The sequence below is a fragment of the Prunus avium genome, chromosome 1 (assembly GCF_965620075.1).
Source record: "Prunus avium chromosome 1, drPruAviu1.hap1.1, whole genome shotgun sequence".
Taxonomy (NCBI): domain Eukaryota; kingdom Viridiplantae; phylum Streptophyta; class Magnoliopsida; order Rosales; family Rosaceae; genus Prunus; species Prunus avium.
The window spans coordinates 38,711,301-38,813,895 of NC_142284.1; the positions used below are offsets into that span (position 1 = coordinate 38,711,301).

A 102,595-nucleotide genomic window follows, 5' to 3' on the forward strand; every position below is an offset into this window, starting at 1 on the left:
TTCAAAAATGTCCACTCATGGTATAGCAAAATCACAACATGAAAGAATTTTGGTTCTAGCGGATTTAGTAACATACCAAAGATCACCAACACTGTAATAGACACTGTTGCATTCCTAAAAGGACACAAATTAATGTGCAAACAACCAATTAAAAATACCCGCAAGTGCACGAATCTAATGAAGTATAGATTATGTAAGTACGGGGTCGATCCCACGACGAACTTGTCGGCTTCCTATAAGTTCTAATTTGAGTACGTAAAGAACACTTAATTGACACACCACAAAAGCAAAATGGAAACTAAAAATGAGTAAAGAAGTGTAAAAGAAATGAAACAATGCCAGAAAACTAGAGAAAAACACAAACAGCACTTTCTATCACCCTTTTATCACCATTTGGACAGATTCGTTTCTCTATTTTTCCAGTTTCGACCTCTGTCCAGTGTTTGACCTATAACTTTCCAACCGTTTGTCCAAAATTCACGTTCTTTATACGGTTGGATTCAGCACACAAAAACGAAGAACACAACACAAACCAAAAGTCCAAAACAGTTACGAAAATAAACAGAATTCAGTAAACAAGACACACAACGTATCAAACACACAACTCACACACACATTGGGGGAGGGGGGGGGGGGGTTTGGTTTGGTTCAAGTGACCTATTTCTATTGCATGAAAGTAAATGGACCTTGAAATTAAATGAGAAAGGCAGAGATGAATTATCAAAATGTGAAAGTACCAAGTAACAAACACTAGGGTTTCGGAATCCACCCTAAACAATTCTACCAAAGTTCATGAATACTCAAGTGATGAACTCTAAATGTGTTGATGAAGATGTTCGCAATCAAGACCATGGGTCGTGGCTCAAGACGCATTGATTCTCTCTAATGTACGTAAAGTGCATGGTTCGTGCTACAATACTTGTGCCCTCCCCATAACCGAACCTAGGTATGGTTCGTACTTCGATTCAATTACAAGGAAAACTCATTAAGTTCAAAGAGAATATGAACATCACAAGAATCCTAATAGCATGGTGTTTACATTAGGTATTCAAGAAACCAATTCACATGGATGATTTTTACTTCATCCATTTATTGCTCAAGATAACATGGAGATACACATAATCCCAACAATCTCAAGAAGCATGCTTTCAAAGATGGCCAACCAAGGAAAAACACACATCAAGGATAGATTAATTTGGTGAATTGGAATTCATCAACAATATCCAGAAATTCATACACTCAAGCATCAAAATAATAAGGTAATCATGTTTAGGGCTTCAACCTAAGCCCTAGCTATGGAGTTTAGTTGTTCATACTTATTCCAAATACAAACTCAAAATAAAATTAGAAAGAGTTTACAGATTTTGAGAAAATGATGAAAGCTTCAAGGTCATCAATGGTGGAAGCTTTCTTCTCCACTTTGTTTGGCTGCACCTTGGCTTTCTCCTAGCTCCCAGCTCTCCAAAATCTGCACTCAATGTGTAGAATCCTAGAATGGATAGGCTACCCACGTTCAAAACCTCTCCCACTTCAGATTGCACTTCCCTTTGCTCCTTTGCCCATCATTTCCAGCTCACACTTTTAATATAAAACTCATTCTTTCCTCTAAAGCCTTTGCCCATTGTCCCCTTGCCATGATGAAGCTTTGACTTCACAAAGATGCCAAAAGCTTCAGAAAATATCTCATTTACAAAGGTAATTCCTTGTTACCAAGAGTTATGGTAACAAGAAATTAAGATGACACAAAGGAGGTAAAAGCTGGCCAAATCCGGATTTCCAGAGCTGTGGTAACATGCTGGATTGGTTGGATAGGCAATACTTGTCCAATGGAGCTCAAATTGGGATATGTTGTAGTTAACATCCATTGGAACAAGTCTCATGAAGATCATGACCTCATCCGAGCACCAGAGCATGTTGATCCCAAGCCAAGAAGTTGACCTACGAAAATGAACAAAAACAGAATTTATAACTAATAATGCACTTTTAGCTCATTTTCATCCCAACCAAGGTAAAATCTAAGAAAACACAAAAAGGAAGTAAAAAGCTATAAAATGTCAAGAACTAACTCAAAATAGTGGGTGAATAACATGAAAAATCATGTGTAAAAATGAACCGAACAGACACCAATTTCAAGAAATATAAGGTTGTATGTGCAGAATTTCAGAGGGAAGAATATTCAAAATTCACCAATCTTAGAAACTAGTTCAGTGACAAGAATGGCTATTGATTGGATTCATACACATATGGGGTGAGCCCTAAATTCTCCAAAGCATTTAAAATTGTATAATATGAGTTTAGATTCCATTATCTTCGTAACACATAACAATTAGTGTTTCTTTTTGCTCGTAGTGCACTGTAATATAATGTTGCACTGAATGACACAAACATGATTTACCAAACCTGATAAAAGAGAGACAGAATGAAGAAAAGCATGCTGTAACAAAACATGTACACTACTAGCTAAAAGGAAGAACAAAAATAATAAAGTAGAAGGGACAAAAAAGTGTATCTTTACTACCAGACAATATTACATGTCATCAACCAAAAACCAGATGAGAAGCATCCACCAATTTAACACACACAAAACCAAGAGTCAACCAAGAATTTACTTTTTGCAGGTAAAATGAGAGTTATATATATTATTTCCTATGGGAATTTTCTCCTTGAGCAAAATATACTCACGAGAATGGAAAAATTGTGATGTACTCAATCAAAAGATAGCAGACATAATATATTAGCTCATAGTCTAGCTTATAGATACTAGGCTCTTTTTTTTTTTAGGTTGAACTACTCTACTATGTTGAATCCAAAGACTTGTAATTGAAATCTGCTTTTATTTCTTAGATATTTAATACATTAACCACACAAAAAAAAATCACATAAACATTATCTTTTACATCACTCTATGCAAGTTTCTTTTATTTGAACAAAACAATTTCTTCACATGCACTTTCTGTCCTCAACGTCTATCACTAGATGCACTCACAACAATAAATGATATTAACCTTGCTATGATTATTCTAAGGAAATGAGAAATTGTTAGGAACAACAGAACCAAGAATATACCATTTTTATGATTGGCACATGAGATGCCAAAAACAAAACATAGCACGAGTCAGGAGCTCACTTACATGCCATCATGCTTTCCCAATGGTTCAAAAAACACATATTGCAAATGAGATAGCTCCGAATGGAATTACACCCTGAGAGAAATCATTATTAAAGACAGACAAACCTTCATACACAACACGGCCCAACCCACCCCCATATAAATCTAAGAAATTTTGTAGGGCATGGGAAAGAAATCACAGGCATATGATTCTCAGTAGCCTTAAGCCTCCTGCTTGCATCTTGGAAAGAAAAAATTAATTGGGAATAGCTCTAAAGGAATCCCTATTTGACCTCTTTCCCTTCCCCCAATCTCATGGTGTAAAATTAACTGGAAACAAAGGGAATGCAAACCTAAAGCATAACGCTCCATCAATGCTTTACTAATTTTAGCATCTAATCGCAGTGTAATCTATAGGTTATTTTCTTTCCTTGTTGTGAAAAACAATGGGCACAGATGCTTTACATGAGTCCATAATAATTAATAAATGCGAAGACCTCTGTTCAATATTTTCAACCAGGATAAAGTCAGCAACCAGAAGAAAAAAGATTCTTAGAAACAAACCATCAGACTCTGAGTTTCTGAATATGTCACTAAACGACCACGTGGATTCCCAGTAAGTTTAAGTTTCGTCTGCAAGTAGAAAAATTAATTAGAGCAGTGATCATATATACCAAAAAACACTACATAAGAGACTATACTGAGGGCCTCAGTAAAAGGTAAAGAACAGAGTGAGATTAAATGATGGCAGGGGCTTATCTTTCACTACGACATGATCTTATTACTTACAGGTAACTTTGATACAATGAACATAATCTTTTCATTTTTCACAATATAAAAATATCATGAAAGTTGAAGAGACAATAACACATTTAAATCCATGCACTGACAGGTACAAACCTGTTGAGGCATTCAACTTGTGTATTTAAGGAGCCTATTGCTCTGCATTTTAAGTTTTTTTTGCCACTTTTCAGCACAGCGCATGCACTTATCAAACCAGCCTAACCAAACAAATACATTATAGAACCATATCATCAGAAGAGAAAATAAGTATGATACAATGGTGTACCTCCACAAAAACCACAGGAATGAAATACCCATTTATTTACTTTAACACTAACCAAAATCATAGATATGAAACCAATCTCAAAACCATATCAAATGACCCAAAACAAAAACACATCACCCAATCCTTAGCTAAAATCACAATCACAATAAAGAACAATAAATTAGGGTAATCTCAAGCCCAGACCAGATATCTCATCAATTCCAAAATTTTAAATGAATAAATAAATAAACTTTAACGAATAATTCAAAATGAAAAATTAGAGCAAAAACTATGTATAAGACTTCAAATAAATTTTCATAAGAGAATTGAATCAACTTAGAAATAGAACAAATAACCACAATAACCATACAATACAATGGCAATATAACAGCAATATAACAGCAATACGACGGTAAAATAAGAGGAACACGATAGCAGTATACCAATAACACATCAGAATCACACTATACAGATCTACTACATCAAATGGAAAATCCCAAGTTTCAAGATTCACATATCTAGACCAATCTAAGTGCAATTGGTACAAACCCAGATGACTGAGCATGAATATTCAACAAAACCTAACCCAAAGCAATTAAAGCCAAAATGAATTTAACACAAACCCAAACAATCAAAATATAACCCATTTCACATAATCCCACTGATTTTAAGAAAATAACCATCAACACTACCTTTTCGAGGTCGGCAATCCACTAAAGCTTCAAGGTTGCAAGCAGCTATTCAGAAGACATACCTAAAGGGAGGGGTTCGCGATTCCAAACAGAGAGCAAGAGACCGAATAGAGGGAGAAAAAGACATAACGAAGCTAGAGAGAGAAAGAGCTGCGCTATGAGAAAGAGAGCAAAGAGAGAGACAGAGAGTTGCGCTAGAGAGAGAGAGAGCCAAGAGAGACACAGAGAGCTGCGTTAGATAGAAACCAAAGAGAAAGAGAGTTGTGCCAGAGAGAGAGAGAAAGAGAGCTGAGTGACCTAAGAGAGAACAAACTTTCTGAACTTGTGAAAATTCAGCAATAAGTGGACAATAATTTTATATTTATTGGTGATAGTTGTACAAAAATTGGGGAGGGGTGGTATTTTTAGTTAAGATTATAAAATTGGTGGCATATAGGGCTATTTCCCAATTTTCTGTGCAATAGCACTAATAAGTATGCTCAATGCAAAGGATCCACTAGTATAGTGGTTTGGAGTATTTGCTCTCTTTGGTAAGGTTCTGGATTTGAGTTCTGGCATTCGTATTGTGTGAGTGAGCTTAGTCTATTATCGTCCCTCTCGATAGGAAATGTCTGAAATAAAATAAAAATAAAAATAAAGTATGCTCAACTACAACTGATATTTCGTCAACAGTATTACTTCTAGAAAATAATTTTCATAATCACAAACAAGACTTTACAATGAAAAATTGGGTTGAGCATTCTCAATGCAAACTGTTGATACTCAAAAATGATTCGGCACTTTTGGGCCCAACTGAGTGATGTCTGGACTTTTGGTATGCCCTAGGCCTCTGGTAAAGCGATTGATTTGCAAGATGGAAACGCTCGGTAAGGACTTGGGCATCGGTGTGGTACCGGCCGAAGACTCTCCGATGCTTAAGTAAGAATTCAGTACAGAGTATTTAGTAATATGGACAGAGTAATGACTAAGTTTGCCGAAAGTTCCAGTTACCTCCATTTTGGGACTTGTGGCCATTTTTATAAGTCTTGGGAGGTGTGCATGTTGTGTAGAACTTCGATATGGGACTGTAGACATTTACTGTGGGTGCCCCACGTGTCCCAGTAGGTGCTTGGGGTCTGGTCTTACGCTCGGCAGTGAGGTGTGCCGAACGCTGCTCTACTGATTCCCGTTTTAGTCCACGTGTGGCCTCCTTATTGGTCTGTCAAATTAGGTATAAACAGGAGTCCCCCAAGTGCCCATATGAGAAGAGCTTCTTAGTTGGGGACTTGTTGTTACCTTCGGTATCCTTTTTAGCGCGTGTCGTTGGTCCGTTGCATGATGTCGTTACCGTTATTGGTGCTTCGTTCGATGACCCCATCGGGGGTAAGGGATTTAGACATTTTATTGGTTGTGTTGATGTTTTTCTTTGAGTTGTGCTTCTGGTTTCCCAGGGATCACCATAAATGCGTGTGTCGTTTGGGAGGAGCGTTCTTCAGAACGGTATGGCTTACAGTTTTGTCATCGTGGTGCAACAAATGTCCAATGCCGAACAGTAACTTCCTAAGTCTTCTGAATATTTTGGTGGCTTAATTGACGCTTAGGCTTCTATGCACGGCGTGCACGTTGGGAAGCGAAATTGATTGCACCAAATGACACTTAGTCTTTTGCACTCAGCATGCAAGTTGCAATCATTTCTGATTAGTGCCACATGTCGGGGCACGCGTGTTGAACGAAGTAATGATGGCGTCAGTTGCGTTTTTTAGGTGTACCGGTCGATTCTTTCAGTATAAATAGGGGGTGACTCCGAATTAGGAGATCACTTGTGTTTGCGAGAGCCATTTGAGTACTTGTGAAGATCCTAACAGCTGCTTCCATTTCATTTCTCTTCATCTTTTCGTTTTTAGACTATTTTCTCAACAGCCAAACAAATCATGATAACCGAAGTCTACTCAGTAACAGTAACCATGAACCCACTTGAATACAAACAAATCATGTACTAGTCAAAATAAAAAATACATAGTCATCTTTTCGTTTTGTAGACTATTTTCTCAACAGCCAAACAAATTATGATAACCTAAGTCTACTCAATAACAGTAACCATGAACCCACTTGAATACAAACAAATCATGTACTCGTCAAAATAAAAAAATACATAGTCAAAACTACAAGCTACATGTGTGCGAATGATACATCATTTTCCCGGAGTTCATTTTTCCTAGGAAACAAACAGGAGCTAAGCCAGGCTAAGATTGATTACCGGAGGGCTACCCTGCTTGGAAGATGGCTCGGCAGCTGTGGAGAAGTGAGAGCTTCTGAGAGCAAAGATCGCAGGCCTCAAAGCCTTCAAATTTCTCACTGCAACACAACAATATTAATACGTTGCAATCAAATTTCAAATCTTTTTTATCAAAATCATCTTTGTTTTAACTTGTGTACCTCTTTGAATTGAAAGCTGCAACATATGTGATTGGCTTATATCTATTTAATATATCTGTCACTTGTCAATGCATATGTGATTGTATGTGAAATTTGATTCTTTTAGGTAGAAATTCACTAGGAAGTTGAGACACTAGAAAATCACGTCATTATTCTCATAATTAGCTTCAATCCTTGCGTTGAGAAGAGGACAAAAGTTGTTCAAGAATTTTAGGAAGAGGGAAGTTTGTTGTTGCCAAAGTCATCTTGTGCAGTATGTAATTCTTGAACAGCTTTTGTTCTCTTCTCAATGCAAGGATTGACGCTAATGATGAGTTAAGGTTCAGGTTCAGCCCCAAGAACCCTTTCCCACCTCACTCCATATCGATGGATTAAACTAAATGATTTATATCTTAAATTGAAGTCCAATTTCAAGATAGCAAGGGTGACTACTTCAATTATAGCCACTCTTCAATGGCGAAAAATTACATCCAAATATGCAGCAAAATGCAAATACCATCTTAAAACAGAGTAAAACATACCTCTTAAACACAAAATTGAGAAAAACTAAGCAGCAGTCCTTACATCCATCACAGGAGAAACCCATAAACCCTAAACGAATTTCAGACTAACCCCTAAACCAATTTTATAGAAACACATAAACCCTAAACCAACTTCAGACTAAGAAAATGACGATGAACAGTACCTTTAGGTGAATGATGGAGTTGAGCTTCGATGAACACACACCGCTGAGGGAGGAAGAGCACTGCGTCAGAGAGAGAGAGAGAGAGAGAGAGAGTGCTACATAAGAGTGACTGAGAGTAGCGTGCAATAGAGAAAGAGCGAAGAGAGAGAAAGAGACTTGAGTGACAGAGAGAGACAGAGCCAAGAGAGAGCTGAGAGAGAAGTCAATTTCAGAAAAAGTGATATTTGGGCAATAAGTGGATAATAAATATATATTTATAGGTGGTATTTGCAAAAATTTTGGGGAGGGCTGGTATTTCCACTTAAAACTGAAAAACCGGTGGCATTTTGGGCTATTTGGGGAAAATTTGCAATGCTAACTTAGGAAGAGTGAGTTAGTAATGATGTGAAAAGAGTGTCATCAGGGGATTACTTGATGTGACAAAGTTCATAAAACATCCCACTGAAAATTGTACAAAAGCCATTATCGGATTTCTTTTCTGTAATTAGGGCATGTGTTGGAAACCCTGCTAGTTGAGGACAGTATTGATTTTGGAGTTCCAGGTGGCAAACTTGAGATTTTTGTTTGTATGAGAAAGCTCAATTGTATTTAAGACATTCTTTGTAAATAATTCACTAAACTAGTTTGCTCCAAAGATGAAGCCATTATCGTGTGCAAGTCCAAGAATTATTATAAATATTTTCCTTCGATGATGTGAGAAGTCTGGTAGATTTTTCAAAGTGAAACGACGTCGTCTCCAAATGAAGATAGGAAAAGAAGAGTAGTTTATTAATGCATAATTGAGGGGGCCTCTAAACGAGGAGGTCGGGTAGGCAACCAACTCTACATCTGCAATTCATGCAGCTGATTGAAGGTTAGATGGGCCCAAAGTTCTTGATAACCAGCTCTAATCATTCAGTATTCTTTTCATATAAACAAGTCATCTCTGTTTTTTTCTCAAGAACAATTAATTCTGAACATTTGCATTTATCTTATAATTCAACTATGTTTGTATGAGCCCTGTTTCCTTCCCTTTCAAAAGTATCAAACTGATCCTACTACTACTTCTGCACAGCATAATGATATTCCTGCAACAAACTTCGGTCCTCTTGCCCGCTGAACTTGTTTTCAAGGCACGTATGTCAGCCTTTGAGAATGACCTCCAGTGTGGTACAGATTGAGGTGATATATTGCCTTCGCCAACAATTCTCTCAACTCGGGATGTTGAGGCAGCGCACTACGGTCTGCCCCTTCAAGAGCAGTCAACACCCTAGTCGGTTCCAAAGCGTTGGTATTGCCAGAGTGTAATGCAAGGTAGCATAGGAGAGTCAGTCCATGCAACTGTGAGTGTTCATTGCCTCTTAGCAGTTTCATCAGAGGTGGGATAGCATTGAACTCAATAATCGTCTTTGAATGTTCCATACAGAGAAAATTATCTGGACAAGCAAATTTCCCAAGTGAAATTGCTGCTTCTGTTGCCATGTCTAGATTTTTGTGGCTAAGTTGAGTCACTAGGGGACCAATGACCCAGGTCTCCCTAGCTGGGAATGTCCTAGCCAATGAACCAACTGATTTTATAGCAGGAATTTGCAATGTCGGGCTATCCACATCTTTGATCAGCCTCAAGAGCTGATCCACAACTGCCTTCGCAGCTGGCGAATTGGTCTTAAACGCCGCTCGCCTAAGGTCAGCATTGGATTCAGCCGCAGCTGTTATCTCCATTATAGTCATCAAACAATTGAATTGCAACTCACCCTGTTCCCTCTCCACCAACTTAGCCAAGCAAAGCAATCCTTTCGTCTCAGTTATCCTCCTACTATTCGAAACACTACCTCTAGCAAGCATCCACAAAGCCTCTGCACAACTAACTTTCAGCTGAAGCTTAACATGGGGCTTCTCATTCTCCCTCTCCTTCCTATGATTATGTCCCCCACGACTACTCCCCTCCGCATAATAAGTATAAGAAGAACTCGAATATGAATTCAAGTAAGGTGTAAAATTACTCTCACGACTATTGCTACTGAGTATGGATTTTGCTAATGTGCTCTTCTCCATTTCCTTGTTAATCTGAACCAGAGAGTGAATGCTTTGCTTACCCAATTCAATCTTCCGATCATCCACGAAAGTCTCAAACGACAACAGCGTCACCAGCGGCCTGATCACATTCTCTCTAGCGAAATCCTCTTGGGCAACACTGTCATGCTCCGCCATTCTCGCCACCAAGGTCGCCACTCGACTCTGAACCTTCATCGGCGAGTCGCCTAGAACCTGCACAATAGCGGGCACCCCAACCTCATTCACAATGGTCCTCACTTTCTCCTGATCACTGGCCAGATTATAGAGCGCCGTCGCCGCCGCAATTTGGGCATCCCGCGACGAGCCCTCTTTCAAGAGCTTCAGCAGCGGCGAGACCCCACCTTCGTCGACGATAATCTTCTTGTTCCGGTCGTTGTCTTGGGCCAGGGAAGCGAGCTCGTTCGCAGCCTCAACACGATCCGGCAACTGACCCATTTGAATGGTGGCGATGAAGGACCAAACCCACGAGAGAATCGGGTCGTTGCTGGCAATCGGGGCGAGGGAGAGCACAATTCCGTTATTGCCCCCGGAGTCCGGGTCGAATATGCTGAGCAGCCACTTCATGTCTCCGACGGAAGACTCGAGGAAGTTGAAGAGCTTGCGGAAGTCGGTGGCGCTGGTGATCGTAACGACACGTCGTAGGACGCTCTGGCGCTTGCACTTGCGGACCAGGGTTAGGGCTCGCTCGAGATTCTTGGAGACCTCGGCGACGATACGCCGAATTGGGCGCTCGTACAAAAACGGCGCGGTCGTGGCGAAGCGGACGACGGTTCGGAGCATTTGCGAGAGGCGATCCACCTGCTTGCCGACCTCGGAGCACTCGAGCTTGAACGACTCGGCCTCGTCCACGGCGGACCGGACCCGCTCCGACAGCAAAATCGGGTAGGACAGTTCGTCTTCGATGCGCTTCTCTTCCGAAGCCATCGCTCGCTTCAGTCTCCTCTTGCTTGTGCTGTTTTGGGGAGGCAAGTCAAGTGAGTCGAGGACGAGTCAGCGGCCGAGTTGACAAATAAAAGCTGGGGAAGAAGAGGGGGATTGACTCAGCTTTGTCACTGTTATTTATTCTTCTCGGGTTCTTGGCTTCTTGTTGGTAATAGCATGTTTGCGTGTGTGTCTGCTCCGCTCCGTACCCTGAAATTTCTGACCCTAACTTTCTTTATTATTATTTTTTTTTCATTTTCATTTTTTATAAATTTATAAAATTAAATAATTTTATTTATTTAAGATAATCTTTTCGGCGCGCGAATTGAAAATTAGAAGGAAGACGAGTCAATTAGTCTTCGTAACCGGTGTTTTACGTTAGTTTTTTAGTCTTTCTAATTATTTTCTTTCTTTTGGCAAAAATGACTTTCTAGCCCATGGTCATTTCATTCCACTTTTTAAGAAAGGAGTGGGGTCCACTTTTTTTATTTAAAAAAAAAGAAAAGAAAGGGGCAGGGTCCACTGGGGAGTCGGGAATTGGAAACGTGTATTTAGGGATTTTCACATTAATTATCGATTATTTTTTTCTTTTATTTTGGGAGAGCAACAAGAACTATATTAAGAAGGAAAGAAACTTGTTTCCAATATCAATAGCAAAGTTACCGCGTGGGCAGATTTTCACGATTTGAACACTAAATATTATTCTTTTTCAAAACATTGAAATACTATTTGAACCCCAAATGTTCAGTTATCTATCGCATTAATAATCAAACCCAATGTGTTAAAATTGTTTATAACTAGGTCACAACCACAATTAATTTTGTATCATTTGAATATCATGCATTCATATAGGCATACAGTACAAGTTATTTAAATTGTAAGTATAAAGAACAAATATATATTTTTTACAAAGCGATATTCTAATTGGAAGTAAATATTATAAAAATATATATATATTTTTTACATTGTCGTATTTTAACTACTCTAATGTACGGAAAAGAGAAGGGAATCACAGTGGCAAGAAGTCAGACCCGCACCCTTGAACAATTAACCTAACCCATTTATATTATTATTAGAATTAGAACATATATGATACAAACTTTTTTTAGATTAAATTACATCCTTTAAAATAAACAGTTTTAAAATGTCCATTACCATAGAATGGTCCAGTCCAGTTAAGTTCTATAGGAATTATTGAGTTTACTGTGACTACTACTGTCTTTGTCTTGAAAAGTAGACATTTATAATTAACAAAAATAAAAAAAAACCTGTGCGTGTGATAAAATTACTTCCTCCAATAACTGGAAGCGCTCTATATAATAAGAGTAAAGATTGCAACGTTTAAATGACAATCATTCCAGGGATATTATAATCAAACCAAATGTAAGAAGCTTGTTGTATATGGAATGGAAGCCACACACAGAGCGACCATGACTCATGTCATCCTATGACCAGCCTCAGTTTGAGCACCAAAGAAAAGAGTTGGGCAAAGATATTCAGCACCATACATTGTTTTATAATAAGAGAATAAGTTCGTTGATCTATCTTAAAATATAACTAATGTGACCATAAGCATGCCACTTGACTACCTAAATAGGTTTTCGTAGAATCTCTCCATAGCATGCATCCTTGTCCTTTTCGTTTTTAGAGCTTAGCCAGTAGTCCATTCTGAATAGGTTTTGCAGTCATCCCATTGTCCTTGAGGTCCAAATCGCATGTATTCGGGGGGACGTCCACCGCCGTTGAGCAATTAAAGAACCCATGTGGCTGCATTACAAATAGTAAGGCAAATCAGAATCATGAGGCTTTATCAAACCTAATTGTATACTTTGTGATATAGCATGGTTTTGTAAAGACAGAAAGCCTTTGATCCCATGAAGTACTGAGTTACAGTAAAACTGTTCTAGCAAAAAGGTATATAATACAAATGTAAGAGTGTTTAAACACAAGTGAGGAAGAAATTGAACAAAAACAATAAATTATGTACCATGAGCGTAAAACCAATACGTTCTACAGGCATCACTGGCCAGTCTTCCAGTCGAGGAATGTGTGTCACTCCAAATACATACCTGCAACAATTGGACACTGATCAGATCCTGCATTAAGCTGGGATCCATACCAACACATAAACACGGACAGATGGACTGTATCCTCCTTTATTCACTTTCAGTTAGCTTACGAAGACCTTGTCCTAAGTTTCAAACGTGATTATGAGGCCCATTTATACCTTCCTAGTTCTCCCATGAGTATTCTCATTGTACTGTTTTCTCATTTCAACTAAAAATTAGGATTATTGTCCCCTGCCCAGTAATATTCCTCCCCCTTTCAGAGTATAGGATGAACTCAACACGCGCATTAACATCTTAGTATTTTCAGAGAAATAAAAGTCCACTCACCAAAGAACAATGTCAGCTTCTTCCAGCGACCGATTTTTCTTAACCCAAGTGGCCAATCCCTCCCCAATGCGTGGATTTTGATTAGGAAATTCTCCTCCAGGATACACTTCGTCGCGTGCATAAGATGTGACCCAAAGATTATGCTTCAAAAAAGCAGCTCTTCTCAGAAATTTTGCCTCGGAACCAGCTAGTGGTAAACAATTTGAACCAGGTACTAGCTTGTAACCTGTTAGCTGCCCGGTCCGGTTGACATTTCTGGTGTTTCTGACCTAAAATAAGGAAATACCATGTGGCATTCAAGAAATTAATATATGAACTTAAATTGCAAAGAGAAAAACTTAATCATTCCTAAAGCACTAAAGGGTGTTGTCTTACAATCCAATGGCGAGCAGATAAAGGATTACAATCACGCATTGCTTGCAATTCTGATTTCAGCAATTTTTCCTCAGCATAGAATGCATTGTTGTGAACATTATTCTTTCCTGGTTCTTCAACTTTAACATTTACTTCAACCACCTGAGGGAAAAAGGAAAGCAAAAGAGAGAGAAATAAGGCTATGGTTATCAACATATTCAAAGAGAAAGAAAAAGGAAAGTGAAAGGTTGACCTAGAGTGCATAATAAGGTGAGCCTTGTAATAATTAGAATTCTACTATGAAAATTTAAAATTTGAATGATACAAAAGACCGTATGCTTCTATCATTTTGTAAAGCATCGGCATCCATTTCAGCAAATGTAACAACTGCAGGATCATAAGAAAAACCATTGCTTTAAAATCTCACATATAACCCTGACATCAGAAAATTTTATCCCAAGAATTTCATATGGGTTCATATAGGCTCCTAGATTATTGGGGCCCGGGGTAACCCCTGGCTCTACATATGCATCAGGAGATTTTTCCACAATTACTCTATGGAAGGGGTAAAGCTGAGACACGGATTTCTTTTTTTTCCTTTTGGGTTACAATGGCAGGGAATTGAACCCTTGACCTAGCATAATGGTAAACCATTTTTCCAACCACCCTCACCTGTTGGTTAATCCCAAAGGCTTACAAATTTTCTTAAATAAGGCTTCAACACCCAGAGGAAGAACCACAACCCAGCTCTATTGAGTTATTTAAACCATTGACCCATGAAACACTTGAAGAACAAACCATACAGGACATGAATAATGAATGATTATCATAGAAGTCTTAAGAGAACAAACATTGGAATTGGAATCACAGCAAGACAAGGCTGCTTGATCCTTCAAATCACTTGCAATGGCTATCCATATTTCTTGCTAAAGAGTTGACTTGAGAGTGAAAAGAAACTAGGATGTTACTTTTATCAATATAAATATTGGTAGATTCAAAACCTGATCTAACAAACTACAAGACTATAAATAAAGGATCCAAAGAACACATGAATGACCTGATTGAAAGTTTCACCAGGCTTACTATCAACTGCCATGTCCATACGAGCTACAAAAAAGTGTTGATGCACTGGTGCATATAGTCCAGGTGCAATAGTTGTACCATACTTTCGGGTTTCTCCTGGTTGCAGTGCACCTAAGCTTAGAATTCCGGTAAGTTTCACCTCAGCTTCAATATGCCCATCCTACAAAAGAAAATTGATAAGCATGACTGTCACTTTAGTTGCTCAACTCAAACAACAAAATCATACCCAAAAGAAAGAGAGCAGGGTAGATCAAATGGATTAGAAGCACAGAGACACTACTATGGTAACTGAATCCATATGCTACCATCAAGATGGTGGCCCAGCCCCATCCCATCACAGTAATGGGCATCTGTATAACTTATAGGTAATAATTTATGAACACGATGACACAGGTGATTCTTCTAATCAAAGCAATACAAGCAAATCAAAATCCCCAGTGAAATCAAGGCAGAGGATAGCTTGCCTGATAAAAATGCCAGTAAAATCCGTACTCATAGTTAGCGACAGTGCAAATAAAAGATACTGTCAGCCTTCTAGATCGTCGAACTTCTGCTAAACCTGTTCTCCAATCCTGATGCTTCCATAAAATTCCATGATCTTCCTCATGCAAACAAACACAATTCTCAATTGTTTCAACACCCCCAGTGAAATTTGTAAAGTGTGCATCGAAGTACTTAATATAGCCTAAACAATCACAACCCTGCAACACCAAAATTATGTCAAAATGCATATATAATCCAGCAAAGATAGAGATGGAAGGGGAAATGGAAACAGAGAAGGTATCCCAACCTTTTTAAGAGAATGCGCATTTTTTCCCAGCCCATCTTCCCCTGCATCAAATGCGTTCTTCCTGTAATGCGGATCATTTGGATCACCATAAGGGACCACCATCTCAACAAAACTTAACCTGTGGGCCACAGGCCTCCGGCCTCTGCTACCGTCAATATACGCGACAGAATAGATAACCAAACCTTCCTTGGAAGTAAAACCAATACGGAAATTCCACTGCCAAGCAGAAAGAAAAAGAGAATAAGAATCAATATGACATGCTGATATGAGACAATCCAATGGTGTAGTTCCTGAAAATAAGAAAGAACCTTCTGCCATTCAACAAAGTGCCCGTTAACACGAAAACTTGTTCCTTCAGGCTGAATTATCTGTAGAGGTTTCACATCACTTCGATCAACACCTCCCCGTGTTTCACCTGGAGTATAATTTCTCAATGGATCAGCAGGAGGCAAGGGAACAAGTTTGCGGTCTTCAAATTCAAGAACCACCATATTTTGCATATCAACAAGTACATGGATTCCTTCAACTGGACGAGCATAACCATTTTCCATAGGGCAATCACTCTCAGTTCTACAGAAGATAAGCGGTTTCGCAAGCCTGCGGCTAGGAGCATCAGCTTCACTGTGGTATCCAGCACACCTGTTAAGAAGAGTCATACTCCACAACATTACAAAAAGAGCTAAACATAGAGTGAAATCATATTCTGGCAACATATTTATTTGAGAGAATCTCAATTTAGAAACTGACCAGGGATCCACCATCACAAGGTCCATATCCTCAATACCCCTCTTCTTCATTGCTTCCCGAAATGGAGGAAAGTCTTTTACAACAGCTTCACATTCAGCATACTCCATAGCATCCTGTATTTTCAGAAACAATTATGAAAATAATCTTTTTATCTAAAATGGGAAGCACATGCAAAAAATAATAATCGAGAAATAACAATGCACAGGAGGCTGTATATACCATGGGAGGCTGAACATCTGGAACAACTTTGGATGAAATGACTTTACCCCTATGGTGACCACCTCGAGTTGCAGCATGAACTTCTGATAGTTCAACAATCCAGACGCTCGTCTCATTTGACTTTTTGTTATAAACCACAAGTCTTGCTTGCCTGGGAGGAAGTTTACTAGGAATCACAGGTCCACCTTTAGTTCTGGGAAGCAAAGATGGCTGGAAAGGAGGGAAGAAATATGCATCTGCCAATGCAACAACATGTTTATCTGGTTCTACCAAAGCTACTTCAACAAAGCGCATGCTATCCCTCACCTGAAGAGAAATGAAATCAATTCCTATAATCCTCAAATGAGAAAATCAATGGTCAAAATTGAATTCCTGGTAAACAGAATCCAACCCATATTTTAGGCTAAAACATAATCAATAATAGAAATGTGATTAACCTCAGGGGTTGCTCCAGCTGCCCTGACAGTGGCCACTGCCACAGAGATTTCAGCAGCAGATAAGGGCTCCAAAGGATGGCTGGTTTGAGCCCTCAACATGACTGGGATGCCTATATGAATAATTAAACAAGAATCATCAGAAACATATCTGCGATCAATGCCACCCAGAATATGAGATTGTCCTTTTTTCTTTTTCTTTTTTTTGAGAGGCCAAAATATGAGATTGTTAGCATTCAATTTTGAAAAACTGGAATAAAAATCTTTCTTTATTTTTCCTTCAGCAGTTAGAGTAAGCAAAGACCAGTTTAATCCGAAAGTAACTTTTTTTTCTAAACTGGAAGAAAAAAAACAAATGGGAAAAAAAAAAAAAAATCTTGCGTGTAAGATTTTGGACCCCAGAAGACTGGAAAAGTGAATCCATTCGACCAACTAGTACACGTAAACTCAAAACCATCTCATTTTATTTCATGTTCCTTAATATTCTCAGCAACCAAACAACAAAAGATAATCATTTTCTTCAGCAAAAAATAAAAAATATAATCACTTCATTGTCTTAAAATCAAGATCGTTATTTGTAAAAGTAGCAGTAAATAAATATAAAAAAATTGGAAACAAACCAGAAAATAAAAAAGAAGGATATTCTTACTACCTTTGGTAGCAGTGGTGTTTGTAGAAGTAGCAGGAAGGGTCTCGATGGGTCGGATCAAGGTCGGCACAGCAGCTCTGTTGCGGATCGGATCCTCTGACGGATCGGAGCCCGAAACGGTCCAATCGCGCATCGGGTCGGAGGCCTTGCGAAGCAGAGCCGAGGATTTGGCGGGTGCAGCGTCCAGGCAACAAGGCGTCGCTTTTTCCTGAGTTGCGGCCATTGCGAAGGGTTATCGAGCTCACCGTATCCACCGTAGTAACTGTCACTGGAGTAGTTTTCCACTGACATACAGCAATGCCTCTCTCAGCCAACAGATTGAGGAAATGAAAACGCTCTCGAACTTTCTCGCTCTTTCTCTCTCACTTTCCCGGGAAAATTGATGTCAACTAATCTGCTGCTGAATCTGATAGCTAGCTAGCTAGCTAATTAGAAGAAGGATATAAAAGAGAGAGTACAAAAGGCGGTGGGGTTGAGAAGTTTATATATTATCCTTTTTTTGCTTTTTTGTTTGTTTTTTGTTTTGGTAATAAACAAACAAACAAGTAAACAAGGCCAGAGAGCGGAGATGAGGAGGTTAGAATAAAGACAAAGGAGGTATGGAGTGGAGCGATAGGAGCTTCCACTTGTAAGAGACGTCGTTCTGCTGATCTCTATAATCTGTCGGCCCTTTATGTATGGCCATGTCACTCCTCTAGCTAACCAGAGTATTTTTGCTCACTATTTTAATTAAAAGTGTATTCTCGTTATTATTTTCAACACTATTATTTTCAACACTTGATATGTGTCCATATGTATTATTATGATTTCATAAATACAAAGTAAAAAGTTGATTATGATTATGTTTATGAACATGTGTCAAGTATTAAAAAGGGTGATGATGATAATACACTTTGAGTTAAAGTGATAAGTAAAAATATTTCCCTAACTAACTCCGTGATGACCCGACTTAGATTAAATTGAGTTCAAATCAATCCTTATGTGCCACACCATCTTAAGTAAGATTTGTACCACACGTTTTTAAGTAGGATTTGCACCGCATCATATATTAGACTGTTATTCAATTTAATAATTCAACATTTCATATTTCTTCAATTATTTCTCAATAAGTTGATAACGTTTGAAAGAAAAAGCGGATTTACCTTTTGGTTTTCCGATAGCTGGTTGTTGTTTTCAACCTATTGATTGAAAATTGATGTTGAAAAAAGTTTGAAAAACGTGTTTGGCTAACTTGTCTTCCACATGATTTTCTTTTCTTGTTTTGTACTTTGAACAAAGCAACCGAAGAGACGCATCAATTTTTTATTTTTATTTTTCACTTTGTTATATTTAGTCAAATAGGCTTGAAAAAGACTCACTAGTGTAATTGTAATGATTTGAAATAATTGCTCTCCTAGAAAAAGTATTGGGTTCTAGTCCTAGTATTCGTGTAGTGTATATGAGTTTAGTACACTATCGCTTCTCTCAATAAAAATAATAATAGCCATTTTTGACATATACATTCAGCTTTGATTGTTTGAAGGAGCTAGTAAATAATTGTTCAAGTTGGTATATATATTGATCAGCAAGTGATGAATAGTCTATTATTTTACCTAACTTTATAATAAAGACATGAGCACCAGCTCAGCCTGCGTTGAGGCATCGTGACTCAAGAGTCGTGAGGCAGGCCCCCTCCTCAGCCAAACAAAACAACTCATATACTGTCAACCCAAATACAAAATACTCTTAAATATTATTCATTGCCAACGAGAAAAAGAAAGAAGACTAGCACTCAACTTATTACATGGTGACCAAAATTGAATGTGCCTAGAATTATTGGAAAAGAAAGGGAAAGCGTGCTTATAATTTGATGGACTCATCTACGTAAATGGCAATTTCCAGCGTTGGTGGGTGGGTAGGTAGGGGCCGCAGATGACATGAAATGATGGAGGGTGACAATTATTTAAATTTAGATAACACCTCACAATCCCACACACAACAGTCATCCACACGTCAACAAGTCAATTACAATGTTCCAAGCCCGTCTTTTATTTATTATTAAATTGTTTAGTTATATTAGCTTAGCTAGCTAGGTTGCACGAGCTAGGTTGCACGAGATGAGATGAGTTCAGACCGATTCTGAGATTTTGAGGGTACTGTGCAAAACTTAAATAGGAGATCTCAATCTAATAAGAAAATATTTATAAAAGAATTTCCATTACTTTACACCATAAAACAATTTTTTTAATAACTAAAATTCATCATCTATTAGCATGCAGTAGCAATCATAAATAACGTTCATAAAAGTTTTAATGTTTCAATTTGAGAAAATGGAAGAGGAAGAAGACATAAACTTTTTTTGTTTCCCAACTTGCCTGCTAAAATCAAGGGGATGAATTCCAATTCAACCAAATACACACTTGTTTTACTTTCCTGCTCGCTCAAGTATATATATATAATACCTATAATATTAATATCCATAATACACACGTAAAAAAATTTCGAAGCCCTTAAAAATTAGAGGCCTTGTGCGGTGGCACCACTTGCACACCCTCAGGCCGCCCCTGGATGAGATGAGAGCTAATCAATTTATTTATAGTAGGTGAGTGAGAGAGAGAGAGGTTTAATAATCATAGTGGATTCTATTCTATCAATCTTGAGGCTCTTAGCATGCGAAGCACTACTAGCTAGTGATATAGGACCAAATCATGCACAATAGAAAGTATATAGTAAAAAATTAAAACTAAATAAAAAAAAGCCGGCCACAACTTAAGCTCCTACCACCAAATTCATCTATGTAAAGAAATATTATGTGAAATGTGTCATTACAAGCTGGTGTGTTATTTTTATCGTTGATACGTAGACGATAACATTTATTTTTTGCATTTTTAATAAGTTGTTTAAGCAAACATATATATGTTTTTTTTGAGTAAGTTGAGGGATTGTTCTTTCTAAGTAATGAGCCAAACAATGCTTTTTTTATAGGCTTTTTATCACAAAACGTCCCTGACGTTTGCGAAACTATCAGATTGCATTCTTAAAGTTTTTTTGTATCACTTATGGTCCCTAACGTTAATATGGGTGCTTTTAAATAGTCCCTCTGTCAAACAAACTGATAAATCCAAGAATATAATCGTCAAATCAATCCAAAATTATAAAATATATATATTTTATTCCCTTCCCTTCTCTTTCTTTCTTCTTCTCTCTCTCTTTTTTTTTTCTTCTTCTCTCTCTACCAGATTCCTTTTCTCTCTCTGTTTCTCTTTTTTTCCCCTATCCTCTGTCACTCTCCTTTTTCTTCTTTCCTAGCAGCGGTCAACTATTACAAAAGAAGTTTGTGACAACTTATTAATGGCATGGTTGAATAATACTTGTTCCCATCATTTCAAAGTATGCATGGAAGCCTTTAACTCGCAAGTTCAACCACCAATTGTCCCAAGCATCAAAGTATTCTAACTTCTCCTTCTCAATGTCTTTACTTTAAATTAAAAATGTTGTTATTTTCAATGTCTCCAGTGCTAAAATTTCCAGTAGAAATAGGAATCAGGGACTGTTTCATGTGATTAATCAGCACCAGTTGAAAAGCAATACAAACTTGTAAAAACAGTAGATGTAAAACAAGAAACATAATTAGAATGCCAATTTGATTGATTGTATAAGAAAATAAGCCTCAGACATCCAAGGAAGGATAAAAGCAGCACAAGCTCTCAAGCCTGGGGAAGGCGAAAGCTCTTGGGCGGCCACTGCGAATGTTCTTGAGAAACAAGCCTTAGATTTGTCACCACAGGTGATTCAAACCAAACATACAGCACATTGAAATGAGATTTTAAAACTGTAAGAAAATATAAATTTTGCCAAATCAAATATGCTAGATTTTAAAAACAATTCGCAACATTAATGGAAATCTCGAAACCAAGCAGAAAACCAATTTACAGCATCAAATTTAAAAAACCAGAGTCTTTTTATTTTGCAATCTCAGACATCCAAGGAAGGATAAAGCAGCATTAGCTCTCAAGCTTAGCGTGGCGAAAGCTCTCAGGCGGCCACTGCGAATGTTCTTGAGAAACAAGCCTTAGTTTTGTCATCATTGATTACAATATTCAAAGATTTATATTCAATAAAATAATCACAAGCCTTCTTTCTTCTTTTGTAATAGTTGAGTAAGTTGACCGCTGCTAGGAAAGAAGAAAAAGGAGAGTGACAGAGGATAGGGGAAAAAAAAGAGAAACACAAAGAGAAGAGGTAAGGAATGTGGCGGAGAGAGAAGAAGAAGAAAAGAAGAGAAAAAGAAGAAGAAAGAAAGAGAGAAGGGAAGGAAATAAAATATATATATTTCATAATTTTGGATTGATTTGACGATTATATCCCTGGATTTAACATTTTGTTTGACAGAAGGACTATTTAAGAGCACTCATATTAACGTTAGGGACTATGAGTGATAAAAAAAAACTTTAAGAATGCAATCTGATAGTTTCGTAAACTTCAGGGACGTTTTGTGATAAAAAGCCTTTTTTATATACTAGAATATGGTTCAACTTTATCGTATCATTGGAAGATTAATCCAGGTATTGTCTATGGCCCTATTTTTTTTTAAAAATTTAAATTAATTGAATATCCTAAGTTGCAATTTGCATTGCAGGTATATGTCTCTATGTGTGGAGAAGATTTGGTTGGTTGTCTCCAAATGATGTATCATTCTTTATAACCAGCTTAAGTAAGAAAGGTCAATAGACATAATCATACTCTTGAATTCAAATCACACTTTTGAATTCAAATCTGCAGATATGGTTTTCCTAACATTGATACATAGATTTACAATATGTGATTATGTCAACTCTTAAGAGTTGCAAATACAACAAGGAGGATTTACAATATGTGCTTCATACAAAGAAAAGAATGATCTTAGAGAATTATATCTCCTAAAAGGTTGACAAAGCAATAAAGTGTCAATAATTGCTGAGAATATCCATATGTCTTCTCTTCTCCTGAAAGTTCTAAGATGTATGTACTCATGATTATATTCAATCAAACCTCATTTGCTAAAAAGAGGATTAGTATCTAATCAATCAAACCTCATTTGTTGTTCTAATTTTGAAGAAGGATGTTAGGTGAATTTTGGTTTTTTTTTTTTAAATTTAAATTTATTAAATATCCTAAGTTGCAACTTGCATTGCAAGTACAAGTCTGTCTGTGGATGAGATTTGGTTGGTTGTCTCCATATGATGTTTCATTTTCTATAATTAGCTTAAGTAAACCTCATTTGCTAAAAAGAGGACTAGTATCTAATCAATCAAACCTCATTTGTTGTTCTAATTTTGAAGAAGGATGTTGAGTGAATTTTGGTTTTTTTTTTAAATTTAAATTTATTGAATATCCTAAGTTGCAACTTGCATTGCAAGTACAAGTCTGTCTGTGGAGGAGATTTGGCTGGTTGTCTCTAGATGATATTTCATTTTCTATAGCTTAAGTAAGAAGGGTCAACAGACACAATCATACTCTTGAATTCAAATCACACTTTTGAATTCAAATCGTATTTTTGAATTCAAATATGCAGATATGGTTTGTTACAATATGTGATTATGTCAAATCTTAAGAGTTGCAAATACAACAATGAGGATTTACAATATGTGTTTTATATGAAGAAAAAGAATGATCTTGGAGAATTATGCCTTGTAAAAGGCTGACACGACAACAAAGTGTTAATAACTGCTAAGAATAGTCGTATGTTTTCACTTCTCCTAAAAGTTCTAAGATGTATGTACTCATGATTATATTCAATCAAACCTCATTTGCTAAAAAGAGGACTAGTATCTAATTAATCAAACCTCATTTGTTGTTCTAATTTTGGAGCAAAGTGACATCCGCTTCCTTCTGCTTCTCCAAAGGACTCGAGAACGCGCCAAGATCACTAGCTTGATATATATGATCAACCAACTTAACACAAGCAGACGGGCTAAATAGAAAGTTCGTCTTGAGCAGGTCAGACACACACACATCCCCTGAAGAGCTAGGTTTATCAACTTTTGGACTAGTAGTTCGTGCATCTGAAGGACCCCTCGTTGAGCAGACGACTCCCTAACCTTCTTAGCCGCAGCCATCCTCACCTCCAAGGGAGTTAACGACACTGAATCAGCTCCATGCTTGACTGCTCGTGGCTTGCTCGTGGCTTGAGAAATGAAGTGCGCTTACAAGGTGGAGGAGCAACCTTCCCAATTCGATCATCATCCCTCAACTAATACAGACAACTCGAACTCCTATGTGGAATGTCAGCAGCCCTTTGCTTTCAGCAGACAAACCAAGCCTAGGGCAGACATCCTTGCTGGGCAGATCATAGGTTTTGGGCTTCTTAGTTGAAAACTTAAGTAGAATGTCCCAAATGTTCTACATGCTACCAATCTTCTTGCTGTTTGGGCCCACGAGGTGATTAACCCTGGCAGACAAGAAATGAGCAGCTCTCACTTGGGTCTTCTCAGCAGCCGAGACCTCATTCGAAGAAGACTTGACCACAGTAGAAAAGAGTCTCAGCTTCTTTCTTAACGAAGACACATCTCTTGCTCGTGAGGTTACAACTTCATCTTTGGAAGGCTTGGGAGTAGCTTTCCTCTTTCCATGGAGTTTAGTCCGTTCGTCAGGCAGATCATTCATATCAAGACCGTGCAGCTTCCACCTTTCAATATCTTCGACTGGGAGGAGACTAGCTGCTCTCCCTCGATATTCACTCAACAACCAACGCTATTCACAAAACATGGCATGGATTTTCATGGCTTAATGAACCTTAGCCATGTCCAGATCAAGATCAAGCCTTTTACAGATGTCATCCTCTGCAAGTAGAAGACAGGAGTCAGTTAGCTACCTATTAAAAAAATTAAAATGAAATTGAAGTAGATCATCATATGGTGACATACCGTGGCAGCAGGTGATGGGAACTTGCGGAACATCGTTTGTCTTGCCTTCCCATTTTCCGCTAACCTCCAGCACATCAGTGCTCCACACATGATCACCGGAGCTGAGGCTGTCAATTAGCTTATCTTTGTGCACACAAAGTTGGGTATAGTTCTCACAGCGTCTTACCTAGAAGAATTAGAAAAACTCCCGCAAGGTTAAGCCCAGCTTGAAGAAGCGATTCGGGTTGTCAAATCAGATGACTGCCCAGTAGATGTTCAAAGTACACTAGCTAGGAGCACACCCCATGATATGGAACACCCTATTGAAGAACCGCAATATCGGGAATTGGAAGCCCAAAGAGAAGTAGAATGGGTGGAGCATGATGATCCTCGCATCCAAATCGTTCGGGTCTGTATGAGCCATGCCATCGGTCGAAAGCTCTGCCAATCTGACATGCATGTTATTCGATATGGCAGAGGCAAAGGTGGCACGCCACTTCTGGAACGAGCCACCCTACAAATAAATGGGCACTTGTGAACTAGAAGATTGGCTTCCCTCGTCAGATCACATGATGGCTGAGCAATTGCAAAAGGGGAAGAAAACCACAAGGGCAACAACCGACAACCATCACAGTAACAACCACCATTCGGCTACGACTACCAGAACTCGTGGGTGGATTAACAGCACTGCTCAGCTGCCAAACCGCAACAAAAGCCATTGTCCAGCAGCCAGGCCTGCGACGCGCACAGCAGAATAAAAGGGTAGCGGTTGTAGCCATCATCCCATCGCTCACATTGCTACAGCCACCGAGCCACGACGATGACCAGCCAACCAAGGTCAGCTGGTCCTCGCCGCGAAGAAAAATCAAGAAGAAAAAAAACAAGCATAACCTACCTTGGTGTGCACGACAACTCTTACCTTGGTGTGCACTGCAACTCTTCTCCTCAACAAGAAGTACACTCCTCCAAGATCTCTCTCACAAGCTAGAAAGTATAGGAGGACAAATTTGCAATTTGAAGAGGAGCGAAGACAAGCCTTGTATTTATAAAGGTTGGGCATCCTAGGTCAAGAAGGAATCACAGGCCTATTCCAATAGAGAACCTAACTCCAAGAAAGAATCACAAGCCTATTCCAATTGGGAGCCCAACTCCAAGAAGAAGTTGAAAGCCTACTCCAATTAGGAGCCCAACTTGCAAAAGTAGTTCAACTCACAAAAGGTAGCCCAGATGCAGTTGGAAAGCCCGATAAATATTTTTCATCTCCTCCATACCTCATAAGCGCCATGCAGAAGCTGTGGGGGCATTTGTGGGAACATATATTTCGGTAGCTGTTGTGTAGATACAGCTGCACCAAAATGGATTCAGTTGCATCCTCAACTTGTGATACTCGCAAGTGCACGAGCCGTTTGGTAGTATAGCATATGTAAGTGCGAGGTCGATCCCACGAGGATTGGTGATTGAATGATCCAATTCATTTTCCCTATACAAAACAGAAACAAAAACAAAGAACATGAAAGAAGGAAAAAAGAAAATAAGAAAGTAACTCAAGCAAATAAGTTCCCAAGTTCAATTAGATTAATGGATTGATTCTAGCTAAAGTATGGTTAAGCCATGGTGTGTGGTCATAACCTTGTGTTCCTAATTCCCTAATTTGATCATTTGTTGTCTAACCTAAAATTAAGCATTAGGAACCCATTAAGCATAGAAGAACAATTTAAACAACCAAGCATGTATCTAATCCCTGTTGTCGAATGTCCATACATACTCTTCCTATTCATAGTTCAATTCGAATTAAAGCATGGTGTCTACTCTTAATTCAAACCAAGATAGCTAACATGCAAGCCTAAATGGTGATCAATCATTCAAACTAGCATATTAACTTATAAGCATAATGAATAAGAACAAAAACCATAATTGAAACTTGGAAACTAATCAAACTTGAAACTAAAGAAAAGAATTTACATAATGAAAAGTAAAGTGGAACTAAGAAAAACTTAAGGAGAATTTCAGCACAAAGATCTCATTATAACAATTGAAAACTAGAAAGGAAAACTAAGAGAATTTGAGGGAGAGAAGGGAAGGGAGCTCTAGAGAAGTGTTTGAGAGCTCCCCCCCTTGGGGTGTGTTTACAAGCTTGGAAAACCTCACTATATATAGGCCTAAGGAAGCTGAAAATCTGAATTAAGTATGGCTAATGCATACAACACTTGTTTTATAAAATCTGAAATGGTTGATGCACTTCACTAATGCATACAACACTTCCATTATAAAATCTGAAATGGTTGATGCACTTCACTAATAAATCCCACCAGCAGCCCTAGCTCATCTTCATGTCACCATGACCAAGCTTCCAACCAGAAATAATAGCTCATCCTGAGGTCAGCATGACCAGCAACTTCAAGGGCTTACGAATTGGGCTTCCCTTAAGCAAATTAAGACTTTAAGCACTCAAACTTGAAGTTCAGAATGTCTTCTTTCCAGCCATATATCATTTGGGCCAATCCAAGGTCGGAGGAGGAAGTTAAGGCCAAAACAAATTGCTAACTCATTTTGCGCGCTGATAAAATCCATCCTGAGCATGGATCTGTGTTTGCTAGGTAACAGACTCCATATTTATCCAATGGGGCTGAATTTTGGATATGTTATATTACACACCCATTGGAACAACTTTCATGAAGAATGTGGCCTCATCCGAGCTATGTAGGTTGCTGAAACAAAGCTTGCAATATGACCTACGAAACTGGGCTGGCAGGGGACTGTAGCCAAAATTGAGTTTGTCTTTAAGCTCTTCATCCATTCATCCAAATTAGGCCCTAACATGCATGGATTGCATCATTTACTATCCAAAGCCCTCATTATTACCTAAAGCTCAATGAACTGAAAGATAAACACAAAAAGGATTAAAAGCACAAGTTTAACTCAAAAACATAACCAAATCATAAGCTAGAAGGGTACAAAATGATATGTAAATATGCACCGATCAAATACCCCCAAACCTAGATTTTGCTAGTCCTCGAGCAAAACAAAAGGAAAACAAAGATAAAAACAAACAAGAAGTTAACTAGACCACTTTCGTAGGTAACTCGATTGCATTGAGCATATGCAACAAGCCTTTAAACCTCTAGGCATCCCTAGTAGGAGGAGTTGTGTCTCCTGAGGGTTTAACAGATACGATACCCACAAACGTTTTACTGACTCTGTAAAACAAGGTAATTAGAAAACTTAAAAGATTGTTAGTCTTTAAGCAAAATAAAAAACAAAAACAAAAAAAAAAAAAATTACATTAACAAAAACAAAACAAAAAAAACAAAACAAAACAAAACAAAACAAAAAACTTGTTGCGTAGATACAGCTGCACCAAAGTGGATTCAGTTGCATCCTCAACTTGTGATACTCGCAAGTGCACGAGCCGTTGGTAGTATAGCATATGTAAGTGCGAGGTCGATTCCACAGGGATTGGTGATTGAATGATCCAATTTAGTTTCCCTACACAAAATAGAAACAAAAACAAAGAACATAAAACAAGGAAGAAAGAAATAAGTAACTCAAGCAAATAAGTTCCCAAGTTCAATTTAGATTAATGGATTGATTCTAGCTAAAGTATGATTAAGCCATGGTGTGTGGTCATAACCTTGTGTTCCTAATTCCCTAATTTGATCATTTGTTGTCTAACCTAAAATTAAGCATTAGGAACCCATTAAGCATAGAAGAACATTTTAAACAACCAAGTATGTATCTAATCCCTGTTGTCGAATGTCCATACATACTCTTCCTATTCATAGTTCAATTCGAATTAAAGCATGGTGTATACTCTTAATTCAAACCAAGATAGCTAACATGCAAGCCTAAATGGTGATCAATCATTCAAACTAGCATATTAACTTATAAGCATAATGAATAAGAACAAAAACCATAATTGAAACTTGGAAACTAATTCAACTTGAAAACTTAAGAAAAGAATTTACATAACAAAGAAAAATAAATTACAACTAAGAAAACATTAAGGAAACTAAGAGAACTTTGAGGAAGAAAGGAAGTGTTTGAGAACTTTGAGGAGGGAGAAGAAAGTGTTTGGGAACTTTAGAGAATTTTGGAAGAACATGTGTTTGAGAGCTTTGAGGATTTTGGAAGGGAATGTGTTTAAGACATGGGGAATTTGGAAGAGAGTGTTTGAGAACTTGGAGGATTTGGAGAAGAAAGTAGAGAGGTGTTTTGAGAGCTTTGTGGATTTTGGAAGAGAGTGTTTAGGAACTTTGAGAATTTGGAAGAGAGTGGTTGAGAACTTGGAGGATGTTTGTGAACTTGGAGAATTTGAGAACTTAGGGAAGGAAGAGAAATGTGTTTGTGAAGTGTTTGAGACATGGAGACTTTTGGAAGAGAAGGGAAGTAGAGAGATGTTTGAGAACTTTGAGGATTTTGGAAGAACATGTGTTTGAAAGCTTTAGAGAATTAGAAGAAGAGAAAGGAAAAGTGTTTGATATTTAGTACAAAGAAAATTTAATAGAATGATCTTATTACAACAATTGAGAACTACAAAGGGAAACTAAGAGAATTTGAGGGAGAGAAGGGAAGGGAGCTCTAGAGAAGTGTTTGAGAGCTCCCCCCCCCTTGGGGTGTTTTTACAAGCTTGGAAAACCTCACTATATATAGGCCTAAGGAAGCTGAAAATCTGAATTAAGTATGGCTAATGCATACAACACTTGTTTTATAAAATCTGAAATGGTTGATGCACTTCACTAATGCATACAACACTTCCATTATAAAATCTGAAATGGTTGATGCACTTCACTAATAAATCCCACCAGCAGCCCTAGCTCATCTTCATGTCACCATGACCAAGCTTCCAACCAGAAATAATAGCTCATCCTGAGGTCAGCATGACCAGCAACTTCAAGGGCTTACGAATTGGGCTTCCCTTAAGCAAATTAAGACTTTAAGCACTCAAACTTGAAGTTCAGAATGTCTTCTTTCCAGCCATATATCATTTGGGCCAATCCAAGGTCGGAGGAGGAAGTTAAGGCCAAAACAAATTGCTAACTCATTTTGCGCGCTGATAAAATCCATCCTGAGCATGGATCTGTGTTTGCTAGGTAACAGACTCCATATTTATCCAATGGGGCTGAATTTTGGATATGTTATATTACACACCCATTGGAACAACTTTCATGAAGAATGTGGCCTCATCCGAGCTATGTAGGTTGCTGAAACAAAGCTTGCAATATGACCTACGAAACTGGGCTGGCAGGGGACTGTAGCCAAAATTGAGTTTGTCTTTAAGCTCTTCATCCATTCATCCAAATTAGGCCCTAACATGCATGGATTGCATCATTTACTATCCAAAGCCCTCATTATTACCTAAAGCTCAATGAACTGAAAGATAAACACAAAAAGGATTAAAAGCACAAGTTTAACTCAAAAACATAACCAAATCATAAGCTAGAAGGGTACAAAATGATATGTAAATATGCACCGATCAAATACCCCCAAACCTAGATTTTGCTAGTCCTCGAGCAAAACAAAAGGAAAACAAAAATAAAAAGAACTCAAAACAATCTTTCCGAACATTTTCTGAAGAGAAATGACTCATGCACATGACTCAAAAGTTTTAACAATAAAAGCTCAATTTTAAACATTATTCACAAAGCGGCAAAGTTCAAAACATAATATGCTCAAAGTGTGGTAGTGTGATAGCCAAATGCAACAAATTCCCCAATCTTAGTTTTCACACAATTTCAAAAATCATACAAAGCACAAGTTCAACTTCAAATCTCACCAAAGTTGTCCTCTCACAAAGGAATCACTCGGAAGAGGGCTATAATGCAACACTCAGTTATAAACATGAGATTAGAGTTAAACCATAAAGACTTAACTCGAAATAGAAAGATGAAGAACTTGCATTAATATGATCTCAAGAAGGATGCCAAACACTTAAAAGTAGAAAAATGAATGCAATTCAACCACATGACATTTAAGATCAATTTAGGTCTTTAACATAGGTTGTAATGGGGCCAAGGGTGTAAGGTGAGTAAGAAATGAAAGGTATAGATAAAACAAAGTCCAAGGAACTCAAAATATAAGAGCATAAAACAATTGTTTACAAGACTTCGAATCATCACAATGAGAATTTATTTTTCTTTTACATGATCAAAACTCCTTATACCTTCATTTACATTGATTCACTCCTTTCCTTAAACACCAATTTATTTTGAAGGCCCAAAAATGAAACCCAAAAATGAAATTTCATTCAACCACCACTTAATCACAACTTTTCTCTTTTCTTTCACCAATTGTGTGATTTTTTTTTTTTTTTCCTTCAAAATGTAACACCAATTCCTAAACTTAGTATGAAAAACACATCCCAATTAAAGCTCATGAGTTCCTTAGAAAGGTAAATATTTGTTTTTCAGGCTAAGGCGAGGAAATATAATTGGTAAATTAAAGAAAAGGTTTACATGTAGGCTCAAAATGGTTAACAATGGAAAATCATGCTTAAGCATGCATAAGGTTAGCTTGAAAGGTACAAACGATCCAAAGAGGGCCTAATATCATTTCTTAAATGTCATGAAATCGAATTGCAAAAGAATGAATGACTTTTAAGTATTCAACCAAATCAATGAATAATGAGATCAAACAACAACTTTGATGACAAGAAAATAAGAGTATGTGTATAACACTCATGAAATGAAGCACAAGGCTCAAAAGCTCACATTTATGGTTATATAAGTCTAATTTATGCTTGATACAATTCTTTGGGTCATGCAAATCCTTTAATTGGAGAATTATGAAACAAATGGCAAGTGCAAAGAAGGTTTCGAACATATCATGCTAGAACGATGCCAAATTAATCAATTAATAAATTTTTTTTTTTTTTTTACAATAAAAATTTACAAGGAAAAAAAATAAATAATAAATAAAATTCAATTTTCATTTAAGTCATGCAAACATTTATCACAATCTCATCAAATGTGTTCGGAAAGTGAATAAAATCAAAATCAAAATAAAAGCAAGACTTAACAAAATAAAATAAAAATAAAAACAAGCAAATAAAAAAAAAATTAAATAAAATTAAGGAAAAACCAATTTTACATGCTAAACTCCAATACCCCCAAACCTAGAAATGAACATTGTCCTCAATGTTTAAAATTTAGCCACAACCAATGTCATAACAACAAATGAAGGGTATTAAAGCAAATAAAAATCACAAAACATACAAAAATAAAATAAAACAATTACAAAATAAAAATTACAAAACAAACAATCAAATAAAATAAAATAAAATAAATAATAAAAAAAAAACACGAAACAGTAAAACACTCAAAACAGTAAGCCCTAACAGATAGTCTTACACAAACTGAAACCCAAACAATTGAAAGCCCAACCCAAAATGAAATTAACCCAACAACGGTAAAACCCGACCCAACATGAAATCTGAAGCCCACACGTTTAAATTTAATTTTTTTCTTAAAAAGATAAAACGTGAATTATGAGCGCAAAGCGGGATTTCTAAAAAGAGGGAATGTGGTCCCTGATGTCGTTTCATGGATAGTCACGGGCAGAAAGCAGGAGCCACGTGTCGACGCATAGAGGCGCCGCAGATCCACAAGCGAAAATTACGGGCTCATGGAAAGGCGCGACGACTTTGCTGAACGCGTCCGTTCAGACAAAGCAAGTCGTGACAAATGAGTTGGAAACGGTTGGAAAGTGAGAAGGTTGTGGGACTCGAGGAACGCTGGATATTCAGAAAACGCTTAGACGCTGCAACGGCTAGGGTTTGTTTGTCAAAGACTACATCTATAAGAAGGAAAAAGAAGGGAAAAAAACAAAAAACAAAAAACACACAAACTCAGAAACACAAAAGAGAAAAGAAGCAAGAAAAAGAAAAAAAAAAAAAGTGAGAAATCAAATGGCTTCTTCCTACCCCTTTTCGTTAGATCTCAACCTAGCTCCACCGACTCAGACACGAGGCCAAGCAGTAGCACCAGTATGGATGCCCTACTTTGCCTCCGCACGGGGGCCTGTGACTGTCAATGACTCAATACTCCTGGACAACGATGTTGCCATTGGAGTTTGCAGAAATTTAGTGACTCCCAAAGATATACGTGTGTTCGGGACAAGGGATGACAACCGAGTCACGAGTGATGCCCTGGCACTGAGCGTGCAGAGTACAGCATGTGTCGCAAGTTTGGGTCATCGCCTACTTGCGAAGTCCCATGAGGTAGAGGTGCTTAAAGCTCAGTTGGCGGCGGAGCGAAGTTTGGTTGAAGACTGTCAAAGTGCTATAAAAAGCTTGAAAAGGGAGAGGTCAAGGATTGTGGAGGTGAATCGACACCAGCTAGAAGTATTGCGAGACGAGAATAAAAATCTATCAAAGATGGTAGAGTTGTACTCTCGCGACATGAGAAAGCAACTGGAGGACCTAGACCGACCGGGTAAACGCAAGCAAGCGGATCGCGAGAGTAGTTACGCTCAAGCTAAGATTGCGATCTTTGGGAGCTCAAGTGATGAGCCCCAAGAGGCTGTGCGTGAAGCCCCGGAAGAGGACAGCCAGAGGGCCAAACTCAAAGCTCCTATGGTCGAGACACCGAGCGCCAAGAAGAAATGATTTCAGTTTTTATTTATTATTTAATTTTAAAGTGTATGTGTGTTTTTTTTTTCTTTAATTGGGAAATAAAAACGTTAGCTATCTCAAAGAAACGATTGACCCTAAATGTAAAGAACGACAATCAAACAAAAACACGAAGACCCAAACAAGATTTTTTTTTTTTTTTTTTTTTTTTTTTTTAGTTAAGTAAATACACAAATAACTGCTTCTTCTTTTAAGAGAAAAACTTAAGGATGACCAGTTAAGGGCCTCAGAAAACACAGCCAGGGGTTCCGGGAAGGTTGGAGGGGTCACAATGGTCCCGCTTAAAACCCTAACTTCTTAGACACCGAAGGTGTCGCCTTAAAGAACTCCTAGACACTGTATAGACTGCGGTTGCTCACTGGAGTTACCAAAAATTTAGCTCCTTCAAAGAATATCCTATGAGTTTTAAATTATACTACCTAATTAAATAAAAAACAAAATAAATAAATAAATAAATAAACTGAAATAAACACGCAATTCAAACAATAATTTAAAAGAAGAGTTGGGATTCTTGCACCAGGTGTCCAAGACGCATCTTTAATTTTGTCTCTTCTTCCAACTACATTATTAAGAAACCAGTCAAACAAGAAGAAAATAATTGAAAATAAAATAAAATAAAATAAAAACTGAAAAAGCAAAAACACAAACATCAGAAAACAGGGAGGCAAAAGTAAGTGAAAGTGTAGACATGCTCCCTTTTAAAAAAAAAACGTGCTCGCAATTTGCGCCAGAAATGAAGGGATCCGAGAGAAAAGAGCACAGGATAGCACCCTCGAGATCCGAAGTGCTTTCGGCTCCCTCATTTGCATAAGTCTATTTAAACTCATCTCGGTGAAGTAGAAGAGCACCCCGCATTTCTTCCTGCAAATTTAGAGAAAACATCAAAAAAATCCAAAAACAAAACAATGGCATCCTCATGCACTCACCTTGATGATCTTAGCCTTGAACTGTCCCTTGCACCACCGAATGCGCAGATAAGGGCTCCTCAAAACCATGTCTTCCCAAACTCCACATATCATCACGGTACGGCCTCAAACTTTGCTGAGGTAATACCGAACTTTTCTGAAGCAATGCCGAACAGAGCAGCGCTGCTTGGAGGCATGATTGGCAGCAAGCTCACACCGACAGATCATCTGCATGTGGCACAGAGGTCTGACAAAGCAGCGGTGGAGGAGTCCAATAATTTAACTGTTCTCCATGCGGTCTCGGCTACCAATTTGGGTATGCGATTGCTGGCGAGAACACGGGAGTGTGCTGCGATGAGCGAGGAAATAACTTCCTTGAAGGCTATGGTGGCGGACTTGCAGAAGCGGCTCTACTGTGCCAATCAGCACGTGGAAGCACTGCAGAGAAAAAATGAGGACCATGTGGAGCTGCTGCAGATTCTGCAAGTAAGAGACAATAGAGGCATGCCATGAAGATGAAGATGAAGATGAAGAAGTTGTTTTTATTTTTAATTTACTTGAATGTTTTTTTTGTTTTTTGTTTTTTTTTGTTTTTTTTTTTGTTTTACTTTTTTTTTTTCTTTGTTTGTAATGTTTGAAATGAAATAAAAATGTGTTTTTAACACTCAGAAATAAACTAACTAACCACACCACGTAAATAAATAAACTAACCTAACAAAACAAAAAAAAGAACATAAAAGAAAACAAAGAACTTCCAAATTGATTTTTTTTTTTTAATTTATTATTATTTACAACTAACTGACCACACAAAGAAAAAAAAAACAACAAAGAAGTTCCAAATTGCAATTTACAAGGAAAATTAAATAAAAACTCAAATTTCAATTTTTTTTTTAAACTTTTTTATTTTTTTATTTTTTTATTTTTGTTTTGTTTTGTTTTGTTTTTTTGAAAAAAAACACACAAATATACAAGCAACTCATGGATGACCAGTTAAGGGCCTCAGAAAACACAGCCAGGGGATCCGGGAAGGTTGGAGGGGTCACAAAGGTCCCACTTAAAACCCAAACTTCTTAGACACCGAAGGTGTCGCCTAAAGAACTCATAGACACTGTATTGACGGAGACGCTCACTGGAGTTACCACGAGTCAGCTAATATAAAAAATCTTTTTTAATTTTTTTTTAATAAAAGAAATAGAAAATTAAAATTACTGAAGTAATAACAAAACAACTAAAGAGAAAGGATTGGAATACTCCCCCTTGAAGCGATTAGGTCGAGCATGATGCATTTGGAGGTCGCGACTTCTCCCACTGCTCCACACTCCCCATTCTTATGATTGAGGTTGCCATCTCTCTCCATTTTTATTAAGCTATCATAAATTGCTAAAACGAACACAAAAAACTTGAAACAGAATTAAAGGATTACGAAATATAAAAAAAAAACTAAAAATGAAAAGGAAAAATCAACACATGTCCAATTCCATGCTTCAAAGCAACAAGCACCAATGGGTTGTGTAAGCTGGGACTTAAACCCAGTTCTCTTGCTTGTTGGGCAATTGTCCTTTTCTGTTGGACTACAAACACAACTTATCAATTAACATCATTAACTTTAAAACATGAAACTGTCCAGTTAAGAAAAAGATAAAAATAAATAAAAAGTAGGAAAACCAAATAGAATCAAACAATGTTACCGATCCCCGGCAACGGCGCCAAAAACTTGTTGTGTAGATACAGCTGCACCAAAATGGATTCAGTTGCATCCTCAACTTGTGATACTCGCAAGTGCACGAGCCGTTTGGTAGTATAGCATATGTAAGTGCGAGGTCGATCCCACGAGGATTGGTGATTGAATGATCCAATTCATTTTCCCTATACAAAACAGAAACAAAAACAAAGAACATGAAAGAAGGAAAAAAGAAAATAAGAAAGTAACTCAAGCAAATAAGTTCCCAAGTTCAATTAGATTAATGGATTGATTCTAGCTAAAGTATGGTTAAGCCATGGTGTGTGGTCATAACCTTGTGTTCCTAATTCCCTAATTTGATCATTTGTTGTCTAACCTAAAATTAAGCATTAGGAACCCATTAAGCATAGAAGAACAATTTAAACAACCAAGCATGTATCTAATCCCTGTTGTCGAATGTCCATACATACTCTTCCTATTCATAGTTCAATTCGAATTAAAGCATGGTGTCTACTCTTAATTCAAACCAAGATAGCTAACATGCAAGCCTAAATGGTGATCAATCATTCAAACTAGCATATTAACTTATAAGCATAATGAATAAGAACAAAAACCATAATTGAAACTTGGAAACTAATCAAACTTGAAACTAAAGAAAAGAATTTACATAATGAAAAGTAAAGTGGAACTAAGAAAAACTTAAGGAGAATTTCAGCACAAAGATCTCATTATAACAATTGAAAACTAGAAAGGAAAACTAAGAGAATTTGAGGGAGAGAAGGGAAGGGAGCTCTAGAGAAGTGTTTGAGAGCTCCCCCCCTTGGGGTGTGTTTACAAGCTTGGAAAACCTCACTATATATAGGCCTAAGGAAGCTGAAAATCTGAATTAAGTATGGCTAATGCATACAACACTTGTTTTATAAAATCTGAAATGGTTGATGCACTTCACTAATGCATACAACACTTCCATTATAAAATCTGAAATGGTTGATGCACTTCACTAATAAATCCCACCAGCAGCCCTAGCTCATCTTCATGTCACCATGACCAAGCTTCCAACCAGAAATAATAGCTCATCCTGAGGTCAGCATGACCAGCAACTTCAAGGGCTTACGAATTGGGCTTCCCTTAAGCAAATTAAGACTTTAAGCACTCAAACTTGAAGTTCAGAATGTCTTCTTTCCAGCCATATATCATTTGGGCCAATCCAAGGTCGGAGGAGGAAGTTAAGGCCAAAACAAATTGCTAACTCATTTTGCGCGCTGATAAAATCCATCCTGAGCATGGATCTGTGTTTGCTAGGTAACAGACTCCATATTTATCCAATGGGGCTGAATTTTGGATATGTTATATTACACACCCATTGGAACAACTTTCATGAAGAATGTGGCCTCATCCGAGCTATGTAGGTTGCTGAAACAAAGCTTGCAATATGACCTACGAAACTGGGCTGGCAGGGGACTGTAGCCAAAATTGAGTTTGTCTTTAAGCTCTTCATCCATTCATCCAAATTAGGCCCTAACATGCATGGATTGCATCATTTACTATCCAAAGCCCTCATTATTACCTAAAGCTCAATGAACTGAAAGATAAACACAAAAAGGATTAAAAGCACAAGTTTAACTCAAAAACATAACCAAATCATAAGCTAGAAGGGTACAAAATGATATGTAAATATGCACCGATCAGTAGCCAATAAGAAGATGACACATGGAAAAGGAATATTCCTTAGGTCAACTAATTAGGAAATTATCCTTGATTTAAGATAGGAATATCTCCCTAAATCAAGAAACCAATTTCCATCAAATCTCTTTGATTAATTCCTATCATCTTTTTTGGTAAGAATAATCCTAATTAAATAAGGATTATTCTTCAAACCCTAGCCAAGCAAGGAGACTATAAATACATGGCTACACAACACACATGAGGTAATTCTGAAACCCTACACAAACTCCTCTCTCTCTCTCCCTCTCTCTCTCTCTCTCTCTCTCTCTCTCTCTCTCTCTCTCTCTCTCTCTCTCTCTCTCTCTCTCTTTCTCATACGGCTCCAGCCACCACACACGACTCCGGCGACCACACTCTCCTTGTGAGAGAAAACTCAGACCTTTCTGTTACCTCAACATCTTTCTCAAGATCATTGAACTGACTTAGGCATCAGAGGGTCTTTGACCAACACCCCCCGGGTGTGGTCCATTGACCTAGATTTGTTTTACAGGAACCAAGAAAGAGAAGGAAGCTCGAATGGTGGAAGAATCTCTTGCGATATTCTCCCGCGAGAATTTTGCTCAAACACCACCCGTTACCTAATCTTGGGAAGTTTCGTTACCCCTTAATCCCTATTTTCTATTGTCTTATATGCTTTCACATTGAGGAAAATGTTCCAATTAAGTTTGGGGGTATGGGTTTTCTATTTTCTATTTTGAAAAAATGTAGCCTTTTTGTTTCATAAATTATGTACCAATTGGCTGTTGTTTTTAAGAATTGGTTCACCTAATGTTCTTTGTTCTTTCGTTCTAAATCGAATCGTATAAAGAACGCCAAATTTGGACCAGTAGTTTGTGAGATACATGCAAAACACTGAACATACGTCAAATCTGGAAATTTTGGCAGCATATTAGTTTCTGAGTTAGACTATTTGCATGAGTTTATATTATGAAGTTTTTCTTTCTATAGCTATTAGTTGTAGATGCTTTGAATTTTGATTACTAATGTGTTTGTTATACATGAATTAAAAGCTGAGAACATATGCATTGAACGTAACGTTATTCAGTCATGATTGCTTGCGTCTTTTTAGTTTGTAATGCATGAGCTTAATCTTTACTAATTCTCATGCACATTGACAGTTTTGTTGAGTTTTGTGGTGGATTTGAGTTGTGTAGGCCTTGTTTCGCTTAGTATAATGTTGTTTAATGTCTTGCAAGCTTGCATTTTTTTTTTAAAAAAAAAGAAGAAGAAGAAAAAAGTATAGTTCTTAAGCCTTTTCAACTCGAGTTATTAAGCCCAATGAGTGTTTTACACTTAGTGCCCTAAGGCTATCTAGCTTGGGAGTCATTGGCCTAACGCTTGCTACATGGGTTGATTAGAAAGTGTTGGGGTCTTTTTTCATCGGAAGGCTTGTTCAAGCTTGTTCATTCTTGGACCGCCATAAAGTGGTGAATCAGGCATTCGTTGCCCATTTTTTTTGAGTTAGCAAAAACTAGGCCCAAAGCATCCTGAAGAAGAAGCAAGTCCTAGGGGAGTACTCTGTTGTTCTTCCAGCGGCTACGTGTTTTGTGTTGATGTTTCCGGCATCTATGAAAATGGGTGAAGATGATTTGCGGATGTTGAACTGAGACTATATGAGCTTGGCATGGGAGCTTGGAGTGTGGGAGCTAAAGACCCACAAGTTTAGCAAATGAGAACTCTTGTGCTTGGCTTAGTGTTTGATATGCTTGAGTTCGGGTGTTGAGAATTTGTTGTTTGAAGCTATGGCTATGGTGATTTAAGAGTTTCAAGAGAAGGAGAATGGAAGGAAAAGCTAGATGCTTGAAGACTATGGTGTTTATAGCTTGGAAGAGTATGAGGAGGAAGGAAAAGCTTGGAGTTATGCTTGGTGAGGCTTTATAGGAAAGATGAAGGATTTCAAGGCTAAGAAAGTATGAGAAATGGTTGTGATGGTTATTGGCATGTTTGCAGCAACCAAGAAAATGGGTCGATGGTCGCTGGGATGCTTGCAAAGTTGCAACAGCCAACAGATGGAGGTTGATGACCGAGGAATAATTGTGATAGCTGCTGGAATGTTTGCAGCAACTGAAGGAAGATGCTCTGATGGTTGTTGGGTGCTTGCAGCAACTCAGAGAAGTGGGTTCTCATGGTTGCTGAGAGGCTTGTAGTAACCTAGAGAAGTTGGTTTTTGCCTGGGCAATGCCTACCAATTTATAGAAGGTGAAGCCTCTCTTTGGTTTCCAATAGGTACAAGGAAGTGTTGGAACCATCATATTTCCAACGTGTAAAAAAGATCATTGGGACATTATCATTTCCAGCAGGTAAAGCTAGGCATTGGAAAATGACTATTTCCTATGGGTAAAAGGAAGTGTCGAAATTGGCTTGTTTCCAGTGGGTAATAGGGAGTGCTTGAAGAATATCTCATTTGCTCACTTAAATTGGAGAACTCCAAGTAATGGGCTTGGGCTTTGGTGCTCCCAAGTAGCTAGCCCAAACTCTCCATTGTCCAAAAGCTTTTGTGGGCCTTGTGGACCTCCGTAACCTTCCACGCTACAACCCCTCGTGCAAGCCCCATAAACCACATGACTTGGATTCATGTGAGCTTGGTAGGTGATTGTCATAAGAAAAATGTATTAGCCTTGCATGGAGTTATTTGGCATGTGCTTGGAATGCTTGGGCATGTGTTGCAGTGGCTTGGGCCTCTTGTGATCAAGCTTAGAGATATCATATGTAAATGAATAGGTTTGGCATGGATGTCATTACTTGGCATGGCTTGGAAACTCTTACAATTTGTATAAACATATGCATATATATATGACTTGACTTTCATTTGGCTTATGTATTTAATGACTTGAAGACTTTAGGTCAAGGAGACTTTGTCTAATGGAGGTGATGACTTAGATAATCAATTTGGAGGAAGAAGAAGGCTTTGAAGAATCGGAGCAAGTGATAATAAAAACTTAGAATGGAGTAAATGCACACTATTAAAATATAAATATATAAACCTATCATAAATTAAGTAGAAAATGAACATAAGAGAATAAACTGTATAAATGAAAAACTATGAGATAACTGGATTGAATCAAATTGAAAATACAAATTATTGAGAATAATTGTATACTCATAAATTAGAATTTGAAGGATTATTAAGATAACTCAGAAAATAATATAAAAATAACTCAGAAAATAATATTAATTGGAAATATTATTAACTGAGGAAGCTTTGCCAAACAAAGTAAAAACTTACAGAAATCTTAGTTCAATGAAAGCAAGCAATGCCACGCAGGACACTCACACTCCACTCTCACTCACAACTATTGTAGTTGCCTCGGGTCTATAACTCTGAGAGAACTTTGAAAACTGAAAGAAAATACAATGTTTACTAAACAAAGCTTGAAGATACAAATGACTCGGGGCTTCTATTTAAAGACTTGGCATACAAAAGAGGACAAAATAACTTTTGAATTAACTTCTACTTTAACTTAGGTGAAACATGTTTTGTCTTTGGGTGAAGAGACTTTAACTTTCAGATGTCGGGGCATCTTTTGACTCTTGAGGCAACTTTTGCTTTAACTCAGGGGCATCTTGCTTTAAATCTTGCTTTCGGCTACTTTAACTCTGATGGAATTGCTTTAAATTTTGCTTTTTGACTCTGCAACTTTGCTTTCGGCTGCTTTGACTGAAAGGCTTAGTCTTCGTTCAGATCATAAGGGTCTTGACTGTCGGGCACATAGTATGACCATCTAGGCTTCAGCTTTGCATAATTCCATTAATTCTTGGCTCATTTGAATTGGACGGGCTTTGGTTGGAATATTCTTTTCACTAAATGACTTGACATAAGGTAAAGTAACTACATGTTGCTTTCGGTGCCAAAAGGCACTGGGTAAATCAGAACAAACTTCATTTTTTAACTTTTCTTCAAATTTACTAATTTGTAACTGTAGTGACTTGTCGGCTAACTGTTGTTCTACTCTTTTAAACTTAATTTCTTTTTTAAGAAAATTAACTTGTTTTGTTTTACTCTGGATTAACTTGACTGACTTAGAAACTGCTGACTTTTGTAGTAACTTAAGACTATGCAACTCTGGCTTAGTTAAAAACTCAAATTTAACCTTTTCTCCTAATTGGCTTGAGGTAACTCCGTCGTATTCTACCTGAAAGGGGTAAAGTAATGAGATAAATGGTAAACCTAAAATTACTTCATCAATAATATCCTGGATTAACACAAAAGACGTTTTAAAGCATATTTTATTTTGGCATACATGGGCGTTAGGTAACTCGTATTTTAACTTTAGGGCTTTACCGAACGCTGTACCTAAGACTTCTTTTGACTTTTTGTAAAACTGGGTTGGAACTAGACCTTCTTGAATACAATTTAAATCTGCTCCTGAATCAAATAAGGCAACTGTGTTTAATTCAAATTCACCAATAAAAATACTAACTTTAGAGTACCATTCTCTAAAATTAATTTGCTTAATTAGTTTGATTACTTTATCTTCTTTATCAGATGACTTGGGTTCTGACTCAGAGTTGGACTTACCGAAGGAATTACTAGACTCTGCTCTAGACTCTAGAAGTTTAATTAGATCTTGCCTAATTCCATAATTCTCAGTTTGTAACTTTTGGCTTATTTGTTTTAATTCTAAAATTTCCTTTTTAACTAATTTAACTTCTAACTGGAGATCCTGAAGGGTAACTTCTTTCTTTTTATTAAACCTTTCTAAAGTGGCATTAAGACTTATCTTAGGAGGCGTGGGAGAACTAGATTCTTCCTGGCTTATGACTTTTCTAAGTTTTCTTAAATACTCAGCTTTTAACTCGGGGTCCTGGACTCTACTTATTAAATCTATTAGTAACTCTTCTTGTTCTTCTTGCTTAGTAAGGACGCAGATTGCTTTACTCAAAACTTTGCAACATTTATCTTTACAACCAAACTGGATTTTTGGTGAACTGGACTGGGAACTGTCTGAACTATAGTTGACTGAACTATCTGAGGGCATAGGTTCTGACTCAGTATTGGCTAACTCAAGAACTTTAATTAATTTGGCTTCATCCTCGGATGCTAACTTTAACTGTTTAACTATGTCTTTAACTTTGCACTCATTAGCATAATGACCTTGCTTTTTGCATTTGTAACACCTGACTTTGCTCTTATCTGTGTTTTTCTTAAAGTAACTCTTTTTACCTTGTCGGGGGCTTTTCTTAAAACCTTTTGAATAACCTTTTGACCATTTCTTTTTCCTAGGGGTAAACTTTCTTTTACTATAAAATTCATTATCATCTTTGAAGGAATCTCTCCTACGGGAATAATGGCGTCTTTTACTAAAGCGTCTATCATGGCTTCTTTTGACTTGTCTAGACGGCGGGACCGGGCTTAGACCATACTGTTCGCAGAAATTGCCTAACTCATATTTGGCATTTTTACTATCGGCTTGAATTGATTTTCCTATTTTTAAATCTACACACATTTTCATACCAACTTGATTAATTGTACTGATTATATTACCATAGGTTAACTCATCATAATTAATTTGACTTGACTCATTGGTTAAGACTGTTCTAATCTTATGGGCAAATAAATTAGGGAGACCATTTATGAACTTTTCTTTCCAAAAGGCTTGATTACTATCATCTCTTAACATGACTCTGGAAATGAAAACATCTTTATACCATCTAAAATCACTTAGCTTAGGGCATCGTAAATTACTTAACTGGTCATGAATTCTAGCTGTTGTACTACTGGGCGTACCTATAAAATGCTCAATTATAGTATATAAAAGGACATTGACTCCATCTTCTATACTTGTTCCTACTCTTTCATCTAAAATAGGGTGACCTTCCTCATTTGTCTTAAAGGCATGGATTATTCTTAACTTTGCATCTTCTGTGAGATGTTTATCCCACCAGAAGCGAAGTGTTCCTGTGAAGCCTGTTTCTAAAAGGGAAACTATTTCTGATTGTCTTGACTGGTGATTAGTGGCATAACTATTGGCGACCACGGACATGTGCTGTAACTTGTTAAGTATCTCCTGTTCGGACAAGCCATTGATATTCCATTCGTATAGCTTATCAGAAGATACAGAGAACTGACTCTGTGTTCTTTCCTCAAACTGGTCATCTGGGGGCGTAGGCTTAGGATACCAATTTTTGGTAACGCTTGTGGGGTTAACTTTACCTGTTAAACAACTAACTTTAAGACTCTGGGCATCTTGGTTAACTTGGAGATTATTAAAGGCTTGCTCAATCTTAGAAATATTACTAGTTTCTGACTCTGGACTAGAAACTGAATCTAAAGACATGATTGACTCACTATCAGAATTAACTTCAAATTGTAAAACTTTGACTGAGATTTCTTCTTCTTTTCCTTTGTCTTTATCTTTATTTGGCTTGGGTTTAACTGGAGTTAATTCCCTAAACATTTCTTCTATCTTTTTCATTGTTGGACTGACCTTGAGGGAAGACTCTGGTTTTAACTCTTGAAATTTAACTAAAGGTTTTTCTTTCTTAGGCTTAATGGTAACTTCACCAGGGGTTAACTTATCAACCTTTGTTTCTACTTTATCTAACTGTTTACCTATAACTATTAGGCTTGTGTTGGCATAATTATTCTGTTCTATGACTTTCTTAACATGTTCATCTTTTGACTCAGCAACTTTGTAAGGACTGGCTACAACTTTGGCATTTTTGTGACTAATTACTATTGTTTCAACCGGGGGGTGACTGCTGATGACTTTGGTGCTGTCGGCTTTTTCCCACTTTTCCTGGGTTAAAGTAACTAACTTTTGACTCATGTACTTACTTTCTACGTAATCAAGATAAGGTGACTCAGACCTAGTTGCCTTTAGATATTCTTTCCACTCATTGAAAATTTCTTTTCTTTGAGTTCTGGGGAAGGAATCATGATACTTGACTTTTCTTTCGGCATTTTCAGGGGCTTGGAAATGGGCATCTAACTTAGACCAATGAATTTTAAATGGTTTACTAATTACTCTTAACTGGGCATCACAAACATCAAAGGTGGAACCTTCAAAATCTGTGTGAGTAGGTGACTCTGGTTGAATTGGCTCAGGAGGGGCAGTAGGGGCTTTTCCGTATCTTGGTTGAACTACTTGCTTTTGTTTTCTTAATTCATTAATTTTAAGATCAATTAGGGCTTTATCGGCTTCTAAATCGCGTTCTGTAATTGAGGATGACTTAGCAGACGAGTGTCTAGCGGGGAGCTTAAAAGATTGACTAGGCGTTGGTAACTGTTCTAGCTGAACTGTGGATTTAACTGGCCTATCAAAACTTATCTTAACTGTACCATCTAAATAAGGTTGAATGTAATCTAAATCGCTTAGACTACGTTGAACCGGCTTAGGGGGGGATTCAGTTGTAAGAAACCAATCTGGAGGTAACTTTATGTCAGACCATCTAATCATTTTGGGAACTGTGATATTAGCATTAGACGTATGACTCTGAATTAAAAGCGTTTGATTCTTTGGGCTTTTACTAAGGGCTTGAAAATTCATATTTGTACCTGTGACTTTATAATAAATTCTATAAATTAAAGCTAGAGGTTGACTACCTGGTAAGACATTATAACCATGTGTTTTAATATTTAAAGTTAAAACTTTCAATATATGAGGATCACTTAGGCTTACTGTGAAATCTGGAAAACAATCAAAATGAACTGGACCATGACTTAAGCTTGATTCAATAATTCCTAAAACGCCATCTTCGAAATCATTAAATCTGGCATCTCTTAAACTTAAAAGAATTGCTGCATTAAGACCTAACTTAGTTAAGGGTTTGACTGTGACTTGAACTAATCCTATATGCAAGAAATTATTACCTTCTTTCCTATGTTTCTTGATTGACTCAAGATTAAGTAACTGACATGTTTCATGTTCTTTTCCTAAGGCATAGACTTGTTCTATTGTCTTAATATGCGTAGTTTGCTTAAGGGCATTAATTGACAATTTTTGCTTATAAATTTCCTTACTAGGGACTCTAGGTATATTCCAATCATTACAATGTAACTCACTACTGGATGACTCAAATTCTAATTGTTCTTCATTAACTATGTCGGGTACTGGGCATAAACTGGTTCTAGAACTGGTAGAATTAACTGAATTGGTTCTAAATAAGTGACTCATTTTGCCTACATGAAAGACTTAAATCAACTAAATTAGAAAGGCTCTTACATGACTTCTAAGTATAGAAAGACTCTTGGGTAAATTCTAAGACTGACTCTAAGGTACCTAAGAACCTATGGGTTTTCTCTCTCTCTCTCTCTCTCACCTTCTCGTGCCTAACCGCTCACGCCTCTATCTGGGACTTACTGTTTGGTAAAAAGGTCTCACCTTACGGACTCTTGAGAGAGATGAACCTAAGGAACTAGATAACTCGGAGAAGACTCAGAAAGCAACTTGGGAGACTTATTAACTCTGAAGAATTTTGGGAGACTTGCTAACTCAGAAGACTTAAATCAGCCACTTGGGCGATATGAGTAGCAGACTTAGACTCAACTCTTTCAACTCTTACGGCTCTGATACCAGAAGGGGACTAGGACCTATAATCTAGAAGAACTAGATTAAAAAGGATTTTTAACTAGTTATAGGCGGAAGACTTGACTTTCATTTGGCTTATGTATTTAATGACTTGAAGACTTTAGGGCAAGGAGACTTTGTCTAATGGAGGTGATGACTTAGATAATCAATTTGGAGGAAGAAGAAGGCTTTGAAGAATCGGAGCAAGTGATAATAAAAACTTAGAATGGAGTAAATGCACACTATTAAAATATAAATATATAAACCTATCATAAATTAAGTAGAAAATGAACATAAGAGAATAAACTGTGTAAATGAAAAACTATGAGATAACTGGATTGAATCAAATTAAAAATACAAATTATTGAGAATAATTGTATACTCATAAATTAGAATTTGAAGGATTATTAAGATAACTCAGAAAATAATATAAAAATAACTCAGTTAATAATATTTCCAATTAATATTATTTTGGATTCGTCGGGGTTTGGAGGGTGGTGGTTATTGTGAATTTTAGACAACCTGAAAAATGGAGATTATAAAGATTAGTTTAAACACAAATTATACTCGCAAGTGCACAAGGTCAATCGTAATATAGTATGGCAAATACAAGATCATTCCCACGAGGATTGAGTTCAACTTCCAATTAGTCTAACCTAATTTCCTTCACAAAATACTTTAACTACTCTAATTATATAAACAAGAAATTAAACACGTAGCATACTCACGTAAACACAAAAGGGATTTTTGCAAAAATGATTTAATTAACAACGAAATTAAAAGACAAAATAAGTAGAAAGTCACGAAACACAAGGATGAGAAATTCAAATTGATAAAAGCACTAAGACAATGAATTCACCACTAGTAATCCGATCTAGCCTCTTATTCACCTACCTATTTACTAACCATTTGATGTCTCCGGTTTTCCTTTTTCATGAATTACCTATGGTATTTAGGCTAACTCGTATATTCCTACATGCAATTCGCCTATGGTATTTAGGTCAAATATCAACACATAGAAACTCATTAAGATCGTGAAAATCTCGAACAAGCATGTAAACCCTAGGAGTATGGTATTTACCCTAGACGAATTACAAACCTAATCACAAGAAGTAAGCCTCAAATTAAGTATGGTATTTACTCTAATTTGCATATGATTAACTCAATTAAAAGTCTAGACGGTGATCAAGCATCAATATAATCAACCAAGTTATATATTAAGCACAGTGATTAAGAATCCAACATCAAACGGCAATCAATAGATAGGTAAAATAAGAAAACTAGATTATCATACTAGGGCTACATCATGTCCTAGCAAAAGAAAATTAGTTACACATAATCTTAGAATTCGACATAAACAAAAGCATAAGGAAGAAACAATAAAACTTAGCCAATGGTGGTACTCTTCCGACGTCTCCAATTTCTCCTAGTCTTTGCGTCCCCCTCAAAGGAGTTGTTTCTCATCCTTAAATAAAACACCCCACGTCTATTCCTGCCCTCACTGGGCTTTTACAGCAGCCCAACAATAAAGAAAAACCTAATTGAAATATAAATCCACAATGGGTAAGTAATTGACTCCTCTTCCTATTCGGACTGGGATAACACGTTAGTTATTTTGCAGGGACGTTTGGGGTTGTTCCTCCTCCAAGAAAATTCGGGAAAAATATGTAAATTGTAGATTTTTGTCTTATCTTTCAATCCATATATCGCATGCCTTGAGGAAAAATCAGGAAAGTCTTCAAATAGTCATTTTTCCACAGCAGCACAGTTTTGACGAGATTGCACCTTATGCTGACTTAACTTCAAAGACTGCTCTCATTGGCTCCTCCGAAAATTCTAGAAAAATTCCACAATCATCTTCAAGATCTTAGCTTTCATCTCCAACTGGTCTCGTACTAAAACTCCACCAAAAAGTCATATTTCCATTGAAAACCAATTACTTGTTCTGGAAAACTGAAAATTGAGAAAATAAAGTAATAAGTCCTTTTTAAATCAAATTCTCCTACAAAAACTAAGTATAAAGAGTACATAAATATGTAATTTTATGGACTTATCAGTGGTCATGGGGGAAAAGAAAATCGAAAGGGGGGCACTGGCTGGTCGCAGGATAGAGGGAGAGGGTAGAGAGAGAGAGAGAGAGAGAGTTTTTTTTTGTTTTAAATATTTTATTCATATTTCAATTTTTTTTAATGTGGGACCCATAGTGCCATGTAGTCAACTAACGGAGAGATCTAATGGAAACCCTAACAGTGGAATCGCATTGTAACATATTTAAAAGACATGTGTATGTTATTGTAAAAATTAAGAGGTAGAGACTAAGGGCTAGTTTGGCATTGCTGTACTGTGAAAATAATCGCTGTCAGACTTGCTGTGAGAGAAATCAGCTGTGTAGTTTGGCGTTTGGTAAACTTTTTGTTAAGAGTGTTGTTGGTACTAATTCTCGCATAATCATTAAACCTAACGTCTCTTCGAAACTGATTCCTACATAATCAGAAAATGAAAGCACCTCATTAGCTGTTTTCCCTTATAGCTTTCTCTCACAACAATTTTTAACAATAAGTGATTTTCTCATAGTTTACCAAACGGACTGGGCTTCTCAAAATTTTAAAAAAATCACTTATTACCCCAAATAAGCAATGCCAAAGTAGCACTAACATATCTTAAGGGTGTAACCACATGGTACTAAATTGTAATTAACCCTAAATAAAACCTCATCAGGCCCAAGCAGCCACCCCCTTCCCCGACCTCCAATTCCTAGCCCCACCCCACAGCCTCAACCACACCACCCAGCACCACCCAACCATGAAGACAGAAGATGCCATGGTAGGACCTCAAGGACGAGATCATGCAAGGTTATGAACCTCGACAACCCTAAACCCTAAAAGACCAAAAAAAACCAATAGGAAAAAAATAAAGTCTTCTTCCCTAACCAAGTCTCAACCTCGCCGCCTTACTCTCTGACCCAAAACCCAGCCTCCTCCCTTGGCCAAAACAACAGCCTCCATCCCTACCCAATCATCACCATCTCTCTCCAATCCAAACAAATCCCCCCCCCCCCCCACTGTATCTCTCCCTCTCTCTCCAATTCCATACCCAAAAACTCATCCCCCCCTGCCCTCACCAAGAAAAGAGTAAACATATTTTATTTTTTTTAACTGACGATTAATTTTGTGGAAGATGTTAATTCTCCCTTAATTTTTTTTTAAAAAAAGTGGAAACAAAAGTTAGTTTGTCCAATGCATTTAATAAGGGTAAATTTGGGAAACAAAAGATACATTCTAATGTATTATTGATATTGTTTTAAGTGTAGAGAAAGTGACACATTTCCATGAGGAGAAGAGAGAAGGTTGCTAGCATTCCCCTTTAGACCAATACAAGCAGCAAAATCTGTATTAATACTAAAGAATAAATTGTACGAACTCTATTTATTGCCTTTATACCTTGTAAAACAAAGTCAGTAGTTAAGAAACTAAATAGTGAGATATCAAGATTATACAAAGACGTTGTTTAAATTAAGAATTTGTTGTATCTGAAGGCAGTCACACGCAGTTGATACTAGCTATAGGGTTGATAAGGGCCAAATGTAGGAGGGCTGGGGGTGAAGTGATACGGCTGATGTATTCCAGAATGTAGCATTGCACCATTTGCGTAATTGTTGGCATACATACCAAACTGCCCAGGGTGTCCCCATTTAGCACCAATTCCATATTGGTTGGCCGCAGCCATACCAAACTGCCAAATTGGCATACCAATCTGCCCAGGGTGACTATAATTCTCATGCTGCGAAGTTGGCAAACTTGTATGCTGATGATAGTAGTCAGGAGTGGAAGTTGGCATTCGAGAGGGTGTAGCAGCTGATCCTGATGTTCGTTGGAATTTATTTGGATTTTGTTGCTGTTTCTGTTGTTGTTGTTGTTGTTGTTGTTGATGCTGTTGATGCTGTTGCTGTTGATGCACTTGATCCCATGTGCGCTTTTGTTGTTCAACCTGATTTTTCTGCTCTTGTTGTTCAACCTTGGAGGCAGGAGGATTTTTCTGCTCTTGTTGCTCAACATTGGAGGGAAGAGATTTCTTCTGCTCTTGTTGTTCAATCTTGGAGGCAGGAGAATTTTTATGCTCTTGTTGCTCAACATTGGAGGGAAGAGATTTCTTCTGCTCCTGTTGCTCAACATTGGAGGGAAGAGATTTCTTCTGCTCTTGTTGCCCAACTTTGCAAGCAAGAGATGTTGCTGAACGTCTTCTTCGATCCTCCTTTATTTTCTCAAGCACTGCTATTTGTATTTCAATGTTCCCGGATGGGTATTCAGACTCGAGCTTGCAATCTTTGATGCACTGAATCACAGCTCTTAAATCAGTAATATCATTATCTAAAACCTTATCCTTTTTATCTAGTGAGTTCTTTCTCTTGCAAATTCTACACCTCCAGTTCTTTCTATTCTCCACATACTTCTCTAAGAGTGGTATTGGGGGGAAAATGTCAATGAACTTGAAGGTGCAAATCAACCTTACAGCCTCAAGCAGTTGCCTCCTTTCAATAAGATTCATAATAAAATGTGCAGGGATCTTATTTGCAAACCTGAGTTTCTGACATAATTCTCTAGTCTGTTTATCCTGAGAAATTCTCCCAAGAAGCGGTGCAATATCATCTCTAGTAAAGGTAGAAAACAACCCATATGTAGCAATAAACTGCAAAAAACCCAAACGTTCCAATGAATTTTGAGTATCAGCTCCCATTTTTGCTTTCCACTGGATTGCTAGCTTTTCCGCATCGTCCTTCACATGAAGCCCAACATGCAGTGAGACACCCATTAGCTGCTCCAACAGGTTAATGTAACTCAACATGACAGTTTCTTTAGAAGGAACATCTCCGTCTCCCCAGTATTGAGCAAAAGAATTCTGCATCACATCCAGCACAAATTTTGCTGGGTCCAATGACGTCTGAAGAGCAGCCAAAGTTTCATTCTGTATTAAATGATTCCCTCTCGCAAGCTCATGTAGAAACCCCTGCAAATTCCTTGCATCTGTGGTAGCAGTTAGTTGAAGATTCGGAGAAGAAACAGCTACTGCATTTTTGGCCAGTGAAGATTCTGGTTTCTCGGGGGAACAAATGGTGATGGCAGATGCATTTTCTGTGCTACCAAGAGCCTGGGATAATTCAGTTGCCTGTTCATACTCAGCAACTATAGCAATAAGACTTTGAAGCTCCTTCTCATCATAAGAAGACGTGATTTCATACGTAGTAACAAGCCTCAAAAAACCCAAAATCTCCAACCAATTCTCTGTTGCCACCGTCATTTTAGCCTTCCAGTCATCCGCCAACTTAATTGCTTCTTCTCTCACATGAGGATTAATTTGCGGTGAGACTTTCTTTAAAGCCTCTAACAAAAGAATACAACTCCTCCTAATAACTCCCAAATCAAAATCACATTCCCTGTTGCCTAGAGTCGAATTTGAGGGGTAAAACCCTTGCATTGCATCCAAAACCAATTTTGCTTGGTCCAATGAGGCCTCAAGAACAGCTGAGATTTCACTACCCACTAAAGCAATTCTCTTCAACTGCCCATTCACTAACAACTGCAAGCCTCTACCGTCCCCATTTATGCTGGATTGATTACTTGCAGAAGAAGGAACAAAGGCATTGTTGGAAGGAATATGTTCCAGTTGCTCAATCTTCACTTGAGAATGAAGGGTATTAGTTTTCTCTTTCGATTTCAGGTTTCGGGAGTATTCTTCAGTGGATTTGTTTATCGAATCAAATTCTTTCTGCTTCAGTTCAAGCTCTTTGGCCTGGTCTTCAAGTTGCCTCTCTTTCGATTTCAGGTTTTGGGTCTGTTCTTCACTGCATTTGTTTATTGAATCAAATTCTTTCTGCTTCAGTTCAAGCTCTTTGGCCTGGTCTTCAAGTTGCCTCTCTTTCGATTTCAGGTTTTGGGTCTGTTCTTCACTGCATTTGTTTATTGAATCAAATTCTTTCTGCTTCAGTTCAAGCTCTTTGGCCTGGTCTTCAAGTTGCCTCTCTTTCAATATCAGGTTTTGGGTGTGCTCTTCAGTGGATTTTTTGATCGAATGAACTTCTATCTGCTTCAATGCAAGCTCTTTGGCCTGGTCTTGAAGTTTACACTCTTTCATTTGAAGTCCCTTAGACATTTTATCCAAGTGCTTCTCGCCATCTCGTATCGATTTTTGGAGTTGATCCAAATTCTTCTCTTTCAACTTAACCTCATTGAGGCGTTCACTGACCCTCTTGTCAATCAATTCAAGTTCCCTCGCTTTGAATTGAAGCTCACAAGACCGCTCCTCCATTGATTTCTTAAGCAAACCAAAATCTCTCTCTTTCAAATCTATTTCCCCAATCATTTTCTCTTTCGATTCAAGTGTATTAGAGCACTCCACTAACGATTTCTGAACCAACCTAAGTTTCTCCCCTTTCAATATCAACTCCTTGTCACATTCCTCAATCGATCTTTTCGTTGCTTCAATTAGCTCTTGTTTCAAATCAAACTCTTTCTTGTGCTTCTCAATCGACCCAAGAATCTCATTCAATTGCCTCTTTTTCAACTCAATGTACGCAACGTACTTGTTCAATGCTTCTTGAAACCCTTTCACTTCCCCCTCCTTAGACTCGGCCAATTTCGACTTCTCTTCCACGATTTTCTCAACCCAATTCAATTTCTTCATCCTCTCTTTAACACGCTTGTCAATCGAATAAAACTGCATCCCCTTCTCTCTCACATACTTCTCAACCTCCATCAACAGCTTTTCCTGAACAAGAACCTCATCGCTGTGTTCTTCAATCAATGACATAAGCGAATGCAAGTTGTTCTTACTAATCTCCGAGCAAAAGTTCCAATCTTTGGGTTCCGATTTGGTCTCTCGGACTCCGATATCCTCCTCCCGGGCCTCGAGTTCTCGGAAGCGGGCCTCTAGCGAGTTCCGAGTCGACTCAAAGTGGTCCTCAAGGTCCTTCCACTGCACGGTAAAGATGACGAAGGAATTAGCTTGCGCTTGCGCATGTACGCTCTCGTACGCCTTGGCCAGGCTCCTCTGCTTCAACTCGAACTCTTTCAAATCCGACTCTATCTTCTCCATTGTCTCTGCCGCTCCGCTATTTGCACAGACGCCGTGGTGGCGGAGATTCTGGAAGTGGCGAAGAAAATAAGAAAAGCCGCGGCGGGAAAACCGTAAAACAGTGTATGAGAATAGAAGAGAAGAAAGAAGAGTGTGGGTAGTGCTTTGTGTAACTTGTGGCTTCTTTGGATTTTATAGCGCACGCAAAGAACCGGAAACCTGTTGTTGTTTTGTTTCCTAAAGGAAAGAGGAGTGTTTTATTAAAGCCTAAATGAAAGAGGAGAGTTTTGTTTCCCAAACGTGGATGTCATAAGGCAACGAACTTTTAGCCGGTCCATGGACTTCCATTCCATAAAAGTTTTTGATGATAAACCAATAGGAATGGGCTTTGCAATCAATTTTTAATGAGCCGGCCCACAAACATATGTTGGGCTCAAAGTGAGGTTCCGACTCGGGGCGTTGGTAATCCATTGTGGATGCTCTAAGAAATTGCTGGTTTAGCATTGGTATCGAATTTGGCCTGTGATTTGAGATATATGAGCGACGTTGATGGTCAACTCAACTCAACTACCATTCTTGAGAAAGAAAAAAAAAAGTAGAAACAACAGCAGCGATATCATGGGTTGACTGGTAGCCATATCCAAGCACTATAAATTAAACTTCATTTCCAAAAGCATCCAAATTTAAAAAAAGAAAGAAAGAAAGAAAGAAAGCTTTTGAATCTTTCTCCTTGCCTTATTGTCTATCTACCAATAAATATATTAATACATATTATATATATTTGATGTTGCTGCAGGCACATTATATTTTAATGAATTTCTTAAGCATCTGGTCTCGTCTTCTGCACTCGTCTAGTATACGGAGATGAGATGCTCCAAAATTCCAAATTTAATATTGAATTTAATTACAGTGCATGCACAACATCAACATAGCTATTTGCTAGAGTGGAGAATATCTCGAGCCTATTCTGGAGAATATTTTCCTTATGAAATAAATAATACAGTAATGTGCTTACGTTCTGGGAAAAATGGAATCCAACACAATCAATCATCATATTCGACTGTAAAGTAAAGTATCTTGATTATATATACACAACAACAACAACAACAAACAAACACTTCCATGAGGCAACGGAATAGCAAAATAGCGCTATTACACGTATTGGTGGACCCAATAATGATAACTGTGGGCACTTTGCCCATACTTACAAAAACGTTTCAGTCATATAATCCCACCCAAACTCACATATTTTTAATTATTTTTAGAAGAGCTTACTTACAAAAAGGCCCTTGTCAACCTAGAAATCATGATTTCCCTCAAAAGAAATTTGGAAAAGAGTCAAGACGATTCAACCCGGCATGATTTGATGAATTCCCTTATTGGTTGGAATATAGCATCAAAGAAGGTGTTGCATTTTTCTTATGTTGTTATCTTTTTAAAACAAATTTGGGAGAGAAAGCTTGAGGTGACTCATTTGTTGGTACAAGTTTTTCAAATTGAAAAAGAAAAAGGAAAGATTTCAGGTTCATGTTGGAGGTCCCAACAATTCCCATAACCAAGCTCTGAAAAAATGTAAAGCCTTAATGAATGAAAAACAACATATTGAAAATGTTTTCCATAAGCACTTGCATGGATGAATGATTGCTTGGTAGTATATCTTGAAAAGGTCATATTTAATAGTATTGATAATGAGCTTTTATGCAACTTTTTCATAATATGAAAAGTCGTCGAGGACAATTGTACATTTACTTATTAGACAATGCTATTAATATTCTAAGTTTGAAATATTTTTTGTTTGGCTATATATCGGTTGGATTTGTTTTTTAAACCCCCAAATGAACGGAAGTCTGGATCCGCCACTAATGACACGCATGATAATATTTTCACGTAACATATCATTATTGGTTTGATTTTATCCAAAAACATGCAGCTATATTCAGTTGGAAGGCTATATAATATATATCCAAAAATATATAAGATGGGGTTGGGGGGTGGCATATACATATAACGTGGAGAGAAGAGCAAGCACCACGATCTCATGAAATTACAATTTTCATGCATATATATTTATGTCACTCATCATCTTCTTGTTCTTGGACATATATATATATATCATCATCTGAGCCCCTATAAAAATATATATATATATATATTGTTAGTAAAGCCAAGATTGGCGTAGGTTTCAATACTTGTATGTTGCTGCTGCTGCATGTGGTCGGGTAATGAATAATATGATGAGCTAAATTCATCCATTCCAATTTTACTAAAGATCCACGCCACACAGACACAGTTGACAGTTGAAACAGCAACCCATTGGTTTTTCTCTTGAGGCAAACAGCAAACTAGTCGTCTCAGTCTGCCCAAAGTTTATCTCCTCAATAGATTTTGGTCTGCTATATATATATATTTTTATACATATATACAGAAAACTTTGACTATAGAAAAAATAAATTTGTCTTTTTCTCACTGAACATAAACAAAGGAAGACTGTAAGGTATACCAAACAAAGTCTCCATATATAATCAGAACCTCCTCTCACACCTAAGTATGCGAGGGGATAACTTAGTTTAGGGCCATCCTCATAATCACAACCTCCTCACACCGTCTAAGTAAGTTAATTAGTAAAATAATTAATCAATAAAACTCCCAAATGGACCGCTGAGCATATATGAGCCACTTGATACAAATTCCATGCAGTTGGGTTTCATCGACATTACACAAGTCCCGTTTTTATTTTCTCGCCACCTAAGAATTTAACCAAACACACAACGCACAACACACACCACAATAACTCTCTCTCTCTCTCTCTCCCTCCCGAGTCTTCCTCATCTATGGAGGATAAGAAGCAACCACTTCTGTCGCCCACAGACGAGTTTGGTGATGCTGATCGAGATCAGCTACATGACCACCTAGAGTCCTTCCCTGCAACCGCACACCCTTCTTTCACTTCCAACGCCTCCTTCACTCCCGATGCCGACGACATCTCTCCCATCCTCAGCTTCCGCGACTTCTTCCGTGAGTTCTACAAAGAAACCAAGAAGCTGTGGTACCTCGCCGGCCCCGCAATCTTCACCTCCATCTGCCAGTACTCCCTCGGTGCCGTCACCCAAGTCTTCGCCGGCCAGGTCGGTACCTTAGAGCTCGCCGCCGTCTCCATTGAAAACTCCGTCATCGCCGGCTTCTCCTTCGGCGTAATGGTACGTAACCCTCCCTTTCTACTAACTCACTGTCAGTCTGTCACTGACGAAATGAGAAATTCTATTAAAGCCGCAGTTTCTGACATAAAATTAAATTTTGAATAATTTAAGCTTGGAATGGGGAGTGCGCTGGAGACGCTGTGCGGGCAAGCGGTCGGGGCGGGACAGCTGGACATGTTAGGGATATACATGCAGAGGTCATGGGTGATCCTGAACTCGACGGCCGTGCTCTTGTGCTTTCTATATATCTTTGCCCAACAGCTACTCCGGCTGATAGGGCAGACCGCCGACATATCGAAGGCGGCGGGAGTGTTCGCCATCTGGATGATACCACAGCTGTTCGCGTACGCCATGAATTTCCCGATAGCGAAGTTCCTGCAGTCGCAGAGCAAGATCATGGTGATGGCGGCCATAGCCGCGGCGGCTCTGGTTCTGCACACTGTGTTAAGCTGGCTGTTGATGCTGAAGCTCGGGTGGGGCCTGGTGGGTGGTGCCGTGGTGCTGAACGTGTCTTGGTGGCTCATCGTGTTGGCACAGTTGGTTTACATCTTTTCAGGGACTTGTGGTCGAGCGTGGGTTGGGTTCTCGTGGAAGGCGTTTCAGAATCTTTGGAGTTTTGTGAAGCTGTCTCTGGCTTCTGCAATCATGCTCTGGTAACTTAACGCCCCTTCTCACCGTTTTTTATTTATTTATTGTTTTTACAGCAACATAATTAAATAACTTTTGTTTTTTATTTCCCCTTTTTATTTTCTTTATCAGCATGAAACACATGAAACATCTAGTAAAGTAACCGAAAAATTCCCCCATTTCGAAACAAAAAAGAAAAGTAACCGAAAATGGAAAAATGCATGTAATCTTATGCGGGGCAAAAGTTAAAGGATTTGTATCAACAATAATTTCTATGTGTATTGCATCCAATATTTCTTCTCATAATTGACCTTCTGCTAAATTTTCTATTTTATTTACCCAACAACAATAACAAAAAAAGTGTTGTGTCTGGGTTTTTATGTTAATTTTCTACATGGGTCCCATCCCATGTCCACGTCAGATCTTTAATTTTGACTTTTTAAATTTATAAGGCAACTAAATTGTGTCCTAACTTTGTTTTTCTGGGTAACAAAGAAGGCTAAAGCCCAACACATACACTAAACACAAGGGCGGAGCCAATGAAGGCTCACAGTGGTCAAGTGACCCTTCTCATGTTTCATATTTCATCTCTTTACAAAGGATTTTATTTTTTTATTTTGTTTCATTTGATGTTGACCCCTCTCAATAGATTTTTTGGCTCCGCCAGCAACAGATCTAAGAGTAGGTGAGAGTGGAGGTAGTAGGTCAGAGAATTATGTAGCTCGAGCCTTCCTTAGTTGCCTTTATTAGTAAAAAAATTCAATATGTATCTTTAACAAATGACTCGGAATACTAACTAACTCTTAGTCTAGTCGTAATTCTTTATTTCATTTTTTAGTTGAAGGAAGGAGTCGTAACTATTTGGCAATACAAGTTCATTTGATTTGATCTTTGTTTAAATTTGGTGCAGTTTGGAAGTGTGGTATTTTATGGCACTAATTCTATTTGCGGGGTACCTAAAGAATGCAGAAGTTTCCGTGGATGGCCTCTCCATATGGTGAGTGCTTCTTTCTTCGTCTGGCCCCACTTATTAATTCAGAAATTTTATCCATGGAAATATGATGGAACCACCAACATTATATATTATTATTATTATCGTTAAGTGAACTTTTTGTTTCTTAAGCGAGTCACCAAACTCATTTTTTCTTTTTACACTTGTGGTGTCACGAAGATGAAAGGCATGCCTTTGATGAATGACTCACGCATATATAATTCAGCAACATGTCAAATTATTATTTCTATTATCATTATTTTATTTTTTAAAGTTCATTTTTCTTGTGGTATATTTGCTTTGCAGCATGAACATATTGGGATGGACGGTGATGATTGCCATGGGCATGAACGCAGCAATCAGGTCAGTGGCAAAGCCTTACAAATACGTACCCAAGTCCCTAAACTTCACAACCCATAAAAATGTCAATCTGATTGAAATCAAATACTTTTGTGTGTAGTGTGAGAGTTTCAAATGAACTAGGAGCAGCTCACCCAAGAACAGCAAAGTTCTCATTAGTGGTGGCCGTAGTGACTTCTTTTTTCATTGGCGTCTTCCTCTCGCTCATCCTCATCATCTTCAGAGACGAGTACCCTGCCTTGTTTTCGAGTGACTCGGAGGTTGAGGCTCTTGTGAAGCAGCTCACACCATTGCTAGCAACCTGCATTGTCATAAACAACATCCAGCCAGTTCTCTCTGGGGTTGCCATTGGAGCTGGATGGCAAGCTGCAGTGGCTTATGTGAACGTAGCTTGTTACTATGTAATTGGGGTTCCCTTGGGCCTAATTATGGGTTACAAGCTTGACTGGGGTGTTGAGGTGAGTTCACAACAAGCCCTCTTCCAGCTTTCGATCTAGTATTTCATATTTATTAGCCAATTGGCAAAATATAATTATACACTACATTTCCATTTTCAGGGGATTTGGATTGGGATGCTGATGGGGACAGTCCTTCAGACTTGTGTCCTATTCGGGATGATTTATAAAACCAACTGGAACAAGGAGGTAAGGGCCTTTCAATTTACACATCTTCAACTTAGTGAAGAAGACTTCGTGTCGTATTTTCTAAACTGAGACGTAATCTGTCATGAAACGCAGGCTTCGATAGCTGAAGATAGGATAAGGAAATGGGGAGGGCATATAGGTACAGATGACAAACAGAACAACGGTGGAAACAAAGTGGAAATTTGAACCTCTAGATTAAACAGAGTGCAGAGTTTGGCAAAATTTAATTACGAAGAAGACAGTCATATCCAGAAATACGGCTCCACCGGAATGCCATTTTCATTTCAGTGTAGGGATCAATCTTCTGCAACAATTGGCAGCTTATTCCTTCACTGGAGATTTTGAGTTATAATAAATTTGAGTACCTGATCGGCCTGACCTATGTGGATGGGCCGGGAGATCAGTGGCAGGGGAAGACATTGATAGTTGAATTCATTCATATATGATCGTTTTCAGAGATTATTCCCATTTTCGTTGCTAAAGAAAACACAGATAAAGAAGGAAATGAAACTATCGACGACCCATATCAAAAGCAGCATATAGAAACTGCTTCTGAAACACCATATCCATATGAAATATGTTTTTAAAAAACAACATACAAACAGCAGAAGCAGCCGTCCCCAAAATTTAACATGGTTCATCAGCACACACCCGAAAAACCTTGCCTAAATCCATCTAATAATGAAGGCAGCACACTACTCCTCTAGAACCCTTTCAACCAATTTGTAACCAACACAATGTCATATACAAGTAATGCCAAAGAAAATTCACAAATGCAGATTGAGACCATCCAATAAATGATTGAACTGCTAGCAAGTTCGATTTGACTTCGCTCTTGCTTTAGAACCCCTTAAACAAATTAATAAATAATACCAACACATGAAAAATGCAATAGCAAGCACAGGTTAAGAACATCCACTAACCACAACAATGGTGGAATTGATAACAAGTTGGATGAAATTTACCAAAACTTGCACATAGCCACAACCCCAGAAACACTCAAGTCTAACTTTGTGTATATATGACTAGCAATAAAGTTGAGGATGTTCAACACCACAGGCGTATAACCGAAACGAATCGCACATTTGCAAATACCTTGATCCTAAAGATCGACACAGAATCTAAAGAACACTCAGAACAAGATCAACGGATTCTAGCTCGGTGCGACCAATTCCACATCATTCTTTTCAAATCATATAATCACAACACACAAAAATTTATTAAGCAACACCAACAAAACTCTACCAGTACTAAAAATGAAACAAACCCACAATCATATCAAAAGCATATATGAAGCAACGCCCATATTCATCTGAAAACAAGCATTAATTAAATATCCGCTAGATAAACTTTCAAAATATAACATAAATGTAGCCCAAGAGTCTAAACCAGAATTTAAAAGCAAAAAAACAGCAACTGAATCCAAAACCCTAACGGACAAAAATCCAAAATCAACCCAAACCTAAGCTGTGAGCACAACAGCACCACCAGCTTCCTTGATCTTCTTCTCAGCTGTCTTGGAGATGAGCTTGGCCTTGACCACAACGGGCTGGTTCTGCGGCAAAGCGCCCTTTCCCAAGACCTTGAAGAAGCCGTACTGGGTGACGTCGATCAACGGCGCGCTGTCCTTGGTGGCCTTGTCCTTGGCCTCCTGGGGGAGGAGAGACCAGAGCTTGTCGACGTTGACGATGGGGCAGTAGAACTTGTTGCGGAGCTTGTGGAAGTAGCGCATACCAACTTTACCAAAATACCCCGGATGGTACTTGTCGAAGAGGATGCGGTGGTGGTGCATGCCTCCGGCGTTACCGCGACCTCCAGGATGCTTGCGGTGCTTGCCGATACGACCATGCCCGGCGCTGACGTGGCCTCTCTTCTTGCGGTTCTTCTTGAATCGGGTCGTCATTTCTCTCTCTCTCTGCGCCTCTCTCTCGCTCACCTAGGGTTTCGGCGGCTCACAGAAGATTGAGTGAGGCTGGGATTTGGGATATTTATTTGGTGGAAATATGTTGGGTTGACGCTTTTGCCCTATGGATTCGGGGGTTGGGCCATTCAAATAAGGATAAATGTGGTAATTGAGGTACGGATGAGGCTCTGGACTCTGGGCTGAGTTAGGGTTTCATTGTTTTCCAGCCCTATCGATCTGTACTCGTCGTTTGGCCCAATCATTCACTGGGTTTATATATCGTGACCCGTTTTGACCAAAAAAATAAAAAATATATCGTGACCCGTTTGACAGTGTTGAGGGTTTTTATTTTGTATATTTCCATATCAATATAATTTTGTCTTAAATAGATTGTTTATGCTCAACCATAATATCATATTTTCCTCTTTATTTTAATATATATTTTACATTTTTTATAATACATTTTATGTTCTAGCTTCTAAGAGGATTTCCACCCATTTGCCGTGGCAAAAGGCAAAAGGAGGCAAGAGTGAATAGTGCCTATCTTGGTAAATTTTTTGTTGGTTTTCCACCCATTGCCATGGCAACCCAAGGGCAACCTCTATTCACATGAGATATGATGAGAGGAACTTGTATAGAGTTTCGGTGTAGGAAGTGAAGAATATAATTAGGTATTTATATAAATAAAAATCTGAAATGATATTTTTTTCGATTTTTTCAACAAAAAAATATTTATTGCTGACGTCAACATCTTAGACTGTTCTTGCTTTTGGGCCCTCCAGGGCTTCGTGGACCCCACACCTTGCCTGGGCTATTTTGTAACGCTGGAAACATATTGAAGGGCCTAGGGCCCCTCCTGCCTGGGCTGGGGGCCTGCGGTGGAATTGCTCTAACGAGCCGGTCATTATTTAGAACCAAAAACAAAAAAAAACAAAAAAAACAAAAAAAAATACAGAACTTGGGAAAACATAGTTGCCTTTGAGAAAGAACTTGAGAAATTTAATATTTTCACCATGAAATGTACATACATTACATGAACAACATATAATTACACTAATAAGATGATGAACACCTCAATGATTCACAAATACAGTAATACTAAAGCTTGTATATATAGTTCAGTTTTGAAGAAAGAGGGCAGCTCCAACTAAACCCAACCACAATGTCAAACTTATCCAAAAGATTTGGTTTTTCTCCAGTCCAATTGGAGGTCGCCATACCATAAAGTCCCCGAAGTAGTCTTTCGATGACGGGAGCTGATTGGTTATTGTCCCGCTGCTCCTCTCATCCTTGTCCTTGTATTTATCACTCCACGTTCCAGCGTAGCTGCATTATTCAAGCATCAAAAACCTCATTAGTCAGTTGAAACCATTGGAGAGTTGCTGAAATGACCAAATCTGAGCCATGAACAAAATACATCTAACAGTTTCAAAGCCCGTATGTTATTTAAAAGCCCTGCTTCCCAAGAACTAGAAGACTAAGATAAGGGTAAGCAACTTCGTTGACCTGTCCAATTGGGGCTTCGTGTGGTAAGAAAGAGTGTTTGTTGGGAAAGCTAGACACAAATTCAGCAATTGAAAAGTGGGGCAAAAGGCCAAGGCACTGATTTCAGACAGACTCGAATGTTTAATGAAGAGAACTTCCAGATGGATCCTGATACTAGTTTCCTCAAGAGGTAACACTTTCGGTATCACTGTCTAAACAAGGATTTAGTAATTGAGTTTCGATTACGCTTCGAAAGGTCTAACGTTTGACGATGAGGGCAGTGAATGTGCACATACAATTGCCAGAGGAAACACAGATGTGCACATACAATAGTACAGTAACCGTAGGCCCAATCAACCATTAAAATGCATGGTATGGTTGAGTGAAAAGCACCAATACCTGTCATAACTAGAACCAATGAGTGGTATGGTTACCATCTCCTCTTGGGTTATCTTGAGCTTTGGCGCTTGCAAAATGTAGCGAAGCTCTGCTGCTTGGCGTCTGATGCTGACACTGGGGTGCTTCTTCTCCAATAGCATGTAAAGATCAATGCAATCGTCATGGCGGTTATTAGCCTCATAGGCCATAGCAAGCCAAATTTGTATCTGAAAACCATGACAGCAATTTCCATCAACACACTGATCAAACATGTTGCAGCATTAACAAAATTGCCAAAAGGAGATCGTCATAGCCAATGGGAAGCTAAACCAACCTCACCACCAAATAACGTAGGCCTAGGAATGATTGTGAGTGCGCCTTCTAAAAACTCAATGGCACGACCGTACATGCCCCTTCCATAAGCCTTCTGCCCCAACTCGAACATCAACTGCGCCGTGGCTCTCCGCTCTGCTTGCTCCTTAGCCACCTGCACTCAAATCGTAATACAAAATAAACCAATCAATCTCATTCCAACTACCCATTGGGCGGGGCATAATTTCACCACCAACAATGAAATTTAAAAACTTGCTACAAATCTAAAGCAATGATCTTTCAAGCATCCTTATTAAAAAAAATGACCTTTCAAGAATCAGGCTTCACTTTTCCAAACCAAATGCATACATCTCAATCTAGATTGGTTGCATGAATTTATCAAAACAACAAAAGTAAAGAGCACAAGAACGATTTCTTTTCCTCTGTTTTCCGAAAAACCAAACAATAAATAGTAAGGTGAAAGAGTCAAAGGAGATAAAAGACTGACCTTTTCCAGCTCTTTCCTCACTCTCATCCGCTTCTCTTGCTCCGTCTCTTCTCTGCCGTCGTCTTCATAATCCTCCTCTATCTGGCTCTGCAATTCCTCGGCTTTCTTCACTAACTCCTTCCTCTCTTCGATCTCCTTCACCCTCTTCCGCATTTCCTTCTCCCAATCGAACGGATCCTGATCTTCCCCATTCCCGTTACCGTTACCCTCCTCGTCCCTGTCAAAGCCCACGCCATTTACTTTAGAATTCGCTTTGCCCCGAGCCACGACTCGCTGGCTCCGAGTCTCCCCCTCCGAGTCAAACCCCTTGGCCACGATAAAGCCGTTGTGCGCGTGACTGTGAGGGTCCTTCTTAGGCAAGTTCAAGTTCAGATTCAAAAGAGCATCAAGCGCCACCGGACGAGTCTTCCGGTCTAGTATTATAGTCCTAGGCGACGACACGTCTAGTAGCAGAGCTAGGTTTCCGAGAACAACGGCCATGGCGCCGGAGGCAGGCAGAGAGAGAGAGAGATAAAGAGAGAGAAGTAAGATATGGGGTTCCCGCTGAAAAGACTGTGAGAGAGGTATTTGCGTCGTTGATTTATTTAGACCAAAATACCCTTAAAGTTGCGTGGAAATTATTTTCAAACTTTTGAGCTGTAAACCAAGATTCTGAATTTGTTGAGGGCAATGTTGTTGGAAAGGATGTGAACGTGGCGTCTCACAGGATAGAGCCGTGTGGCAACTGTAGCAGCCTCGACTTGTCTGAGGGAAACACGCCACTGGAGCCCAAAACGACGGCATCCTGGTCGTCGTTTTGCATGAAGACTGTCTGCCTCCAATAATTTATTTATTTATTTTTTTGTTACGGCTTTCTCTTATGATGCATTTTTGCTCATCATTTTAAACATAGATGTACCCTCATTCTCATTCTCAATGTTTGATACGTGTTCATAAATATAACTATAGTTAACTTTTGCTTTGTATTTATGGAATCATGATTATACAGGTGTCAAGCATTGAGGATGATGATGAGAGTACATCTATAGTCAAAGTGGTTGAGCAAAAATGCACCATTTCTCTTAAGCGTGCCCGCAACCTTGACTGACTTGCTGATGTGTGACCTCCCGAGTTCCACATCTTGGTCTCCACGACACGAAGGACCAGAGGCGGATTGGATATAAACGAGTTTCAAGCTGCAAAGGCCATAGCTTTGCTTGATCCAATGCCTCTCTCTCCTTCAACTATGGTCAAGCCACTCTGCAACTTACACCCTCCCCTTCTCTCTTCTTTTCACCACAAACAACCTCTCATCCTTTTAACCCCTCAGAAACTCCACCATTTCACCTCCGCAACCAGAACCAGTACGAAACCTCGCCTTTCTCTCTCTCCCCATTACTCTAATTCCAGACGCTTTCGTTTCTCTCCCCCAAAATCAACCTCCATCAATGGCTACGCAGCCGAAGAGTACAAGAACGATCCCCGAGAATCTGAGGTCGAGCTCCTCGAAAGGCTCCGGAGAGTCTTCGCTTTTCTCCGCTCAATTTTGCCCGGCGGGACTTGGTGGAGCTTCTCCGATGAAGCTCAAATTAGAATCTTCGCGAAGCCGGTGACTGTGGTGCGCGCTCTTACTCGGATGTGGGGCTTGGTTTCTCGAGACCGTTGGGTTATCTTTGCCGCTTTCTCTGCCCTAATAGTCGCTGCGGTTCGTGCTTTTTGTTTATTTCAAACTTTAAGGCATGTAATTTGAGTTTTCTGGATTTTGGTTTTACCGAGTTGCTTTGTTTGGCATTGCTGCTGCTTCAGCTTTCGGAGATATCCATACCGCATTACTTGACGGCGTCAATATTTACGGCACAGAGCGGGGAAGTCGCTGTGTTCCGTCAGAATGTGCGGCTCTTGGTACTTCTTTGTGTTGTTTCGGGAATTTGCAGGTCAAAATCTTGTATGGAGAAAGTTCCCTTCTTCTTTTATTAGCTTACAAGTGTTAAAATAATATCAAAGCATGGAGCTTTTCTGAAATTGTTTACACTCCATATTTGATATTTGGAATTTGAACCAACTTCATGAGTAATCAGTTATTTGACACAGCTGCTGACCTCATACTCTGTTTCTGGACTTCAGTGGTATACGAGGATGCTGTTTTGGCATTGCAAATATGCTTCTTGTGAGTTTCTCTCTCATGATTTTGCCTCCTTTTCAATTCTGCCCCATCATCTCTCATGCTTTCCCCCCCCCAAATTGCTTACTGGATCCTTTAATGTCATATTTTAGGTCAAGAGAATGAGGGAAACACTATACTCTTCACTTCTTCTTCAGGTTCTGAAATATTGGACTGTTTTCTTTCAGAAATTTTTTTTTACTTTCTATCAATCAAGTTATAACCTTCTAGATCTGTTAGTTTATTGTTTAACTTATTCTGCAGTATCTCTATTGTAGGATATATTCTTTTTTGACACTGAAACAGTTGGTGATTTGACAAGTAGGCTTGGGGCAGATTGTCAGCAAGTATCACGGGTTATTGGAAATGATCTGAATATGATATTACGCAATGTTCTTCAGGTTTATTCACAACTTAAACTATCATAGTTTGGTTTAACCACTATTAAATTACAACCCATTCGGAGTTTGCCCACACTCTGAGATTTAAATTGCCTTTGCGTTATTCCTTTTCAGGGGACAGGTGCGATGATCTACTTGTTAATTTTGTCATGGCCTCTTGGTTTATCTATATTGGTGATATGCTCTACTTTAGCAGCAATTATGCTGATTTATGGCCGGTAAAACTTTTTCACAGTTTCATAAGTTATTCTTCCTCTATTTGTTAATGCCTTGCAAAATACTGTTAATTCATCGGTTAATATAAGTCTATGAAGTGGATGTATGGCAAAAAAAAGGATGGGTAACATTAGAAATCAGTATACCCGTGGATGTGAATTATTAGATGTGGTTTGGTTTAAGCCACTCGTTTTACGAGGACAAGGAATAGGTAGTGCTTGGGAAAAGTATAGGGTTGTGGTTTCAGAACAACAAGATGTCTATCAAATGCTTGTTGTTCTTGAGTCCTATTCTTTCGGATATTTTCAATGTTGCTGTAAGAAAGTGAGGCATAAACTTTTACCTTTGTTGTAGGTACCAGAAAAAGGCAGCAAAGCTAACTCAGGAGTTCACTGCTTCTGCCAATGAGGTATAATAAAAAAAAAATTAATATGAATTTGTTGAAGATTTTGGTTCCTAAGTGATTTAAATAATGTCCCGATTTTGGTAATGTAGGTTGCGCAAGAGACATTCTCTTTGGTGAGAACTGTTCGTGTCTATGGAACAGAAAAACAAGAACTTGGAAGGTGTAGATCCTACGTAATTGCATCCTTCATCCGTCTTTTAGATTTTGGCATTTGTTGTTACAACGGATGTAATAAATTTAGCATAGGCAAGCAGGAACGCTGTACTCATGTTTCATAGTGGTTGACAGAGATGTTTTTATTTATGTATGTTGTATAGGTACAAGCTGTGGCTGGGGAAATTGGCTGACATAAGCTTGCGACAAAGTGCTGCATATGGTTTTTGGAATTTGAGCTTCAACACTCTTTATCACTCAACACAGGTCTTGCTTTTTCAATGTTTTCAAAGAGATATGATTTTAGTATTCAAAATAACCACTTTCTGCGTTCATGATTCACACAAGAATTGATAATTTAATTTTAAATCTAGAATGTTTCATTTTTATTTTCTTGATCTTACTAGTCCTTGTAGTTGACTTATTTTATTGGTACACACAATTTTCTAGGTCATTGCTGTGCTGGTGGGAGGAATGTCTATTCTTGCTGGTCATATTACAGCAGAGAAACTTACGAAGTTTATCTTGTACAGCGAGTGGCTAATTTATTCAACATGGTGGGTGGGGGACAATTTATCCTCTCTGATGCAATCTGTTGGGGCAAGTGAAAAAGTCTTCCAATTAATGGATCTCTTGCCTAGTGACCAATTTATATCAAAAGGCAAGAAAATTATGAATGTCAGTGGAACGTTTTACATCAATATGTTGTTTCATGTCATATTTAGGTTAAATAATTTTTTGTTGTTGCTTTTTATGGTGTATTTGTTTATGTCTTGCAGTATTGGCATGTCTGGAATTTGTATGATGATGTTTATTTGTTTAATTTTATTTCACTTTTTCTGTTGTGCGCAGGATCAAGGTTGCAAAGACTGGTTGGACATGTTGAATTTGTAAATGTTTCTTTTCATTATGCTACAAGACCAACGGTATCTTTCCTATCCAAACATCTAAGTTCTGTTTATGATAACCATGTTTCTGATATCCCTCATGCTCTTCACTTGAGAACAATGTGAGTGTGGCTAAAATAGAAATAAATGTCCTGAAAGTGGTCTTTCCCTGTCTCCTAGTCCACCATACACTGCCCTAAAAGTGTTGGAGTCTCTTACTGTCTTGACGGTATGAAGAGTAGAGTACCTATGCAAGGAAACTTTTTAACTAGAAGCTGCTTACTTTCTCTCACACTAGAGTATCTCCCATTCCACTTTTTTTTTCTTTTTTCTATGTCTTTAGTGGTATAATTATAAAGATCACTAATTAAGTTTACCTAGCATTAACACTATATTAAAAATTTGTACCCCCAAATTCCTATAGTACACCATTTTATATGTCACCTGTTTCGTTTGACTAGGCGAGCTGATTAAAATAGTTATGTAATTCTTTTGTTGCTTAAAGTTGTTAAGGTTGGTAATTCCAAAAGAAAATAACTAGACATTTGAATAGGTCCCTGTACTGCAAAGCATCAGCTTATCGGTGAAGCCTAATGAAGTGGTTGCTATTGTGAGTGTTGCTGACTCTCTTTATTGGTTTTTTATTTTCCCTGGTAAATTTTGAGCACTTAACTTTGAAACCTCCTAATTTTCATAGGTTGGTCTTAGTGGTAGTGGAAAAAGCACACTGGTGAATCTTTTGCTCCGTCTTTATGAGCCAACAAATGGTCAGGTATACTTTTTAACCCATCCATCAATGTGTTACCACAAAAGTAGAAAAAAGATGGAAGGATTGATGGTGCTGAAATTTGGTCTTTGAATTATTATTTTGCTTAGCGCATTTGCCCATTAATATACATTTCTTTCATTGCAGATTTTGATTGATGGTTTTCCTCTACAAGAGTTAGACGTCAAGTGGTGGAGGGAAAGAATCGGATTTGTCGGACAGGTTTGTATTATTGTTTCCAACATGAAAGTTAGCAGATTAAGTAGATTTTTTCTTCTTACAATTTGAATGTAAACAGGAACCCAAACTTTTCCGGATGGATATCAGTTCAAACATTAGTTACGGATGTACTAGAGATATTACACAGGAGGATGTTGAATGGGCTGCCAAGCAGGCTTATGCACATGATTTCATTTTAGCCCTGCCCAATAGTTATCATACGCTTGTTGATGATGATTTACTCAGTGGGGGACAAAAGCAACGAATTGCCATTGCCAGGGCTATTCTTAGGGACCCAACCATTTTGATCCTCGATGAAGCCACTAGTGCACTGGATGCAGAGAGTGAACACAATGTCAAGGTAAGCACTTCTGGCAATGAGCTCCTCACACCAATACCACAAGGGTTTAAAAGGATAAGTAATTTGATGTGACATTCTCCCTTATATCCAGGGTGTTCTTCGTGCTGTCAGAAGTAACAAGGCAACGAGGAGAACTGTTATAGTTATTGCACACAGGTTGGTTCTCTAATATCCTCTCTTTTGATTGTCTTAATGGGTTATTCTAAAAGTTGGCCTACTCACTTTATACAGGCTTTCTACCATACAAGCTGCTGACAGGATAGTGGTAATGGATGCTGGTAGAATTGTTGAGGTTAGAAACTTGGCCTTTCTCTTACAAGTATTGTACGACATATATTTTGGAATGTTTTCTGTTCTTATATTGGTAAGAAGCAACATTGGACTTTCAAAACCCTACTTGGATTACTCCTGCCCACTTCAACAAAGCCTTATGGGCCATGATCTCTCATACTAGAGCACTAATTAGTTTTTTCTTTCTTTCTTTCGGGGTATGGGGCTTGGGCAGAGAGCTTGATGTACATACCACTCAACCTCGGCTTAGTAAGTTTTGCACCTGTTATTTTATTATGTAATCTGAATATATCTTTTGTGTTGCACAGACTGGCAGTCATAGGGAGCTTGTTGTTGATGATGGCCTCTATGCACGACTGACTAGAAGACAAGCTGATGCCGTGGCATGATCTAGGAGTATCATAACACTACGAGTTGAACTCGTTTGTTCGATTAATTTTGTATGAGATGCATTATGGATGATGGAGGTCCAAGCAACTTTCTTACTGCTGAACCATACAATTCTTTTAAAATGAAAACTTGTAGCGGGTAAAGCTGTGAAGGAAGGTCTATAGATGATGCAGCACTGAAGCTTTTGTAGTGATGCCATCTCCATCTTCAAACAGAATCTGCAGCATAATACTCTCCCTTTTGGAACATCTGTAATTTGAAAAAGCACAGATGCATGCATTGGATTGCGGCTGGATGAACAACCGGATTGCCATTTTATTTTTCTCAGGGAAACATACTTGTACAACAAAATTGTTATAGAATTTGTGGGTGTACTCACTGTTGATATGTAGAACCGAATAAAATGAACAGATGAAATTATAGCAAAAATTGGATCTCGACTATGAATATACCAGCTTATTTCGCTAATGGCCTAGGTTCCCACTTTCTGTGACTGATTTAACTTTGCTGGTGAATGTGTGAAGTCTGTAATATAGGAATTGTTAAGTTTCTAATCTAACTTCGAGTACCTTGTTGCTATTTGTACTACATTTACTGACCACATTGCTGATCACACCACACTTCTATACGTATATTACTGCTATTTGTACTACATTTACTGACCACATTGCTGATCACACCACACTTCTATACGTATATTACTGGGGTAGCAAAGTGTTCAATAAATGTGGTACAATTATTATTGTTTTTCAAAATATTTTATGTAAATTCACCTAAATTAATCTTTATAATTTGCACATATTTTAATTGGATTTGGGTTTTGATTGAAATGAAATCAGATTTAGACCTGAAAACTAGCAATAGAGAGCGCTACGGGCTCCAATGACTGCCAAAAAGGGCCAAGTCATAGCCTTAAAAGGCCCAAGTTATGGAACCCCCGCGGGCCCGCGGGAGTGGAAACAATTAAACATGAAATCAAATCAAAGGGCCTTCGAAAAGTCGCTGCCCCTCCTCCGCCTTCATCACTTGTGCACGGTGCAAACCCTCGTTTCCAATCGAAACCCCCCTCGCATGAAATAAATAACAAAACAAAACAAAACAAAAAAAACAGAAAAACGAAATTAATAATAAGAAAAACAGAAAAAAGCTCCAAAACCCGAAAGGGAAGGCCATGGATTCGTACCAAGCGCAGCAGCGGTACATGCGGCCGCAGCCACCGGCCACGTCGGATCCCTACCAATACCAGCAGCAGCAGCAACCGAGACCACAGTGGTACTCGAACCACTTCCAGTACCTGTCGCCTCAACAACCCCAGTGGGCTCCACCACCTCACGCCGACCATCTCCCTCCGCCGGGTTCTTATCCTCCGCCGCCCCTTCCTCACCCTTATCCTCCTCCGTACCCCCCCAACCACCACTTTCCTCCTCCTCCTCCCCCATCTCGGCCTCACCTGCCTTCTCACCTCCCTCCCCCTCCGCCCCTTCCTCCTCCACCTCACTCTTATCCTCAGCACACCCAGGTATGCCTCAAACACACACACTCTCTCTCTATGTATGTATGTTTGTTTGAATGTAGCATATGGGCTCTGATGTTGATAAATTGATTTCTGGACCTTTTTGGCTGGTTTGAACTTTGATGTGTATGTTTGATATGAGGGTTAATTAGAGTCATTATTATTCTTGGTCTGAAAACAACCACTTGAATTTGTATTTGGGGCATGTTGTTGCATGTTGATATTCTAACGCAAAGCATAAATGTTTGTAGGAGTGGGGAGCTGCTCCAAGTTGGCCAAACAACCAAGGTTGGGATTACCCAGGTAATTTTCTTCCCACATTTTAATTTCATATCAACCACAACTTGATTCGTTGAATTCATATTCAGTAAAACACTTTGTTTCCCATTATGTTTTTGTCGTCCGCTTAATGTTTTCGACCAAATTATTTGTAGTCGTGCTTGCAGGAGGCAAAAATGAGGTCCTATTTGTGTTATTATTCAATTGCTTCTTTACTCTTGTGTAAAGCCAAAATATTTCCAGGAGCTTTCACTTTTGTGGGTTGATGACGTTGGATTGAATTTGATTGTTTTGTAATGGTAGCCCATAATAATCAAGAAGATTGGGAAGCCAAGGCTAAGGCATGGGTAGATGCGAGAGCGTCAACGGAGAATCAACATCAACAGTTGCAGTTTCCTCCGGCAGGCAGAGTAGAAGAGCAAAGTCATTATCATGATCAGTATCCCCAGAACGTTGATTCTCAATATTCTGGTACTCAGCATCAATCACTTTCTGGATCCAGCTATCAACAGGTTCCAGTTTCAGGTACTCCAACTCACCAGCCACCGGGAATTCGTCCCCAGGAGACTTCATCTTCCTATGCTCATCATGCTGTTAGAGATGGAATGCCAGCTGTGGACACAAATTCTGTGTTTCATCGACAAGGAAACCTATCTACTAGTCCATCTGTTCATCAGCAGGAGGTACCTTCTAGTTATTCTTCTGTTACAGGTAATAATTCACATGGTATTGACTTTGCATGTGAAGCTTCTGTTCCACAACTGCTGTTACAGAACTCAAATTTACTCTTTAATTTTACATTCTGGATTTTTTTTAGCATTATCAAATGTAGGACCTTCCATACAGATCATTAGAGTATCTTGAAAATTAGAATTGGAGGTTGTTTCTTTTTGTGCAGCAATCATTTCAACCATATTAATCGGGATGTCCTTAGGTGGTTAATAGTAACTGGTTAAGTGGCTCTCCTCCTTTTTTTTGTTTTCAAATACGTTGATTATATTACTCCGCCAAGTGGATTGTGTTCTTTTTTAAGCTGAAGAAGTCTTATTAAGTACAGCAAGAATACATTATTGATTGAGTGCTGACCATCTCCAGTAAAAGGGAAATATTAGTCGGCAAGAACTACATCTCCCTTATACAGATGCTCTGAGTTGGAGGGTATATATGGTTTTCAGGAGATATTATTTCTTCTAATTTTTTTTAAATAAGATGTCTCCTACCTTACTCAGCCTTTGCTGACATTAGAGGGAGTAACTATTACCACTAATATATTCTGGAATGGAGAAAGATTGTAGAGGCTGGTTACATCTCCATTCTCACTCGGATTCCTAGTAGCCAATTGGGGACCCTTATTTCTCCCAAGGATTTTTCCCCCTGATTTGATCTTTTGATTTGCCGTTTGACAACTTACTTGAATGACAGGCAATGAAGGTTCTGCAGCTCAGGAAGAACAATATCACATGCAACCATCGCAGCCAATGCCCTTTGTATATGGCAGTCAGTCTGCTGACCCAACAACCAATCTTGCTGACCAGCCTTTAGAGTTTGCACCCGGGTTTAATTCTGATCATGGTCCACACCTGCAGCCCAGCTATTCTTATCATGACCCTGCTACTACAGTGCCTTCCATGAATACCTGGTCTACTTCTGTTGCACCTGGTGTAGGTTATCCCTCTAGTCTTCCAGTTCCATCAGGACCACAGGTGTTAATTCTGGTTTCTTGAGTCTTTCTTCTTTTCTAAGGCCATCATATGAATTTTCTGACATATGTTTCATTCTTCAGCATGATCCTTCCATGGCAATACCCTCTCCTGTTCCTGGGCATGCTCCACCTTCATTTGGCAGTTTTCCTGGACTGAGCCTCCAGCCAACAATTCCATCTGCTGGTCCCCCCTTTGGTCTCACTGCAGGAACTGTAGGTCACCCTACTGCAGCCTTCCCTGGTGATGCATATGGAGTTTCTACAGTTTCTGAGCGCCCCAAAAAGGTAAAATTTTGCCATTGTAAATATGTCAATGGTGAGTGGCATGCTTGTTAATTTTTTCTACTCTCCTGAAATTTATGGTAGGCTTCAGTGCCTAATTGGCTTAGAGAGGAAATTAAGAAAGCAGTCATCACAAGTTCATCTATGGACCATCCTAAGGAGGAGACGCAATCCATTGAGGATGAAGGAGTTGATAGATCTTTTGGGAAGGGAGATCAAGCTGATAGCAAGAGCATCGATTCTTCTAGATCAACTGAAGAAGAGGATGATGAGGTTTTATTCTATCACCTAAGTTTATTCATTTTGCATCTGAAGCCCCACTTCTTCCCCTTAGTGAACTGTTCTTCTGAAAAATCCTGTGTTTTTCCCACCATATATTCATCCCATGATAATAGCTATTTGGATGCACGTCATTTCCTTATGGAAACTTACATACCATGTCTTTTTTGTGTTTTTTTTTTTTTTTTGTGTGGTAGGATCAAGTGGAAGCAGCTAGGACTGCAGCAATTAACCAGGAAATAAAGCGTGTTCTAACTGAAGTTCTCTTAAAGGTTTCTAGTGTTTAGAAAATGATAGATTTGCTAATTTAACTCGCATATACTGCATTTTTAACTCCTATGTTTTTGGACAGGTTACTGATGATCTGTTTGATGAAATTGCTACAAAAGTTCTTACTGAAGATGATCTGACACTTGAAGGTAATTGTACCATAATTACAGATCCTTGTCTTTGATCTTATGTATTTAAAATAGCTTTTTTAGTCTAGCATTCTGTCCTTTTCTAATCTTAAAGAAAATAAACAAGGAATTTAATTAATTATGTCATTTGTTACAGTTGAACAGAGCACACTGACTTCAAACCATAAGTTATTGCCATCTCCCCCAGCAGTTTCAGCTCTCAAGGCTTCTGCAAAGGTTCTAATTCCGGCCAAGTCTAAGGAATCTGAGACTGAAGATGTCAGTGAAAAATCCAGTTCCAGTTCACCTGGTAATGTGTTAGGTCTTGCAAATTATGCAAGTGATGATGACGATTTAGATGGTGATATTCAGAGTTCTGTTATGCCAAATTCTGGGAAAGATGCTATTCTTCAGCACTCAACTGTCAAAAAGCGTTCAAATGTTAGGCAGGATGCCACTACAAATGACAGTTCTTTGGTAGCGCTTGAAGAGCATGGTAGAAGTCAGACAATTTTAGAGAGTGATCTGGGCAAAACCAGTTCACTTGAGCCCAAATATAACAACAATGCTGCTATTAGTGATATTAGTTATAATAGACAAAAGAATGTTGAAAGTAGTGCCGATAAAAATCTGCCAGATGGAACTACTGCCTCTAGGCTGAAGGATACTGTAGGCACATTGAAACCTGACCTCCATAAAGAAAATGTCAAAAAAACATCAAAAGATGACTCACAGGGTAGGGAGTCCAGGATGAAACCTGATAAGCATGATCGACATGAGAGTAAAAATAGTTCTGTGACAGACTTCAATAAGGACTTAGAGAGTGGTAAGATTAGGACAGTTGAGAAGGGTGATGGGAATCGTAGGGGGCATGATGAGAGGCATTCGAGAAAGGAGAGGACAGATGATCGGAATGGCTCAAGAGAAAAGGTGAAGGAGCAAAGTCTTAAGCCTGTAGAAAAAGCACAGGAATCTGAATCAAGAAAAAGATCTTCCCATGCTGATGACAAAGAGGATAGAAGAGAAACAGAGAGACTCCATAGCTCTAGTGCTAAAGAAGATAACAACAGAAAAAGAGAACAGGCAAAGGATAAGGAGGATGATAGATCAAGACGTAAACATTCTACTGACTCAAGCAGGCACAAGAGAAGGCGCTCCTCTTCTGTTGGCAGTAGGGGTAGAAACAGCAAGGACAACTTGGTTAATCATGCCAATGATTCAAGTGATGAAGCTTCTGATGATTCTAAAAGGTTCTTCGTTGTGATCTTCTGATTACTCCTGTTCTATTTATGTTATGTTGTGGCTCATATACAGTTATGTGCTGCAGGAAGCACTCAAGGAGACGTAACTTATCACCATCACCTGTGAGGTCTAGGAGAAGGTACCGTTTATCAGAAATTTGTGTCCGCTTTTTGTTTCTCTGTTTGCATCCTAAGGTTCAGCCTATTGTGTTTTAAATAGCTCTGGAAAAATGAAATTGGTAATATGTTATGGAGATATTACCTTCTTATATCCAACTGAAATCAACATAACTTAAGCATAAGGTCGTTAGCAGGTTGATGCCAAAGATAGAAGAAACAAAATGAAATGATTTTAAATCCTATTCAGTACCCTCTTTTACTTAATCTGTTCATCTTAGGTTCTTTTGTGGTTCCAATGTGACTGTTGTGTGAGATTGACCCTTCTTTTTTGTCATATTATTTTTTATACTATGCTGTAGATCAAGATATGTTTTTTGGTCAACTAGATTGCATTGATCTTTTTAGTGTTAAATGTTGTAAATCTTTCAGCATTCTCGTTCCTGTTGAGGTTTGAGTCATATTCCAGTGACAAGTTTGGATGCATGTTAACTGAGTGATTTGACGTAACATTTTGAGGTTATGAAAGCTGTATTATGTGTAGCTCTTTTATTTTGAATTGATTTGCAAGATCAGAAATTAAAACTAAAATTGGGAATGAAGAGTAAAAACATATACATGGTTCCATTGTTTGTATATTTTAAGTAACTGTGTTGAATTCAATTTCATTTACATATTCTGGTATTCTGAACATGAATAAAGATCAATCATCTGGATCTCGGCAACCTTTCACACAATGCTGTAGCAAAAACATTATTGTGGAAAGAATAGTGGGTATCCTGGTTTTTATTCTATGCTGTCCTTTGTCGGATTTACAGTGGGAATTTGTTTAAAGTCTAGTTTCAGAACACATGGTAAAGTGCAGTACAAGACAAAAGCTTAAATCTTTTGGTTTCTAAATCCCTTGTGAGAATTATGACTTTGTCATATAGTTTCTTTACATAGTCATTAGAAGCAGAATAATATGTTCTAATGGCCGCTCCCTATCCAGTATGACTCTGCAAAAGGCTGAGCATTTCTCTTCTGAACCATGTATGTATAACTCACCAAATTAGTATCATGGATGTTTTCATTTCTAGACAACTTTCGCGGTCTCCACATAGCAAGCATTCTCAGCGCAGGCATTCTCCTTATTCTTCTCTTGATTCCAAAAGGTATGTTGCCATGAAATCTTTGTTGTGTATTGTTTTTCAGACATATACACGTATGAATAAGCAACTCAGGTGATATTGCCAGGCTTCTGCTTCTATAACTCTAATCCTGGTATGGTCTGTTTTAACTGCACTAATTTATATGCAGGGGAAGAAGATCGAGGTCCAGATCACCTGTACGGCGGCAGAGATGATTGGAGCAATGGTCCTTTAAGGATTAAGAGCTAGAATTATGTTCGTTAGTGGTCTGAAGACTGATGAGCGCTGGAACCGAGTTTCACAACAAAGCCGGTGGAACATATGCAGCTACCACAGTTGAGGACTATACTTGTGTTTCTCTGAATACGAAGTGGGTGTTACTTTGTTGAATGGGTGCATTTAGTCCCGAGGAGAATGGCATGCACGAGAGCTTTGAGGCCGATGGGTGATGTGCATGAGCTGACGGTGGATTTTGTAGGAATTATCATCACAGTTTTGTGGCATCGCGATTTGTAGTTGTGACCCACATAATTTGTATGTATTGCTCCAATGTTGTTGGGACGTTGTTTTGTTCATATCAGCATTGCTGATTTTTTTTCTTTTTGGCTTGTGACTAAATATCAGAATTTTTTTTTTAATTTTCTATTTATCATTCGACCCGGATGATTATGTGTGATTTTAGTTTAAAGAATATAATGGGGTCTTAACTGACATAATTTTACTTCTGTTTTCTGAGAGAATTTTAGATCAATTTAAAACCCGAAATAAAATGATGTGAGTGCGTAACAAGAGATTTAAGTAAAGAAAAGACTCAAGCGAGAGGCTTGTAGATCAAGTGATTAAGAGCAGTTAGGGTCTATGTTTGATTCCCCCGCCCTAGTATTGCTAAGTTAGGGTCTCTGTTTGATTTCTACGTCCTTGTAGAACAAGTGATTAAGAGCAGTTAGGGTCTGTTTGATTCCCCTGTCCTAGTATCGCGAAGTTAGGGTCTGTGTTTGATTTTATCGCTAATGTCATAAAAGAAAGAAAAGACTCAAAGCTTAAACGACGCCGTAAGGAAAGGAGAGCCGTATGGTTTCGTTGACTATCACGAGTACAGAGATTCAAGAACGCAAATCAAACGTAAATCAAACGAAAAAAGGTGGGCGAAGACTTAGAATGGAATCTGACGTGTAAAAGGCGACAATCTTGGCAACTCACATGGATCCCGCACGGCCTTGTCCTTGGTGGGAGCGCCGCTGGCTGGCTGGTTGGTGTGTTCGTTACTTTTGCAACTCTCTCCTCTTCTCCTCTTTTTCAGTTAAAGTTCCAGACTTTCATCTTCATTCTCTCTCTCATAGATATATACACACAAAATATATTGAGATATAAAATACCAGGCTACTTAGCTCACGATTGTCTCATTGTTCTCAACAACTCCACGTAAAATGAAGGTCACTTTTCTCTGCTTCAAAAAAATCTTTAATTCTCTTTGCCATTTTTCTTTGTTATATGACTTATATTAATGCAGAATGTAAATGTGATTTGCTTTTGCAGGCGTTTCAAGTGGGAGTATGGAGTCTATGGTCAATTTGGCTATGTGGGTTGGCGTTATTTTGTCTCTCCCTGTATGCTACTCAATGCTTACTTCCTTCCCTCGAGGATCAGATCATGAGGCCTAAGCTTAGTAAACGAGGTGCCGGCGTTTCGGAACCTCCGAGAATTATCATATTCTCAGCTCCGAGGCCGTTCACTGGTTCTGTTGGGGCTAGGCAGAGTTTAGCTGTTCGCTCGTGGCTTGCTTTGTCCCCACAGATTGCAGTTGTGCTGTTCAGCAAAGACCCTTCTGTTGTTTCTTTCGCTGGAGCGTTTGACTCGCGGGTTTTGGTCGAACCCAACATTGATTTCACGTAAGCCAATAACTTTGTCATTCATTTCTTGCCCATCATTACTTTGTTTGAATGCAGTGCATTTTAGTTGATAGGATAGTTATTGACTTAGCTATCTGCTAAAATGGAATGTTTCTGTAAGTTGTGTCACAGTTCTTAAAGGCCTTTTTCTGAAATGCAGATTTTTTTTGTCTTTTCTGCTGTGTTTTCTTTGTTTTGGTTGTATGTTAATAGTAAATTTGTGGTGATTGGTTGAATTGAGGAAAAAAGAAACAGGTTTTCAAAATGAACCTAGAAGGTGGCTTATATAATTCAGAAGAGTCTAGATGAGGAGTACAAAGTATGTTGCTTTATTTCAACAGATGGTTTTTGAGGATTAGTTCGGGCTTAAGGAAATCCTCAAGGAGTAATGGAGTGGAGCTAGAACTATCGTATATTTATTGTCATCTGATACATGTTTGTATGGGTCTAGGTTCCTCGGTACCCCATTTTTTCATTCGATGATGGCAAGATCAAGGTCATTTTCATCAGACATTTCTGTTCTGGTTGATCCTGAAACCATTCTTTTACCTGACTTCATTTCCACCATGAATTATGCTTACAAACTCGACCATGGTTGGCTTCTAGTTGCTTCATCACGAAATGTGTCCGACTTCCCATTCTACTTGGATGAGGATGGAAAGCATTGGCAAAGAGAGAATGGGAAATTGATGACGACACAGGAGGTATGAAAAAACTAATTCCAGGCTGAAAATTTGATGGTCACAACTCCATTGATATTGTGCACTCTTCCATCAGTTGCAGGAGATTTTTGAGCAGAGTTGGCAGTCGACTCCCTGTGAAGGAAAGCTGCTTATGGCATGGAATAACAAAGATCTTCCCCTACATTCTGGAGTGCTTCCTCCTTTCTTGTATGGTAGGGGGGTGCACAACAGTTGGGTCGTCAGTGAGGCCTTGTCATCTGAGCTTAGGTTTGTATTTGATGCCAGTTGGACAATCTCAAGCTTCTATCTAGTTGATCAGGAACATCAGACTGACTGGAATGTCGGAGGTTCCAGTGCTTCAAAATTTGAAAGAAGCTGGGAATATGCTGGAAATTCTCATATTGGGGCACTATATGGATCATTGTCTTATCTCGAAATTAATTACCGTGGCCTAGTAAAACTTTTGAAATGTGACGGGCAATATATTTTTGTCAATACAACGGAAAACATTGTTTGTCCGTTGGTATACCAGAGTGCAGGGAGATTATGGAAAGGAAGAATATTGCGTTTCGGGTGGAAGAAGAACACTTTGGCTTGGGCTGAGGGTGTTAAATCACTAGGCCAGTTATCAGACTGTTCTCAGATGGTTCCAACAAAGCATACGAAACCATTAGACCTTCCATTCTCTTTAGAGACACTTCTCTCGTTCAATGCAGACAAAAATAACACAATTGTGCTTACTGCTGCGGGATATAGTTACAAGGACATGCTAATGAGCTGGGTGTGTAGATTGCGCCAACTGCAGGTCACAAATTTTATCATTTGTGCCCTTGACCAGGAAATATACGAGTTTGCTGTCCTGCAGGTAGTTTATTAAATCTTGTTTATTTATATATTTCCAGTTCTCTTCTTGTTTCACTTGAACGTGTATGTCCATTCTTATACATGAAGCATGCCAGCATGCACATGCATGGACAGATAAATAAGTAAATGATACATATCGGTTATGATTCAAAGCAGGCTGAGTTTCGGTAGTAGATCAAAGATAAAGAGTCTTTATTTACTAACTGAAGTCTCAGCAAATGGAAATTTAAACAACTTGAAGCTAGTATGAATTCTAGACTGATCTCCAAATGTGTTCATAAATTTAACTGTCTATTTCCCGTTACTGTTAGGGCCTGCCTGTTTTCAGGGATCCATTAGCTCCAAGTGAGATCAGCTTCAGTGATTGCCACTTCGGAACAAAATGTTTTCAGAAGGTGACAAAAGTGAAGTCCAGATTGGTTTTGAAGATACTGATGATGGGTTACAACGTGCTTCTTAGTGATGTGGATGTATATTGGTTTAGAAACCCGCTGCCATTGCTCTACTCTTTTGGTCCTGCTGTTCTTGCAGCTCAGTCTGATGAATTCAACAAAACAGGTGCATTTTGTGTAAATGGTCACTCTTATTTCCAATGGTATATAAGCACTTAGTACATATATGCAGTGATATCTCCATCCGTACAACTATTTAGCTATTAAATCCAATGCCCTAAACCCCTCTGTGGTATTGCTCTGTATGCAGGACCAATTAACTTACCTAGGCGCTTGAACTCTGGCTTTTACTTTGCCCGTTCTGATGGTTCGACAATTGATGCTATGAAGAAGGTGGTGGCACATGCAGCAACTTCAGATCTATCTGAGCAGCCAAGCTTCTACGACACACTATGTGGAGAAGGGGGTTCCAATCGTGTGGGTGACGATAGATGCTTGGAACCTGAAACAAATCTGTCCGTCCATTTCTTGGACAGAGATCTTTTCCCAAATGGTGCATATCTGGACCTGTGGCAGAGAAAAAAAGTGAGAGCAGCCTGTGTGAAGCAGGGTTGTTTTGTTCTCCATAACAATTGGATCAGCGGGAGACTGAAGAAGTTGGAAAGGCAGGTTTTATCAGGCCTATGGGAATATGATACTAGTACAAGGATGTGTCAGCACCATTCCAAATTAGTTAAAAAAGTTTGAGACCCAATTGGTGGTTTATTATAATCATTAGTGTCTCACTTTGGTTTTCACATCCAACAATGATAAAGAAACTATTCCTTCTCTAATATTTTCAACTATGAGAGCCTTGGTTTCATCACAGCTTCCTCTGAAAGGGAATATTAAATTAAGGAGAGCCGGCCACGAAAAACTCGTCTGTGATCAATGCTTAATAATATCAAGGCAATAGAATGCTCAGAATCCCCACCAGTGGACTATGTTGAAACATTTTGGTCAGGCTTCTTTTAATTGTGGCTATGCTGAAGAGGTTCATCCAGTTGTTAGGCCTAGCCCGGAATACTGACAGTGGAAGAAACAAACAGTTGAAAGGATCTACCATAGATGAAGGATCTGCAAGTAAGGAAGTAGGAGCTCCCATATCATTGGACTTCAGTCTACAGTCGAAGAATATTTTTGTGAGGATAGTCCACGCAGGTGGGCGAGAGGAGCTGTATCAGAATGTAGTTCCTGCATCTCTGTTGATGGAAAAGTATCCTGGGATGTGCGTTGCCCGCCCAGAAGTGTTCAAAAATCCTCAGGAGTCCTTTTTAAGGCCAGAGGAGAGCCTTTTGCCTGGTCAGAAGTATTATATAATACCAACTACTACAGCACAGAAAATTAAGCATAAACACCAAAAGAAAGCTGGGGCCAAAGAACCTGCTGAAGGCAAAGAGTCTCCAGATGGGATCATTGTGAATGCAGGAGGTTGGGACACAGATGAATCTGTTTGCTCTGCTAAAGATTATTATGCCTCCAAGGAAAGGGGGTCAAAACGTTTACGGAGAAAAGGTATTAGAGGAAAGAAGCCTTTTGTTCCCCCACTCCCGAAGACTAAATCATGTAGAGGATTGGGATGGGAGCCAAGTCTTACTTCTGTACAAGAGCTTTCTCCATGACTTTCTGTATACTATCAATCTTGCGCTCGTATTCTGGTACGTGGTTGAATTGCTACTGCAATATGTTGGTTCCATGAAAAGTCTCAGAGAGATGTAACAAAAAAATTTATAAACCATAAATAATAAATAGCGTACGATTTCCAGCGCTATATTCTATGACATGCCGTTTTAAAGACTAGGTTACTCGTGTACCATAATTATAGGAGTTGCTTTCAACAAATTTTCACTGTCAGACTCACAATATTTTGATGTCTCCCTGAAAACAGATTTTGTTTGTTAAAACTGTTATTGCCAGAATACTGCATCTAGGGGTTGTATTTTCTATATGTAAGAGTTGTACTTGAGCTGCATAGTTAACCAACATGGTGGATCATCCTTGAATTTTTTTGGGATATGTTCCTTTTATAAAAATAAAGAGCATTTTTGTAGGTAGATGCTTCCTTAAATAACATGCATGTCTTTAATAATCTTGAGCAAGGATTCCGTATATATGTACGCCAGTATAGGATACTCAAACAGAAGAAACACCAGAGTGTAGAATTCAAGAAGAAAAAGGCTGTGAGCACAAGCAAGATCTTTAGTTCCACAAATCTGTAAAAGAAGTGATTGTTTTTTAATAATGACTTACATCAACTGTCCATCGCTTCTATCTTCAAATGTACACTCACAAAATATAAGACAAAAGCTTGGTAAGGATCCATGTGTAGACAACAGAAAAGAATGCACCAGCTGGAATTGTCACAGCCCAAGAAGCCACAATTTCTCTCACTGTTTCTGCTCTAACTCTATTAAGCCCCCTTGCAAATCCCACCCCCATGACTGCACCCACCAGAGTATGAGTTGCAGAGATCGGTAGTCCCAGCTTTGATGCAAATAGAACCACAGAGGCTGCAGCAAACTCAGCTGCAAATCCTCTAGTTGGTGTCAGTTCTGTAATCTTCTTCCCAATCGTTGCTATTACCCTATACCCCCACATAGTGAGACCTGCTACAATTCCAAATCCTCCCCATGCTAGAACATCAGTTGGAATAACAATCTCAGCTCCACTGGCACCGCCATGAAGAATAGATAATGCAGCAGCCAAAGGACCTATTGCATTGGATACATCATTCCCACCATGGGCAAATGACATGAAGCAGGCTGAGAGGATTTGCATGTATCCAAAGACCCCATATACTATTTCCAACTGGGTACCCGTTGGACCTGCAATATCAGAGAGAAACCCAATGTTTTTTTGGTGGATGGTACCCTCTTTTTGCTCTGCTTCTGATGATGTGGACTTGAGGAGGAGATGACCTAGCTGCTTTCGGATAATTCTGTATACAAGGACCGCACCTGCAATTCCACAGGCTAGAGCCCGGGCCAGAGCCAAAGCCAAGCTTTCTCCAAGAGGAAAGGCTGCGAATGAGATTCCACTCACTCCCACGAATACAGCAATTGGTGCTGCTGCAGCTGCAGCTTGTCCAGGATTTGGAGCACTATACACAAACTGAAAGGAACAGAGAAGAAGAAGATGAGTCATAAGCAATAAGAAGTGTATTCTCAATTTTTTAACAGAAAATCAGGTTCTGTAAAATGCTAAGACTAAGAGTTAGACATATAGAGTGATGCTTAGGGCTTATGGTTTTGAATTAATTTGGAAATAAAAGGAGACCATGTTTTTTCTAACCAAAATATATAGTCTTTGGTAATGAGATTGGTATATAGTCTTTGGTAATGAGATTGGTTAAAGGTTACAAGCGAAGCAAAGATGTGGTAGCCTTTCTTCTAGGAACCATTAATTAGCAGGTAAATTCTTGTATGTTATCATAAGCCAACGCCATACCCATATATGATATAAGGCAGAGGATCATTTGACAGTTCCATCTCCAAGGAAGGGGAACATACCCTACGAATGCATTTGTATACAAGAAAGGACACCAGTGCTCCCATGAATGGTGAGATAACCCATGAAGAAATCACTCTTGCCAATGAGCTCCAGAAGACAGCACCTGCTCCCCCATAGACAAGTCCAAACCCAACCATCGATCCTACTATACAGTGCGTTGTTGAGACAGGCCAGCCATAATATGATGCAACCTGACTAGCAGAAAACAATTAGTGGTGGATGGAAGAAAGAACAGGAGAATGTAGCATATAAGTGCACAACTAAATCCAGGGGGAAACATATGCAGCATATAAATGAACAACCAAATTCAAAGTCCTTGTTTTTTTCTTTTCCTTTCTGAAACAACTACATTCAAAGTCAAGCTTAAATTGAGTTATATGTATAGGATTTATTTGTTTGTCAAAGTAAGTGCATGGAAGAGTAATTGTTGCTTTCTTCCATAAAGGTCTCTGTCATTCTGAACGAGTTATGCTGCATGATACATAATTGCTAATGTAACACATTCATTCAGTTCGAAAAAAGATAACTCTATTATGCTTGTTAAATAAGAGAAATTTTTAGTGTGGCGGTCATACTGCCATGTGGTATTACTATTTTGATCATAAAACTTGTAGCACTAAAGAAGATTCGGAGGGTGAATCATCCTAAGACAGAGAAGCTTCCCTTCACACGCATTTGATTGAAGAGACCAGCTCTTACTGTTTTCCAATGTCATTGTATGCATGTATCAAGGAAATCTTGGTTCGATGATTTTGAGGGACAACTCATTCATGTAGGTCATCGATCAAGCGAAACACAAAACCACAAAATACATGCAGTGGAAGTTTGTTCTTATTATTGCACAATGGTTAAACTTTTATAAATATCTAATAGCCATCCATTCTGTCCTGTCTGGGTAACATATTCCAGAAGTTGGTCCATAAAAGTTAGTTTAAGTAACCCAACAAAAGGAACAAGATATTGAACTTAACATAACTGGGCCTCCTTCATGATCCACACAAAGTTAGTTTAATACTAATAAATTTAGTTTGATTTCTCCCAATAAGCCATGAGAATTCTACCAAATCCAGAAATGCTCTTTTGCTAATATCTCCCCTTTTTGTCTCATAGGAATTGAATATGTTAATCCCATAACTAACTTTTTTTTTTTGGTCGAACCCATAACTAACTTAGACAGCACTGAGATAGAAATAAAAACAGAGGAAGAACAATATTATACCTGCAACCAAGTACCAGCAGCAGCAAGTGAAGAAAGCAAGCCAGCAAAGAGCAGAGTGTCTTTGCCCTGAAACACATTAGCAACAAGAATGCCCTTTTGCATTGTGCTTGTCACATGAGTCCCCATAAAAAATGCTCCTGAGAATTCCAACACTGCCGCAGTTACAACAGCCTGCCTTAGCGTCAATGCTCCTGAACCCACCGAAGTCCCCATGGCATTGGCCACGTCATTGGCTCCAATATTCCAAGCCATGTAGAAACCAAACAACAGCGTTGCATAAGACAACATCTTGGTCTTCAAGGCCATGCCTTGCCACAGAGACTTCATGAAAAATGGAAGACTCAGAGCTGCAAATACTATGCATATGGAAATGGCTGAAGCTGTGCGGGAAGATATGTGGAAGGCCTGAGCCATTCCAGGCGACTCAGCTTGGTCCTCTGTTTTTGTATTCTCGTGATGTTCTTCAGCTTTGGCATCTTGGTTTTGTTGTTTTTCACCTTCCGCTTCAGCAAAAGAAGATAAACTGGCAAAAGGGTGTGTGATTTTCGAGTTGTTTAGCCTCGAAATGGGGAGAAAAGACTTGGGCAGTGGTGTTTGGGGCCTGAGAAAGTTTGTCTCTTTCCTTGGGAAGTGGGTTTCAGTTGAAAAGGAAAAAGAGCGGTGCTTTGGGAGATAGAGATGAGAATTGTGGAGAAGAAATGCTTCTGGTGTGATGGTGTTCCTTGCAGAAGATAGGCAATAAGAAGGAGTCATTCTTAGGTGAAGAAAGAGGGCAGAGAGAGTGAGGAACAGTGAGGGTGGAGAATCCAAAGGGGATTATTCAGGTGGATTCTTGGCCATGGAATTTGGTGAGGGAGAGGAGGAGAATGGAGTAGGTGGTGGTAGAGGAACAGAGAAGTGTGCATTTTTGAGTTGGATATGATTTTTTTTTTCTTTTAAATTTTTTTTGGTTGGAAAGAGAGGGAGGTAAGAGTGGATTTGGCTGCTTCCTTTCTTCGATTGGAACGAGTGGTGGTCCTATTTCTTGAGAGACTTCTCACCACCACTCACATATATTCCCCGGTCAATGTTCAGAAAAATTAGAGTTTATGAAAAAATGAGGGGAAGAAAAAAGAGAATATATCAAGCACACCACCATATCTACTAGAGATTATGGTGTTTCTCCTTATGGCATTGTGGTGGGCAACTTGATCAACTCCAATTCTGGTCTATTTTAGAACACATATAACATATTGTTAGATAGAATAAAAAGCTTGTAATCAAGTAGTGAATATGTATATGTTTGGTGTATTCCTCACAACTACAATATCGCGTGTATCAAACAAATAAAAAACGAATATGAATATATTTGGTGACTAGAATTGGATTTGATTAAGAGGTATGATTGAACATTTATTAGCACTAGTGTTCCGAATTTGTATCGTGGCTCTCGGGTCTGGGTCCAAGATCAAAGAGTTGGAACTTGGAGTAGTGATTAAGTTATACCTGCTTTCATTTTTTTAACACCAAACATGGTATTGGATTAAGCTGATCAAATCCTACAACTTTTTTTACCAACCAAACGAGGCCCGGACAAAGGAGAGCTTCAAAGTTTCAAACCCCTGTGCCCAAGAGAACACAAATATGACACAAGTCAACTATGTCAGCGGGAGTAATTGGACCGAGCCAAATCTGTAGCAAGCCCTAGAGTGAAAACTTATTTTTCATTATGCTAAACGAAGGAGTGATTGGGTCTCACAAATAGATAACAACCCAAGCCCATGACAATATATAGAGCCCATCAGTACTCCAATTATGTAAGCCAACTACCTTATTAGGTGACCATACAATACAAAATGGTCGAAACTTCAGTTTGAAACTTGCTAGTTCTGTTTTAGCAAATTTCCGACCTTCCATCAATCACAGGTTCATGGAGCTTTTATCGAAACATGAATTGACTTTGGTAAAATCGAGCTATGTATGTGTTTGGGCCTAATTTCATCGCGCCAATCTATCTGATTATTGCCTCATATTGACGACAGGGGTTTGTGCTTTGTTTTACTAAGATTGGAAGATAGCCCAGGGCATTTCGAACCAATTGCAAAATTAATCTTCACAGGTTAAAGGTTAATTGTCATTAATGGTGATTTAATCTGAAAAAGCTAGATTCAATTGGTTTAATTAAATACCCAACATCTAGATTTTTTTTCAAAGGCTCAAGGTTTGATCATCACCGTTGATTACTAAATTCAAAGATCAGATCAGCAGATTAGGAGGGGAGGATTTTTCTCTCCACAATACCCATGTGATCCCAATGACAAGACGTCAACAGGAGAAAAAGCAGAAGACATGCTGGGGAGTTGATAGAAAGGTGAAATCAAAAACCACTCCTCATAACCCATTAAATGCCAGAAAAGAGGGCCAAGTTCCCATTCTCGTGAGAGTCTCGTCAGTACAAGCTTGGTTTATAGGAGACGAACGAGAAATAAGAGAGTTGGTTATTAGAAAGTCAAAATTGATCATCATGAAAACTGACTCTTTATAGGGGCTTTTCTTGTCAGATTTACTACTATCATTTTTTGCGTTGGAGCAGAGAAACCTCTCAACAATGTGTCCTCCAGATATTAAGGAATAATCACTCATGCAGATTTCCTATAAATATAGGAGGATGTGAACAGGATAGCGACAACAAAAAATCCAATTAAAACAAAAACTCTCAGTCATGCTGACAAACTCAAGCATAATCATACGATCCCAAAGCTTTCTGACTCAAAAACAACCAAGCTCTTTGGTTTGTGAAAGCCATCTAGCCTCTAACAAAACAGGCAGAACTCAGACTTCTGACTACAGTTCAGTTCAAAGAGGCAGTCCACAAGAGAAACGAGACTTCTCTCGTTACAAACTTGGTTCAATGCAAATGGATCAGGTGAAGTTCGGGTTTTTCATCATATGAAAACCTCAACAAATTTCCAGAGACATCTTGATGCCTCAGAATTGCCAGAATAGCTCTTAGATGATTCACAGTCAAGCAAAATAGGTACTTAAGTACAATTCAGGCCAGTAAGCATCAATCCAGCCACTTCCAATCCATTCTAGATTGAAGGGATCCCAGTTTTGCCCACTCAACGAGCCTCTCCATGGCTAAATTCGATTAAAAGCTTTGCCAATCTCAACATTGGTATCGATTTATAGCTGAACCCCATCAGTTGAAGGTGCTGACGTGCAATTTCAGTATAGGTATATCCGGTCCAGCTTGAGCCACAGACAAAAATCAAGCAGAAATCGAAGCCCAATGTTCTGATGTCTTTTCGGACTTGGTAGTTCTCTTTTGTTTAAATTATGTAATAAGCAGTTCTCTTTGAAACAGTTTGATTTATTTTCAATATTCATTTTTGGCTAGACTTACTAGTTTTACTGTGGGAAATTATAAAGTCCTTACTCGTTTGAGGCAAGAAAAGAACTTACTTGTGAGATATTTCTCACCCAAATTCACAATTACTTTATCAAAGTCAATAGTTTGGGCGTAAGTTATTAAATTTTTATAAGTCTGTTAAGGTTTTTAGCCACTAAAAGTGGCACGCTCTCACCCAAAAGAAAGTTGACTTGTCGACCACCAATGGTTTTCAAGTCAATGGGGAAATTTACCCTACCACCACAGGAATCAGATCAAAAAAGGTAAACAGTAAGGGTCTTCATTTAAAGGTGAGAGATGAGAACTGCAAACATAATTCTAAACCACCGATGTCTATGTCGTAACCCTAAATCCTAAACCCTAAAAAAAAATCCAGATACGCAACACAACAAGGACGCGCATTCACATTGTACTAGAATATGCTTGCTATATGTCCCGAGCATATAGTATATTGGAAAATTAAAGTGTCTCTCTCTTGGGTCAAAAAGGTCGTGCATCCAATCATATAGAGCTTCCTTGATTTTGGACGGCTTGGAGCTTTATGCTGCTTCCTATCCTATGTCATCCCTCCCTACCCTTTTTCTATGGTTCAAAGCAAAGTAGTTATCTCCACATACTAAGATTCCTCGCCAAGCTGAAATTTGCACTGAAATTTTGAAATTTTGAAATTTTGAAAGTGAGTTAACTCACTCGGGTAATTAACAAAAGAAAGAGTAATGGAAACTAATTAATCTGCTTGGTTTTTTTTATATATATTCCACCTAACTTTGGTCCCGCGGCGATTTGGTCCATTTGTACATGCATGAACTACTTTTAAAAATCTAATCAATCATTTGGCAAAACAATCAAGCATATATATAGAATTCATTCGTATAAGTTAGGTGGTGGAGGAGATATCTACCTAAGTGGAGGAGGCACCTTTTTTAGACTAATTAAGCGTCACAAAATTAGCATGAAATAAAACTTCTTTTTTGGTTTTTTTTAACATAGCAATATTCTAAATTACACTATTCTACGGGAAGGGGGATATAACTCAAGTGCAAGGGGACGAGTACAATGTCTTGGCCAAATGCCATAAACCACATTTGCGCATGAAATAAAACTACTCACCCTCACCTAACCCACATTTAAACATAATAATGAAAGAATAAGTTTCTTTTTTTTTGGGGTAAAAAAAGGTTTATAGAGGGGAGGCTGCCCCATCTCAGGATCAGAGCATACTAAGGCCTCTTTAAGGACTTACAAAGGGGATCTTATAGCCTCTTTTTTTGTTTTTACAAATTACTCACCAAAAGGGATTGTCGGCAACGGAACTCAACCGACCCTTACTAACTCAACCAACCCTCGTTGGCAAGAATAAGTCCTTTGGTAATATACTAGCTTGAACCTTTTTTATGCAAGACATTCCCATATTCTTCTCTGCTAGCATAGCAGCAGTTTAATTCAAAATTCTCAAGCTTCAATGCATCCATCCAAATTCCAATATTAATTCAAAATTCCAAATTGGAAGAGAAGGACCATCCACACATTCAGTGAATCCCTTTGGTCCCCACTGAGTGCAGCATCATAAGAAAGTACAAGCCCTCAACACTCAAAGCTCAGGGTCCACTGGGTCCCAACCGGACGCGGCCCATCACTTTTACCATTTCCACATCCGTGGGGAGCGTGCCAAACCCTCCACTGTGCATGCTGCCAACCCAATCACACTCTGCCACATCATAAATCGAGAAGCTTACTCCATATACTACCAGAGGTCGGTACGTGGCACAGTGGCACATTGGCTTATTGGCAAAGCAACCTCAGATTCTCATCTCCATTAACACTTTACCAACTTATTGTACACAACATTAATAGAAACACTAGTTTTTTTCTCCATTTTAAATCACTATGAATTAATCTAATTTATGAAGAGGAAAATCAAACTTGGGTGAAAAGAGCTCACTATTCTGGCTAACTGGTTTAACCTGCTTATACTAGAGATGGTAATTTTTAATTACCAATTAATGTCATAATTTTTTATCTACCATGAATAAATGAGGTCTAAATCAAAGAAAACAAATGATTAATGAATCCCTGTTTTTCTCTCCAAAAAAAAAAAATTCAGAGAAAACAAATAAAATACAAACACGACAATTTAAAATTAGTGTAATAACTTTGTGACTCTAGCATTATTCCATCCTCTTGAGAGTCAACTTTAACAGTAGATCAGGATCCCCTATACAAGACATGAATCTTATACGATATCAATATGTCAGTACACAGTAGTGTAAGGTGATGATCGAAAATGTATTTTGAGAGCCCACTTACCAAATTTGTAGGTACATACATGACAAACATTAATCTTTCCACCACATGATTTGCCTCGTCATTTTATCGGTCCTCTTCCTTGCCCAAAACGACCTTCTCTCAATTGAAGATAGCTTCGGACACGAGTGACTCACACACTTGTGAAAATGGAACAAAACGACAGCCGACTGTTATGAAAAAACACTGCAAGTTGGGTGGTTTTTTTGTTATTAGACAGGGATCGCGTCAGCATCCCAATTACAAGTGTCCTCGGTGGGTCCATGACACGTGTAAAAGAGAGATTGCAAGGTCAGGATATGAATATCCAATTCCCAGATGTAGCTCCACAAAAGGTATTTGAAAAAGTGTGTAATTCCGGAATAAGGAAAAGGGAAAAGAGCAAGACAATAGAAGATGCTTGCTGGTTACATTTAATTTGTTTTCCGCCCGAACTTAGTCTGAATCATGTTGGTTCAGAAAACCTAAAGTAATTGTCTTGATTTATTTTGTGGTGCTTCAGGTCAGCAAGTTAATTTTGATAAATCCAGAATTTGTTGCTCTCCTAATACTGAGTCTGGAATTGCAGCTTCTATTGCTAATATTTGTGGGTCTCCCCTTACTGATTGTCTCGGAAATTATCTTGGTGTCCCTTTGATCCAGTCTAGAATTACCAAGGAGACTTACTCTGGGATTGTTGACAAAGTGCAACGTAGACTGGTTTCTTGGAAGAGTCACACATTATCTATGGCAGGTAGATTAACTTACTTGCATGCTGTTACCTCAGCGATTCCAATTTATACTATGCAAACTGTTGATCTTCCCATGTCTACTTGCAACCAGCTTGACAAGCTTAACAGGGATTTTTTGTGGGGTTTTACTGGTGACAAAACTAAAATCCACCTTGTTAATTGGGACACTGTGTGTCAGCCTAAGAGCTTTGGTGGTCTAGGCATAAAAAAAACCCATTGTATGAACCAAGCGTTGCTTGCCAAGACTGGTTGGAAAATTGTCCAAAAGGATCAGGGTCTTTGGTCTCAAGTTCTGAATGGTAAGTATCTAAAAGATCAAAGTTTGCTTGCTGCCCCTAATCTCAAATTCTTGAATTGCTCTACTACTTGGAGAGGTATTCTATTCGGTTCTAAAATTGTTTCTAAAGGGCTTAAATGGAGAATTGGCAATGGTGACAATATATTGTTCTGGAAAGATAATTGGGCAGGTTGTGGGCCTCTTGAGAACTTCGCCACCATTCCTCTTTCTGATGACTCGCTTGAGTGGACTGTGAGTGATTTCCTCACAGAGCAAGGTTGGAACACCATTTGGCTTCTGGGTTGTCTCCCTTTGGATGTGGTGCATAAAATTCATTGTATTCATGCTGGTTTTAATCATAGTGAGGTGGACTCTTGTATTTGGCAGCATACCTCCAATGGTGAATTCTCAGTGAAAACAGCTTATCTCTCTTTGTTTACTGAGGAGACTAATCATACTTGGAATTGGGACATTATCTGGAAGCTGCATGTCCCTCCCAAAATAAAAACCTTTGTTTGGCTGCTGTTTCATGGTAAGCTCCTAACTAATGTCCAACGTGTTAGAAGGAACCTTGCTTCTAATCCTAATTGCCCTTGTTGCAACGTTTCCATGGAGTCTTTGGACCATCTTTTTCGCAGGTGTAGTCATGCGGCTAGAATGTGGAATGCCATTGGTATTCCTAATCAAATTGCTCACTCATTCTCTATGGATTTCAAGGACTGGCTTCTCATCAATATTAAGGCTAGTTTCAGCTGCATGCAAGGTATCCCTTGGTCCTCTCTTTTCTTGGCCTCCCTGTGGTTTTGTTGGAAATGGCGATGTAAGAAAGTTTTTGATGACACCTTTACTCCTCCTCCTTGGCCCCAAATTCCAATCATCCAGTTTACTAGGGAGTGGCTGGTGGCTAATTGCTCTAGGAATTCTAAGGCCCCCAAACAAATTCTCAAGTTACATTGGTCTCCGCCTAGTGCTGGCTGTTTTAAAATTAATGTGGATGGTAGCTGTATGGGTGAGCTGGGATCTATTAGTGCTGGTGGCATCATAAGGGATTCTACGGGTGGCTGGATTAAGGGCTTCGTCACAAATTTGGGGTGTGGTAAAATCCTTGAAGCTGAATTATGGGGTATTTTCAGAGGCTTATCTCTTACGTGGAATGAAGGTATTCGAAGAATTAAAGTGGAGAGTGACTCTGTTACTGCTGTTTCCTTAATTAATGGAGAGACTAGGCCTAGTCACCCTCTCTCTAGCCTCATCCACAGTTGCAAAGACATGCTGTTGCGTGACTGGGAGTGTTCCATTTCTCATATTTATAGAGAGCAAAGCATTGCTGCTGACCATATGGCTCATATTGGTCAAAGCTCCAATTTGGGTTATCATGTTGTTGATCTTCCCCCTCCTTCTATTGTAAGCCTCTTGGCAAATGACTCTGTTAGAATGACCACTGCTAGGCTTGTCCCAGTGTAGTTCTCTTTTTGGTCTCTTTCTTGGGCTTCGGCCCTCCTTGTAACCGAAAAAAAAAAAAAAAAAAAAAACCTAAAGTAATTCATGCGACAAATTGGTATTCATTGCATTATTGTTATTTTGTAAGCTGCTCTCCATTTTGTAGTTGGGAATTGGGACCTACGCGAATAAACTGTAATTATAATAAACAAGTGGCATATGATATGTATGATGTATGTGAATAAACCAAGCAAAGTAAAGGATAAGGAGATAAAGGTGGATATGGTCAGCAAACTTTTGTGCAAAATAATAATTATTATGAAGAATTTGGAAACATGGTATAGAGGAAGGTTGGGAGATAGATAGAGTTTGATCCATGGCTGAAGTAGGACCCCATTGACATGTTCATCTTTCAAAATGAAAGATAATTGCATGACATAATCAAGGAAAAGGACAAGGGATTAGCGGATTTTAGCATAATTTTAAGTCTAGTCTCTAGTGAGGGGTTATCCTAAAAGAGCAGATAGATAGTGTGTGTTCGGATAAGGAATTGCATGACCTTTCAATCGACTTGTCATTTGTCAATGATACATATCTTTTGGACTTGCCATTACAGTTTCATTTTCCAAACTGCTTACTTTGATTATGATTTTTTCTTTTTTTCTTTTTTTCTTTTTTTCTTTTGGTAAAAATCGAGATATTAATGTGATGATTTCTTACGTATTATAAATGGAACCTCACTCTTAATTGCCAGAAGAGACTGATGTGATGATGCATGACTATGGTCCTATGGATAGCTTGCAATTGGTCGATCTGGATCCTGCTTGTATTTATGTTCAGGTGTACTGTCCATTTGCTATTTGAAAATGTTATTAGAAACAAGGATGAAAATATCGGCGATACAGATATTATTGGGCCTTCAATTTATAGATATTTCTTTATAGATATTTTGGGGGATATATCCATAAATTGAAGGCTCGATAATATAAGATATGAATATGATGAAATGTGCATGTATATAATCTACGATGAAAATCCCCAAAATAAATACAATTAGACTTAACACAACAAAGACACCATTATTCAAACATAACCAAACCCTACCCATTAATACATAACCCAACATTATATTACAAGAGTCAGACTTAATGATAACGGAAATGAGAGATAGAAGATTAGGTGAAAAATAAAATCAAACACACAAGAAACCGAGCAACCAAAGAGAGGAGAGGATGAGCCAAAGATAGCCGAAATGCTTGAGAAGAAAAAAAGGAGAAGTTACTAAGTATTAGAGTTTGGTTTTTGACATTGTGACATTGATTCAGTGGCTGGGACTTATGATTACTTTCAAAACTAAAGACAAATTTTTGGGTTATTTGTCTGGTATCGGTAAATATTGAGGATATCGGGAGTTATCGCAGATAAGGGGGAAGAAATAGGCTTACCCCCTTATATCTATATCGACACCTAAAAAAAGGGATATATCGGCCGATATTTTCATCATTGATTAGAACCTAAATTAATGTTATAAGAAATAATGAAATGGAATGCAGCTGTTTCATGCTCATGAGTGCATGTTTGTTATCATAAACTCCGTAAAAACTTTCCTTATCCCGTTTCATTATCCTTTTCTTCCTATCTTTCTTCTCATTTTGTAAAAGTTCAAAGAGACGGACTTCTATGTAATCTTAACATATTTTACTTATTAAATGAGGAGAAAAAGAAAAAATAAAGCAATAAAACGAAAGTAGCCTGAATTAGGTATGCCATGTTTAGGAGGGACTGAACTAATAGGTCGGTCTGTTGTCATGAACCGAGCTAAGCTACCTCAAAAACCCTAAAACAAAAAGGGAGATTAACTATTATACCCAATATATGAGCCCAAATTATAAAAAAAAAAACCATATATAAAATGGACTTTAGAAACACACCTAAAGCTCATTTACAACATAACAAAAAGGCTTTTAACTTCTTTTAAATTACAAAACTGCCATTGATTTCTTAAAACAAACCCAACCCCAAAACCTCATAAAAAAGTCCAAAACACTCAATAGGGCATCAAAGTAATTTAATAATTAAAATTAAATTCAATAGGGTAAGGTATCATTTTTTGGGTGTGTTTATAGAAATTAAATTATATAGAGTTTATTTATAGTTTTAGTGCTAATAATGGATATATGACTAAATATCTCAAACAAAAATATTTGTCTCTAGCAAGCAGACGTACAGATTGTTTCAAATATACGACCAACATTACAATGAGGAAGTTGTGTTAATTTGACACCACCCCGTTCCTCTCCTTTGTGAGTCTCAGGAAACCCTGAAATTGCACAATGTGGTGGGCCATGGACCTCACAGGACCACATGGCCAGTGTGAAGAAGAAGAAGAAGAAGATATGCACGCAGTAGTGAGTCATCTACATAACACATATATGTATAGAGGTCATCAATCATTTCCGGCCATTTTGTTTAGCAGGTCGACAAAAGCATCTCAGTCTTCTCTTCTAAAAAGTAAAAAAAAAGACAAACAAGCAAAGAAGCGTTTGTGGAGCCCATATGCCTTGCCCTTGCATCAGCGTTAGCCGCCATGACTATGACTATGATAAGAACATGGGCAATGCCTATGCATGTAAGCAACAAAGAAAACCAAAAACATCAATTAATTTTTTTGGGAAGATGTATTTATTCAACGATTCTTTTTTAAACTTTAATTCCGGTGCAGACGGTAACCTACGAAAGCAAACTCCATTGAAATTCAATCCTGGGTGCCATAACGGAGAGAGAATCCATCACCATTGTGATGGGAACCCATTTGCGAAAATATCAAATCTTTTACGCTTCAAATTCTCTTTCCCGGTAATGATAGAGAGCACTAGTCTAAGTTCACATACGAGGTAACGACTAAACGAGAGTGAATTATAAATTGCTCCATACATATGCATACAAACAAAAGTAATGGAAAAAGAAATGAGAAAATGGAGCACAAAACGACAAAACATCATTAACTACAGTCGACACTATTCTTAGTATTCTTAGCCCATTGGAATGGGAGAGTTTCTATTTTTATTTTTTTATATATACAAGTGATATTGAGAGATTAGAGATCAAACACCGAAGTTTGGATAATTCTTCTTAATTAGTAGAGATATAAGTTAAAAAATTATTGTATAATACATCGACATGATATAATTAGACCAATTATTATAACATGTAAGAATGACATGATTAAGATTTTTCACTTTAAAATATAATATCAAAAAATATTTATATAATTATACTCCTTTGCTATAATTGCTCACATTGTTGAGAGAGTCTAAGATAACGTTTCTGCGTACAACCCGCGTTAAAACTGAGTAACCATCAGTCTTTGAAAAAGTTAAAAAAAAAGGAAAGAAAAAAAAAAAGAAAAAGCTGACCAACCAATTCTAGTTACTTTACACTTGCCCTGCCCCTTAAAGAAGAAAGGAACTCTATAAATAAAGGCCAAAGGGTACCATACATAGGCTTGAGCACGCAACTCCTAGTCTCCAACACATCTTCTAACCTCTCTTCCCAACTCTTCTTCTAAACCAAACCAAACCCAGAATGGTAGGACCCTCGCCTGACCCCACCAAGCCCTCCACCATCAAGTTCCTCTGCAGCTACGGCGGCAAAATCCTCCCCCGTTATCCTGACGGCAAGCTTCGTTATCTCGGCGGCGAAACCCGCGTCCTCGCCGTCCACCGCAACATTTCCTTTTCCGGTCAGTTAACTCCCGTTTACTCTCTGTTTCTTTATGCCATCCACGATGATATATAAAGAGTACATAGGATTGATTGACTGATTTGTTGTGGTGTGGTGTGTTTACAGAGCTGTTGTTGAAGCTGGGCGAGCTGTGTGGACCATCCGTGACCGTGATCCTACGTTGTCAGTTGCCCACCGAGGATCTCGACGCCCTCGTGTCCATCAAGTCCGATGAGGATCTGGCCAATCTCATCGAAGAATACGACAGAGCAGCCGCCTCTGCATCTCCACCGCCTTTTGCCAATTTGAAGATCAGAGCCTTCCTTTCCCTCGTCCCTTCCAAACCATACAAAACGCCATCGCCTACGCCGTCTTCCTCGGCCTCCGCCTCCACGACGTCGTCCTCTGGCACTTCCTCCTCGTCTAACTACTACTACAGTGCTGCTGCTTCCGGGTCCACTCCCAGGTTCCCCATGGTGTCCACGCCAGTTGACCGCTGTGTCCGCCAAATCTCAGAGACTACGACGCCTTTTCAGAAATCAGCCGTCAAGGTTCCTCACTGTGCTAATATTTGCCATGCTCATGGAAACCCTAGTAGTCGGCTCTATCTCATTCACAACGGCAACCACTGGCAATAACAACACATGTGACACTCTCGGAGTCTCGGACTGAGTACTATAAATATATATGCCACGGCCGGTTAAATACTACGAATTAAATACTACCAAACACCCCCACTACCCCCCTACGAAAGAGAAAATACGAACAAAAAAAGAAGATGATGAATTATCGTATAGTATTTGATCATATGATGTAATGGGATTGGCGCTAGAGCTGTAATCGTTCAGATGGATTGGTTTTCAATATCCGTGGCGATTAATGAATTTCAGTCCAATTTCGTTTTTTCATGTTGAATCATGGTGAGTGATTTTGTCTTTTTACATTTCTGTTTTTCTTGTTTTTTTATCTTCCAAAATCCATTATACCATATAGCAGTCATTGTTTTTTCCACAACAGTTTTTTCCATTGCCGTTTCCCGTCAGATTTTGCGTGTCACGTTGCATAAACGTCTGTGTTGTGTCACTCTGTTATGATTTTACGTGAAACAGAGCACCTCTCTCTCTCTCTCTCATCCTCATCTCTGTTTGTAATTTGTTCCAGTTGCTCGGTTTATTTCTTATTGTTTTCTGGGAAATGGTTTGATTAAAAATGGATTCATTATTCTATAGTTTGACAGTTTGACTCAGCAGGTTTATGAAAGACGCTAAAATGAAGCAAGCAGGTTGATGCTTATCGGGGAGACGGACAGAGCTTCCAATTTTTGACTCAACCAGCAGCATGTATGTAAGTTTCATTTTCTCGGGACTTAACTTCCTTTTTTTTCGTGTGTTCTGTGTAGGATTAGATTAATTAAATAAATGCTTTGATCTTATACGAATTACAAGCATGATAATTGTAAGGTATGGTCCATCATGCATATATGATGCATGAGGACATGAATGATGGGGTTGCTTTTTTCTTGACCAGAGATTCGATCGATGGGATGGGATGGGATGGCAAGCAGAACTGGAGTGTGGAGAAACAGCATCGGAATCTTTATTGATGGAATTGGGGAGAAAACCATGAAAATACATAATCGTGTCCCATACGTGACAGCTGGTGCTCGTTGCCTAGCTACTACTGGTTCATGAAGCTGCACGTAATTAGTTTAACCTAAGATATTTAAACTCTAAATATAAAAACAAACAAATGAAAATAAATAAAAGAAAAACACAGATGACAGCTGCTGATAGAGATTTGAATAGAGGCCGTCCGCAGTCCACTCACGTAGCATTCACAAAGGGATGAGATGAGATTCCCTTGGCCCTTCATTTCAGATGATTCCCAATTAACCAATTAATTTATGGAAATTTAGAAAGGAGACAAATCTGAAAGAGATTTGATGGAGCATTGTTAGGTATCGTGTGGGTAATATTTAATTAAGTAAGGGATAATTAAAGTGGTTTAAGGATGATCCCATCCCTATAGGCTATACCTCTCTGCCTGCCCCCACCATGTATGTGATCCTTTTTATCTCGTCTTTGTTAAAAAATAGAAATGTGGGACTAAGCTATAGATAGAGAGATCATCAACTTTGAATCATCTTTTGACAAAGTGTTAAATTTCGGTTTCGGAGAGGATGGTAATTGGCTCACTACTAGCAGCACCGATATTATTTAAAATTTAATTACTTATAAAGTTCAGTATGTGTGTGGTTTTAACACAAAAGGACTCATGATATTAATAGTGAAACCATTTATTATATCTTTTATTTTATTTAGTCAAATTTCCTATATGAGACTTATATAAGAAGAATTGGAGACGGAGAAAAACATAATATTAATATATATATATATATATAAATTCTCTTATGCGGACATCCGAATGTTATTATTGTGCGGACGTCATGTATTTTGTATTACCTCTCTCTGTTTCCTGCCCATTTATAATAGAATTCGCATGATAATAACGTGCGGAGATCCAGATAAGAGAATAACTATATATATATAATGTTGCGTGGAACAAAAGTGATAGTGTGTTGGATCCCACAGGCCACATAGAGAGAGAGGAAGAGGAAGAGAGAGAGAGAAAGCAACCAGCTTTACTGTGTCGATCGGTGTGTGTTTGAGTGAGCTGCACTGCACCGCATTCAAGATGCACTCAACAGTGACAGCACTACATGGTTTGCTAGGCGTGATCTCATGGCCAATGATATCGATATGTATAATAACTTGAATCATGACGTGGTTGATTGAATTTGTAATGAGGAATTTCATAATTAAGTTGAAACATATTTATATTGAAGGAAATAAATACATAAATGTTATTATGAGCTGTACTTGTGTTATCTTCAATAAACAAAGTTTTGATCTTTACTGAGGTTTACATATTGAAAAGACTAAAATACCTTTTAAAATGGATGGAAAATTGAATGATGTTAAAGTCAAGTCACAAATCATGGATTTTGAAAACTTAAGGTGATATTTCGCTTAAATTTTTCTTTAAGGTGACAAATTGAAATTGATGTATAAGTTCGGGTGACATTTCTACAAAAATCTCGAGAATAAAATAGTACTAGAAGACATAAATTCTTATATGAATAATGCTACTTGTTGAGGCCCAAAAAAGTCACGAGAAGCCCAAAGACATTTAAAGCCCAATATAACATAAAATGTTGGTCATGCGTTAAGCCAAGTTGTATTTTGTGAATTAATTCATTAAATAAATAATAGTGTCCATGCCATGCGAGACCAATAATTCATTTTTCATATGTCAATCACCTATCAAGCTCACATGAACCCAAGTCATGTGGTTTATGGGGCTTGCATGAGGGATTGTGGTGTGGAAGGTTACAGAGGTCCACAAGGCCCACGGAAGCTCTTGGATAATGGAGACCTTGGGCTAGCTACTTGGGAGCACCAAAATCCAAGCCTATTACTTAGAGTTCTCCAATGTGGGTGAGCAAATGAGATATTTTTCAAGCATTTCCCTTTACCCATAGGAAATGGTCATTTTCCAAATACCTAGCTTTACCCGTTGAAAACAAGCCAATTCCAACACTCCCTTTTACCCATAGGAAATAGTTATTTTCCAATGCCTACTTTTACCTGTTGGAAAATAGCATGCCCCAATGCTCCCTTTTAACCATTGGAAATAAGCTGGTTCCAGCACCTCCCTTTACCTATTGGAAATAAAGGAAAACCCTCACCCTCTATAAATTGGGAGGCATTTGCTAGGCAAAATCAGTCTCTCTTGGTGGCTGCAAGCTTCTCAGCAACCATGAGAACTCATCTTCCTTCCTCATTTAAGCTGATGCAAGCATTCCAGCGGCCATCCCAGCAATCAACCTTCATCCTTTGGCTGCTACAAGCATCCCAGCTGCCATCGACCAACACCTCTTGGTTGCTCAAGCACCCCAGCAACCATCAAATCACGTTCCTTCCTTCTAAGCTATAAACACCATAGCCTTCAAATCTCAAGTTTTTCCTCCCATTATCCTTCTCTTGAAACTCTTAAATCCATAAAGCCTCATCAAGCATAACTCCAAGCTTTCCCTTCCTTCCAAGCTATAAACACCATAGCCACAAACAACAAATTATCAACACCCAAACTCAAGCATATCCAACACCAAGCCAAGCACATGCATTCTTATTTGCTAAACTTGTGGATCTTTAGCTCCCACACTCCAAGCTCTCATGCCAAGCTCATATAATTTCATATCAACATTAGCAAGTCATCTTTAACTCTTCGTCAAGCTGCTGGAACATCAACAAGTCATCTTCAACTCTTCGTCAAGCTGCCGGAAACGTCAGCACCAAACACGCAGCCGCTGGAAGAAAAACAGAGTACTCCCCATGGGACATGCTTCTCCCTCAAGATGCTTTGGGCCTAGTCCTCGCTAACTTAAAAAAAGGGGCAACGAAGGCTTGATCCACCACTCTATGGCGGTCTGAGAATCAACAAGCTCGAACGAGCCTTCCGAAGGAAAAAGACCACAACACTACTCTCACCACATTTTTATATCACAATTGTATACCACTTATGTGTCGGCTTAGGTGTTACTGACATGTCAAGTAAATAGCCACCTATACTAAAATTTCTTTTTAATTTTCAAAATGTAATTATGTTACTCAAAATTTATCACCTCTTCTTACTTACCCTCTCTCTCCCACCAACCCATCCATCGAGGAAATTTTCACATCTAGAATAGAGGGAAGAGAAGATCTGAACTAGAGAAGTTGAGGAATTCATATGGAAACAATAGAACGTAATTTTCTTAATTCAAGGTAGGGTCATTGTTTTGAATGGAGCCCTTTGAGACTTCCCAGGAGTTGTCCACTTTACTTTGGTTCATAACAATAGATTAATAAAATTTAGGGTTAATTACAGTTTAGTACTCTGTGGTTACACCCTTAAGGCATGTTAGTCTCTGTATTTTCAATTTTTACAATCACATACCCCGAGCTTGTAAATATTTTACAATCTGATTCCACCGTTAGGGTTTCCATCAGTTGTACCGTTAGTTGCCGATGTGGCACTTATGGGGCCCACTTTTTCGCTAGTTTTGAAGTCCTTCCAAGGGCATTTTCGCACTTTTAATTTTTTCTCTTCTGCCTTCACGCCCTTCAACCCCTGTCTTGAGATTACGCCCATGTGGGATGGGCTGATTGTCTTGTGTTGGGGTCTTTTTTCGTCGAAAGACTCGTCCGGGCTTGTTGATTTTTGGACTGCCATAGAATGGCGAATCAAGCCTTCGTTGCCCCTTTTTATGAGTTAGTGAGAACTAGGTGATCGGTTCATAATTGTATATCATTTTGTACCCTTCTAGCTTATGATTTGGTTATGTTTTTGAGTTAAACTTGTGCTTTTAATCCTTTTTATGTTTATCTTTCAGTTAATTGACATTTAGGTAACAATGATGAATTTGGATAGGAAATGATGCAATCCATGCATGTTATGGGCTGATTGGCATATGAGGAATATGAGCTTAAAGACAAACACATTTTGGCTACAGCCCATTTCCAGCCCAGTTTCGTAGGTCA

The 102,595-nt window shown here is 38.5% G+C and overlaps 12 protein-coding genes and 2 non-coding genes across 17 annotated transcripts; 6 read left to right on the forward strand and 8 right to left on the reverse strand.

Annotated features, from left to right (window-relative positions):
• Window positions 1-8,690: 8,690 nt before the first annotated feature.
• ARO4 (armadillo repeat only 4) lies at window positions 8,691-11,129 on the reverse strand. Its single transcript, XM_021957106.2, has one exon. It carries the CDS (start codon window positions 10,926-10,928, stop codon window positions 9,057-9,059), a length of 1,872 nt encoding a protein of 623 aa, XP_021812798.1. The 5' UTR covers window positions 10,929-11,129; the 3' UTR covers window positions 8,691-9,056.
• A 1,073-nt stretch (window positions 11,130-12,202) lies between these two features.
• Window positions 12,203-18,143, reverse strand: LOC110755818 (spermidine copper dependent amine oxidase 1). The gene is made up of 12 exons (XM_021957105.2): window positions 17,601-18,143; window positions 16,952-17,061; window positions 16,515-16,820; window positions 16,296-16,408; window positions 15,857-16,187; window positions 15,549-15,764; window positions 15,223-15,459; window positions 14,733-14,918; window positions 13,697-13,837; window positions 13,322-13,590; window positions 12,913-12,994; window positions 12,203-12,692 (listed from the first exon to the last, which is right to left on the reverse strand). Exons 1-12 carry the CDS (start codon window positions 17,818-17,820, stop codon window positions 12,570-12,572), a joined length of 2,334 nt encoding a protein of 777 aa, XP_021812797.1. The 5' UTR covers window positions 17,821-18,143; the 3' UTR covers window positions 12,203-12,569.
• A 3,099-nt stretch (window positions 18,144-21,242) lies between these two features.
• Window positions 21,243-21,366, reverse strand: LOC148297792 (small nucleolar RNA SNORD14). The gene has a single exon (XR_015833346.1). It is a non-coding gene; the product is annotated as a small nucleolar RNA SNORD14 (small nucleolar RNA).
• Window positions 21,367-21,547: 181 nt separating this feature from the next.
• Window positions 21,548-21,669, reverse strand: LOC148297793 (small nucleolar RNA SNORD14). The gene has a single exon (XR_015833277.1). It is a non-coding gene; the product is annotated as a small nucleolar RNA SNORD14 (small nucleolar RNA).
• A 27,728-nt stretch (window positions 21,670-49,397) lies between these two features.
• Window positions 49,398-53,156, reverse strand: LOC110755804 (uncharacterized). Its single transcript, XM_021957089.2, has one exon. The coding sequence runs from the start codon at window positions 52,994-52,996 to the stop codon at window positions 49,463-49,465; it is 3,534 nt and encodes a 1,177-aa protein (XP_021812781.2). The 5' UTR covers window positions 52,997-53,156; the 3' UTR covers window positions 49,398-49,462.
• A 2,448-nt stretch (window positions 53,157-55,604) lies between these two features.
• On the forward strand, window positions 55,605-59,256 carry LOC110755805 (MATE efflux family protein). Its single transcript, XM_021957091.2, has 7 exons — window positions 55,605-56,172; window positions 56,284-56,825; window positions 57,710-57,796; window positions 58,097-58,153; window positions 58,251-58,608; window positions 58,708-58,794; window positions 58,888-59,256. Exons 1-7 carry the CDS (start codon window positions 55,807-55,809, stop codon window positions 58,978-58,980), a joined length of 1,590 nt encoding a protein of 529 aa, XP_021812783.1. The 5' UTR covers window positions 55,605-55,806; the 3' UTR covers window positions 58,981-59,256.
• Window positions 59,257-60,101: 845 nt separating this feature from the next.
• On the reverse strand, window positions 60,102-60,766 carry LOC110755806 (Ribosomal protein L18e/L15 superfamily protein). The gene has a single exon (XM_021957092.2). It carries the CDS (start codon window positions 60,695-60,697, stop codon window positions 60,257-60,259), a length of 441 nt encoding a protein of 146 aa, XP_021812784.1. The 5' UTR covers window positions 60,698-60,766; the 3' UTR covers window positions 60,102-60,256.
• Window positions 60,767-61,674: 908 nt separating this feature from the next.
• Window positions 61,675-63,933, reverse strand: LOC110755820 (Tetratricopeptide repeat (TPR)-like superfamily protein). The gene is made up of 4 exons (XM_021957107.2): window positions 63,381-63,933; window positions 62,895-63,047; window positions 62,582-62,787; window positions 61,675-62,023 (listed from the first exon to the last, which is right to left on the reverse strand). Exons 1-4 carry the CDS (start codon window positions 63,858-63,860, stop codon window positions 61,816-61,818), a joined length of 1,047 nt encoding a protein of 348 aa, XP_021812799.1. The 5' UTR covers window positions 63,861-63,933; the 3' UTR covers window positions 61,675-61,815.
• A 541-nt stretch (window positions 63,934-64,474) lies between these two features.
• ABCB26 (transporter associated with antigen processing protein 1) lies at window positions 64,475-70,078 on the forward strand. 2 transcript variants are annotated; one of them, XM_021957100.2, is made up of 18 exons: window positions 64,475-65,064; window positions 65,166-65,293; window positions 65,484-65,526; window positions 65,634-65,678; window positions 65,799-65,921; window positions 66,036-66,139; window positions 66,492-66,546; window positions 66,633-66,703; window positions 66,861-66,963; window positions 67,147-67,357; window positions 67,549-67,622; window positions 68,137-68,193; window positions 68,281-68,355; window positions 68,497-68,571; window positions 68,648-68,929; window positions 69,021-69,085; window positions 69,161-69,221; window positions 69,529-70,078. In XM_021957100.2, exons 1-18 carry the CDS (start codon window positions 64,585-64,587, stop codon window positions 69,607-69,609), a joined length of 2,133 nt encoding a protein of 710 aa, XP_021812792.1. In that variant the 5' UTR covers window positions 64,475-64,584; the 3' UTR covers window positions 69,610-70,078. The 2 variants fall into 2 exon arrangements, with proteins under 2 accessions (XP_021812792.1, XP_088103212.1); XM_088247086.1 differs by lacking the exon at window positions 64,475-65,064 and having other exon boundaries at window positions 65,166-65,304.
• Window positions 70,079-70,607: 529 nt separating this feature from the next.
• Window positions 70,608-77,214, forward strand: LOC110755810 (cyclin-like protein). 2 transcript variants are annotated; one of them, XM_088247131.1, is made up of 12 exons: window positions 70,608-71,129; window positions 71,375-71,426; window positions 71,706-72,113; window positions 72,825-73,105; window positions 73,186-73,389; window positions 73,471-73,659; window positions 73,863-73,937; window positions 74,018-74,084; window positions 74,221-75,313; window positions 75,391-75,444; window positions 76,501-76,575; window positions 76,721-77,214. In XM_088247131.1, the coding sequence occupies exons 1-12, from the start codon at window positions 70,782-70,784 to the stop codon at window positions 76,764-76,766; spliced, it is 2,892 nt and encodes a 963-aa protein (XP_088103257.1). In that variant the 5' UTR covers window positions 70,608-70,781; the 3' UTR covers window positions 76,767-77,214. The 2 variants fall into 2 exon arrangements, with proteins under 2 accessions (XP_088103257.1, XP_088103256.1); XM_088247130.1 differs by having other exon boundaries at window positions 76,501-77,214.
• A 483-nt stretch (window positions 77,215-77,697) lies between these two features.
• LOC148297794 (Nucleotide-diphospho-sugar transferase family protein) lies at window positions 77,698-81,281 on the forward strand. The gene is made up of 6 exons (XM_088247132.1): window positions 77,698-77,984; window positions 78,088-78,440; window positions 78,892-79,144; window positions 79,218-79,988; window positions 80,299-80,545; window positions 80,690-81,281. The coding sequence occupies exons 1-6, from the start codon at window positions 77,979-77,981 to the stop codon at window positions 81,124-81,126; spliced, it is 2,067 nt and encodes a 688-aa protein (XP_088103258.1). The 5' UTR covers window positions 77,698-77,978; the 3' UTR covers window positions 81,127-81,281.
• Window positions 81,282-81,396: 115 nt separating this feature from the next.
• On the forward strand, window positions 81,397-82,199 carry LOC110755812 (uncharacterized). Its single transcript, XM_021957099.2, has one exon. It carries the CDS (start codon window positions 81,402-81,404, stop codon window positions 82,038-82,040), a length of 639 nt encoding a protein of 212 aa, XP_021812791.1. The 5' UTR covers window positions 81,397-81,401; the 3' UTR covers window positions 82,041-82,199.
• PHT2;1 (phosphate transporter 2;1) lies at window positions 81,956-86,217 on the reverse strand. 2 transcript variants are annotated; one of them, XM_088247133.1, is made up of 4 exons: window positions 85,148-86,217; window positions 83,928-84,119; window positions 82,669-83,529; window positions 81,956-82,095 (listed from the first exon to the last, which is right to left on the reverse strand). In XM_088247133.1, exons 1-3 carry the CDS (start codon window positions 85,898-85,900, stop codon window positions 82,705-82,707), a joined length of 1,770 nt encoding a protein of 589 aa, XP_088103259.1. In that variant the 5' UTR covers window positions 85,901-86,217; the 3' UTR covers window positions 81,956-82,095; window positions 82,669-82,704. The 2 variants fall into 2 exon arrangements, with proteins under 2 accessions (XP_088103259.1, XP_021812790.1); XM_021957098.2 differs by lacking the exon at window positions 81,956-82,095 and having other exon boundaries at window positions 82,559-83,529; window positions 85,148-86,216.
• A 10,554-nt stretch (window positions 86,218-96,771) lies between these two features.
• Window positions 96,772-97,928, forward strand: LOC110755814 (uncharacterized). The gene is made up of 2 exons (XM_021957101.2): window positions 96,772-97,032; window positions 97,140-97,928. Exons 1-2 carry the CDS (start codon window positions 96,876-96,878, stop codon window positions 97,649-97,651), a joined length of 669 nt encoding a protein of 222 aa, XP_021812793.1. The 5' UTR covers window positions 96,772-96,875; the 3' UTR covers window positions 97,652-97,928.
• The last annotated feature ends 4,667 nt before the right edge of the window (window positions 97,929-102,595 follow it).

What these genes read in the sequence shown, in the direction of transcription:
- ARO4 (XM_021957106.2), bottom strand. Translation starts at nt 10,928, where the DNA reads ATGGCTTCGGAAGAGAAGCGCATCGAAGACGAACTGTCCTACCCGATT.
- LOC110755818 (XM_021957105.2), bottom strand. Translation starts at nt 17,820, where the DNA reads ATGGCCGCAACTCAGGAAAAAGCGACGCCTTGTTGCCTGGACGCTGCA. An exon ending in AAACACCACTGCTACCAAAG is followed by an intron (nt 17,062 to 17,600) that starts GTAGTAAGAATA and finishes TTATTCATATAG; the next exon opens with GCATCCCAGTCATGTTGAGG. An exon ending in ACTTTGTTGAATGGCAGAAG is followed by an intron (nt 15,765 to 15,856) that starts GTTCTTTCTTAT and finishes TCTGCTTGGCAG; the next exon opens with TGGAATTTCCGTATTGGTTT.
- LOC110755804 (XM_021957089.2), bottom strand. Translation starts at nt 52,996, where the DNA reads ATGGAGAAGATAGAGTCGGATTTGAAAGAGTTCGAGTTGAAGCAGAGG.
- LOC110755805 (XM_021957091.2), top strand. Translation starts at nt 55,807, where the DNA reads ATGGAGGATAAGAAGCAACCACTTCTGTCGCCCACAGACGAGTTTGGT. An exon ending in GGCATGAACGCAGCAATCAG is followed by an intron (nt 58,154 to 58,250) that starts GTCAGTGGCAAA and finishes TTTTGTGTGTAG; the next exon opens with TGTGAGAGTTTCAAATGAAC. An exon ending in AGCTTGACTGGGGTGTTGAG is followed by an intron (nt 58,609 to 58,707) that starts GTGAGTTCACAA and finishes TTCCATTTTCAG; the next exon opens with GGGATTTGGATTGGGATGCT.
- LOC110755806 (XM_021957092.2), bottom strand. Translation starts at nt 60,697, where the DNA reads ATGACGACCCGATTCAAGAAGAACCGCAAGAAGAGAGGCCACGTCAGC.
- LOC110755820 (XM_021957107.2), bottom strand. Translation starts at nt 63,860, where the DNA reads ATGGCCGTTGTTCTCGGAAACCTAGCTCTGCTACTAGACGTGTCGTCG. An exon ending in CTACGTTATTTGGTGGTGAG is followed by an intron (nt 62,788 to 62,894) that starts GTTGGTTTAGCT and finishes CATGGTTTTCAG; the next exon opens with ATACAAATTTGGCTTGCTAT. An exon ending in ATTGGTTCTAGTTATGACAG is followed by an intron (nt 62,024 to 62,581) that starts GTATTGGTGCTT and finishes TGAATAATGCAG; the next exon opens with CTACGCTGGAACGTGGAGTG.
- ABCB26 (XM_021957100.2), top strand. Translation starts at nt 64,585, where the DNA reads ATGCCTCTCTCTCCTTCAACTATGGTCAAGCCACTCTGCAACTTACAC. An exon ending in GCATTGCAAATATGCTTCTT is followed by an intron (nt 65,527 to 65,633) that starts GTGAGTTTCTCT and finishes GTCATATTTTAG; the next exon opens with GTCAAGAGAATGAGGGAAAC. An exon ending in CTCTTTATCACTCAACACAG is followed by an intron (nt 66,964 to 67,146) that starts GTCTTGCTTTTT and finishes ACAATTTTCTAG; the next exon opens with GTCATTGCTGTGCTGGTGGG.
- LOC110755810 (XM_088247130.1), top strand. Translation starts at nt 70,782, where the DNA reads ATGGATTCGTACCAAGCGCAGCAGCGGTACATGCGGCCGCAGCCACCG. An exon ending in CTGAAGAAGAGGATGATGAG is followed by an intron (nt 73,660 to 73,862) that starts GTTTTATTCTAT and finishes TTTGTGTGGTAG; the next exon opens with GATCAAGTGGAAGCAGCTAG. An exon ending in CCTGTGAGGTCTAGGAGAAG is followed by an intron (nt 75,445 to 76,500) that starts GTACCGTTTATC and finishes TTTCATTTCTAG; the next exon opens with ACAACTTTCGCGGTCTCCAC.
- LOC148297794 (XM_088247132.1), top strand. An exon ending in GAACCCAACATTGATTTCAC is followed by an intron (nt 78,441 to 78,891) that starts GTAAGCCAATAA and finishes GTATGGGTCTAG; the next exon opens with GTTCCTCGGTACCCCATTTT. An exon ending in TGATGAATTCAACAAAACAG is followed by an intron (nt 80,546 to 80,689) that starts GTGCATTTTGTG and finishes CTCTGTATGCAG; the next exon opens with GACCAATTAACTTACCTAGG.
- LOC110755812 (XM_021957099.2), top strand. Translation starts at nt 81,402, where the DNA reads ATGCTGAAGAGGTTCATCCAGTTGTTAGGCCTAGCCCGGAATACTGAC.
- LOC110755814 (XM_021957101.2), top strand. Translation starts at nt 96,876, where the DNA reads ATGGTAGGACCCTCGCCTGACCCCACCAAGCCCTCCACCATCAAGTTC. An exon ending in CCGCAACATTTCCTTTTCCG is followed by an intron (nt 97,033 to 97,139) that starts GTCAGTTAACTC and finishes GTGTGTTTACAG; the next exon opens with AGCTGTTGTTGAAGCTGGGC.